Source organism: Centroberyx gerrardi, chromosome 12 (genome assembly GCF_048128805.1).
Source record: "Centroberyx gerrardi isolate f3 chromosome 12, fCenGer3.hap1.cur.20231027, whole genome shotgun sequence".
NCBI lineage: Eukaryota > Metazoa > Chordata > Actinopteri > Beryciformes > Berycidae > Centroberyx > Centroberyx gerrardi.
This window is the reverse complement of record NC_136008.1, coordinates 30071741-30215919: the sequence shown is the minus strand read 5'-3', so window position 1 is coordinate 30215919 and position 144179 is coordinate 30071741. Positions and strand designations below refer to the sequence as shown.

At 43.0% G+C, this 144179-nt stretch overlaps 5 protein-coding genes across 5 annotated transcripts; 3 read left to right on the top strand and 2 right to left on the bottom strand.

Moving 5' to 3' along the window:
* Positions 1–19433: 19433 nt before the first annotated feature.
* LOC139916493 (alpha-N-acetylgalactosaminidase-like) lies at positions 19434–25505 on the bottom strand. Its single transcript, XM_071905400.1, has 9 exons — positions 25432–25505; positions 24899–25055; positions 24059–24199; positions 22799–23010; positions 22561–22655; positions 22174–22335; positions 21356–21553; positions 20768–20908; positions 19434–19819 (listed from the first exon to the last, which is right to left on the bottom strand). The coding sequence occupies exons 2-9, from the start codon at positions 25051–25053 to the stop codon at positions 19592–19594; spliced, it is 1332 nt and encodes a 443-aa protein (XP_071761501.1). The 5' UTR covers positions 25054–25055; positions 25432–25505; the 3' UTR covers positions 19434–19591.
* A 787-nt stretch (positions 25506–26292) lies between these two features.
* LOC139916495 (uncharacterized) lies at positions 26293–30293 on the bottom strand. Its single transcript, XM_071905402.2, has 2 exons — positions 30161–30293; positions 26293–28988 (listed from the first exon to the last, which is right to left on the bottom strand). The coding sequence occupies exons 1-2, from the start codon at positions 30177–30179 to the stop codon at positions 27487–27489; spliced, it is 1521 nt and encodes a 506-aa protein (XP_071761503.1). The 5' UTR covers positions 30180–30293; the 3' UTR covers positions 26293–27486.
* A 2570-nt stretch (positions 30294–32863) lies between these two features.
* On the top strand, positions 32864–38852 carry rrp15 (ribosomal RNA processing 15 homolog). The gene is made up of 5 exons (XM_071905407.2): positions 32864–32925; positions 33834–34168; positions 34703–34800; positions 34894–35083; positions 38013–38852. Exons 1-5 carry the CDS (start codon positions 32874–32876, stop codon positions 38163–38165), a joined length of 828 nt encoding a protein of 275 aa, XP_071761508.1. The 5' UTR covers positions 32864–32873; the 3' UTR covers positions 38166–38852.
* Positions 38853–43176: 4324 nt separating this feature from the next.
* On the top strand, positions 43177–69321 carry tgfb2 (transforming growth factor, beta 2). The gene is made up of 7 exons (XM_071905399.2): positions 43177–43522; positions 65026–65189; positions 67122–67254; positions 67364–67474; positions 68135–68312; positions 68698–68851; positions 69108–69321. Exons 1-7 carry the CDS (start codon positions 43177–43179, stop codon positions 69264–69266), a joined length of 1245 nt encoding a protein of 414 aa, XP_071761500.1. The 3' UTR covers positions 69267–69321.
* A 45052-nt stretch (positions 69322–114373) lies between these two features.
* On the top strand, positions 114374–121513 carry lyplal1 (lysophospholipase like 1). Its single transcript, XM_071905403.2, has 5 exons — positions 114374–114467; positions 115240–115339; positions 115945–116114; positions 120293–120408; positions 121222–121513. The coding sequence occupies exons 1-5, from the start codon at positions 114383–114385 to the stop codon at positions 121459–121461; spliced, it is 711 nt and encodes a 236-aa protein (XP_071761504.1). The 5' UTR covers positions 114374–114382; the 3' UTR covers positions 121462–121513.
* The last annotated feature ends 22666 nt before the right edge of the window (positions 121514–144179 follow it).

The following is a 144179-nucleotide window of genomic DNA, read 5'->3' as shown; positions in this document are numbered from 1 at the left end:
TATTATGTATGTTATAAAATTACTTTTGCTGTTAAAAGGGCTACATGTATCATTTTAACATTCATGTATTAATTTTGAGACAAATACCGCTAACAAATGAGATTGCTGCATTTTACGTTGTGTGTTTACAGTAATTATACCAGGAATCACAATTAATTAAATTGATTAATTGTCATTAATTTTCCTTAATTTTACTATGATATAATGCTGACACATATAGCACCCTTAAAGTAATAATCCGTTACATTTTCAAATAAATAACTGTCCATTTTGCTACGTTCTATCACTGATTGATATAACAAAATAGTAATTCAACCTATATCCAGTTCATGAAAACTTTTCCATTTGCTGTTCTAAACAGCCGGTGTCTGGTAGCTGTTTCCTGGGAAAAATCCTCTGCCGCACAGAAGTGATGAGTCTCACGTTTCCGGTTTGTTTGGAATAAACAGAGGAGGAACTGGGTAGTTAACATGAGCAGCGATAGCCACCATGGCTGAACAGACAAAGAAAAGAGCGCCACCTACAGAAACTCAAACCTCATCAACAGAAAACCCAAGCTCTGCCCACACTGTTTGATTGACAGGTGATCTCTGGGAAGTGCAGTGCAGAAATACCACAGTAATGAGCGCTGAGCACCAAAGATGGAGACTAAAATACAAAAAACCAAGGATCTTGCAGCTTACCACTTGGCTTCACTAGGCCAAAAAGCTAGCATGTGCATATTCAACAAGATATAGACTGACACTCACACTGTGGTTGGACACAAATGGCAACATGCACCCATTTGGTCCCAGTCATTCTTGGACAGGACCGAGTGGAAGGTGTGAGGCAGGCGAATGAGCAGATGACAACACATGAGATGACTGCATGGCCACTAATGTCAGCTGCCTCTCAATGACTTATGTTAGGTGTTGTTTATCAAGGTTGGTTATTCTTGTCTCTCTCTCTCTCTCTCTCTCTCTCTCTCTCTTTTTCTCTCTCTCTCTCTCTCTCTCTCTCTCTCTCTCTCACTCTCTCTCTCTGTCTCTCGCTCTCTCTCTCTCTCTCTGTCTCTCTCTCTCTCTCTCACTCCCTCCCCCCTCTCATCTTCCTGCCAACCTCATTGCCATGTGTCTCCACTTAGGATCTTCCTTCGACTGAGAATGTCAGACCACTGTCCTCTATGGTGACATTGCCACAGCTCCTGCATAATATTCACTTGGACTGGATGTTATTAAAATGGTAGGCAGTGGTACAAGGGAATGTCTGGGTCATGAACGAAATGTTGCTGAAAAATGTTGCTGCATTAACAGCTGCACCTGCAGCTTTTAAAAGCAACAATAACGAGTAACGAAAGTAATGTGGTGTTATTAAGTAGGGTTAGACCAATATATGGAGCCGATATTGGACTTTAGTAAAAATGAGATCTGGCCAAGTCAGTGTGGTCCACCTCTTATACATGCAGTTTGATTGATTATATATTTATTGTAGAATTGATTAATTCTACACTGGTTGTCTATGGGAAGCCCTTAATCTAAATTGATTCTAATGAATTGATCCCAGATCATCCCAGATGTATTGAGTGTGATTGGATTCCACACAAGCATGCATGAATATGTTATTATCCTTACTAGTAGTAGCAGTAGAAGTAGTAGTAGTGCTAGTAGTAGTAGTATTAATCTGAGCTTCACTGGAGAATTTTAGTGTCCCATGATAGGTCAAAATGCTGATTCAGAGGCTTCTCCACCCTGACATAAATACATTTCTAGAATTTCTAGTTCATTACATCTAAAGCTGCAGTGGATATTGCTGCAATCAACAGAGTTAGGAGACTGGATATAATGTCTTGTCTTTTAATTGTCCACAGGACCCTAATGACCGCTTGGCTGCAGTCAAGGTTGGGGAGATTATTTGAAATGTGAGTCGCGCTAGATGGAAGCCAGATGGAGAGAGAAGGGGGAAAGTGCCTCTTGAAAGGACAGAGGGAACACCTTCTCCCACTGAGTTCTAACATGGATTATGTAAGACCTGTGTTTTTCCATAACAGGTCAAGTGTTGATTTATTAGCCATGATTAAACTCTGCCACACCAGAGAGATTTCAGGCTCTATAAGAATCATGTGACACCCCTCTTCAGAAGTGTTTGATCTGTGGTGAAACAAGCCAAGGAATGCCCTCGGTAGGCCTAATTGAAAGAAACTCAACTCTCCCATATTATATGCATATGCACGCTTTAAATGTTCTACCACATGCATTTAATGCTCAATGCTCTTCACATTCCAGCTGAATGCCTTTGAAGTACGTATGTAGAGGAAAAACATAATTTTAGCAATTTGTTACAAAGTTAACATGACACAATTATTACTTGGCAGTTAACCAGGCAATAAATACCTTTCCCACAACCGGTTTGTGATCATGTTAGTCTGACAAACATGACCTTCAAGCACCACAATGGAAAGAGGTGGAAGAGGAACATGTGTAGTACTGTAAAATTACCTGTTTACCTGCAGTCTTTAAAGGACCATACTGGTGTTTTTGCATGTTTTAGCCCATGTACTACAATTCACCTATATACTGGACATTACTACTGACCATTTTCCAGCGTTCCATACTTGTTTAGATGTTTGAATGTGTTTTTCATACCTTCCAGGCAGTCATTTGTTTCCATTCATTTCAGTAATAAGTAATCCATCCTGCCTGAGTTTATTTTTGTTACTTTATCGTTGTATGGTAACTTAGTTTAATGCCTGCATTAATTTGAAAAGTCTACACGTCTTCTGGTGCGTTCACTTGCTGATGGGAAGCTCCAACAGTCCAATCCGACACTTCAAAGTCGGATGCCAGACAGCATTGCATTAACGTGCTATTTGGTTTCAAAATCAAACCAGAAGACAAATGATAAGCAAACATAGGCATCATGAAAAGGATGATGTGGATTTGTCTTCTTCTTGCTCCAAAAAAGTTATGATAGTCTGGCTAACTACTAACTACTATCTAGACTTTCTATGTATTTTGGAGCCCAGATACCATAGTCCTCAGACCTTTTTTTACAGAACTGTAGGGATGGGACAATATATCGAAATGCAATATATCGCAATACAAAAATGTGACAATACGTACCATGAAGCAGAGAAATTAATTGCGATATTAGCTCCATTTTATTCTGCTGTAGTAATCACAAATGAGACGGCTTGCCTATCACAATTTCACAAGCTCTCCCTCCAAATTATATTATTTGCACTTTGTAATGACATTTTTAAATTGTTTACATTCTAGCAAGCCAATGCCATTGCTAGAAAGATCTGTAGCTCAGAAATAAACATAATTCTGCACAGTCAGACTTTGTCGTCAGTGAACTTTTATTCTTACATTGTATCGTGAACCCCATATCGCGTATCAAATTGTATCGTGAGATAAGCTTATTGTCCCATCCCTAAGAGATAAGGCTTTGAACCCTGTTGCATTCCTTCTAAACAGCCGCTGAGTAGGACTGGGACGATGGGACCAGACCGGGGTTGCTGGTCCCATGGTGGTGTGGTGTCCTGATTCTCTGTGGCTCTTAGGTTTCTTGTCATCAAGAGTTAAGAGTTCATGACAACCCTTTAGGTTGGCCAGGAGGACACATCATTCTAATGGCGCTAAAGGTGACGCATATCAGAGGTGTTAATGTGCCTACTCTTCCTCGAGACGCTTCTCTAGGACTTGGCATTCCCAGGCTGTCTGCGGTGGTTGTGGCCGGCAACGTTGCCAGATCAGGGATCTATGGGGGCCAGACGGCGCTCAAGTGTCAGCTATTAAATATATCATTCTACGGTCATGCCAAATCCTTGAACTTTATGAGAGTCAATTGTGTGTGTGTGAGTGTCTGGTGCGCAAAGTGACTTTGGGGTGAAGTGATTGTTGGGTGGAGAGTGTGTGTGGAGCAGAGTTTCCCCTATCATTGAATAGGTCTGGTGGGTCACCCTGCCTTAAGGAGCTGTTAACCCTAAAAGAATTTCACGAGTCTGGGTTCCAATGGAGAGTCCTAGTGTCCTGTGATGGTCTGAATGCTGCTTCAGAGGCTTTTCCACCCTGACAAGAATACAATTCAGGGGGGAAACACTCTTTATCACCACTGAGTGGCTGTAGTTTGGTTGATCCCTACCAGCTCTCATTGCACTCCATATACACAGACGGACAGGTTGTGGAGGACATGGGTGCTTGTTGCCCTCTCCAGTAATATCATTCGTATCAGTCCTCAGTTGATACCCCCTCCATTTAAACATTAACCAAGCAGCAGCTGCCTTTATCTCAAAGCCCTGTGAGGAATGTGTTGAGCGGAGTACAGTTCAATAAAGCTCCGACGTTAGGACAATGTTAGGGCCACCGGCCTCAGCACTATGTGACACTGGAGGGTATCCAAAGAGGCTCACGCCAAGCAAAATGCTACCCTGGCTGCACCGCTTCCCACTGCAGTGAGTGTTGTTTTCTATCTTACATGGTAACACAGACATCCAATCAACACCTCCCCTTTCCAGCTCCTCTGAACCAATCCCTGACTTTTCAAGCTGCCTGTCTGGGAGGGTTGACCAATTAGAAAGAGGTGAGATAGTTTGTTAGCGGATGACCTTTATGCGCCTCGGCTGGAATCAATGGCATTCCCACTCCCCTTTAAGCCACAGAGAACAGATGTGTGGGTGAAATTTCAAGTGACTGACAGTTGGCGCTGTGTTGTGGCCAAGTGTCCAAAACCACGGGTGACTTTTGAAGCCAATAAGGAAGTGGCGGCAATTATTCTAACGTCCGGTAGATGCTGGCTCCAAAAAGACTCCAAATCCAGCCCAACTCTATGCAGGTCAATGGGAAATATAAAATCAATACATTTTTTCGACAAGAGATTATGGTCTCAGTAGCTAATTTCACTTCTTCTAATGTGTGTCCTTATTGCAAATTTCAAAATAATTGTGTCATTAACGGGATATAACGGATGGAAAATGGGGTTGTTTTCCTGGTGATTGACAGGTTGCCTGTCCAGTTATCCATAGTTCGCCAATTATGGGCCAATTGACCTTATTCACATGGTGGCCATCTTGAATACTCAGGGTGGGAAACACTACCGACCAGCTGTTCTCTTGTTGTGTACCAAGATACATCATACAAACATTTATCATTTCACAGATTCCCCACTGAAAAACATATTTGAAACGAATGGAATTCAAGAATCGAGAGGGATATATAATTTTAATATATTTAGTCCATTATCACTAGCTACCAGAGTCTAGCCTAGGTAGCTAGCTAGTAGCTTACTAACTAGTAAGCTAACTAACTTCCCTGTCAAATTCAAAAAGTCATTGTAATTGTTCTCAAGATTGCTAGCTAATTTGGTAACTGTTAGGTTTATCAGTATTTTGTCCTCACTGATGTGTTTAAGTAATGCTACTTTTATAGGCTATAGGCCATATGCCAATCTTCCGGGTCGACTTCCGGTCGAACCACCAAGTGTTAAAAATGGCCGCCGTGTGAATAAGGTCAATAGCAGGCTGCGCTGCGGCTCTGTGAACAACCTTCGGCCTCACTTTGGCTGTGCTGGCTCCAAAAAATATCAACATGGCGGCGATTGTAAACCCAATCTTTAGGCTTCAAAACAGCCCTTCAGAAACCTATGGGTGATGTAACACTCACTACGTTCATCTTTTTTTACAGTCTATGGTTGTGGCTGAGGGGAAAGTTGTTAAAAGCCGGGGCTGTTGCAGTTACATGGGGCCCATACCGTTTAACTGCAACACCCTGGGTTTGAAACTGTCCTGGGACCTTTGTTAGTCTTTCTCTCTTCTCTTTCCTGTCTCCATATTGATGTATGGCTCAGCTTTCACATCACCCACAACTGCCTGACATGATAACTATAGAAATCACATACCTGCATCCACACAATGAACCCAACCACCAAACACTGAAAGGAAAAAGATTTTTTTTCAATGGTAAGCATCAACGGTTTCAATGGTCAGCCTTTCAATCAAAGAGCAGGGGCTTCTTTCCAGACTCACCATTTTGCACCAATGTTCAACAATCATGTAAGGAGAAATCTATTGTAGAAGAGGCAGAGAGACCAATTTCTCCACCAACAGCAGCCTCAATAGACCAGAATGCAAGGCAGCCACAAGACATGTTGGGATTTGAGTGAGGGGAATGTTTTCTCAAATCTTTCTGGAAAAACTCTCGCTCTTTTGCTCTTATTGCGCTATTGCTTTTGCTCTTGCCACCTACACGTATAACCCACAAGTGAATGCAACAAGTTCAGACCTGTTCTTTGCGCGTTGTCAAAAGGCATTCTGGGAAATGTAGGAAATCACTAACTGAGGCAGAAGTAGACGAGGCAGCTTGAGGGAAAGTGGGTTCACCAAAAAACAGTAAATTACAGCACAAAATAACTCCTGGAATGCATTGCACATCACAGACTGATGATATATAACAGTGTCTGAGGGAAGAAATGTTTGCTGCTGTCTAACGTGAAATGACATTTTGTTTTGCTCTGGCTGGTTGGATTCTCCTTGCCCACACACATGCCATGTCAAGTTTGAGGTTCTCGTTTTATGGCTGTCACACTTGTAGATTGTCTCACATTCATTACCGATGACATCACCAGCACCAGCACCATCATCTTGAACCACTTCACAAAATTTCTATCTCCTTCCTATCTCTTGATTTTTATCCCCATTTTGCATTTTTTCCCCAAATCTTTTCCAAGTGTTTTGACTTTTTTTTTCCAGTTTTATCTTTGCCAGCTAATTTCATACTTTGCAATAATTGCTGGAGATTAGCCGAAGGAACACAAGGCAAGGTGCCGTCACACATGCCAAAAGGAAAAATACGGAAAAAAGCTAATATAGCCATGAATATATGGTACTTTTCATTATTATATTCCTTTCTCCTGCCAGCAACCTATCAGCAATTATTTCTAAAGGTTTTTTCTCACCCTAACCGCACGACCCATGCATCACTACTGCCAAAAAATAATCATAAACAAAAAACAATTGGATTTTAGATTTTAGATATGCACAAACTTCGCAGACAAGCTGTTTAGGAGACAGCAAGAATGTATAGCAATGTGTAGATTCTCCTTATAAACAATGCAACCAATGTCAGCATTCAGACAACACCGCCAACACAATCTGGAGCCAAAAAAGCACTTCTGCTCCTCCCATGTTTATACATGTCAACAGTGGGAGTTTTATTTTGGTTGTGTCCGCGGCACGGTGGCCCCCGGAGCCGCCGCCTGTTTATCTGAGTGTGTAAAGTGTCCCCCCCAGTTGGCAGCGGGGCCAGCTTTCCTATACCGACTCTGTCATCGTACAGACTCGTCGGACAACAAAAGTAGACGCAGACACACTGTGGGAAGCTTTGGCCTCGGTCCACGCACTCCTCAGGCAGACATCCCGTCACTCAGAAACCTTCGCTTTCCACTCCGGGTCTCTTACTACATGGAGGAGTCATTTGAGGCTCGCAAAGGCTTACATTGTAGTGAGCTTTCCCAACTGCAGTCTTTTCCCAAAAGAGCTCCGTTTGTCTATGTTTGACTTGGAGAATTTGTGGCTAACCTGAGAAAAAATAAATGTGCTTGGCCTTTTTTTTTTTTTTTTACAGCAGGTGTTTGACAAAAATAAATCCTGTCCTGCTATTTTTAACATTGAATAGATGTTGAAAACCCGAAATGAAAGTTGAGATGTAGTGGTCCATAGCTGCTACCTGCATCGTTTTATGAAAGCAGGACCTAAATATCTTTCTGATATCAGTTCAGAACAGTTTCCATATGTTTTAATATGAGTTTTTACCATTGTATAATATCACACTGTGAAAACTTTCTGCTTCTTTGGGTTGAGGTTGAACACTGCTTCTCCCACATGTCGCCGTCCGTCACATGCTTGCTGAGATTACACCACTCTTTCATTGCAATGGTTCTGTGTCTGTTTGACCCCAAGTGACACTTTTCAATTCGTCTGGAAATAGCGATAGTGTTTCGCTGGTCTGGTCTCTCTTGAGTCACGACTGCGTGACGAGTGGTTGCTTTGTAGACTTGTTCCTGTCTTGTGGTGCCAGTTGCGGTCACCAAGACAGAAGGATGTCAGGCAGACAGACAAACGAAAGATTACAGGTCATCGAACGAATAGAGGAAGTCGTGCATCAGGAGAATGACGGCAAGAGGAAAACATCAGTTAAAAAAAAAAAGTTCTAAATGTCTGCACACACTCGCATCTGCACGTACTCGCATACTATAAGCACATGCACAGGTGGGAAAACTGAGTCTAGGTGGGTTTTGTCTCTCTAACATCCCTGCTTACTGAAGGTGATGCTAGTTAGTCCACTTACTTTGGCCTAGAAATGATGAGGAATGACGGTTCCCATAACAGTGTGTTCCAACCATCCACCTTCACCTACTGGTGATAAGGGCAGTGTGACATAGCAGTTTTCATCAGTGAGATAGGGTAATGCATGCTGGGAGAACACCGCTGCCTGGACCAGACAATAAGCATAGTCTAGTCAGCCTGTAAGAGGTTATGAGGAGATGGACAATGTTTTCATGTCATGGACCCTAAATAGATAAACGTTAATACACAGACCTTCAATTGATTAATTTAGGCCCAGGGATCCATATGGGAAAATTGAATATGAACTGTAGTACTGTGAGGAGATAACAGTGGTGAGAGTAAAACCTATGATTGCAATAATTATTCTTATATATTCTCAATTTATAGTGAATTATATTACAGTGAAATTAAACAATTTTTCATTTTGCTGGGACCCCCTTCTGATGCCCCTCTCTCTCCCCTTGTCTTTCCTGTCTCTCTCTACTGTGACTGTCTAAAAAAACAAAGAAAAAAGGATCTGGTCCAGTCAGTGTCATTCACCTCTGACACGTTGTACATGATGCAGTGTGACTGATTACATATGCACTGTAGAATTGATTAATACTATGCTGGTTGTCTATGGGAAGCCCTTAACTTAAACTGAGTCTGAGACATTTTGGTCAGATTCCACATATGCGCAAATGTTGTTGTTGTTGTTGTCGGTTTTTGTTGTTGTTGTTGGTAGTTGTTGTTGTTGGTAGTTGTTGTTGTTGTCAGTTGTTGTTGTTGGTTGTTGGTGGTGTTGTTTTCAATCTAAAATTTTAGTGTCCCATGGTCACTTGTCATTTTTTGGCATGAAAATGTTCAAATTTAAAGACACTGAATATCGGCACAAAATATAATCTATTGGCACCTTCAGTCCACACATATTGGTATCACTATCGGCCTTCAAAAACCCATATTAGTGGAACCCTGTATTACAGAGCTCACTCCAGTAGAACGGCTACAGGCTAGATCCACTGCTGTAGGCTCTGTGGTTTCTTAATAGGCTCTGTGTGGTTCAGCTAGCATGCTCTATACTTTCCCTGGGGCTGGTTAGAGGCAGGTGGCTCTGACTTTGACCTACTCTCTCCTGCCAGAAGGCAGCTGACGGCTTGGCCCGGCGCCACCCTGGAACTTAAGCTGCTGCAACGTGCAGCCGGCCATGTAGTCGCTTGGCTGCAGTCCAGGCAAAGGGGCTCGGCTGGCGGAGAGAGGAAGGGGCGGTGGAGGTCGAAGGCTACCTAAGGCTGTCGACATTGGTCTGCATCACAGGTGAACCTATTGCCTTTAAGGGTAAATAGCCTGATTTTTTTTTGTGAGCATTTATTTATTCATTTTTAGAGCAAAGACAGTCCAAACAGACAAAAAATTTTTTTTAAAAATTAGGGATCGTTGAATGTGACAGCACGGGACCAGTGGTCAAGTGTTGTGCTATGAGCACCATGTAGCTTAGCTCCAATTATAAAATGTCATTATAGGATATGATCCAAGAATTAAATAGTTCAAGATTGGGTTGGAACCAACTTTTTCAGCATCACTTTTTCAGCATCAGTTGAAGCTGCAAAGAGAATTCTCTTTTCAATATATTTAAGATTAACTGCAGGGTTATAACCAAGGAGGAAAAGAGTTTTGTCAAGCAATGTGCTTACAGTGTCAGAGATAGTAGACCAAAGAGTGGATACAGCATCACAGTCCCAGAACATATGCATGTAGGAACCAGTTACAGAGGAACAATTATTACATATGTCAGTATCTGAAAGATTCTAAAGATCTAAAAGCCTTATGAAAAAGAACAGAAGAATGCCAAGATAGAGAAAAAGATATTATTTCAATGATTAAATGCCATAACAAAAAAGTGCAGGGTGCAGTGAAAATAATATTTACAAAAAGACGTATTAATCTCATGTGATCACCATCAGTGTCAAAACACAAAATCAATCTGGACATTTATATAAACAAGACAGAGGCTGAAGCAATATTGCACGTGTACCAAATGATGCACTACAGCGGGTGTGGACAACGTGAAGGTATTAGTCCAAGAGTCAAACCTAATCATAATTCTATGGATTTGCAGGGCGCCCAGGGCACCCACTGCAAGTTTTGCCTCATATGAGGAGATGGTGGAGATGGTAATGGTGCTACTGGGCATTTCATCTGGGGTGGAGTTATGTCTAGTTAAGCGTGTAACTGTATTGTGCAACCTAATTGCTTATATAATAGGTCAGTTAGATGGTTAATTGGTTTGGTTGTACGTGCCGATAGTGAAGTCCCAAGTGTTAGTTTGTGTCAGTGGGTTCTCCTGTCAGGCGGAGGTGCTGAGAGAGCAACAGAAGGATTATGAAACATCACCACTATCTGTTTCTTGTCCAAGACTACCTAAACCAACCCTGCAGCAACACAAGTTACAAAAAGATATGTACGCATTAGCATTAGACATCTTCTCCATCTCCAGGAGCCATTCCTGTCTCACCTTTCACCTTGTTATGGTGGATAACCAGTCTCCAACAGGGCAACCGATACCTTGACATCTTTAAAGTCTTCTGCGGGACAACGGTCGGGCTTACACAGAACCGTATGTCATGTCCGCAGCAGTGGGTCCCTGGAAAGCCAGCGTGCGAGCCTTTCATCTTTGCGGTACACTCTCTCATGGTGAATTTGACCCTTGACCCCATCCCCAGCCCCCTCCTCCTCCCCTGCACCGTGCCCCCGAGACGGCGGGTCAGCGGGGTCGGAGGGGGTCACAGGGTGGGGGGGAGGCATTTGGGAGTCGCTGAATTAAGGGCAGTAAGTCAAAATAATAGGCTGGATTAGCGCGGACGGCAAGGTCACCCCGGTTAATCTCCTGCGGGAAGTTTTGGATCAGAACTCAATGATCCGGTAATCAACATTCAGCCGAGGGAAGAGCAGACAGAGGTAGAAATGCATTAGAATGTCACACAATGCATGAGCACAAAAACAAACAACCGCCGTGCAGAAAAAGAAATGTCGCTGTCACATAAACACCTGAGACGAGCCTCTCCATCAATCTGGGTCCTGTTCAGAAGTCAACTATCTGTGGCAACACTGCACCCTGTAGGGAGTCGGGGGCATTGCATCCCGAAACTGTATTCGCATTGCATTTAATGGAAGGCACACTCTCGCTGCATTGAAACCCCCTAGTGTCTTGAGAAACACAGTAAACCACATGAGAAGAGGCTATTCCATTTATGATGGAGATTATAGTCTTTGAAGTATATTGAATGTCATATGGAAACTTGAATGCTATGGGATGAGATGAAATGCACTCAACCCCAGAAAGAAGACATGTTTATTTTCTCAAGGGGAGATTCTTTATGGAATTTGCCATCCTTCAAAAACCCCTTAACACTTTAAAGGCCAAGCAGTGGTCACTTGACTGCTGTTTTGAATTTTAGAACTGAAATGGTTCAGCTTTCAAAATATCCCTCCATGACCTTTCCTAAACAAAATTCTGTCCAAACCAGTGTTGGTAGATTTTCAGAATCATGCAAGGAAATAGTAATCATAATTATCTTTACCTATCCACTGGCCTTTCTAGTGTTAAGGCTGTCATTTAGTTTACAAATTCATGCATGCCCATGCACACACACACACACACACACACACACACACACACACGTGCATGCACATGCTCGGAAATACCCATGCATATTCCCACATAGCTATTCCCTGACTCCAGCTAAACAGCAGGTTTACCCAACAGGCTACAGGAATTCCAGTAAAACAGCAGAAGGTCTTAGAAACACCCAAATCCTATTTGCGGAACAGTCTCCTGGTTTATTTGAACAGATGACTTTCCTTTAGGGCTCTAAATAAACGCAGCACAGCATGGAGCGCTGAGGTGCCAGACATCTGCGGGTAGCTAGTAGCAGAGGAGGGTCAGACATGAGATAACTAGGTGGACTCATCACTCCAGCCTGAGTGTCTGTTGACAGCAGCTGGAAGGCCGTCTCGTTTCTATCACGCCACTATCATGCGAGAATGGAAAATGGGCAGATGTTTTTATTTTCACCATCATTGGAGGCCATGATTCACACGAGCTGCTCCATTGGTTTCATGTAGGAGACATCGCAGGTTTGCTTTTATAGTTGTATTTCCTTTTTATCTTTTGTCAAGACCTAGCTTTTATTTCCCATTTCGTACACCTGGCGCAGGATGAAAAAGAGAAAATGAAAAGACCAATGGGAGGGAGAAAGAGAGAGAGGGAGAGAGCGAGAGCGGGAGAGGCAGACAAAGTGAGAGAGAGGCTACGTGATAACAGTCATGGATGTGTCTCTCAATCCCACTCTGTCTGTCTCTCAGTTCTCTCTTTGCTCTCCTCTCTGCAAATGAGACATGAGACAGTACAACAATGACTGGACTATTGGATTCCAGCAGAGGGATTGATTGCCATGTGATCGCTAATCAGATGCTGCATGTGCTGAAATCCGCTGGTGTCAATACGAGTGGAGTGGGAGTGTGCGCAGCCCCCTGTTCCGGCATCAAAGCCTCTTTATGACCTTAACAATAGCAACTGCGGCGCTGAACTAGGATGCAAAGATGACGCCATCGATGGGCAATCCATCTTTGAACACAATGGGAACCTCAAAGTCAAAGAAATGCTCACAGAGTTTGGTTTGCTGAGCAGCTGCATTTTGCCAAGCTCCAGTAGCTTTCTGCAGAATGACAATTGGCCCCTTCATCTGATCAGATGGGGCAGGAGGGACCGTCCTGTTTCGCCAACAACAAAGCATTTCCACACAAGTCCTCCAAGCCAAATTATGTGCCCTCCCTCTCCTGCGACATCAACAAAATAGCTGCTCTATATTCCAGTCATTATCCAAATGCTTCTCAAGACACTACTCTACTGTGCTTGTTCCTGTCATAACTCTTTTGGCCTCTGGTTCGTTTTTCTTGCCGCATGGTTAGTGAACTGGGGCCGATGTGCTTTCCTTTGATCTAGTTTGATCCGTTGATGCATATCAATGCCGTCGTACAGCAATCCGCCGTCTGTCCAATTGAGATTTCTCGATCAATAAAATCATCAATGCCGTTGCAGTTTGGTGCGGTAGAAGCCTAGATGTAAGAGAAACGGGCTTGTGACCGGTTGCTGGTTTAAATCTCCGGATTGCCTGGGAAACTCTGGGGGAAAGTGACTCTCTCCCTTCCCTCAACAACTACTGTCAAGTTGCACTTCAGCAAGGCACTGAACCCCCAACTGCCCCAGTAGAGCTGCTCATTGGACAAGAGTAGAAGACTGTTGTTGTACTGGGCAGCTTCTAGTGTGAATGTGTAGAACCGTTTGAATGTGAAGCAGGGAGTTGCTGGAAATGATCACAAAGCTCAGCTGACTTCCCCTGGATAAACAAAGGTGTAAAGAAAAAATGAATAACCTCGGACCTTACTCTTTCTTACTCCCCTTCACCTTGTCACCTTGTTTCTTCCTCTTGGATTTTCTCCTCTCCTGCAGGGCCCTCGTCATCCCACACAGGAACACCTTCGTGACTTCCTCGCTGCAACATGAGACATGGGAACCGCACGGCTTCGGTTTTATGGTGCAATAAAGAGCGGGCCGAGCACGGCGGGGCTCTGGCCGCATGACGTTTGCTGTCATATGCTACGCAGTGGCCCTGCGGCCCTGTGAGAGTCAGTCCTGCTGGGAGGCATCTGCTGCGTGACCTGCCTTTGTCGCTTCCTGCCAAGTTCAGGAGGATCTTTGCGGTGATGTATGGAGGAGCGTCTGAAGGTCTTCTGTCAGATCCGCGGATCCGCGTACTGCAGACGGCCCGTAAAACTCCACATCTCATTATTGGAACAGACATCGAGGAAGACGGTGAAATATCACGGAAGAGCTGCATATGGTGTACTGGAGAGATATCTGCACATATTCGGACATAGTGGAACTGTGGCCAATTCCGGACAACATTCGGCAATTCTGGCTGCACACTCTTTGACGTGATGTTCGGTCTTTTGGGGAGAATTTTTCAATAACTTTCCGACACGGATTCATACATAATTGAGAAGCTAAATACCAAAAGTCATAAATATCTCCAGATATTTAGACATATAAAGACAATCAGCTATGAACTTGGACAGGAACAAGAAACGTTAGCTATCTGTGAAGAGTATTTAAAAATAGAATGGGTGGTGATATTCGTTGATAAATGGAAAAATAAAAAGATTTTACTATCTAGCCTGCAATTTCTACAGCTATTTGTGACATTGTGAAGGTACAGGAAGGGTAAATATAAGTGGAATGCCATGCTGTGGATTGGTCTTTCAGTATTTGGAATGGTATTTAAAGCAATTTGATGATTCAGCTGTGTCCATTAAACTCTATTAAACTATTTCTTGGCACCCTGGTTGTGCCATTTCCTTTGATGATCCCTTAAAGCATAACTCCTGCCATTCTCAAGCTGGACCCTATTTTCTCATCTTTCTCCATCGTACCGATCGGTTCTGACCAAAATCTCATCAACTGCTTCAATGCTGTCTTACTTGCCTGGGTGTGTCTCTCCAATCCAGTCCTAACAGGCCAATGAACTCTCCAAAAATCTGGCTTCTCCTAAGAGGAAACTGATGCCTTTGTCTGGAAGGTGCAGAGTCGCAAAGACGCGAATGTATGGCACCCCAGATATGCTGCCAAGGGCAGATGGTGTCCCTTTTTAAGCTGAATTCATGTTTCTGGAGATACTGAATGCCCTGCCACCATGTTTTCTGTGCGTAATGATGCACACCAGTTTCATGTTGGAAGACAATTATTCACTCAATAACAACACGTGCAGTTACACCTAACTGTAGTGCAATAAAATGTGTTTCTATTATTTTGACAGTTGCCAGTAGTTTGCTTTACTTAAGTGATTAAAAAGACTGCATTAGTCATATTTGGCTATGTTTACATGCACACATTAATGCTGACAACTCCCCAGAATAATCCTGTTTACATGACTACTGATTTCACTTAACCAGAGAGAATTGGCGAAATCTTGTTTCCTGTACTGCCACTATCACATTCAACCAAAACACTTACACCCATGATTCTGCTCTACCACATCGTGTTGTTCATCGCAGCCATAAGCCTTTCTCTATTGCTGTTAAAAAACGCAACGCTTCAGGCACTACTTTGGGAGACGACACATGCGGTCGTTGCACCCAGACAAGCCAGAGTTGAGCTACTGTGTCCAAAGTGTCTGCAGGATGTCCAAGTGTGTCTCCTGTAACCCTGATGATGAGCATGGCAATCACACTGTACAAACTTGTCAGCTGTGCAGGATACCGAGTTATAGCTAACCATTTTGATGTGCTCAAAAGCACAGAAGCTTGTGTACCTATGTTGCAACAGCCTGGTGTTAGCTGGGCAAGAATTAATCAAGGTGCCCACATTGGATGAGGCGTTCATAATTGCACAGTGCTTTGAACATGCGCACTGCATGAGAGGCTGCAGATGGAACGCACATACCTGCTGCCTTCAGATGGCTATAGGGATTTAATCAACTGAAAGGGAAGGACCTCATACATCCTACTAGCAGTTATGGAAGACAGATATTGGTAAGAATCAGCTCCTACCCCAGTACTCTGCCTTACTCACATTATTGCCTTAAAGGTCCCATATTCTCCACTTTCCAGTGTTTTATTTTGAGGTCCATTCAAAGCTGTGTGTGTGGTGTCATGTACCAAAAACACTCTCAATCCATTTTTACACGTTCATTTTCCAGCATCTCTCTGAGCCTTACCAAGAACAGGCTGTTTCTGTCGCTGTGCCTTTAAGGCTCATTAATATTAACGACCCCTCTGTTCTGATTGGCTAACCGTTTCAAGAGTGAAACATGAGACACCGCGGCCGGCAGCTACAGGTAGGGAAAACCGGTAATAAACAATGACAACCGCTCAACCGCTTTGAAAAAAACACTTTGTTAGTCTATTATTTCTTACAAAAATGATAATGAGCCAACCTCGCTTTTCTAATATGGATTGTGTGGATTTAGTTGGCGACCGTGCGTTTTGATACTTTCACTATGTTTTTTCAGCCAACTCCTTTAGAATCAAAGAGGCAAACACCATGTGGGACCTTTAATCGCATTATAATTGCATATTTGATGTGCATGTATGTCTACTGGTTGAGTTTACATTAAAGTGAAACAGGCAAGCATGACATAGATAAAAGGGGTTCATGTATTCATGTAGCGTCTAACTAAAGCCATTGAAACACACATAACGCCTGCATCTGCGCTAATATGAGGTCTGAACGGGCGGAGGCGCAAGTGTAATTTAATACCAAAACTGCACTGTGCCACCCACTGTGTATCAACACTGCACTCTAGTGCACTCTCCACCCATTTCGGTGCGTGCGATGTCACGGCGAGCCACAAAACCCAACGGTCGCTCTAAAATACGGCCCTTTACCTATTTGTTGTAACATGACCAGTATGTTTGATTATTGCAAATAGTTGTATTATCTTCAGTACTCTGCATTTGTCTTATTCTTATCTAAATCCTGCTGCTACGATGACCCAGTTTCACTGAACTTCCATCTAATCTAATAGCAGTCTGTTTTTCCACTTTGTTCTACTGTTTATTTATAGTTTTTCTGAAAAATAATGGCTATTTCATGACATATAGTGATATTTGGCAAAATGATAAACAGGTGTGGTATACGCTCAGTTTCATCAAAGTTCCGTTTTCTATAGGCTTGTTCTACTGAAATGAAAAATGGGCAATAATTCTGCTCAAAAATCTCTGTGGAGACATGTTGCCCCATTTATTGTTGAACAAAATACATGTATGAAGCTTTGGCTGTTTCTGCATTGGGAAAAGAGAAGTATTAGTTTGTTTTCCTTTCTTTAAAAAAAAAAAAAAAGTCAGAACCACACATCCTCTTGTGTGCCTACCATTTTCGGCCTGGACATCATCCTCTCCCTTTTCAACCTCTTCATCTCCATTTCCCTGTCTGTTCTGTCAGTCATATTCCTCTGTCCATTTTTGTGCTCTAAAACTGCCTCAAAATGCATACGAATATGAAAGTAGTGCAAAAATTCTGCACTCCTGCTCATTCCATATTTTAGACTCAAAATGCTTGCACTTCTGGTTAGTTGATAGTTGAGCAGACTTTTTTTTTTTTTTTTTTTTTGATGAGTGCAGAAAGCCGGAGCAGATCTGGGCCTCAGTGTTGTAAATATTTTTGCGTGTGTGTGCGAGCACATACTACATCTAAAGGACACGTGTACGACTCTCAGCATGTTTGGTGTCTTCCTGGTGGATTCATCCGTGAGTGATGGCAGCTGGCAGAGGGGCGCTGACCCACACCGACCCCTGGCTGACCGAACGGGGGGTGTGTGGGAAAGACGTGGGTGGATATGGGCCGCTTCCCCTCGGGCTCAGCGGAGCTTGGGACCGGAGGAAGCCCCGGGGCCAGCCAGGGCCACAGAGCAAAGCACCCAGCACCCGCAAAAAGGCACTGAGGATAAATGCTAACAGCAAATAAATAGGATACCATATCAGTCTGTCTGTCTGTGACCCTGTGTGTTCAGGCTGCAATCCCCCTGTTTGCCTGAAATTGGCTTTTCAATCATGTTTTGGGGTGTGGACCATTTCCTGTGGGTGTGTCTTATGGGCGGGGGCCAGTGGTGAGCTGATTGTGGCTAAGCAGGAAGGAATACAATTTACTACTTTTACATAACACAACATAAATCTTTATGTCACTAAATTCATAGTATACAGTAGTGATTCCCAACCTTTTTCATATCAAGGACCCCTAATTTAGTCCACATTAGGGCCATGGACCCCCATTTGATAGATATTGATTTAGATATGATTTTGGCCAGAATTCCAAGACTATCTGTATTGTAGGTAGTGAGATAACAGTGAAGCTATGATCAAAATAGTCACTGTTCTACATTCTCTAATTGTGTTAACTTCTTGTAAATGAAATAATGGTGAAGTAAAATTCATCAATTTGCTGGGGACCCCTTGGAACCCCTCAAGGACCCCTGGTGGTCCCCGGACCCCACGTTGAGAACCACTATACAGCATAGAATGTAGCATCAAACTGTTGTAAGTTATATGATGATATGGTCTTTTAATTTAAAAAAAAAAGAAAATGATGAATGCTTTTCTGAAAATATAATTGATTTTTGTTTCTATTGTGGTAGACTGGAAGTTATGGCTTACCCACCTCTTCATTTACCACATCATTGAATCAGGTTAATCTTACACTAATACCAATTTACAATGCAACTAATCTACAATCTCTGTAACACACACACGCACGCAGTATAGATTTAGAAGACTCAGCTCACGCTCCATCTTTAAACAAGCTTATCCCAACACCATACAAACACACTTGACCTAACCCACACCGTGACCTTGCATCGGCCCGCGCTGAAGGTGGAGGCGGCTGATCTGATCCTGTCTGTGCTGGTGCCTCCAGAGGAAAATGAACAGTCAGGTCTGAGGATTACTTTTCAGTCTACACTGCCCCTCGGTGGTGGGCTACAGTAACATTTCACAGTCCCGGTCAGCACTATCATCAGGGTTCAAACAATCATCATCAGGTGAAAGGTGATATGTTGTGTTAAGAATCAAAGTCTCTTAATTTGTCCATTTTCACATTTTCATGTATTGTATTTCCCCAGAATTATATTTTTGTCAATGTGGAAAAGCCTCTGAAACAGCATTTAGACCATAGGACAGTTTCGACTAAAAGTCTAAACTGAAGCCCAGGATAACAATAATCATAATTATATATTAATGAATACAAACTGCATCATATCAGTGGAATAAGATGCCCATTTATGTAAAATTGTCTTTTAAAAAGAGGTTGAAAATTTTGTTTTTTTGTGATAAAAAGGTAAATAATTGTTGATTTCTGTTTGTATGTACAGTATGTGTGTTTGTTGACTGATATTCCTTTTATTATTGTACTTTTGCATTTTACTTTGTTTTCTTCTGGTTAAATGGACCCCAGCTTTTGACTCCCTGCTAATGGATAGTTAATAGCTTCCTACAAAGAAATGTTATCAATCTTAAAAAGGGAAATGTTACCCTCCTCTGAACAATAATAAAAAAAAAACACTGGCAACATTATAAGATAATAGCTTTATGTTTGGCGTCATGATAAAATACATCAGTGCAAAAACAGACAAATATCTTTGGAACGACAAGAACAAATTAAATATCAACATAAATTTTAATTCGACCTGTCGCAGGTTAAAAAATTCAGTAAAATCACAGCATCTTTTATCCAAAACAGTTCATTCAGAGCACAATAGGAGGCACAGCTTTAGCCTCATGCAGATGAAATGCGGATATAGTGTATTTGTATTTCTTGCGTGTGTAGGGGTATCTCCCCGTCTCTTCGGGTTGTTTGTGCTGTTTGGTCGGATAGACATACCACATGACAGCACCAGACGGGTTGATGGAGACTTTAAACTCTGTAGTGTCGGTCAACCCGGTCACCGTCTTCCCAGTAAACACGTCATACGCCTGACAGAAAAAGAAAAATTTTTTTACAAAGGTGATATAAAATGTAAAAGATCTCCATCTGACTGCAATTCAAATTTCATCATTTCATCCATATTTCACCCAACAATGAGCTTGAGGGCCCATCAAACCTACATAAGTGTGTCTAACACTGCTCACAACTCTTACTAGGGTTTGACTGATATAGGTTTTGAAGACTGAAACAAGTATTTTTTGCATTGAAGCTGACAATGTTATTTTGTGCCGATATTGAATATCTTGACCATTTTCATTACTAAAAAATCCCTAAATTTCTATATTCAGCGTTTCCCCTCAAATTCTGTTCTGGAAAAGCCTCTGAAATGGCATACTAAAACAAAAATATTAACATTAAAGGAGAAATGCAGCCTACTGTCAATGGCTCAATTGGATGGAGATACTCAAGCTCTCAGTTTTCTTTCAAATTGCCAGTTTCAGGTCTTAGATCCAAACTCCCATTGACATTGCATTGGACTGAAAATGGGGCATGCCAAATTAGCATCAGAGCTACGTAAGCTGGTCATGTGACCTGACCCACCTGGGTCTGGCAATTCTGATTCTGGAACCGAGTTGATCCCACTACTCCCCGAGGGGTAGAGAAAGACATATTTTACTACTGAAAATGAGCGGCATTCCCCTTTAACTGATACTTGTGTGGAATCTGATCAAAATGTTGCATTAGAGTCAATTCAGGTTGAGGGCTTTCCATAGACAACCAGTGTAGTATTGATCAATTCTACAATAAATATGTAAATCAATCAAACTGCATCATATCCATCATATCAGAGGTGGACGACATTGACTGGCTGATATCGACCCTATGTATCGGGCTAACCCCGACACTTACCATTCATAACTAATATCTATGAGAAATGTTCCTCCATAATAAGCTTTGATAAGATTACACAGGGAAAGACGAGGGGGGGTGCAAACCTCATAGCTGCCAGTATCGTAGTTGAGCGAAGCCAGAGAGGTGTGGTGTGTGTATGGCATGTCCTGGCGACGACTGAGGAACACTAGAGCGCTGGCTGAGTCAGACAGAGGCCTCCAGTACACCTCAATACGACTCTTCTCCTGTCCAACACGAGACACAAACATGAAAATATGATGGAAAAGAGAGAATTGGAAAGAGACTGGGAAGAGAGAGAACAGTAAATTACCGGCTAGTCATTAAAGGTGCTAGGTGTAGCATTTTGAAACATCAGTATATCATGGTCAAATTAATTACACCTGTATATATACACCTGTTGGTATATACTATAAGCAAAATGAGTCCATAGTGGAGACGATTGGTAGCCTCTATATTGTACATTAGCTCCATTTTGCTCTGGAAGAACAGCGCCCTCTTCGTTTTTTGTGCCGTAAAGCAATATAGCAGATTTCCCGCCAAATCTGACAATGTAAAATGCAGTGTAGAGGCTGATAGAGGCTGATAGAGGCTGCCAATCTTCTGGGCAATGGTCTTGTTTGTTTATGGTAATCATACTAATGTCTCAAAATTAATCTAGTAAGGATGGTCACCTGCAGCAGGCGTCTTCCTTGGACACCTCGAGGGTCCTGATTGATGCCAATGGCGACTTTGTTTTGCAGGATGGCCCTTGCGTCGTTGCTCAGGGTGCGAAGGTCATTAGACATGATAAGAGGTGCGGCCATTATAGCCCACAGAGCCATCTGAGAGCGTGCTTGATCGAGGCTGAGGCCAAAGTTTCCAATGATAAGCTGAGGACAGATATCAGAGGAAATGGGTTATACATCTGCCAGGAATATAAGGTGTATAAAGAGTAAAGAATGGTTTGGGGCTTAGTGGGTCCAGTATGTTAATGTGTGTTCATACCAAGCGTGTTCGGACCAGTTCATTTGAACTCTGGAGTGTTTACTTCTTTTGTTCGGTTCATTTGGCCAGGTGAGAACAACGGCATTCAAATAACTGCACCGAGATGCCTGGAAATATGACTCTGTCCTCTTCCAAGAGAACTGCTGTGCAATTTGCTTTTCGTTTTACCGGATTTTGCTTAGCTAAAGTTACAGGGACGGGAATCAGACTTGTTTAGACTCCGCCCACCAACAAACTCTCTATCCTGGCCGGATGACACATTACCAAAACTCCAATAAACAAGCTACTTGTGAGTCCACGTGACTTTTATTTACAAGCGCTGGCTCACTTGTAATCGGGCAGTGAACTTAAACGAATCAAATACAAAAATACAACAAAGTAAACCAGCTGTAGGTTTGATTGCACCCTGAGTGACAACTGCAAAGATGAGGCTTTGATTCCCGCTACAATCACTTATAGTGCTGTAAGGTGGATAGACAATGAAGTATAAGCAAATCCTTCATACCATGTCAGGATCATTCCAGTGTCCAGGTCCTGCTGCCGGCTGCAGATCATCCTGGTTGGTAGAGAACCAGTCAAGAATGCCTAGCATACTGTCCCATGAGTCCTGAATATCATAGTAGTTCCTCCACAAGTGACAAATATCCCCCAGCAGAGAGTAGTTCACCTGTTTGGCACAAGGAAATGGACTATAAAGGTGTAAGCAAAAATAATATCACAAAAATATTTTCTGGAGATGATCCATAGATAGTTCTCTGCCTTCATGTCTCTGTGTAAATTTCCTTGGGAACATAAGACAAGACAGAGCTCATTTAGATTTCAAATTAAACCAAGCTATTACACTCCGATTTGGGTGTCTGGGGTTAGTAAATGATGTAATGATGACACTCACATTCGGTGGAAGTCCTCCCACATAGACAGGCCAACTACAGGAGTAGGCTATAGGTCTACCTGTAGCATTCAAAGCCTTGGACATCAGAGGGTAACCTGTGTAGAAAAAAAAACGGCTACAGCAATGTCTTGATTTCCATAGATAAACTCTTTATGTCCTCGTACAAAGAAAATTTTGCAAATTACTACCCTCCATGCAAACGACAAGGTGTTCAACAGATTAGAAGATGTACTCTTACCTAGCATTTGTTCTATGGCGTTTGAGCTACAGCCATCAAACTTCAAGTAGTCTACACCCCAGCTAGCAAAGGTTTGGGCATCAATCTCAATTTTATCCAGGGTGGTGCCGGGGTAGCCCATACATGTGCGAGTGCCCATGTCTGCATAGATGCCGAGCTTCAGCCCACGGTCATGCACATACCTCGCCAGCTTTGCAATGCCCCCTGGGAACCTGGAGAAAAAGGTGACGCGGTTACAATTATAGCCTACAAGTCACATAAGTGAAACGTTACAGTTTTTATAACAGTAACTTACAGTATTTATAACACAAAGCAGATACAGAGGGCTTTCAGGTGCTCAGCCCATGGATGTATTAAACTAGGCTCAGCCTCTGGCAGCCATATTGGAGGTCCTAAGGTATCGGCAACAATGGTAACAGAATAAATGCAATCTTTGAATGCAGTCATTGAACAGCTGATTGCACATCTAAACATGACTTGGCTGTAATAGACATGGTTCATTTCTGTGCCATTTTTGATTTTCACCACCGATACATTTGATACAGTTGTGTAATGTCCGCTTATTAGTTAGCTAGCTAATAGCATCTGGTCAGTTAGCCATCACTGTCTTTTTGTAAATGCTAATTTACAAAATGGCTAACACTGTATAATGCTAGTAGAAGCTAACATGTTAACATTAACTTTGGTTGCTTTGCTAAATGAGCCTGCTAGCTAGCTAGCCAACAGTTTGTTCAGGTTAACTGAGGTGACTCTTCTCAAGCTACAACTCAGAGTGTTTTGGAGTAGAGACTAGAGCTAAAGACAAGACACTTTACTGTGTCACAGTACCCTACATTTGGAAACATCCACCTCATCAGACTATTTCGTTACTGAACTGACCTACACCGTGGCGCCTCATCACTAGATCTCAAGAACCCAACACCGACACTTTTTAAAAAACGTTTTTTTCTTGTCCATTTGTTATTTAACTATTTGCACACAGCTAATTCTCCTATGGACCTCAATGAAGGAGCCAAACATGGGTCATAGGATATTATATAGCAAATAATATGTCGTAATTAAAATGTATGCACTATATGTATATATATATATATATGTATATATATATATATATATATATACATATATATATATATATATATATGTACTCTCTGTTGTATGTCCCTGCACCATGTGCGTCAGTATGTAATGTGAAACTGTAAGTCTCAGCACCAATGCCTCCAAAGACATTCTGGCTCTGGAAAAGAGAAATAAAACAACCTGAACGGATCAGGCTGCAGCCTCCCATGTTCATCTCTCAGCATGGACATCCAGCAATCGTCTATGATTACATATTCATATCCCAGCTCCCTCCAGCCGTCCTCAGCCAGTCGGTCAGCCATGTCTCTGAACAGATTCTCACTGTTGAAAGGATGGACAGAGAGACAGGCAGATAGAGTTTGTCAGCCATGCACCAAACACATTAATACAGTGCTTGTGAAGAAGTCAGATTTTCTGCATTTTTGTATAGTTTAGCATAGTTTTGACACTTTAAATCTTCAACCAAAGCCTGTTATTGGATACAATGAACCCAAGTTCAACAAACAAATTTTGTTACTTTTTTCTTTGTTTATTAAAGAAAGTTAAGCAAACCCAATACCCCTTTGCGAAAAGACATCATCCCCTTAGACTCAGTAACTTGTAATTGAGTCTTTAGTGGCAATAACTGCAACCAAAAACTTGCTGTAGCAATTCATCAGTCTCTTACAGTACTATGTAGGAATTTTATCTCACTCTTCCATGCAAAACTGCTTCAACACAATGACATTTGTGGGTGTGTATACTGCATGTTGTCTGGTGTAAAATAACCTTGCACACCAAGCAAATGAAAGAGGCACTTTGGTGTCATCTTTTTTTTGCTTAGGCTACCTCTAGCCCCTACAAAAAAAAATCGGACCAAATTCAATAGGAACAATGTGCAAAAATGTGGAAAATCAAATTCGAGAATGTGCCTTTTCACTGGGTACACAATCATATAGTATGCCAAGTCTAAGTCATTCGCAAGGAGATGAATTCCCCAACTTATTCGGAAAAAGACAGCACGTAAGATGTTGTATGTACCTGATGCAGTTCATGGGGTCATCTTTACAGTCAACATCACAGCGAAAGCGTTCCCAAGCCATCCATCCCATGGGTGGAGTCCTCAGCAATCCATTGTCTAAGGCCAAGCTCACTGCAATGAGGGCCAGCAGCTGACTTACTGCTAAGAACTCCATTTCTGAGAGGAAATGACAGATTTAGTAAATTTACACATACACATACACACACTTGTAGGCATGCATGCACAGTACCAGTGTTTCCCGCAGAGTGTTTATGTTTTCAAGCAAAAAGAGAATTTTTCAATGTTACTTTGAAACTGCAAAGACAAAGAAGAGAAGTGAAAGTATTATTCTAGTGATTATGTGTAGACTTAAAAAAATATATGCCTTCAGGTTGAGAAGAAATAAATGAAACTAAGCAGTATGGCTGTGAAAATGTTAGTGAAGCAGCTTAGCAATAGAAAGCACTTTTCTTCTGGGTTACTAAACACACACAACTAACACTGCGATTATTCCTTCTGAGTAACATGTCAAAGTAAAATGACATTTTCTCACCTGTTTACCTGAAGGTCCAGCTTGCAGACGTTGTTGTGTTTCTATTGCAGGCGCATGACTGCTTCTTCTTCTTCCTGCTTTTCCTGTAGGCAGCAGCGTTTATCTCTTCCTGGTAAGGTAAGCTGGTATCATGTGACTGCTTTGCATCACATGATAAGAAAACAAGGAAATGTAGAAGACTCAGAGAAGTGATATCTCTTTCATACTGCATAGATTTCATATTGTTGGTAGTTTTTCTTTGTCTCAGTATGTTCTACTGCTGTTGTTGTTGTACTGTTGTTGTACTGTAGTTTATACTGTACTGTAGTTTGTACTGTAGTTTATTTTTACTTTCTGTTGCTACCGTAACATGTTTATGACCAGTTATCTATCAGAGGTTGTCCCACTGAGATGAAAAGGTCATCTAACAACGTCTGATAGTCATAAACTTGGAAGATGCTTGTACTTATGATTCATTATAACTATTGTGTGCTGATGTAATGCATTTTCTCTGTAAGAAAACCACAACACATAAAAGAACTAATGCTACACATCATGGCCACCGCCACAGCATAACTAGAGTACATTATGTGTTAGATCCCTTTAGTATTGTACAATTTTATGTTGTTTTTTTTTGTTTGTTTTTTTAACCTGTAAGGTTAAAGGTTCAGGCCATAGAGGCCGAGGGTTGTCTGCAGAGCTGTAGCTCTGCATACTATTGGCCCGTAATGTGCGACCTGTCAATCACTGGACAGCTGATCTGTCAATCACTATGAAAACAACCCCATATATCCATTATATTCCGTTAATTCACAATTATTTGGAAAATTGCCATAAGGACACACATTAGAATAAATGAAATTAGCTACTGAGACCATAACCTCTTGTGGAATTTTTTTTATTGACTTTATATTTTGAGTTGAGTTGTGGTCCCATTAACTTGGTTTGGAGTCTTTTTGGAGCCAGCCCCTAGTAGATGTTAGAGGAATTGCCGCCTGCCACCACTTCCTTATTGGCTTTAAAATTCACCCGTGGTTTTGGCCACTTGTATCAGGCATAACTGACAAGAGCTATCATGAAAACAGGCCTTGCTGCATTTGTCTGTCACAAATACCACACATCACGTGCAGGTATAGCCTACGTTCCACAGTTAACTGAAAACACTGGCAGGTAAATGAGAGGACATATTGGTCAAAGATAATTAAAACAAATTAGAAAATGTTTATTTGTTGAAAAATTGTTCAGACATTGTTTTTGTTCTCACAGCATTTTCTCTCTATATTCATGTCTTGACAGTTGATACATAAAAACATTGTTTGCTCAAGATACTGTACAGTAGTTAATACATTTTCTTTGCACTTCTTGTGGGACATACTTAAAGCATAACTCAACTTGGACCCTGTTTTTCCATCTTTTTCCATTAAACTGATCAATTCTGATCAAAACCTCTTCAGTTGCTTCACTATAGAGCTACATCTTTCTTGCCTGGGTGCGGATCTCCAGTATAGTCCTAACAGTCCAATTGGACTCTCCACAAATCAACCTCAAAAGCACCTAAAGCATTTTTTAACACATTGAAGCTCATTAGACATGTATTGTATATAATGTTCAGTTTATCCATGACCTGACAACTTTGACTGTTTATTTTGCACTACTTTACACAGCAGTGCATGTAGACAGGAACTGTAGCTAGATGGCAAAGACGAAACAAGGAAGTACCAAAGCAATGGTCAAGGTAGCATCAAAACTGTACATTAAAGACATGACTTTAGATATTTTTTTTGATTTACATATTTTTAGCCACATGTCTCATTACAGAGTGAATATCAATTTGAAGTGTCCATTGGCACGGTAGGACTGTATGGCACCCAGGCAAGAAAGTAGTAGCAAGTAGGAAGCTCTATAGTGAAGCAACTGACAAGATTTTGGTCAGGACGGCATGATGGCAAAAGATGAGAAATCAGGGTCCAGGTCCAAAATGGCACAAGTACAAACTACCAAGGCAATTCTTCACAGCACCTTGACAACATGCTTTCTCAGGACGCCTAAGGGCCGCTGAAACCGTCGAGTGCTCTGTCAAAATGGATTGGTCATAGCAAAGACATAGGCCACAGGCACCTGCAGTCCGATGTTGACAAAATGCCATTTCCCCATGCTGAGTGCTCCTACAACCAACCCCGCTACAGTTCCCAAGGTGCCCGGCCATGAGGACCACCCTCCCGCCATGGCTGCCGCTGCCCCGACCGACACCCCTGCTGCTCCTACAACCCCTAGCAATGCCCCGGCTTTCCCCCCTTCCCCCAGCACTGGGGCTACGGCCTCCACCCCTGCCAGTAAAACCCCTGCCACTAAAGCTGCCCCCACTATGACTTTCCCCTCTCCGGCTCCTCGCCTCACCAATGGTCCCCCCACCGTAGCTCCTAAACCCAACTGGCACAGCTTTGCCACGAAAAACCCTGCGTTCAAGGCCTCCAGAGATGACCGGTAGTTCATGCGAGCGCTGATGACTTCTCTGGGCCGATTCTGCCCTGCCGCTTGCATTCTCATGGCCGCTGTTACAACCTCCTGTTCAGCGTGTAACGTGAGCATGGCGATGACGAAAGTGGCGAGCATTCCTACGCACCCTGCCATCATCCAAAACTTAAAGTCGGATGATTTCAGCAGTAAATAGGGTATGATCATGACCAAAGCCAAAAGGGCTATTAACACAGATTGGTGGCCCGCGTAACCATAAACCCCGAACCCTGATGTAACAATGGCCAGCATTGTCATAGGTATCCCTGAAAATGCCAGGAAGTCCACATGTTTCAGCACCACATTGTTGATCCAGTCTTGGATGGTTCTTTGCTCCATCTCGGCCTCTTCTCTCTCTCTCCTCTCCCTCTCCATCTCCTCCCTCTGCCTTCGCTCGGCCTCCCAGGCGGTCCTGTGCTCCGTCCTGTTCGCTTTCCCTCCCTTCTCCAACATGAGGATCCTGTGCTCCATCTGCACAGCCGCTCTCTCTCTCTGCTGCGTCTCTTTGGCCTCCGTCTCTTTCTGTTCTCTCTCCCTGGCCAAGGCCGCCGATCCCTGACTGCAACACACCTCTCCTTGCTGCCAGATGAACTTGAGCAAGAAGTGCAGCGGCGGTTTAAGCATGGTGAATATGCTCAACACCCACAGCAGTGCTACCATGCCTAAATTCGTCACAATCCATTCAATAGTGACCCCAAGTGTGGCTCCACTGAGCGTGGTCCCGAACGCGCCTGCCAGTCCAGCTGATGCCCACAAGCCAATGCAGTCTGTGTGGGAAGTACTGCAGCTCCTTGTGGCTACGAATATTGAAGCTACTGCTGCTGCCAGGATCACGCCAGCCACCACCGAGGTCATCGCTGTGGTGATTGCAGTGGCTCCTACCAGGGTGCCCAGTCCTAGAGCACCCACCGCTCTGACTTCATCCATCACCGGCTTCATCAGCCCCTCTGAGGTCATCACTGACAGGGTCTTGTCCACTGGGTCCTCTGTGGCTCCCAGTATACAGCCTCCCACAGCTCCCAGCGCAAATCCCAGAGCCGCCTCCATTGCAGGGGTCCTAGCTCCTGAAACATGTCAAGAACAAAACTGTTAACTACTGAATAAGTCAAAGAAAATGGATTTTGTGCAACTGCTATTTGGTATTGTGCAATATCAGATGGTATGGAGGGAGGTATGGATCAGAGATGCATCAATATTTTGACTTCCATAGGAAAAAAAATGGGTTTTTCCACTTGAGGGATATTATTAAAGTGGTAATCTGTGAGATCTGTGGTTTGCGAAGCCCTCATTGCTGTGGTGTTTCTGCACTGCACTTCCCAGAGATCACCTGTCAATCAAACAGTGTGGGCGGTACTATGATGTCTTTTTCCTTGGATTTCTGTTGATAATGTTTGAGTTTCTGTAGGTGGCGCTCTTTTCTTTGTCTGTTCAGCCATGGTGGCTATCGCTGCCCATGCTAACTAACCAGTTCTTCTTCTATTTATTCCAAACAAACTGAAAATGTAAAACGCCTCACTTCCTGTGCGCCAGGGGATTTTTCCCAGGAAGGTGCTACAAGACACCAAGGGTTTAGAACAGCAAATATAAAAATTTTCATGAACTGGCTATAGGTTGAATCACTATTGTGTTATATCAGTTGGTGATAAAGAGTAGCAAAACGGATATTTATTTATATGAAAATGTTGTGGATTATTACTTTAACAACTCTCTTGTATCCTTTGACAGTGTGTTCTGAGTGAAGCCACCATGTGTCATTTAATGTGTAAAGTGCCTGCAGCCAGAGATTCTCAACAGACTGGCTGATCAGGTTTAACCAGCAGAAACAGCACGCTGCCATGATTCCTACCTGTTCACACTCCTCACATGACTCTAACACTTGTTGGCATTACGCTGTGACTAAGTGATCTTAAGTAGAGAGAGGGAACAGAGTAACAGAGTTTAAAAAAGTGAAAATGTGAATATTTTTCATCCTATTATTCCAATCCCCAGCAAATGTTTTTTTCTTTCTTCTTCTTCATGTCTCGTGGTTTATGAAAATAAATATGTGGAAAAGCATTTAAATGTATGAAAGTAAAGCCTCATACACAAATATTTACACTGCCAATTTTGCATTGTGCAACACATATTGCTCACAAGCAAAGCAATGAAAAACAAACCCACCTCACATCATAACCATCGATCATTCCCATATAGATGAATATAAACGCAAGGTTTTAGAAAGTGGAGATGACTTTACCCAGTTTTGACCGTGCCATGATATTCTGTGGAGAGCAACGGACTGAAGAGTCCTCTTCCTCTGCAGATTTGTTCCCAAGTGACTCCACAGCCCCCTTCGTGTCATGTGTCAGTGAAAGACAGCGGAAAGTCTTTTGCTTTATATTAGGCAGCAGCCCAAACCGGTCACACCCTATCCTCCTTTCAGGTCATCCCGCAGTAATCTCCAAGATCTCTGCACCATGTCAGGTATTCAGTGTCTCTTGAGGAGCAGCGTTCCTCTATTATCTGTCATCTGTCCCGGTTCCTCCCTGTCACTAATGTATGTGAGAACTGGTTTGGGGCAGGTTGATGAACTATTTTCTCAGACAGCATTAGATATTGAGTCATATTCTCGAGGTGTATGGTCACACATGGTGGTTTTTCCATTAAAAAAAACCATAATTTACTGTATAATCATCGCTAATCATGTACTTTTTGTATAGAACTATTTTGAAATACTGAAATATTTGGACATAGTAATGCATGTCTTGATATCCCATTCATATGTATAGAAAGTGTTCACTTTATCAAAATATTTATAATTTACACAGTGAATAACTTTACTATGTCCTCCAAGTATTTCAGTATTTCAAAATGGTGTAATTAGACTTCAGGAGAAAAAAACCTGCCAAATACAGTTCTGAACCAAGAAAACATCTTATACAACACAAAATGCAATATTTGTTCAAAAGATACTTTATTCAGTTTTGGTTTTGCTCACCAAGATAAAATTTAGCTTGTTCATAAACGCTAAGATGGCCCATTTCCTTTATTTTATTTATTCTGAAATATGTATTCTGACAAAATACTTCTCTTGTCACTACTATATAAAGGCATAGGCTACTTATAAAAGGATACATTTTAAAGTTTTTTGCCCCTTCATGTGTTTTGTAAATATGCTAAATAATGCCTACATGCCTACAACTATTAAAAAAGACTAATATGACATATTACAGAAATATCACACATGTTATTGCTGTTATTGCTTTTAACAGTTCTATGTTAGATTAGAACAGCTGTAAAGCGGAGTGATACATACAGTAAAACGCCCCAGTGCTGTTATACTGTATATCAGCACTCATCAAATTGCTCGACTGGAACTAACTTAAATATTATATATATAATATAGATATTACATATATCTACATATATAAATATATATAATTTCCCTTTATTACTGCCATTACGATGGCTAGTATAACTCCATACAATCCTGCAGATCCCAGAGCAGCTGTGAGGAGTCCAGCCGCCCCCAGCATCATCGCTCCCATCATCACCACACCAAGAGCTGCAAACCTCCGCGCCTGTTTGCTTGTAGTCCGTGCAGTGATTGCCAGCACAAGTGCTAGCGTCAAAGCTATAGACACGACAAAATTCTTGACTGCCAATGAATCTTTGTAAAAGGCCCCAGACTCCACTCCAAATACCAGCGCTGCATACTGCCAGAGTGAAGTCGGTTGTCCTGCTGACACGGCCGCAGAAGCTCCGGCGAGGCCCAACAGAAGCCCGACTTCTCCTCCTGCACCGAGACACCGCTCGGTCAGACCGTGAAGGCCTATGTGCAGCACGTCCACATGCAGATTGTATAGGAGCACAGCTGCAGGGATAGATATCCACATAGACAAGCCATCAACTGCGTCATCCTCCATGACACTAACTGATGCTGCCCCTAGACCAGCACCAAGCACTCCTGTTAAAACCTCTACTACATACATCACAGAACCAATTGTAAAAAATGTTTCATAAAAAAAGTGGATCGGCTCTAGAATGATATCCGGTTTCTAGTCCGAGCAGCAATCCTGTCACCACTACCAGCAATCCAAAACTGAGTTCAACCCCTCCGCTGGGTTTCCCACAGGCCAAGGCGAGGCTGAGGATGAACCCCATCACCAAGAGGCCTCTCAGTCCCAAAACCATAAGAGTTACTAAGGTGGATCCAAGGAGCGCTCCTCCAATTCCACATCCCAGTAATATTGCTAGCCCAGTGAAGCCTGTGTGTAGAACAGGTTGAACTTGCCTCTTCATCATCATCATTGCGCCACCACGCCCCATTGCAACCCCACACGCTGTAGATAGGAAGGCCAGGCCGAGCCCAAAACAACCCAAGAGAGGCGCCAGTCCACCGAGTCCTGTAACTTTGACGAGGCTGTGAGCCTTGTGAGTATACCAGGTTCTCGCCCTGCCAGGTGCAGGGAAAAACTAGCAACACTCAGTTTCAGTAGCACTCGCAGAGTTGACACTCCCTCTGTGGGAAACAGAAGAAAAATGTATCAGTACATCCAATCTTAGTAGGCCTAAACCTTTCTGTCTCTCTATCCCCCCCCCCCCCCCCCCCCCCCCCCAATCAAACAATTCCGCATTTTTTAACAATTAAAGACATTTCCGCATCAATTATGAGCATGTACAAGACAGCTGGTGCTGGAAATATTTTTAGCCCTCCAGTTTTTAGAAACAACATAATTACTCCCAGATATTAAGGATTAAAAGCAAACATGCAGCTGCAGCTGTCTGTCTGCCTGTCTCTCCTCAAACTGCTATGTTTAAGCTAAACTATGAGAGCAAAAACATAGATTAATTTGCTATTAAATAAAACGAATAGGCCTACGTTTTGGAATAATTGTTTGTCTGCGGAAGATGCGGAACTTCCACTGCCTGGTTAGTTGTACTCTACGGAACCATTTTCATGTTACTCCATGATGGCAACTGTAGCGAAGACACATGTGGAGAACTCTGCTGAGCTTTTAGGTAAACTATACACATTTTATGTTGATGCTTTTGAATATAAAACGATGAAAATGTTTTGTCGTTGGTCTTTACTATCATAGGTATAAATACCTCCTTTCCTCCACATTTAGTGTATGCTGTATAACCTAGCATGCTAAGCTGAACAGCAGTCTAACGTTAGCTACTGTTTTAGCTGTGTAGCTAGAGTGTTGGCTAATGTCTATTATTATTGCTAAAATAAATGTGACATTGTTAGGCATGGTACTAGTTAACATAAAAAGGAGAAGGGCAAGTACAGCGTAATTTGGCGAAGTTAGCTGGCTGCAATAGGTTCCACTCTCTAGCATGCAGAGAACGGTTCGCCAAACTTCGTTAAAAAATCCGTCTGTTTAAGTTATGCTTGCTTATCCGGAGACGTACACACCTCGCAAAACATGACTTTAAAATTTTTCCTAATTATTAGAATCCATTCTTCAATTCGGCATATATGCGATACATCAAGTAGCGCTTACATCGATATAATTTCAACGTTTACAATTGGTTTGCCTGTTATTGCCACAACCTTCTACCAAAATAATTACACGTGGAGGGCAGTAGCGAGCAATGTGAACCAGTCCTACAAGTTGATATTTTAATGTAATACGTGCTGCTTGGTGTATTGATGTATGCCGAAATTACCAATTACCGTAATGATTCGTAAAAACTCTTAAGTCATGTTAGAGGTGTGTGCAGTGTTAAATTGAATGAAGTTTGGCGTGCCGTTCTCTCCATACAAGAGAGGACAGAACTTATCGGGGCTATGTCAAGCTAATGTGTTATGTATCTAGTTTGTTGGCAAATGCTAACTATTGAGAGGTGAGTGTAGAAAAGTTGTGTGGCAGCAGCCTCCTGAATTACTTTTCAATCATTTGCATGTCTGAATCACTCAGGAGACGATGCAGAGCCTCAGTATGACGACAGCAATGACCAGGGTGATTCTGAAGGAGGGAGCGACGGAGAAGGGTCGGATGATGAAGGGAGCGATGGAGGAGAAGATGACAGAGATGTCGATGGAGGCAGTGACGGGGAGGAGGCGGAGGATGAAGATGGAGGGGAGAATGAGGACGGAGAGGACAGTAACCCCAACGCCGGGTGGGCAGAGGCCATGGCTAAGATTCTGGGGAAGAAAACCCCGGAGAGTAAACCCACCATCCTGCTGAAAAACAAAGAGCTGGACAAGATCAAGGAGAAGGAGAAGCAAGAGCAGCTGGAGAGAAAGCAACAGGTAGAGGTTATCCTTTATTATCATTAGCATTATGATCTACCAACCAGCTCCCATTTGAATAAAAATGTTGTAACCGTTTTGGAAAATATGCTCACTAGCGCACCACACAGTTGCGAGGAAACTCCTTACGTTAAAGCCTTCTAGAAGCTCTGAAGCCACGGTGATAAATCGATCCACAAATGCAGCATTTTTCAGGTGAAATTTTGTCTGTAGTTTTGCCTTTCATACAGGGAATTTCACATTATAACCTTGTTGAATTGGCATTGTTATAAGGAGTTATGGTGACTGTCGGTCGCTAGTGAGCACCTTTTCCTTTAGTGCACTAAAAGATGAAAAAAAGAAAGGAATACAAAGCAAAACAGATACAAAAGTTGAGATTTGGTTTAACTGTGAGCTGCTTGGTGGATTACTTGTATGCCGAATTTACCGGTGGATGCTGATGATTCAGAAAAATTCTTGAGGGATGTTGTACAATTTATATAATCTTTGCCAATAAGGGCTAAATCTTATCCAACATTTGTTTCTGCACAACAGACTGACAAGAAGCGAGCATGGGAGATGATGTGCAGGGACAAACCCGACGTGGTGAAGGACCGTGAAACTGAAAGGAATCTACAGAGAATTGCCACCAGGTACAGTACATACACCTATTTCCCCACCTGTTTCTGTTATACGCTCTCAGAAACGAGTCCTAATTCCCGTGTTTCACGCCCCGCTCTCCTCAGAGGGGTCGTGCAGCTGTTCAACGCCGTAAGGAAACACCAGAAAACGATGAACGAGAAGGTGAAGGAAGTCGGTGGCTCCGAGAGGAAGAAGGCCAAGATCCTCTCCTCGGTGTCCAAGAGAGACTTCATCGACGTCCTGAGGAGGACGGAGGGGGGCAGCGGGGTCGCCGTCAAGAGCGAAAAGGAGACTGTGAGTTGCATGCTGATGTCATTCGTGATTAAATTGTGCTCCGTTTAGTTGCACAAGGTTTTTGTAAGTGCAGGATTTTTTGTAGTTATGCGTATCCTCAGTGGAAAACAAGATTAAGTGCTGAATTTAACCTAAGAATGAAAAATACTTCAACAAAATGTCACATACTCAGCTAGAGGCTTTTAAATTAGGAATTTGACTACCTTAATAGTTGCTTGAGTGTCCGAGGGTAGCCCCAAAATGTGCCTTTCTTTCTGGTATGGAGAGAACATGCATCCATCTCAGACGCTGTTTTATTAATATGGCCTTTTTTTATCGATATATATACCCCATAGAACATCACTCAAGAATTTTCTGAGTTGTTAGGATCCACCGATAAATTCGGCATACACGTGATCCACCAAATGGCTCAAATCTCAACTTTTGGTTCTGTTTTTGCTTGTCGTTCCTTAGTCATCTTTGAATTTTCCCAGCTTCTGGCATACTAAGGTAGTTGATTATTAAAGGATAACTCTGGTGTTTTTTAATGCATTTCTTACTGTCAAAAAATCCTATAAAAATAACAAAATCAGAAATGATTTTGTTTTGCCAACAAGTCTCGTCCATGTAGCCGATGCCCAATAAAGCCATGTCCCAGCAGCCATAGAACTCCATTGTATTAAAAAACTATAAAAAACACGTCAAAGAGCCATGCTGTTGCTCTGGCAGCATATTTCATCATTGCGATGCACCGGGCCAGCCGACTTTTTCCTCAAACAACTGACCCGACTGTAAACATGTTTGCGATCTCAGGAAAGTAGTTCCGTAGCACCGAAAATAGTCCCCGGCGTAATGAAGAATTTGTTCCCATTTGATTTGGTAATAACTACTACAGCCTGACTTTTCGTGGTAACAGTTAGAGATTTTTAAAATAGAAACTATGTCTTTGTGAGCTGTATTTAAAGGTTTTTAGCTGACAATTGGAGCCAATGACTTCCGGGTTGAAGGCTAAAAAGGGAACGTGGGAAGTCGGAAAGTAATGGGAGTAGAGCAAACGCATTGTTGATTTTGTTATTTCCATAGGATTTGTTGACGGTAAGAAATGCATTAAAAAACACCAGCATTATCCTTTAAGATCAACAAGGTTATTGGGTGAAATTGTCTCCCTGTATGAAAGGCAGAAGAACTACAAACAAAATATCATCTTACAAATGCTGTGCTTTTGGAAGCTTCAGAGCTTCTAGCCGGCCTTAATTTAACTTAATTTTTAACATCAAAAACGGTTACAAAAGTTGAGATTTTACTGAAATAGGAGTTGCTCGGTGGATTGTTTTGTGTGCCAAATTTGCTTGTGGCTCATAAGGAAAAGAAAGTGATGCTCAGTGAGGTATGTAACTTTTGCTGATTTTAATAAAAGGCTACATTAGAACAACAGCATCTTAGGCATGTATTGCAGCTATCATACAGGAGAGATAAAGGAGGAGTGCTTATGTACTCTGCCACTGTCTCCATGATAGATCTGTGTTGGATGCTCACATTTTTTTTTTTAAAACTCATCATACGTGCATGTTTGATTACCTTACACATAGGGCTGGGCGATTAATCGAATTTTATTTTCAATTACGATTTTGGCTTCCCACGATCATGAAAACAAGAAAATCGAGATAAAACGATTTTTGTGCGGCATTCCGTTTAGCAATGTTGCTTTCGTTTTGTCTTGTGTTGTAAATCCAGCACACCCCTTTCCCTCGCAGTGGTGCGCTCCGCCCCTCCTCCAAAGCCCAAACACGCCATGGTGCGTGTAGTTTCAGCTCGAGTCGGTAACAGAGAGCCGGTCCGTGGCGTTTCTCCGTTTATTTTTAAACCTTCCTTGGTGGAAGATGACAGAAAGAGAGCTGCTGTTCGACAGGAAAGGTAAAACAAATTCATTGGTGTGGAAACCCTGTACAGACCCACGGTGCGTGTTCAGTTCTGTGCACTGAAGCACTGAGACACGGGTAAATTACCTAATTCCACTAACGTTACTTCAATACCACAAGGTAGCGTTAAAGTCACCTACCGTTAAAGTCTGTAGGGCAGAAGACAAGTTACTGTCTGCAGATCTGTTACTGACTGTGGAATGTTAAGTTTCACTTTTGTTTTCACACCGGGAGATTCTCTCCAAATGCGCACATCAGGCGCATTAGAGATCAATTTAGATCCATTTATATACGTGAGCAACTTTTGATTTTGTGCCTCTGTTACCTGACTGACTGACTGACCTATAGAGATATAGTTTACCAATATGTTGAATATTTTGCAGTAGGTTGTGACAGTGCACTACAACATAGTTTGTGTTATTTATTATTTTTTATATATTATTTTTTAGTTATTTATTTATCTCATTTTTTTTACTTGTATTCATTTATTTTCATTTATTTCTTTGTTTTTCAGTTCAATTATATTTAAAGTTCAAAGAAATCCAGTGTTAAAAAGATTTATTTTTTTTAAAGTTCAATAAATGCATGATGTTCCCAAAGTCAATGAGTAATCATGTCAAATAATCGTGATCTCAATATCAATCAAAATAATCGTGATTATGATTTTTGCAATAATCGAGCAGCCCTACTTACTCACCAAACAAGTGTTTTCTCGTGGACTCCCTCTATAAACTGCTACAACCAGGAAAAAAAACCTACCAAATTCAATGTGAAAAATGTATAAAATTGCATGAAATCAAACAGGGCAAATACTTTTCATGGCACTGCATTTGTAAAAGTGTGCATTCATTGTACGCTCACATGGTGGCACTGTTGCCTTTCTGTGAAATGTAAACAGGAGCTCGGAGCGCTGCTAAAACTGCCAACAGTTGAACCTAAAGCACACTGAAGATGTCAGCCTTTAAAATCTTTATGAACTGTCAACTTTTAGGCTTTGCTCTTCATGTGAATATGATTTTTCACGTGTTCAGGCCGCCGCCGGAGCAGAGGAGAAGCCCGCCTGGAGTGTCCTCAGAGACGACTACATGATGGGAGCCTCCATGAAAGACTGGGACAAAGAGAGCGACGGGGAGGAGGGCGAAGCGGGGACACAAGCGGGCGTCGAGGACAGCGACTCGGACTGATAAGCACCTATACATAACGAAGCGGCTGTGTGCGTGCGTTGCCGAGCCCACCCCGCGTTTTCGCGAGGGTGGGAGCGCCTTGGGGATCAGCCCAGGGAACGGAGCTAGAATCCTGAATCCGTGCGACGGGGAGAACAAGATGAACAGGTTTCCTATCCTCCCCAGGCTTCCCGTACGGGTCTGGAAAGCCTGGAAACATATAAGTTTGGGAATTGCACAAAAAAGTATGGGAAAATATTGTTGTACTGCCCTGATACACATCCGACTACACGCTTTCGGTCACCCTCATCATCTCACATATTCTTATATTTGTTGTTGTGAAGAACAATCTTCATCTATAGAGTGATATGGCCTAGTTAGTAGAGCTGTAAATCATACTCGGCACCATACTGAACTTCAAAAAAACTCCAAATCTCAAATCAAAAGAACTCCCATATAGAAAAAGCTCTCCCAGTGTCTGGAGCTCCAGAGGAACCAAAGGTCTATTTTGACGTCCGACCCTCCCAGCATGGAGTCATCATACTTTTCTACTTACTACATACTTTTCTTCCATCTTGTTCCAATGTACAAACTCTCTGGCTATTCAATGGCCTGTGCTGAATGTGTGTCCGTTGTAACGCTGTAAATAGGAATCTTTTGTAACAAAGCTTATCTGTTTGATTAAATAGCCCGTCTAAGTATTGCCCACATGCTTAGTGGTCATTGTAGGCTATATTCCATGTCAGTACTCGGCATTGTTAATATTTATGCAGTTAGTTGGTTTATTTTGAACAGCCTGGCCAACAATCAGCAAGGCCTTAACCTGAATTGATTCATATGGTGGATTTTTAGTTGTTATTATTAGTCTGGGTTTCAATGGAGAGTTTGTGTAAATGCTGTAAATGTTTGTGTAAATGCTGTTTCAGAGGCTTTTCCACCCTGCAAAGAGTAAATTGCTTGAGGAAACACTCAATATTTGTATTTTTTTGGCATCAAGATAGTCAAATTTATAGATACTGCATAGCAGCTATTGGTATCAATATCAGCTAAAAACAGTCGAACCCTAGAATCCTAAACTCCTGATGGCCTGAGGGAGGAAATGTGTGTGCCAAACAGCAGAGGCTGGCCACTGACAGCGTTGCCCTCTACATAAACCTCCAGTTTGATGACGCCCTCCTGCCCTCCCCTCCCCCAGTCTGACAGTGACCCGGTGAGGTGACGTGGCTGTTGACAGTTGCGCTGACTCCATCTTCCCGTGTGTCTGGTCCCTCGCCGGCCGGCACAGCACGACCGAGTGGAAATATTTGCGAAGAGCGTTATCGGCGGGGCTGGGGGCTGGGGGGGGACGGCGGCACGGCGGGCCTGTCTGCACCGCGCCGGACGCTCGTCTGTCATGGCAACACCGCGGCCTGCCACTCTGGTATGCCGGCCTTTATCCTGGCCCTGTTGACACACACACAGCCTGGAGAATGGGCCGCTCTGTCGCCTCATTTACTGCCCCCTTCCCTCTTTTTCTTTTTCAGAGAAAGCCCAACCAGGTTAGGATTTGACTGATGTGAAGGCCGATACAGTATATCTACTGTATCGGCATATACAGTTATCTTAAAACCATTTCCATACCGAAAACTCCAAATATTCAGTGTTTCCCCCAGAAGAGTGGAAAAGCCTCTGTAACAGCATTTAGACCATCATGGGACAGTAAAACTCTCCACTGAAACCCAGACTAATAACAAAAATATAACTGATCAAAATTAGAATTAATTCAGGTGAAAGCCTTCCCATAGACAACCAGTGTAGTTTATCACATCAGAGATGGACGACACGGACTCAATCAGATCAGATTTTTTTAAATAAAAAGTCAATATCAGCCTCATATATCGGTCAAACCTTATAATGATCTTTATATGTTCCTCATAATTGTAGCTGTTTCCTTCTGGGGAAAGTGAATTGGGTTTCTTAGCAGGTTCACACAATCACAAAGATGCTGTTATAAGCTCAGGACCAGGGATACAGGTGCATAATACAAATATGTTCTACAGATTAGGTGCATAGGTTTGCAAAACAAAAGTACTGGTGCTGTATGGTATTCCGATATGCTGCTATTGCAGTTTTCCTGGTTGGGAACAGGTGTTGGAACGGGGACGTGTAGCCTGAGACACACACTCCCACACGAACGCACACCTCTGCTGGCCTCACATCTGTCCGTGTGGGTACTGATTTAGTGACAACATCTGGTTTACACCAGCCGCCTGGATGCTGAGAGTTTCTGAGAGCCTGTCACCGCTGATGAATGGCCGGCTTGGGGCTGGGTAGGGGCATGGAGGGGCAGGCGAAAGGCCTTGGCAAATAATGAAAAAAAGTGGGATTTTCTTAGGGGCATAAACATAAATCAACCTGGCACACACAAGGCACCGAGACTGTGGGAGCGGAGAGGGAGGAGGGAGGCGGAGGTGGTGAAGACTGGGGATATTTGACATGATCCAATCAGCGACAGACAGGTGGAAGGAGAGGAGGAACACGTTTTCAGTCCCTTGTTCCCTCCTGCTATGTCAAAAACCCAGAAGCGGTTCTGATCTACAGTGGGAGCGGTGTTGTGATGTTGTGGCTCCTATAATGGGCTACATAGTCCAGCAGTAAATAATGTCAGCGCGGCTCATATACTCTCATTTTTCCGACACAAATCAGATGGAAGTCTTGTCTTGTTTGGTTCTGCCTGGTCCAGCATCTTATCAGTCAGCATTCAGCTTGATGTTTCAGTGGAGAATTGTAGCTTTCCCCCACTTGCTGCTGTATAAATGATGAAGCTTTCAAACAGCTTGGCTAAATAACACTCAACATGGGCTCGTATCTGTCATATTTCACATCATAACATTGCATTCACATGTTCTGTTGTACGCTTGTATATGAACCTGGCATTTCTGAGAGAGAGACTTAAATACGTTGTGGTTTTCTCATTGACTTCCATGTGTTTTTGAAGGCATTCATTCCTATGGAGAAGCTTGCAGCGCTGACACCGAGGCTGTGTGTATCACATACATCTGGTCAGAGCTTCGCAACCGCTCAGGAAACTGTTCTTATTTACATTCGACTGATTGGACCATGACTTTTCAGGACTTTATTTATGAAATCTGCTGAATCACTAAACTCTGCACCACAGCAAAACGCAATGTAATCACACACAGTGGCCGATTGCAACTTTTTATTCAATTTGTATAGCTGCACCCAGAAATTCCTATCATGAATTTCCACATACAATATATCTACCATATGCTGCACCTTGTGTCTAGAGTGCAGTAATCCTTAAATGTAGCTTCTTATGAGAGAATACTAATTTTAGATTAAATGAAACTTTAATGATTTCTGTGGGTTGCTGCAGCAGCAGAGATGATATAAGAATAGAGCAAATGCAGAATACTGAGGATAGTACAACAAAGGGACAGATTGAGGATACCACAACCAACCAAAATCATAGAAACAAATTGTCAAAAAATGGATAAATGTATTTACTTTATGGACATTTAGACCAAAATAATTGATGTAAATTCTCAAAGATGTCACAGAATACGAAAACTTTGCTTTAAGTGGTAGTCATAAGGTATTATAAGGCATCATAAGCACATTATGAGTGCGTGATAATTATTATAATCAGAGCGTGATATAATAAACACTGCAAAAAATGGTGGCTGAATTATTTAACTTTTATGATGTTTTTCTGATGATTATACTGTAAGAAAAGTCGATCTCTGCTTCCAATCTGTTGGGAATGAATCACAATGCACTTCAAGGAAAAGTGTTGGCAAAAACAGAGATGTGAGATACCGAGTTTCCCTGGAAGCTGGATAAAAAAAACAAAAAAAAAACGTGTGAAGACATGGTTCCGGCTGGCTTTAGGACCCTGCGTCATGGCGCGCAAGGGGCCAGCGGGCCATTACCCGTTGCAGCGCTGTCCCAATGGGCACACCGAGCACTCATATTTACAATAAATCGTCTCGTAACGTGGAATCGAAGGGGTCCCCTGGTCTGAAAGCGATGACCACAACCTCGGTCTGAAGCGGCGGGGGGAGCACGTGGTAACGTTAGTCCCTTATAAATCCGCTACAAGCGGCCGAAGCTGTCCGCTTGGCACGCGTAAAAGACGAGCCGTTCCCCAACTAGATGGGGTGAGGGAAGACGCGCACAAAACGCTCCGCAGTTGCAGCTGAAGGGAAAGCTCTGTTTGTGTTTTTTACCAGCTGGCCTCTAAGGGAAGACTTTTTCATCGTAAAAAAAATCACAATTTTGGATGGATTTTTTCCTCGACAGAACGCACCGAAGACGCATCAGCCAAGACTGAAAAAAAGTTCGCACCTTGCGCCTTGCGAGCGCCAGGATTTGGGGTTCTTATTTTTAACAAGTTTGTGATCTGTTGGGGGAGAAAAAGAGAAAGCAATGAATCGCTTATCAAGACACTGAAGTTTCCCCAGATAGACATTTCAGAGCGCAGGCTGGTGTCGGGTGAAGTGCGGGTCGTACCGGCCACCAGTTGGAGAGCCGGGAGCGCTCTGATGCGGCGGAGGTGTGCGCAGTCCCCGCAGGCTACACGGCTGTGCGTCCGGCTGGCGATAGCCGCATAGATCGGTTTGTGAACTTTGCTGTTTTCATCAAGACGTCTGAAGATACCTTTAATGGCCGCCCGTCCAGTTTTGGTGACATTCTCCTGCGCCTTTACGCACTCTTGGTGTGTGTTTACTATCAACCGGGAGTAGATCGGTGCGGTCCGCTCTGACCGAATAACGGATTTTTGTTTTTGCATCGAGACAGTTGAATGGATTTTCAGGTACAACTCAGATATACTTTACTGAACCTGGGAACATAAAAAGCAGTTTTCAAACTTTTTTTTTTTGAAGGGGAAACTAGCTCACGCGCGTAAATGCTCTCCGCTTTTGAACCGTTTTCCCACGAAATGCCCCGTGATATTTAAACCTCCCCGGTCAACATTTTCTCAATCTAATTTTTTTTTCTTTACCAAGGCGTCAAGAAGCTGCTGGGGAAGATGAACCTGTATATTCTCAGTCTTCTCCTCACTTTGGATTTAGCCACCGTGGCGCTCAGCTTGTCCACATGCAGCACGCTGGACATGGATCAGTTCATGAAGAAGCGCATCGAGGCCATCCGGGGGCAGATCCTGAGCAAGCTGAAGCTCACCAGCCCCCCGGAGGACTTCCCCGAGCCCGACGAGGTGTCCCGGGACATCATCGCCATCTACAACAGCACCCGCGACCTGCTGCAGGAGAAGGCGAACGAGCGGGCGGCGACGTGTGAGCGGCAGCGCAGCGAGGAGGAGTATTATGCCAAGGAGGTGCATAAGATCGACATGCAGCCGTTGTACCCGTCGGAGAGTAAGTGTGTGTGTGTGTGTGTGTGTGTGTGTGTGTGTGTGTGTGTGAGAGAGAGAGAGAGAGAGAGGAGGTATATAAAATCAACATTCCCTCTATTTATTCCTTCTAGAATAATTTTGTGTGTGTGTGTGTGTATGTAGAGGTAGCTATATAAGATCAACAAACAGTCCTTCAAACAGTCGGAGACTAAGTGTGTGTGTGTGTGAGAGAGAGAGAGAGAAAGAGAGAGAGATTGTTTGTGTGTGTGTGTATGTGTGTGTGAGAGAGAGATTGTTCATTTGTGTGTGTGTGTGTGTGTGTGCGAGGAGGTACATAAAATCAACATACGGCCCTTCTACCCATGGGAGAATAAGTTTGTGTGTGTGTGTGTATGTGTAAGGAGGTCAACATACAGCCCTTCTACACTTCGGGGGCTAAGTGTGTGTGTGTGTGTGTGTGTGTGTGAGACAGAGAGCGAGAGAGAGAGATTGTTCATTTGTGTGTGTGTGTGCGTGTGTGTGTGTGTGTGTGAGCGAGAGATGCATAAAATCAACATGCAGTCCTTCCCCTCAAAGTGTGTGTGTTTGTGTGTCTGTGTATGTGTGTGTGTGTGTGTGTGTGTGTGTGTGTGTGCATGCGTGGGCGCAAAGGAGGTGCATAAAATCATCACCCAGCCCTTCAACTCCTCCGAGTGTGTGTGTGTGTGTGTGTGTGTGCGTGTGTGTGTGTGTGTGCACATGCATAAGTTCCCATAAGTGTCCCATAAACATTACCTGTGTGTAAAGTCTAGAAGTTATGATACATGGAGTCCCGAGCAGCGTTTGTGGTCACGTGTGTTTGTGATTGTTTTGGAAAATCTGTCCCATCATGCTCTGCTGGACGAGTGCAGAGGAAAACAACCATAAAGCAGAGAGCTGGAGCTCAACACAGCAGCCTGACGTGAACTCGGCCTGCACCGCCACATCGCTGCTGCTGTAATCATAACCGACATTTCAGTACTGCTTCCATACTGTTAGGAAACATTACAGTTCATAAACATTAGGTACGTTCACCTAACAAGCTCCACAAGCTGAAATTCCATCTGAACGTCGCCTCTAGAGGGCGTAAACGTGCCGATTGGAGTAGTGATTTTCAACGTTTTGGTCATATTTTTTAGAACAAGTAAAAATCCTAATGCTACAAACTCGTCCAGCTGCATCTGATCTTGGTGATTAGTTTATATTCTGGTTTTCATGGCGGTCAAATGCCAAATAACCCCCATGTTAAAACTAAGTGGAATATTGCTTTAAAGCTGTAGTAGGAGAATGGGGTGATGTTTCAAATGGGCCACGCCTACAAAGTGCGCTACAAGTGCGAAAGCCTATTCAATACCTATGAGCAAAACAATAAATCAACATTTTCTATGGTTGCTTTTTCTGTGTTCTAATAATTGATGTGAAATGTATATGGTGTTGTTAATTGCCCATACCTTTTTCATGTCTGTCAAACAACTGCACAATCATAATAATTGAATTATCTGGAACTTCACAAAATGCTAACAAGCTAGCAAACTTCTATACAAGAGAGGAGTCATGTTTTTCATCATGCTGTTGTTTGACAACCGTGAAAAGGTCACGACAAATGATTTACACCATATACATTTCACATTGATTATTAGAACACAGAAAAAGCAACCACAGAAAATGTTGATTTATTGTTTTGCTCATAGAATTGCATAGTGCCGCATCAGTAGCTAGCTACAGAGAAAACCTAGCTAACTGGCTAGCAGTATACAAGCTAGCACTGCGTCACTTCTCAGCCCTTTTGTCTCCTTTAGAAAACCAATGCTGGTGTTCACCGTGTTTCTGAACGTTTAGCTTTGCTGTTCTTTCTTTTCTCACTGCATTTCTCCATTTTTGTTGTTGCTGTGACTTCCTTGCTCTATGGCTGCTAGCCTCACCTTGATAGCCACAACCAACTCCCTGCTGGCCACACCCGTACAACACGCCTGCAGCAAATGGTACACACCCCAAAATGTCCTACCATCATTGAAAAGCCAATTTCAGGCAAACGGGATTTATGCGTGAACACACTAGTAATGTAGAATATATCCTATTTATTTATTGGTATTTTGATGTGAAGAAGGACTAGACTAGACAGAGCCTCAGTCTGGCAGTTGGAGTCAAACAGCTGAACAAATTCAACAGTCCACCCCTGAACTGGATCCCAGTTCACCTAAATTGACAAACCGGTGCCAGGAGACAAATATCGAGCTACTTCACTTACAGATCCAACAAAGACCGACACCCCACTTTGTTCAAATAAATCCCAGTGGTTGTTCTGGGATGTTTTGTATTGAATTTTCAGATTTTAGACTTGAAGTCAGAATACTGATATCGTGACAACACCAGCCATGACAAGTTGTTATTGTATAGCTATGAGCAATCGGACGCAGACAATGAAACACTGATCCAAGACTTTTCCCTGAACCCCCTTTAAGAATGGCTGCCTTGTGTGTGTGTGAGTAGGAAACGGTCATCACTTTGAGTGAATGTTTCTTTTTTCAGCGAGTATTATACAATCTGCTGTACATACACACACACTCAGGGACGTAGTGGAGGGTAAACCCACTTAAACTCACTTTACCTAGCTTTTTATTTGCAGGAATAAGGTTTACCACTTTTTTAGCCTGACATAAATCAATACACATCATGCTCAGCAGTATAAAAGTGGTGTAAATTATGTATATGGAGACCAGAAAAAAGCAGAACTGAATGCTGCTGATTTTTGTAGTGGTGGTCATTTGCCTAATGATGATCACCGACTGGAGTTTTTTTTAGAGTTTACCATTCTTTTTTTTACCACTCCATCACTGTACACAATATACAATCAGTGATGTAGCGATGAATAAAGTTAGTCAGCGATCATCATAAGCTAAACAACCACAATTATGAAGAAAAATCCATTGTGTATTCATAAAACCAGTAATTTATTGCCTTTTCCCTCTAAAAACCCCCATCTTCATATAACGTAGATCAGTTTCATACTACTTACTATGATGTGTACTGTAAATTTGCCTCATTAAGATTTATGCCAGCCATAAAAAGGTGGGCAAATTGGGTTTAGGTGGGTTTACCCTCCACTACATCTCTGTGTACAGTAATGCCCAACCAAGGACCAAGGAAAAAATCGCATCACAGATAATTTAAGTGTGCAGTAAGTGTGTCACACTGATAAAAAAAACAGCTATTTTCACAACGGTTTTGTGTTCGTCTTTCACCGATTTCAAGTTGTACACAGTATTCCTCAACCACAAACTAAACTAATTTCAAACTAATTTCATGGGTTCAGTCTCTTGCTGAAGTGCCTTTGAGCAAGACACTGAATCCCTAGCAGCTCCATAGCTGCTGTTCTGTAGCTGACCCTGACCTCTGACCCCCCCACCCCCACCCCCGTGGAAATGATAAATTTCTCCTCCGGGAGATCAAAAGAATATCGCAGAAAAAGGCATGGCTGTATAAACACGATAATAATATTAAATGAAACTACAGAGCCATTAACCCCCGATATGGTCCCCCCCTGCCTCGGATCAGAAATGTGAGTACATGATATGAAGCAAAAATAAATTAGCGAGACATTTTGTATGCCCCGAGGTGTATTTTGCATTAAATGTTATCCTTGGCGCTGCCTGCTGTATAAATACCCTAAATATGAATAGATCTGGCCCGACGCCAGGCGCAGTCAGGAAAGCATTTACAGGGTATAAATAATACTGAGTCAACATCCAGAGAGAAAAAAGGCCAGAATTTATTCCTATTCATCTTAACTTCTGACACCGGCCAGTTCCTTAGATGTGGAGACGGATGATGACAGGAGAGAGGGAGAGAGAGAGAGAGAGAGAGAGATAGATAGAGAGATATGAACCAGCAGTTAACCCTTCAGCTGATATGGGCTTATTTATTTATTTTGTGTTTTTTTTTTCCTTCTCCTTCACTCGGACTTGTGGAGACTGTTTGTGTGTGTGTGTATGATTCGGTGTGAAAGTGAATATCTTTCGCCTGCCAGCTCACACACACACACACACACACACACACACAAGGGTATCAACCTTATTTGGTTGGGCGCCAGGAAGTCCTCGGAGGCAGCAATGTGGGGCACAACGGCACTGGAAGCCGTACAAAAATGTTGTTGGGGGGGTGGAGGAGGAGGGGTGTGTGTGTGTGTGTGTGTGTGTGTGTTGGGAGGGGGGGGTGAGGCATTGTGCGTAGCGGCTGCTATATGCCGCCGCCGCCGCTGCTACTCTGTTCTGCTCTGCCACTTGCTCCATGGAAAATTCCAGCAGGAGAGCCACTGTTGCTGGGCTGTGGAAGGGAGAACTCCCCCTCCACACACACACACACACACACACACACACACACACACACGAACACACAACCCCACAACCCCAACCCCATCCCTATCCCTCTCTTTCTCAATGCAATTCAATTCAGTTCCCGTAATTGGCACGACTGATTATCGGAAACAGCGTTTGCCCGCAAAATGTTGTTATACATTCAAGCCATATGGAGATGCTACACATGTAGCATGCAATAGAACATAATCATTAATACACATATCATAACAAAAAACCACAGTTAGTTGTTATAGTAATTATACAAATCATTTCAAAAGCAGGTAAGGGCACATCAGACACCGTAGTAACCATTGTGTGTTAATGTGTGTGTGTGTGTGTGTGTGTGTGTGGGAGTGTGTGCATGTGCAGCTACATATGTGTGTGTGTTCGTGCGCATGTCTGCTTACAAAATGAGGTTTTTGTCCTGGGGTTATGTGTAAAAGTGTATTCTTTGTGTGTGTGTGTGTGTGTGTGTGTGTTTCGGTCACTCATTGTCCCTCAGGTTGTGGCATTTCTCTAGTATTGTTAGTTTGTTTTAGTTAGTTTCTCCATGCTGAAACTGTTTGTGTCGTGATCATCTTTATATGTTCTTTGTATGTACAGTATGTATGTAAACTGAAGAATGACTCACCACGCCCTTTTTGTGCGGTGGGTGCATAGCTAGGCTAGATCCAACAGGCAATTGTCTGGGTGACACCTGCACTCCCAAAGAAAATCTTGATAAGATCGTAATTCTTCGGCTGTGATCACATAGGACGCTTTTTTAAATGGTTTGGTGGTGACAGGTGCATTTCCTCCTCGTTTGGGTGTTTTGGCATTTTGGGGCGCTCCTCTCCTAGTTGAAGAAGTCTCAATTTTCCGTCAACATCTTGAGACGAAATCTAGGCAGAGCTCAAGGACGAGATGATAAACCTGTCCTCTGTTTCAGAATCGGTAACTCATCCTCTCCTTTAAGAGCAAGCGGAGACATCCTGCTAACTTTCTCTGCTCCCTTTTTATTTTCAGCAACATTATCCCCTTTGTTACTGCAGCTTAGTTCACCAACGCTAATTAGATATCTTGCAAGGTTGTTGTCAAACTCTGTGTCGCATAGCAACCAGAATGATGCATCCATTGACCTCTTGCTCTCTGTCTTACGAGTGACGCTCACAGTCGAGCTTTGTGTTTGAGCAGGAGTAGAAAGCTTCCATGTGATCGCAGCCTTAGTTAGGTTATGAAACTTGTGAAGACTTTCACTTTCTTCTGGAGTGCAGATATCACCCAGACTATATAATATATCATCACCCTACAAAGGCTAATAGAAGGTACTACATCTTATGTGCTTTGAAGGTCAAAGGTCATGACTAGAATTTAGATTTCATATCAACAAAAGTAATACACCCATTGATGCTATTAAACAATATACCTTCCACTTCTGTTGCAGCTAAACATTTGTCAGGACAGGAGATGAACTCATTTTTTTTCACTTCTGATGCAGTTATTGCTGCTTATTTGTCTTTGTAGGGTGTACGATACGATATGATATATGTATGATATGTATGATTGCATGGCGTACGTCTCTCCGTCTCAACTATAAAAGACTCAGTCTCATGGTCTGGGCTGGCGGACACAATGTTTCCCTGTTTGCATGCCTAGTAGAAGAGCTGAGTGTACATAAATGTCTCTTTGGCGTGGCCTGTCTGCCCTCCAGGTTATTGTATGTCTCTGGTGTGCTATAGAGTTCCCTGCTTCCCCCAGAGCAGCCTGTGAACACACTGACCCCAGTGTGTGCTGGCTTCTGCTCTCATAGGTCTTCACTCCCCCTAAACAGTATGTTTAAGCTGTGCGATGCTGGCTTTATATTCATATTTCGATCGCAAAAAGATGTAATCGTGATTCAGTTAACAGTATATCATGTTAACCTTTATTTGTCCAGGGAAAGTCGATGGAGCTCCATGCTCCTTTCCAGCAACTCCCTGCTTCACATTCACACAGTTCCACACATTCACACTAGGAGCTGCCCAGTAAAACCACAGTCTTCTACTAGTGGCTACTGAGAAGCTCCACTGGAGCAGTTGGGGGTTCAGTGCCTTGCTCAAGAGAATCCCAACAGTTGAGGGAAGGCTGAATGAGTGTTACTCATTAACTTTCCCCACCCACATTTTCCCAGCTTTCCCTTCTTTCCCTTCCCCCGTCTGGGGATTCACACCGGCAACCTTGCTTTCACAAGCCTGCTTCTCTAACCTCTAGCCTACTACCACTACATTTACAATTCAATACTGTGTTTCATCAACGTGTTGCGCTGCATGTTTTCCTCAGAGCATCATTCATACTCATGTTGACATTATCACACTGTGAGATTTAAGCTGCTCATGACCTTTGCAGAAGGTTGATGCAGACGATGTGGCCCAAAGTAGCAAAGGCTGTGTTCTTCTTCTTGTCTGCAGAGATCAACAGTGTAACACTCTGAATGTTCTTCATAAAGCCTTACAGCGGATCTGGCCTTGAAAACAGACAAGCTTTTCAGCATGGCTGAGCAGACTCCCAACGGTTTCATTTAGTCACTGATAAAACATTGCTCTTTCACAGTGAATGTTAATCTGTAATGATATGTGGCATCTGATGTGCTCGGGTGTTTGGTTTGGAACTGCGCTGGAAACACGCACGCACACACACATGCGCACACAATTTACAGCGCCGATCTACCATCAGTACATCTGACATTGACATGCAGAGCCCACCACTGTAAATCTCCTGTCAAAACCCTAATAGGAGAATGTTTGGCGAGCATTTCAAACAGCATTAGAAGAGAGGTCATTTGTTATAGGGAGTGAACATGGTGAGCTGAAGATTTACTGGTTATTTACAAAGTAAATGCGGACCACATGTTGCATTCTGCTTTTATTTAGTGATCCAAATTCAAAGGCACTAATTAGCTCGCCATCAGGTAACAATTCTCTACATTACACTTTGAACATTTTTTTTTTTTTAAACATCAAGCATTTGTGTTGGCAAAATCACATTACAAACATTATGTGAGTGGTTTCTAACAATTTGGATTCGGAGTGTTTTCAGCGCAATTGGCTCATAAATGCGCACGGATCCGAACACACAACTGTGGAGACAAACAAACGGGAAAGAAAATGCTGGATCCAGTTGCACGTTCACAAGTATGATAGCTGGTGATCTCGTAAGCCGCAGCAGACTAAGTTGTTGTCCATTCAGGCATTTATCTGCTTTCCAAAGGTGAGCTATGGCGCTACGAAGAGACATTCCTGCGGTGAGTAAATGCTGAGGGGGAGTAAGAAAGAAGCTCTTGTTTGGCACGAGTTTCAGAGTTAAAGAATGGCCTCTAATCAGGCCTTTAAAGTGTCTGCAGGAAGGATGTGTCACTTTTTTAATAGGAAGCAGAAAGCGTCAGGCTGCGAGGAGTAGCTCACTTTATATGGAAATTTAATGGCGTGTGTCTGCGAGCATGTGTGTATATTTGTGTAAAACCATTCGGAATGGTATGGGATTCATGTTTTTCATTGAGTGTGTACGTACGGGCACTGCGCTCGGCGTTAGTTTGCATTGTGAGCGGTTGTGTTTGCGTGTTCTGATGTGGGCAGCTCGTTGAAAGGCCTCAATGTGTGTCGTTCAGCCCCTTGTGCCTGCGCGTGTGATGGATAGTGTTTAGTTAGTCTTAGTGAAACCTCTGGCCTATCTCCCCTGCACTTCTGTAAATAAACCGGGTCGTGTGGCGGCTGTTGGTTTGTGAAGGGAGGCTTGTAAAAACAGCCAAACACATGAACACAAACACGCCTCCGGAGATCGGGCACGTTTCCGCGCCGGAGCTCGGTCCAAACCTGGCCGCCACGATCATAAGATGCGGAAAACTTTCTTTAAGCTGGTCACAATACGTTAACAAGCTGCATGCCAGCCTGCTGCCACTGGTAGAAGACAGTTTTCATTCTTGAACTTTAATTTGTCTCCAAAACTGTCATCACATATTATATTACCACTGTCCACATTTAGTGGACATTGATGTGGACTTTGATGCAAAGCACCTTACAGTACTATGAATGTATTTTTTAACATGGGTGGTCCCAGTGGGTATGGAACCCCTAACCCTGCCAGTGTTAGTGCCTTGCTCTAGGGAATGGAACCCCTAACCCTGGCAGTATTAGTGCCTTGCTCTACTCACTGAGCTGCAACTAAAGGAATTGAACCCCTAACCCTGGCAGTGTTAGTTCCATCTTCTAGCCTTTGAGCAACATGGGGAATTGAACCCCTAACCCTTACAGTCTTAGTGCCTTGCTCTAAATAATAGAACTCCTAACCCCAACAGAATTAGTGCCTTGCTCTAGGGAATTGAACTCCAAACCCTGGCTAATCCTGGCCATTTTAGCGCCTTCCTCTAGCCTTTAAGCAACATGGGGAATTGAACCCCTAATCCTTACAGTGTTAGTGCCTTGCTCTAGTGAATGGAACCCCTAACCCTGGTGGTGTTAGCAACTTCCTCTAGACTTTGAGCAACATGGAGAATTGAACCCCTAACCCTGGCAGAGATAGTGCTTTGCTCTAAGGAATTGAACCCCTAACCCTGGCAGTGATGGCACCTTCCTCTATCCTTTGAGCAACACAGGAAATTGAACCCCTAACCCTGGCAGTGTTAGTGCCTCTCTCTCGTGAATAGAACCCCTAACCCTGGCAGTGTTAGTGCCTTCCTCTAGCCTTTTAGCAACATGGGGAATTGAACCCCTAACCCTAGCAGTGTTAGTACCTCTCTCTAGTGAATAGAACCCCTAACCCTGTCAGTGTTAGTGCCTCTCTCTAGTGAATAGAACCCCTAACCCCGTCAGTGTTAGTGCCTCTCTCTAGTGAATAGAACCCCTAACCCTGGCAGTGTTAGTGCCTTGTTCTACCCAATGAGCTACACAGGACCACATAAATACTCGCACAAACAGACCCCCATTTGTGTATTGCATATATTTATACTCATCTACCCATACAAATACTCACCCACACACACCTACAGTGTGTACATCTATACATAGGAGTAGAAAAAGTACCAAAATATCCTACTCAAGCATAAGTGCTGTTACTTTGCTGAAATTTGACTTAAGTAGAGGTAAAAGTACTAGTGTAAAAATCTACTTAAGTAAAAGTGAAAAGTAGCTCTTTTAAAATGTACTCAGAATTCCCATGCAGTTCTAAAAGGCAGAGAGGACAGAGTTCAAACAAAAAAAAGAAAAAACTTGCAATAAAGCAAAGCCAGATTACTCTTCTCTCCTCAGCTGACTAACCGTTGACTGTGAATGGCTCCACAGTTGGCCACTTTACAACAGGCCAGTTTCTGATGCAATGCTTATGGAGAACCCACAAAATACTTTAGTCAAAACATACTTAAGTAAAAGTGAAATTACTGACTTTAACAAAAAGTATAATTACGCGAAAAGTTTCTCAAGTACAGTGACGAGAGTAATTGTAATTAGTTACTTCTACCCTTGTCTATACAGTAACTTCTATTATGGCCAAGAACCTTGTGCTCCCCCATTCTTACCCTTGTGTTTTGATTCAGCTTATGCCGTTGTCACCCTGATCAATGTTGCATTTCTCAGCGTAGTCATGCGGGTGTTACAGTCACGGTGTTGTTACTGCGTTGCTGTAAACAGACTGGATGGCAACTGACCATTAGTTCTTTATTTCTATGAAGTGCAAACCTTCAACTGCGAAGGTAGCAGCCCGGGACTGTTGTTTTTGCTTCAGATTCTTAACCAGGATCTTCCAGATTCCCTTTCTCCTGTGATGGAGTGATCAGAGAGAAAGAAGGCAGCTGGAGGGAGAGCTGCTTGGGCTGGAAACGTAAGACCTTCGGGGTATTTGCCTGATTGACGGACCTCACCGCAGGGTTGTTGTTGAGAGCCCGGTTTCTGTTCACTTACGCAAGACCTGGACGGTGCTGCCATTTGAACTGCACAGCCACCACGGCCAAGCAGCATTGCGTAACAGAGGGAGAGAGAAAGAGAGCGATTGAGTGAGAGAGTAAAAAGAATAACAACTTCTCCTCCAGCACTTTCTGTATTGTTTACAGCAACGGCACAAGTCCTGTGTAAGATGATAGTCTTAACAGGAGTGTAAAACGGAGGGGAGCGAGATGTTTGGTTGAGGTGAACGGCAGGCGCAGGTTCGGCCGCTTCACTCAGATGGTGGATGGGAGGTTGGACGGTGTTTTTGGCGGCGTCGGTTCGAGCCCAATGTTATGCAACAGCATGGTCAAGTAGAGCCTGGTGTAATTGTGGTCACGACGGTGTGTGTCATTCAGCGAGTAATGAGGCACGGTTTGTCTGCGCTGCTGCCACTCTGCATGTGCACACACCGTGCATGTGGTTGAGTCACGGTGTGTGTGTGTGTGTGTGTGTCTCTCTCTCTCTCGCTGCCTTGCTGTCTAATTGCCTTGTTGCCATACAGCAACAGTGGAAATGAGCCATCCCAGCAAGCATTTGACAGGCTTCAATGAGCAGGAGGTGGCCAAGTTCAACGTCAACCCAAACGAGCACACAATTTTCACAGTATGCTACTATGGCACAGTGAATATTCCTATTAAAACAGCTTCGGAAACTATTTTCAACTGATACCAGAAAGATGTTTAGCTCCTGATTCGACAAAACGATGGACCTCATCTCAACTTTCATTTTGGTGCTATATATACATGGGATTTTAACATTGGTGCAGGCTGGATTGACATCTATTCAATGTCAAAATGTTTTCTTTTTTGGGCTACTATTGTTCAGCCAAAGAAGGGGGAATATTCTGTTAACTGGTCCATTCATGACAATAAGGAGACTCAATCACAGGGTAGCAAAGGTTCATAGAAGCAACTTGACCTGAATAAGAACTTAACCAGAGTTTGGACAACAGTCAGTCAGCCATGCTGCCAACTCTCTTCCAAGGAAATTATCTATTGGCTTTTCCAAAAGTCCCTAGAAATCATATTCAAACAGCTTTGGAAACTGGTTTGAACTGATGCCATAAAGATATTTAGGTCCTGATTTTACTAAATGATGTTGGTAGAAGCTATGGACGACTATGGAAGTCTCAACTTTAATGTCAATTTCAACATTGGTGCAGGCCATTGTATCAACATCTATTCAACGTCAAATTCTTTGTTTGTCAAATTGTTTCCTTCACTGCCCACCTCCCATCTGAGCGTGCACGTGTCCATGTCTATTTGCATATCTGTGCTTCTGTTTGCATGTTTTTTTCTTATTTATGATCACGACATTTTCTTATTCATGCTCCTCATGCACAAGCGCATGAGGAGCATGTGTTTGCATGCGTACACGTGCATCTGCGCTCTGTATATGTGTGTTTATCTGTTGCTGGGAATAGGGCCTTCGGAGACTGACAGGCCGCGGTGGATGGGGCTTCAAAGCGCCGGGTATTTTTAGTTCCCAGGGATTATGTGCGGAGTTGTTTTCAATTTGCTATTGGCAGGTGAGCGGCTGGGCGGAGGCGTCTGCAGGGAACCAGACAGGCGGGAGCTCTCTTCCGTCTCACATTCTCCCTCGCTCTAGATCCTTTTCTTTTCTCTCTCCTCTCTCTCTCTCGTCTTATTCTCTGACTTTTCTTTTATTCTCTCGCTCCCATCCCCTCCCTACCCCCGCCACCCCTGTCCTCTCGCCGTTTCCTTCATTTCCTCTTTGGCTGCCGCGCGTCTGCTGCCGTCTACTCCTATCTTTTTTCGCTCTCTATCATTCTTTCATTCCTCTTCCTCTGCTTTGTCGCCGTCGCTCCCTCAACTTGTCCCGGTTTCCCTCTCCATAAATCACCTTGATTGTTTCTCTCGGCCCGGATGGTGATCTGATTTTGTCTTTTTTCCGCCACCGGCACATTTACCTTGTGCTCTATCGTTTCATATGCCACTTTTTCCTTCTCGTCTTCTCCCTGATGCCTCTCTTCCCCGCTTTCTTCACCTCCGCATCTCCTCACCTCTTTTCCTGTCCTTCTCTTCCCCCATGACAGAGAACAGACCGTCCCTCCACGGATGAAGCTCAGGGAGAATCCGAGAGCATGTCTTACAGAAGTGAGAAATACTCAAAAGTAGGTCAAATAGTTTTCCCTCAAGTCAGTCCCAGCATTTCAGCCCTGCAAACCAATATTTGGATCCCCGTTTCCATTCTCAAATGGCAAATGTGATTCCGAGGTAGTAAACAGTTGCATCCGGTAGTTTTGAATCTGACTTTTGGGGAATTTGCACAAACAGAAATAGTCACTGCACCATTCCTGCATTGAGAAAAAGAGAATATCTCCTCGTAAAATATATACCGCTTAATGTTATGTTTTATTGAAGCCACATGTTATGCCATAAAGGTCTCCACGGTAACTGAAATGTTTTAATATTACACAAAACACCCAATAATATCACCTTGTGTGTGTGTGAGAGAGAGAGAGGGAGAGAGAGAGAGATGATTATGATGATGATGATGGTGCCAGGGCCACTACCACTTCTAAGAGACACGTGTGTACATGTGGATTGGCTCGTGCCAGTACATCTGCAAAAACAGTCGCAGTTGAATTCATAACAGCTTGGGATCACGACGTAATTAGTTCGCAGCGAATGTTTTCATTTTACGCCGAACGTATTCCCACGCCCGTTCCATCTATTATCGTTCGACTCACGGTTAGAGCCGAATAATATGGCCGTCACCTGTTCGGGCCTTTGGAAAATAAAATTGGAAATGGCAAAACCCTTTCGTCGCCTACAATTAGCAAAAAAAAAAAGGAGCTGAAGTCAAGTGTTGCGGCGGTGCGCGCTGCCTAAATCCGCACAAACCTCCTCCAAATTAAACAGTTTTAGCTTAAATTGTTTCTTCCTGTCTCGGGGGTCAGATGTTTGCCCGCTGCAGGTGTCTCGCTTGGCCTCGGCCAAGACTATAACGACCCTTTCATGTTGCGGCCTCGGACTCCCCGGCAGTGTGTAAAGTAGCCCTGTAAAGCCGAGGCCGGCCGCAGCTGAATCATTACAGCTTTTCCTCAGAAACCGTGTCAAGCGGCATGGAGTCCGGCTACGCTGCCGTCAGGAGAGGACAGACCGGGGAGTTTGGTCAGCTGCAACCTACAGCTTAAGGCCTCCTGAACTCAGGAAGTGTATTTGTGGTCGGCAGAGGTCACATGGCTGCCGGGAGGGGTTGCATTGGCACATATCCTCTGTTCCACTGTTTAGATAGTAGCAGCTATCATGAGGTCGTGACCCCTGCTCCACAAACCTGTTGGATTAGACGATTAGTTAGTTACACCCTCAAGATGTAAAGAACATGTCCAGAACCAGAGGTGGAAAGTATATTTACTCAAGTACAATTTTGAGATACTGGCACTTTACTTGAGTGTTTCCATTTTGTGAGACTTTCTACTTTTCCTCCACTACATTTCAGAGGGAAATCTTGCACTTTTTCCTCCACTACATTTATCTGACGGCTGGAGTTACTAGTTACTTTGCAGAATAAGGTTTTACACGCAAAACATACGATAAGCTCATAATATATGTTGCATTGTTAGAGTTTAAACTCCCTAAGAATATATGGAGCAGTTAGACCTACAACATTAAAATACTTCTTACAGGTTAATGCATCAATAATTTGACACTCTGAAAGGGACCGTTCTTTGAAATGACTACTTTTACTTTTGATACTTAAGTACTTAAATACTAATATACTTTTACTTGAGTAAACTTTTGAAAGCAGGACTTTCTGTTTTAATGGAGTATTTTTCCATTATGGTATTGCTACTTTTACTTAAGTAAAGGGTTCGAGTACTTTTTCCACCACTGTCCAGAACCAGCTCAATGGGCTAAAGAAAGGGACTCGGCCATTTCGAACCAAGGATGTTGTATTTACATGGCAGAGCCCCACTCTCTGTGAAGAACATGCTGCAGGCACTGCAATACATCTGTTCTTGCAACATGCTACAATCAAAAATCCATGTTCCTTCAGCGCTGGAACTGTTAGGAGTTTCAGTTCAACCTGATCCCTGTCTTTGCCTGTTAAATGACTCATCACTGTCACACTGAAGCAACGAAGTTCGCTCTTCGCTGGATTCACAGCAGTTAAGAAAACCGTTCTTGAGCTTCAGTTTAATCTTCCTTTACATCAGTACTGAAAGAATATGACCCCAATTAGAGAATATATGATAACCCTTACAAAAAAGTCACATGTGAAAACCCACATGTGGTTTCTGGACACGTTGGTTTTCACATGTGAACATTTTTCTCACATTGTATTCTGATGTTACATAACAGTTTTTACTTCAGATGTAAAAAAAAAAAATCAATTTCTAGATGAAGACTATTTTTCCACACATTAACTTTTTTTCACATTTTCACCTCATGTGAAAACTTAATTTCACATGCAAAGAGACAATTCACAGGTGAAAATGTCAAGGGGAAATTTCACATACATGAAAACCAACTTGTGTCCAAAAAGCACATGTGCTTTGAATTCACATGTGGGTTTTCACATGTGACTTTTTGGCAAGGGAATGACTATTCTAATCATGGGGTTCACTCTCCCCACTGTTATCTTCCCATGTACAGTGTAGATAGTTCTCCAATTCAATACTAAATCAACATTAAAAATCTTCCCATATGGGTCCCTGGGACAAAATCTGATCAAATTTGGCTCTGTGGCCTAATGTGTATCTTTTTGGAGGTCTTTAACATTAAAAATGTTGGCAAATCCCTGCTACAAGGGACCATCCTCTAAACTAATACATGTTTTATTGTTGGAGTATATCACAATCTGTCCAAATATGCTTTATGTTCATCGGCACGTTAATGCATTGTAAATATGGGCAAGTTTCTTTGTTCATCGCTATGTTTTCGAATGGAAATGTTAATCTGAGAAAAGAATAATGACAGTTTAGCCAGAGGTCCAGGCACTCGAAGCGGTACTAACTCTGTCATTGGAGAGCGGAAGAGGTTCATGAAGCCAATAGTTTCTGCTGACAAAGCCACTACTCATAGGCTTTGCAGGCCAGGGAGGAGAGAGCAGCCAAGCCCAGCACTCTCAGCCCTCTCCCCTCAGGAAGGAAGCCTGCGTTTGATGGATCCTGAGACAGGTTTCCTCCTCCGCCTGTGAACTTTCGAGGTCCTCCAGTCAGGAAGACGTTCAGGGTTTTTATTATTTGAAATGGAGTGGTCATTGACAGATGTGCCCCGCTTCGCTCCCGGCTCGCTTATTTAAACTGTACTTGGGTTTTTGCAAACATCCTCCTGTGTCAAGGTAAAGTCAAGGACCCCCCAAATACGTAGAGCACATCAGACCTTGAAAGATTTTGTCCCAAGGAATCCCATCTGAGAAAATTGTTGTCATTAGATATGACTTTACACAGAATTGCATAACTGTCTATACTGTAGGTAGGGAGGTAACAGTAGAAAGGGTGAAACCGATAATCAAAACAGTCTTCCTTCCATTCGCTCTCTTTGTGCAATCTTCTAGGGAGGGAAATAATAGTGAAATGAAACCATTCCTCATTTTGCTGGTGGCCCCCGCCTGGCCCCCTGACCCTGGGAACTACTATCTGAGATCGTCACACTTTGCCAGGTAAAGGAATACACCAAATTTTTGGTAGTTTGTCCCTTTGGGCAACTTAGCTGTTAAGTGATGAGAACATAGACACCAAAGTCATCCATACTGTATGTCCCTGGTAGATTGTGCTCCAACGCTTTGTTTTACACTATGTTGAGTGATAGTAGACTCCATGCTAACACGTTGTTTTATACTATGTTGAGTGATTGTAGACTCCATGCTAACACTTTAGCATACACTATGTTGAGTGATAGTAGGCTCCATGCTAACACTTTAGCATACACTATGTTAGACTAGAAGACTGACCTTATTTTTATTAACTTGAATTTTAATAAAAATGTCATTATCTCAATATAGCTGATGTAGTTTTTTTGGAACTATTTCGGATGCCGTGATTTTTAGCTGTACACATTCTCCATTCGCCCAGCACATTTACTACTTCTTATGGAAACAGTGAAAGTGGTCCCTGCTAATTCAAAACAGTAATTTTATTTACAGTTATTTTTGTATCATATTCTGTGTACATTTTACCAATCTACAAAAAACTGCCAGATTTAGATGCATTTAACATTGCTTACTATTTAGCTTTAGAGCTCATTTTCTTACTTTTGAGATAATGCTAGTGGCCTATCACTCAACATAGTGTATGCTAAAGTGTTAGCATGGAGCCTACTATCGCTCAACATAGTGTATGCTAAAGTGTTAGCATGGAGCCTACTATCGCTCAACATAGTGTATGCTAAAGTGTTAGCATGGAGCCTACTATCGCTCAACATACTGTATGCTAAAGTGTTAGCATGAAGCCTACTATCGCTCAACATAGTGTATGCTAAAGTGTTAGCATGGAGCCTACTATCGCTCAACATAGTGTATGCTAAAGTGTTAGCATGAAGCCTACTATCGCTCAACATAGTGTATGCTAAAGTGTTAGCATGAAGCCTACTATCGCTCAACATAGTGTATGCTAAAGTGTTAGCATGAAGCCTACTATCGCTCAACATAGTGTATGCTAAAGTGTTAGCATGGAGCTCTGGAGCCAACGATCTACCGGGGACACATGGATGATTTTGGTGTCTTTGTTCTCATCACTTAACGGCTAAGTTGACCAACGGGACAATGTCCCCAAAACTCACTGTATTCCTTTAACGTACAGCAGTGTTTTGTCCACATAGCACACGCTTTAGTGTTTTGCCATTGCCGTGATGTAATGGGATGGATGAGTAATGAAGTGACTGATTAGAGGGATCAGGGACTGTGTGTCCGCTGTGTGTGACAGGTTTCATGTGACATCAGCTTTCCTCTGGGAGGGAGAAAAGAGGTCTTAGTCTGCTTTATGAAAGTGCAGCACCCACGACTGTGTGTGTATATGTGTGTGTGACATCACTCGCCTCACTCATGTCTTAGTTCCTTGAATGCGACGGGGCGATGCGCGCACACACACACGCACACACACAGACCACAGCGGCGCCAGTTGTGGTGGATCATTTTCACGTCAAGTTCGTATAAATCAGCGGTAATGTGGTCTGACTCTGCTTTATGCCGCCGAAGCTTCAGGCAGTCGAGCAGTGGTTTGCTTAGCCCCCCCCCCCCGCCCCCGCCAGAATTCCCCAGTAGATCTTACATTACTAGAATACCCAAATGTATTTTGATGACAGACGATCTGCGTACTGCGCTGTCTGTGAGGATATGCGTGTGTAATCTGTGCTGAGTGTAATTTGTGAATGTATATCAAGTACAGTAGTTGTGTGCATGCTTGCATGTGCATGTGTGTCCATTAGTGTTAGACTGACATATTGGCCCAGTATTGGTCTTTTATTAAAAATCGGATATCGGCCAGTCAGAGATATGATGGAGGTTCCTCCCTGACCACAGCTACTCAATATGTTGTATTATTATTGTTATTAAATCAGATGTCTGACCAGACAAATCATTCCAGTGTGGTGTGGGAGGATTTTACTCAACAGTAATGGAGAGTTTTAGTGTCCCATGATGGTCTAAATGCTGTTTCAGAGGATTTTCCACCCTGACAAGAATAATAGAGAGAAATACTGACATGGCATAAAACTGGAAAAATATATTGAATATCGGCACAAAATATCAGATATCACAATATCGGTATCGGCCTTCAAGAAATTAATATCAGTCGAACCCAAGTACTGAGCTGTATTTGTGAATGTCCATCAGTTACAGTAGTTTTGTGTGTGTGTGTGTGTGTGTGCTTGTATGTGCATGCGTGTCCACTGTCCGCGGCGTGTATCGGCCCAGCTGTAGCCCGCCCCTGAACCTCTGGTCAATGCGGCCAGTGTTGTGTTAAAGCACAGCGGACTCATTCATGAGGCTCTGCAGCAGTTTGTGTAAACACTCTGCCTTAAGCTGGCCCGCTGGGAGCTGGAAGTGTGACTTTCTCTGTTGACGGATGGGAAGGAAACGAGCAAGAGCATCGTTAGTCTTGGCTCATCTGCCTCTTCTGGTCGCACCGTGCACTGGGTGGTGTTAGTCGACTGGTCGCCCAGCAGAAAGTAAAAACGAGTAGAAGGATAATAATAAAACATTCATTTGTGCTTTAGAATTAGAATCCATTCAGTTTAAGAGCTTCCCACAGACAATCGGTGTAGTGTTGATCAGTTTTTATGCTTGCCAGAAGGTCCGGCATTTCCATGTGCTGGTGTGTCTAAGAGCCTGTAGGATTTTCATTAGGTCCTTGTCTGAAATGCGTGTGTAGTAACCCTTATAGTCCAGCTGATGGCCTGTAAGTTACTGCTCCTGCTGATGCTAGTTTTCGCTGCAGTTGCATTGGAAGATTTTTTCCATTTAACATTTCTCTACAGTTGCCTGTGGAATGGCAAGTTCTGTCATCATCAGCCATTTTTGGATTAGACAAATCGGTATCAGCCGTACCGATTTGGAAGTCAACAAGTTAACATTGTTCCCCATGGTTGGAAAAAATTGCTAGATTTGTGGTTAGTCGCTTTTGACAAATTTGCTAAATGTAGTGATGAAGTCGCCAAGTTGGCAACAGTGTTGCTGTCTGTTAGCAGTAACATTGATTTAACTGCGACCAAATGTAGACCTCCATGGCCAAATATGGACACACACTCTTTAATATGAAATTTCATTTTTAGCTTCTCAAATATGAATGATTTCATTGGACTTTTTGTCTGAAAAATTCATGCTAAAAGACTGGAAACCGCATCACAGTGTGTGTGTCTGGATTTGGCCACTGTGATGTTTAGTTAAGTTGTAGTTGTCAGCTACTAATGGTGATTTTATTTTATTTTTCATTGTTATATTTTCAATTGCCAAGACTCACAGCTGGCAAGCATGTAAGTACCACTAAGCTAGGTTACACTTGTACAATAAAGAAATAATCAAACTGCATCATATCCATCATATCAGAGGTGGACGACACTGACCGATATCTGTTTTTTAATAAAAGTGCAATATCGGCCCCATATATCGGTCTAACCCCAGTGTGTATGTGTGAGTGCAGTCTGTAAAAAATATAAGAAGAAAGGAGGGAGAGACATACACAGAGATAGATAGATAGGCTGCAGATGGCCGTGTTGAAACACAACACCAGCAGAGGTATTTCATAGGTGGATGTGAGAGTCCCGAGTATTGGCTGGACAAACAGGGTCAGAGGTTGAATTAGACACAGTAAACCCGTCCACTGGATTTTTCTGGGCTGCGGTGGATTTCTGCTGTCTAGTCATTCACATGCATGCTCAAAATCCACTCACTTTTTTTTACTTCCATTTGCTTTTTGGTCGAACTGAGGCGAAAACACTGTCTTCTTGATAATAATAAGAATAAAAATGGCTCTCATCTGCTCTTTCAAAACTCTCCAGACTACTGAATGACTACGCTCTCTCTCTCTCCCTCCCTCCCTCTCTCTCTCTCTCTCTCTCTCCCTCCCTCCCTCTCTCTCTCTCTCTCTCTCTCCCTCCCTCCCTCTCTCTCTCTCTCTCTCGCTCTCTCTCACTTTCTCTCTCTGTTAATCAGAAACAGTATTACCAAAGCAGTACACAAAATGTACATTTTCAAAAACACAACAAACACCAGCTTTTACATTCAAACCATATTGAGATCATAAATTATTTGGTTTGAAAACACGCCCTATGCCATAAATCTGTCTCTGTCTCTCTCTTTCTCCCTCTCTCTCTCTCTCTCTCTCTCTCTCTCTCTCTCTCAGCTGGTCCCAGTCCATCTGTCTTGATGGTTGCTGTGGTTGTATACTCTCTCTAAACAAACCACGGTGTCTTACTAATCCCGGGCTTCTGCCTTACGTTACAGCCATCAATTTAAGACCTCCGGGCCTCCTAATGCACCGTGGTGTGGGACGCTGTCAAACACTCCTCCACCGCACACATGGTTTCCAGTATTACGTTGTGTGTGTGTGTGTGTGTGTGTGTGTTCTCCGCAGCGTCTGTCAGACATGGCAACACACATGGCTGTCAGTGCTGAGTGTGTGTCGCCCCGGTCCTACTGTGTAAGCTTCTGTCAAACACTTTAACACACATGGTTCTTAGTAGTGTGTGAGGGTGATTGTGCCGCAGCTACTGTGCACTGAACACTCTGTGGGAGTGTGTGTTAATTTGTCTGTGGGTGTTAGGGTTTCGACTGATATGGCTTTTTGAAGGCTGATGTCAATAGGGGTACTTTGGGTTGACGCTGCCCAATGGTGATATTTTGTGATATTTAAAACCTTAAAATTTGATGATTTTTATGCAGAATTATATTCTTTTCAAGGTGGAAAAGGCTCTGAAACCGGATTTAGACCATCATGGGACACTAACACTCCTCACTGACTTAAGCCTATTTGCAACGATCTGCACTATACTGTACTGCCTTAATGGGGTTTGACCAATGTGGGGTTTTGAAGGCTGATACCGATATTTTTGGATTAAAGCTGCCAGTAGCTGATTTTGCGCCGATATTCAATATCTTTAAATTTGACCATTGCAAAAAATGACAAGTATTCAGTGTTTTCCTCTAGAATTTTATCCTTGGCAGGGTGGAAAAGCCTCTGAAACAGCATTCAGACCATCATGGGACACTAAAACTCTCCACTGAAACCATAGAGACAAACTGCGTCATATCCACTGACTGGCTCATATCTGATATTGAATGAAAGATATATCGGTCTGACCCTAATGCGTATGTGACTATACTGTTTACAAAACATTTCACATGAGGTAATTATTACCACAGCTTTGCTGGCAAACAGAGCGAAATCAGCATCTTTGTGTGTCTCTGAAATTACTGTTTTCGCTTCTTGTGGACAATTACAAAGAATCCCTTCTCTCTCTCTCTCTCTCCTCAGCTCTTATTCTATTACTTTTCCTAGCATTTCTCCCTCACATGATCTGTGGTCACAGGAGTATTGTCAGGACAATAACAGCCAGACCTTTACACTCATTTTTGGCTTGATTGTAATGTCTGCAATCTAGGAATTGAAGCTTATTTCACTGTTGCACTCATTGTCAGTCGCTCTGCATAAGAGTGTCAGCTAATTGGCAACTACTTTCTCTCCCTCTCTCTCTCTCTCTCTCTCCCATACACACATACATACCCGGAGATCAACCAATATCCCTCCTTCGTTTCAGATGTCATCCCTCCCACCCACTACAACCCGTACTTCAGGCGGCTGACGTTCGACGTGTCCTCCATGGAGAAGAACGCCTCCAACCTGGTGAAGGCTGAGCTCAGGATCTTCCGCCTCCAAAACGCCAGGGCCCAAGTGTCTGAGCAGCGCATTGAGCTCTACCAGGTAGATCCCCTCCCCCCCTTCCCTCTGGACGTAGATCACAGAACTAGGTTTCCCAAAAACCATTTAAGAGGTGGGATTCATTCATGCTAGGAAGGACTATGGCTTTCCTTTGAGGTACCTAGTCTTGAATGCATGAAGGTTTTGAGGATTACCACTTTAATACACATTCAAACACAGACATGAACACTTTCTAAAATTCAGGGCATTTGCTGTTCATATGAGCTTTAAAGGTGGGCGTAATGGATCACATTGGTGTTATTTGTGAATGTAAAACACAGTGAAGAATTCAGACTCGTGATTTAGCCCTATGGTCATCATCCGTCGGCCTGTCTGCACCAGCCAGTTCCCATGCTGTGTTTACATCCAGGCTGGGGGGATGACAGCTGGGCTAAACACAGCTCCAAACAGGGGGATTTTCTCACGCAAACACAGCGGCTATAAATGTGTGAGGGAGGATGGACGGGGCCGGTACAAAGAGGAGAGAGTTCGCGCTGGGGAGATGAAGACCCCGATAACGTCCGCCTCACATCCATCCGTCACGCAGACGTCACACTCACTCATTCGCGTGTATACACAGCAAGAATTCACACCTCATCGAAAAATGTCCAAATATTTCAGCTGCTACGGTGGATTTTGTTCTTTGCCGTGATGAATATCCCCCGAGATTCACCTATGGATTTAACACTGAAACGACTCCTTTAAGGGGTAATTTATGACTTTTATCGCCATCTATTCGTGACCAAAGCACTGCCACAACGTCGTCAGACACAAATTCACCCTATTTGCCCAAATTTAATGAGCAGCTATGGTCACTAGTGGGAAATCTTCTCCACAGAGGAAAAGACGAATCCAAAGAGTGAAATCCAAACTGTCTCCTAAACAGCAGCAGCAAGCGCTCCGTCCAGAGAAAGACTCACCAATGTTAGATCGTTTGCCTCTCTCGTTCCGTCGATATCCTTTGGTATAAAGCGTCACAAATCTATCCATAGGTTTTCCTCAACCCATCACCACCATCTTGTAACACTTTTGATCATCTCCAACAACATCTACCTCCATTCCGATCCCTCTTTCTTCCACATTCTCCCTTTGTTGGATTTCCCACACCAAACCCGAGCAGCAGATCTCGGTAAACGCAGCAGGAGCAGTGTTTTACACATTAGGCAGGGGATGAGCCAACATAAACACATGGTTATGAAGGACAGCAGAATAACAGCGATCTGTCCGGCATCTGTTTCCGCTCCCTCTGCTCCTCCCAGACCTGGCCAATCGATCAGGGAGATGAGAGCAGTCTGCTAGACCTGAACGGTTCAACCAGGAGAGTCTCTCCAGGTTGCCATTATTGTGTTACTTTATATATATGTTATTTATATTGCATTTTTATGTTGACGTATCAGGGATATTATGACTAATGCGCATACTTTTGCCAATGTACAGCATGTGATGTCGAAATCCCTTATGCTGTAAGCCCAATGTTAAACTCTAGAAAAAACAGTGGATTTTGGGGGTCTAACAGAAGGCCAACAAACTGGTAAAATAATAATCTGTGACATTTTCATGAATATAAATTTGCTTTTTGCTCCTCTGTTTTATATTTGCTGTTCTAAACACCCGGTGTCTGGTAGGTCTTTCCTGGGAAAAATCCTCTGGCGCACAGGAAGTGATGCGTTTTATGTTTCCAGTTCATTTGGAATGAACGGAAGAAGAACTGGGGAGTTAGCATGAGTTCACACCAAGCATGTCTGTAGCGGTTTATTTGAACTCTGGAGCATTTCCTCCTTTAGTTCGATTTGTTTGTCCAGGTGAGAACAATGCCGCTCAAACTCGGATGGCACCAAATAACGGCACGGAGACGCCTTAAAACGCGAGTCCCCACCCAAGAGACATTTGGCGTGGTTAATCAATTTCATGTCATCCTCTCTTCTGTGTCCACAGATTTTGGGACACAAAGACCTGACGTCCCCAACACAACGCTACATTGACAGCAAGGTGGTGCGAACGCAAACGGAGGGGGAGTGGCTGTCTTTCGATGTGACGGAGGCGGTCAGCGAATGGCTGAACCACAGAGGTAAGTGCCTGTCGCATCCATAATATACTGCAGCACATTCCTGATAACTTATCAAATGAAAAAACGTGTATTCCCATCACTTTGTTATACAACTCTTGTCACCCCACAGACAGAAATAGTGGATTCAAGATCAGCTTGCACTGTCCATGCTGCACGTTTGTACCATCAAACAACTACATTATTCCCAACAAGAGTGAGGAGCTGGAGGCGCGGTTTGCAGGTTATTTGATTTATTAAAGTTTATATGTAAAGTGTTTATGTAAGTGTTGAAAGGTCTGGAATCTGTAAAGTAGTTCTGATACCCATTTAGTTGGTGTTTTCCATGTGAGTTCAGACTTTTCGGACACCTTGTATTAAAGGTCCCATATCGTGGAAAGCGGGATTCCCCTTGCCTCTTTGATTATAAAGGAGTTGGATGTGCTATCTAAACATGGTGAAAGTATCAAAACGCACGGTCGCCAACTAAATCCACACAATCCACATTAGAAAAGCGAGCCTCTAAACGAGCCGTTTGGACTTCCGTAACTTTGTGGCGTCACAAAGGTTCGCTCATTATCATTTTTGTAAGAAATAATAGACTAACAAAGTGTTTTTTTCAAAGCGGTTGAGCGGTTGTCATTGTTTATTACTGGAGAGTTTTCCCTACCTGTAGCTGCCGGGCTGCGGTGTCTCACGTTTCACATACTGAAACGGTTAGCCAATCAGAACGGAGGGGTCGTTAATATTAATGAGCCTTAAAGACACAGCGACAGAAACAGCCTGTTCTTGGTAAGGCTCAGAGAGATGCTGGAAAATGTAAAAATGAACATAAAATAAAACACTAGAATGTGTAGAATTTGGGACCTTTAAGTCATTTGTCATATTTTTGTAATTTCTCCAGGTATTGATGACAGCTTCCACGGCGGGGACCTGAAGGTGTTTAAGAAGCGGCGGCACAGCGCTCAGGCTCCACACCTGCTCCTCATGCTGCTGCCGTCATACCGGCTGGAGTCCCAGTCGCAGTCCCCGCACAAGAGCCACCGATCCAAGAGGGCTTTGGACGCTGCCTACTGCTCCAGGTAATTGGATCAGACTTACAGCAGCTGGATAGTTCTTTGATGAATGCCACAACATAAAGAAGGAAAAAGAGTATGGTTTGACTGATATGGGTTTTTGAAGGCCAGTACAGATACTTTTAGATTGAAGCTGCCAATTGTCAGAATTGTCCAGAATTCTTGTCTGGGTGGAAAAGCCTCATAAGACAATAAAACTCACTGAAAGCCATACTAATGAAATTCTTTTAGGGTTAGCAGCTTCTTCAGGCAGGGTGAGGCAGGTTTAATTACAGGTTTTGAGTGAAATCCTAATCCCAACCCAACCCAAAAAATGAGAAGCAAGTCCAGCCATCATTTCAGCTCTTGTCTTCTGCAAACTCAGTTCACTTCTCTTCTTCACCCCCCGCAGAAACGTCCAGGACAACTGCTGCTTACGGTCGCTGTACATCGATTTCAAGAAGGACCTGGGCTGGCGGTGGATCCACGAACCCAAGGGCTACAACGCTAACTTCTGCGCCGGGGCTTGCCCATATCTGTGGAGCGCCGACACCCAGCATTCCAAGGTACCAGGGAAGGGGGCCAAGGGTTAAACAATCAGCCGGGTCAGAGTAGAGAAAGGTCAGAGCAGCAGTGTAAAGCAGATGTAAAAGTAGCTGTGTCTTCTTCATCTTTAGGTAATAGTGGGATGTTTATCTCATCTTGACACATTTCTGCTTCATAATCCCTAATGCCTGTGTCACTTATGGATGTCGCTGATTTCTTCTGCAGACAAAGAAATGCTAGCTCTTGATCTGACGCTCGTGTTTCCTGTCCTGCCAGGTCTTAGGCCTGTATAACACCATCAATCCGGAAGCATCGGCGTCGCCTTGCTGCGTCTCCCAGGACCTGGAGCCCCTCACCATCCTCTACTACATCGGCAAGACCCCCAAAATAGAGCAGCTCTCCAATATGATCGTCAAGTCCTGCAAGTGCAGCTAGGAATCATTACAAGCCAGCACAAGCACTCTCTTTCCTTCACACAAACACACACACACATACATACAGTCAAACTGCAACCATACTATCTCTTTACATGCACTATTATACAAGCATATTCAATCTTTCCACACAGGCACAGACGTCAGGTGCGGTGTGTTGGAGAATATAGGTACAGAACAAGAGTGTGCTCATGCAACCCACGCAGCAACACACGTACAATACAACACATACACACCACAGGACTAGTGTTGTCACGATACCAGAATTTTGACTTCAATACCAATACTAAGGGCACAGTCACACCTACAGCTGGTTTGCGGAAAAGTTTACTTTGCTGCAGTTTTGTATTTGGTTCGTTTTGGTTCACACTGCCCAGTTACAAACAAACCAGGGCTTGTAAAGTCACATGAACTCACAAGCAGCTTATCATCGCACCAAGTCCCACAAATCTGATTCCAGTCTCTGTAACTTTAGCTAAGCATGATGGACTTGTCTGTGCTCTTTGCTGTAATTGACCTTCTCTGGTGTTCATACCAGTTAAGAACACATGAAGAAATAGCTGAGAATGAGCATCAGTCCAGACTGCGGTTTGCCCTGCCCTCATTTTGTTCTGCTAGGCTTTTCAAGCATGAGGAACTGCTGGCTATCAGATGTCAACATCTATCTCCTTATACCCATAAACCCTTGCGTTTTGGGGTTGTTTCCTGTAGTCTCACTCCTAATGAACTGCACAGCAGTTCTCTTGGAAGAGGATAGACATCCGCATTGTCCACCAGTTTGTCAGTTTAGGTGAACTGGGATCCAGTTCAAGACATGGTGGACTGTTGATTTTTTTCAGCTGTTTGACTCCGACTGCTGCAGTCTGCTGTCAAGATCCAGACTGAGGCTGTTTATCCCAATCCTCCTTCTTCTTTTAACTATTCCAATCCGCACGTTGACGCCCTCTAGAGGCAACGTTGAAATGGAATTTCAGTTTGCAGAACACATTTGGCGAAAGTATGTCTCGCAATGGTATCGAAGCAGAATCGAAATTTTGATTATCGTGAGAACACTACACAGGATACGCATATATGCGACACATCACACACACACACACACACACACACACACAAACATATATACACATACACACCAACACACACACTTTAAGTGACGCAGATATGGCTTTTGTACAGGCATGTCTGTTTTTTTTTTGCGTTTTGAAGGCCCTGTCAACATGCATCACCTCACACACTTGTCACACAAAGACGCGAGAGTACGGCAAACACTGGAAGTATAAGTGATAAGTGTCTATATGTGAAATAAGTCCTGAAAGTAAGATAGCCCTTCCCTCCATGACCCCACCCCCCCACCCCCCCCACTCCCCCACCCCCCCCCCACCCACCCCCCACCCGGTTTCAACATTCAGATCGCGCCACGTCCTCGTTTCCATGTTCGTCTTCGTTTTGTATCCTTTGTAATTTTCTATTTCTAATAATTGTATTGCTATTTAAGGTGTTTTTTTTGTGGTTACGGTTCGGCAACAAAGCAAATTTTTAACCCCGCTAGAGAAGTGGATAGCGTCAGCCTCCCACTGGTGATGTAATGATCATGTCCAATCCCATCTGCAGTTTACAGGTGTTAGAAAAGTTGTGTACATTTTTAGAAATGCCTGAAAAAAAAAAAAAAAGACACCAGACGAGACAAAATGACAATGTCAGGTAGAAGCTCCTTAACATCATCAGTAGATTCTTGCTGACATATTTAGAAACGCCCCATACGGTCATATTTTAGCAGGCAGAATCTTTGAACAGTCATTGAACAGCGCAATTTTATTCGCATTTGGTTCTGCTTAGCTTGCGCACTGACTCTCAAACCCCAGCAGTGATTAATGGTGAACAATTAGACGCTTTCCACACCTACCAAAAAAGTCAAATAAGTGATGAAGGTAAAAAGAAGTGACGAAATGCTACGAACTTGACAATTACAGTAATGTCATCTCATGTACTCATCACATGCCAAGATTTAGTCCATACCAACTATATGAAAGATCTGGGTTCAGTGAGAGGAGATGTTGTCTTTTGTTAAGTGATGATACGGCCATGTTTGGGTAGATACTGTTGGCGATTAGTGCGATGACAGATTTCGATCAAGGTGTGAATGAAGAGTAGATATGACCTTATTAAAAAAAGCTCTTAGAGCCGAGAATATTACCTTAATTATCTAACAAAGCTGGTCGAGTCTGTCCACTCTGTCTCTATTGGCGTTGCTGTCGTAGTTTACTGACATCAGTGTGTCGTTTCACCCACAAAAGTGTAAAAGCTGTCTGTCGGTCATTATCTTTTTTTTTTTTGTTTCCTTAATAAAAACAAATTGCACTGATGCTATTTTAATTTTCCTTTTTTTTTTTTTTTTTTAGTTAGTCATACCCCCTCCCCCTTTCCCTCCACCCCCTTATCAAATGAGGAGTGTTGATGTAGATGAACCTGACCCCGGCCCCTTTGTGGACTTCCTGAATAGCAGGAAAAGAGAGTGAGGCACCAACTTTGTCACGATAGAGCTGTTATTTTTGATGTTCATTTGTTGTTGTTTATGATGATGATGATGATGATGATGTTGTTGTTGTTGACCCACTATGATGTATCGTAACACAGTATTGTTGTGGTGCTCTAGTGGTAAATAAATTATTTAAGTTACAAGGGAACTACGGTGTTGCATGTCTGTTTCTTTCTGATGCTGATTCGTGTTTGCCTGAAGTGACACCTGATCCGCCTGCTGTAGCGCATCGCATTGTAATACATTCCTTGTGTCCTCTCTGGAAAAGAAGCAATGTTGTGCTGTCACTTTGATCTCCCTCTAATTTCTCCTACACTTGTTGTTTCCGCGCTGTGGAAAGCCACACAGACAAATAAGAGGCTCGGGTTTCGATCATTTTTGTAATGCATTCATGTGTCATAACATGATATTCGATCAAAGGGGCAACAGGGAGATACTCTTGTGAGAGAGTAAGGCAAAACAACAGGGAGTCTGCAGCACATGAGACAAAAGGAGGGGCTGTAGATGCCGATGCGGGTGTATACCAAATTGTTATGTAGTGGTACATCATAATGTGGGTAAAATATGGCCTCCGGGGGAAATTAGATTGTTGCAGTGGCAAGAGTAACATGATTCAGCAGGGAAAATGAAATAGAATATAATCACACACAGAATGTAAAAATACACAATAAAAATTGTAGAAAAAGTAAAATAAGCAATAAACTAGACTATGAACAATTGTGGGGTTATGTAGACATATGCTGTCGACAATTTCATATAGACTAGAAGTGAGAAGTATGGAGAAAAATGGTTACTCTCAAGAACAAACTATTATGATGAATAGGCCTAAGTATAACTAATACAAAAATATGTAACAGCGAAAAGTAACAGTGTTGCTGCTGCCAAGGCCAGATGGGATTGGTGGAGGAAAATTACAGATAGTGGGAGTAAATAGGCTTATCACCGCCCTGTCATTAAGGCACAGTGGGCATAATTTTCATTGATGCAATATTGTGTCATCATGTTGAGTCTGTGAGATAAAAGTCTAGAAGATTTCCTCTTCACAAAGTCAGCCTCGTGTTCCCCATGGCTGTGCTGATGGGAATGTGAATGCATTAATCAGTCTCTGATATAATAAATTATCAGGGAAAGAAAAAAGGTTCCTGCGTACTTACTATCTGTGCACCCACGTCCACCAGATCTTCTAGGAATCTTCTAGGACATTTTTCTATTTTTCCACACCTGACTTGCTCCAGAGCAGGTTAGGTGTGGAGCCTAGAGTAGGTCGATTTGACTTGGTCGGTTTGCTAGTTAGCTAACCCTGTTCTCCGAAAAATTGTGGTCTTTGGCTCCACCCACTGAGGTTTAACTCAACCAATGAGATTGTTTCTGCCTCCAGAGCAGCTCTGCCTCTGAGAAATGTTTGAAGAACTAAAACTCATATCTACCTTAAATAACCGACCCTTGTATAACCTGCATCAGTTTGATACTACTTACTATGATATATACTATGAACGTACATTATAAAGACTGATGTCCGCCTAAAAAGGTGGTTTAGGTGGGTTTACCCTCCATGCCAACCCCGACGCTGACAGTATGAAAGAGATGGGATGGGCGGAGGGAAGAGAGAGGGGAGTGAACGCAGCATTAAAAGAGTGTGGGAGGTTTGTGTCAGCTGTGGAATGAGGCTTTCCACCGGGCTCTGTATGAGGGATTAGGCCTACGTGGTGGACCGGTGATAAATAAAGGCCGTGTGGTCTCGGCTCTGTGTGGTTCCTATCCAGGGGAGAAGACCAGTGGAGCGCCTGGCACTGGCTTCCAGTCATAATCTGGACCTCCACGAAATATAACTCAGCATCTCAGCTGGAAACAATTGAAGTGTGTCATCATCTGGGTCACTTGTGATCATGCTGAGCAGGGCTGCACAATCAAAGTCAGAACCTGTGATTTGGGTTAGACCGATATATCAGTTTGGGCCAATATTGGCCTTTAATTAAAAAATGTATATTGGCCAATCAGTTTCATCCACCTCTGATATGATTGATATGATCCAGTTTGATTGATTACATATTTATTGTAGAATTGATCAATACTACACTGGTTGTCTATGGGAAGCCCTTAATAAGACATTTTAATCAGATTCCAAACAAGTATGAATGAATATGTTTACTATGATGATTATTATGCATGGTTTCAGTGGAGAGTTTTAGTGTCCTATGGTCTAAATGCTGTTTCAGAGGCGTTTCCACCCTGACAAGAATACACTTCTGGAGGAAATACTGAATACTTGTAATTTTTTGGGCATGAAAATGGTCAAATTTAAAAGATATTGCATATCGGCACAGAATATCAGCTAGCTCCATCTTCAGTATAAAAATATCAAGAATTGCACTGGCCTTCAAAAACTCCTATCGGCCTTATGTGAGCCTATGTAGACATAATAAGCTTTTGAACAGAAAATACACAGTATCTACTTTTAAGTAAGGTTTAAGCAACCTGATTAAGACACAGTTAAGAGGAAATGAGAGAAATGAGTCATTCCGTAACATTTGTAATGGTATCACTGGTCACCACAGTATGAGAGTCAATGGACTGTAGCAGCAGTTCCTCTCCTCTGGGTCCCTGCTCCAATTATCATCAGGAACCAAGATGGCATCTTAATTGCTTCAAGGAAGTCTTTTCAATCTGAAGACAACAGAGGCACTCATAACTAAGTAAACCAGAGAGTAAGACATCATTCTATTCAATTATGCTCATTGAGTAATCATGGAGATTCATTTGAAATGTTCCGATAGCATTATTTGTTATATTAATAATAGTATAACTCATTTGTAGTTATTACTGTGGTTATTATTGTGTATTTAGTTGTATATTCAGGGATGTAGTGGAGAGTAGGACTTGCTAAACTCAATTTACCCGCCTTTTTATTTGCAGGAATACAGCTTGCTACCTTTTTTAAGTCTTTGTAATGTGAATTCATTGTATACATCATAGTAAGTAGTATCAAATTGATGTTAGTTAAATGAGGATAGGGTCTTTTAGGGGAATAAAAACATAAATTAATGCTTCTCTCAGACGATTTTGCTTCTCTGAAAATATTTTTTTGGTTGTATTGGCGGTTATTTGCCTTGATTACGTTGAGGTCATAGTTTACCCACCTTTTTAGCCACCACTTAGTATATTGTAGTATATTTTGTGATATCTGTTAAAGGCATGAAACCCACTCTGACTCAGACACAGGCAAGCTGCCACAGGAGGAGTGGAACAGAACGGCTCAGTCCAACTGGGTCGTTGCCTCATCTTTGGTTTGAATCTTCACGTGTCTCCTTCCATTCAGATCCCTGAGGTCGGTGGAAAACTTGAAAACATGTTTAATGTCTTGCACACATTACCACCACGAGTGTCAATTGGGTATGGCAACGTGCGGTGCTCACCATAACTTACAGCTTAAGTCCAAATTTGATCTTGTAAATTTTGTCATTATAATGGAGAGAAAAGATCAAGCAAAAGCCATCCAGGAATCTATTTGGAAGCCATAGCTGGAAAACATATCGCATTCAGTGATTCCTCTAAGCTGGTAGTTTGGTGACCTACGTCTAGTAATTTATCACATTGACCAAATAATCATAAATTTAGTGGACATGAACAGTTTGGAAGTTGTGGTGGATCAGATTAGATGCAGGCACTTTGCCATACCTCACAGTTTAGTGAATTGATGCTGCCTGATTCTCTCTCTTACACACACACACACACACACACACACACACACACACACACACAAACACATCCTGTTGAATTTGCACAATGCCTCAGAAGGGCCCTGTCTCCTCAGCATTCATGCATAAGCACACACAGCTACGGCTAAAAAGCCTGGGAGTCTGCAGCAGATGAGTGCAAGGGTTTGGGGGTGAAAGGGCTCGCTGTCTCCGGGGAGAAAAGCGATTTGGGAGATTTCGGTGATTCAGCTGCAGCTGGCGGCGCACAATAATACAAAATCAGAGAGAGGCACTCGAACTGTGACATCAGCACCGAGCAATGCGCTGGCTCCCATCGGCAACAAGAAAAATCTCAGAGGCTATTTGACAGAAAAGAAATGTCTAACCGCGTTGTGTGTGTGTGTGTGTGTGCCTGTGTGAGTGTGTTTGTGTGTTTGGATGCGCGCAGCCAAGGCATTCCTTTGATAGCAATTTGACCAAACTCAATACCATTTCAGTTTCATTCACTCCTGCCTGCCCGCCCCACCTCCGACTCCCCTCGGCCCGCGTCTCGTGTGGCGGCGGTAATAGCCCAGAAGACAGAGTGTTGTATTGCGTCTGTAATTACACAGGAAGGCCAGCTCTCTTTGAGCTGCGGATTAGCGACTCTCTTTGTGTTTCACTCAGAAAGGGGGGCACAAAGGCAGCCAGATTGAAGTATCGCACACAATCCCAGTACAAAGTGGGGGTTTTTTTCTTCTTTCTCCCCCTTCTTTCTTTCCTTCCCTCTGCTGCGTTCCTCTTAAGTTTGACAGGCGTCTTGGAGATATCACGATAGAGAAAGAGGCAGGAAGGCAGGAAGGCAGCCCTGGAGCCCCGGACATTCAATCCCTCCAGCGCCAGTCTGCCTGCCTGCCTGCCTGCCTGCCTGCCTTACTGCCTGTCTGTCTGTCTGACTGTCAAGTCAAGCTGACTTTATTCATATAGCGCCTTAAACACAAAACACTTTCTTATAAAGCACCTCGGCAGGTTTAAAGAAAAAGATATCAGAACAAGAAAAAACAGACCCAAAAACAAGTTGAGGCTAGCTTAGCGCTACGTACATGCTTGCCACCTGTGAGCATCTTGGCAAATGAACATAATGATAAAATGAGACTTACCTTGGTAACCAGGTAACTTGAAATTAATTTTCTACTAGCTAGCCAACACTTCCATAAGCAGTTTGGATTGTAGAGAAATGGGAAAATCAATCTTCCAATGCAAATATAGTGAAAACTAGCAGCAGCAGGAGCATCAGCTGACCTATAGGTTACTACCACAGACATTTCAGACATGGCAGTTCAGCAAGGACCTAATGAAAACACTACAGCCTGCGCATGGAGATGCTAGCTCTTCTGACAAGCATAAGACCAAACACATCACAAAAAAGCAGGTAAAACACATACTGAAAGGCCATAGAGTAAAAGTGGGTGTTTTTAAAAATGTTAATGAATTCTGCTAACCTAAGACATTTTCATTAATGTTGTTCCATAGTCTATTTTTGCTTTGGAGGGTTCCTTGATTATGGGAAAGAAAGTTTATCCTCTTCTGTAAAGACAAAGATGCCAGGGATGGGGAGGGGGGACAGCAACAGGGTTTATGGGAAATGTGGTCTTCATTTTGACAAACACTAGCACTAACAAAACCACTGGTGTGATAGAGGCTACCAGTCGTCTCATGCTCTCATTTGTTCATGATAATTATACCAAGGTATCACAATTCATTTGACAATTATTTACTGATGCTACACATAGCACCTTTAACATATGTTGTCATGTTGTGTTGAAAATGACCCAACCATTTTAAGAGGTTATTCCCTGTCTGTCTGCCTTGCTGCCTATGTGTCTGCCTACCTGTTTGTCTATCTGTCTGTCTGTCTCTATGTCAAACATCTAACAAGGCCAGAGCCAGCCACCCCACCCCCATCCCCCCACTGAGCTACTGCACCCTCCTCTTCCTCCTCCTTCACGCCTTTTCACCCACGTATGTATTACCTCACCCACTCATATGCAACCCATTCACATGCTGCTCACACACACTCGTGCCTACTCCCCCCACCCCCCAAACACACACACACACTTTTCTTTTACCCTTTCAAGTTTTGATGCATATGCCACGATTCACAGTCATCCTCGTTGTCGCGGTCAAATATTCCCCCACCTTGACACACAGATCCACCGAAGCGCTGACGAGGCAGCGGTCGCCCGATAGCTGCCGCTCATTGTTGAAGTGAGTTACGGCTGTGAGAAATTGAAGTATGGTTGTTGAGAGCACAATGGGGCCTGCTATAGAGTTTAGCTTTCTCTTCTCCCATAGTGAGCGAGTGTGTAACGGGGAGACCCATGTGGATGTGGCGTGGGTGGGCCATGGGAGAGAAGCTTAGCCCGAGGCTGACTATATATGTGTGTGGAGAGTGTGTGTATGTGTATGTGTAGTGTGTATGTGTGAGGTCAGGGATGAGAACATGCAGATTGAGTAACGGCTATTCCATGTCGGTTCAGTGACCCCCGTGCAACATTAGAGCTGTGCGTGTAAAATCCCACTTACGATAATAACCAATAATAATTAAAAGGAAATCTCGGGCTGAAACGGAGCTAGATTCTCATTGGCGAGGGTGCGGGGGAAGAGGTGTATGGGGGAAAGAGAAGTGTGTGTGTGTGTGTGTGTGTTGGGGGGGAAGGGGGGAGGAAGGGGTCTACTCTGCATTGGGCACTCATACTATTACCTCTGATAATAGCGATCTGGTATTGTCATTATGGGGAGCCGGCCAAGACATCCACAGCAAACCACTGTATGGTTTTAACTCTTAGTTTGCACCTAAGGCTGCATTTTACTACACCAAAGAACACACTCGGTACTGCTCAAATGAGTAACACATTTCCATTCTTTTGTCAAACCACATCAGTGCGCAGGTTCAGTCGAGCCGTCTAGGTGTCTGCATGTGTAACGCACACACACACACACACATGTAGAAACACACCACAATACCACTTGGTTCCACACCAAGCAGTTCAGCGCTGTGGCAGAAGAAAGACAATAAGGTGCATTTGATCGATGTCCAACGTCAACCCAAATAGCTTTGGACATAAAGATCTTTAGGCCCCGATTTCACAAAACGATGCAGCTATGAACGACTGCAGGGGTCTCGACTTTCATTATGACTTATTTACACAGGTTTTCAATGGCGGTGCGGGCCGCTGTATCAACATCTAGGCAAAGTCAAAATGTCCGCTGGGACGGACTGACGGAGAGATGAAGGGAAAAGGTAGGAAAATCTCTCCTAGCAGAGGAGAGTGACGGCCAGTCTGAGCAAGCGGCAGTGTGAGAAAGAGAGAGGACCTTTGGAAAGAGAGAGTGTGTTGGGGAATATGACATGGCTGAATGGAAACTCTGCAAGGCTGGCGTCTCCCTCTGTTGCTCTGTCTCTTTCTCTCTCTCTCTCTCTCTCTCTCTCACGTGCGTTCGCTTCACCGACACACACTGCAACTGCGACTGCACTGCTACATTCTGCTCTGTCCTGGTCTCGGGTTAGACCGATACACCGGTTTATGAATATCTCCGGCCGATTCCACTGTGACGAAGCCAGATTTCTGGGAGAAATGCAGAATATTTGGAATGTTTTGGAATGACGGTGATCAAATTGAAAGATATGGAATAGCGGCGCAAAACATCAGCTGTCGGCGGCTTGAATCCAAAAGTATCGGCCTTCAAAAACCCATATTTGTCAAACCATAACACCCCCCCCCCTCTCTTTTTTTCCAAGTAAATGACTTTGCCAGTGTTTCTGGATCCTTGGTAAAACATCTGGGGCTGTAGTGGCGCAGGACTCAGGACGCAGTCAAAGTCCTGCAGATAGTATTATGTTTTACACAGTCACATTACAGTGCTGGGAATTTCCCATAGTTTTATGGATTTTTTAATGAAGGGGGTGGGGGGGTCTATGAGACGAAAGGCAAGGGGTGGAGTGGAGAGAGGCGGCGCTCTGCCTTTTTCAACAGCAGCAGAAGACTCTCACACGGTCCAGGCCTTGCCCAGGTGTGGGGCCGCGACCCCATCCAGTCCCCCCCATTAATCCTACGCATAATGCATGGTGCTCCTATTGCACATTTTGCGGTGAGGTCGTTACTCCACCCTGGCATACAATTAGCCTGCGGTGCATGCAAGGTAGCCTCTGAAACTCACTCTGTGCATACATGAAAGAGAATGGGATATTAAGAAAGGAGAAAGAAAGAACATACACGCAGGGGCGTCCTGGTGGCTCAGTGGTCTAAGGCGCGTACCACATAAAAACACAACGTCCTGGGTTGGAATCCGGCCCAGGACCTTTGTCGCATGTCATCCCCTTCTCTCTCCCAATCTTTCCTGTCTATGTCTACTGCAAAAACTATCACAATAAAGGCAAAAAGCCCCAAAAAATAATAAAAAAAATAAATTTGCATCCTCAAAATAATCTGTTTATTTACAAAGAAAGAAAGCAGCCTACCAAAAGTAACCTAACCTGTTGCTTGGTAAAGAACAGAGATCTCGCTTGTTTGAGACCTTATTATCTCCAACCACAAGCGTCCATCGATTCCACAAGGAAGCTGTCAGGCAAAACATCAGTCTACTTATTTACGAAGCGCATTTTACTCACGATAATGTCACTGTGCGATAACACACACCGGGGACAAAACGAGGACGTAGGGGATACAAATTTAGGCACAACACCAGTCTGAGCGTAAAAGGGGGGATGCCATGGTTGTCCAATTAATCCCCTTGACATCTTGACTGTGTAAGGAAACAATTACCCACCAAAGTGCCTTCGCGTCGCTGCCATTGATGATGAATGGCCCGCAGTGACTCGCGCCAGCCTGCAAGATTAATAGCGCTTAATGGTTTGTAATGTTGCCCATAATCGAGCTGTCACTGGCCCCGCTTGAGGAATAGCAGCGCCTTGCATCATTCCTCATGTGTCGTTCGTTCCTTCGTCCCCCCCCCCCCCCATCCCCCACCCCCCAACTCCTCCAAGCTCTCAGTCCCAAGGGACAATTCTCCTTAGGTCCTGATCTGGTCAAAAGCCTGATCATTATCCTTATCCTGGGTTTCAATGAAGAGATGAGAGTTTTGGTGTCCCATGGTCTAAATGCTGTTTCAGAGGCTTTTCCACGCTGATTTCTTAAAATTCTGGGGGAATATTTGCAATTTCTTGGCATGAAAATGGTGAAATTTAAAGATAGTGAATATCGGCACCAACATATCAGTTCCTATCAGTTTCAATCCGAAACCAGTAGTATCTGCCTTCAAATACCCATATTGGTCGAACCCTAATCTGGTCGGCCTTTGGTTGGCTGCAGGGATTAAATGCTGAGGAGGATTTTTCAGTTCTCTAGGATTCTGCAGATTCCCCTCTGGGATCAATAAAATACTATCCTATAATGTGAATTTAACAATCGTAGCCCCTGATCTGCTCGGGCCGATTTTGGCCTTTTACTAAAAAGTCAGTCAATGTCATCCACCTCCAATATGGGAAGCCCTTAACCTGAATTGTAACATTTGGATTGAATTCCACACAAGTAAGCATGAATTTGTTTTTATCATTCCATTTGTATGGGTTCCAATGGAGAGTTTTAGTGTCCCATAAGGGCTAAATGCTGTTTCAGGGGCTTTTCCACCCTGACAGGAATAGAATTCTGGGGGAAACACTGGATACTTGAAGTTTTTTGGCATGAAAACGGTCAAATTTAAAGATAATCAACATCTTGGCACAGCATATTGGCACAACAGATCGGCTACTGGCCAGTTCTCTAGGGGTCAGCAGCAACTGTATACCCGTCGAAGTGAACATCACTACTATAGCCTCAGTATTATGTGAATTTTAACTTGACATCTGAGCAAAGTTTCAATGAGTCACTGAATATTATACAAAAAAACACCATGCTGTTGTTGGCCTTGTCTTGATTATTGCACAGGTCTGGCACTGATAAATCAATAGTAATGCAGAAAATATTTCTGCGTGAAATTTCCCTCAAATGAGATGATTGCATCATTATGCAGATAAATAGCCGCTGCCAAAGCGGATGGAGGATTTCTGGAACGGAGGGAATGTGTGTCTTCCTCAGTGAACCCCGTCACAGAGCTGTAGCTGCTGTTTATTGTTTTAGGATCCTAATACTCACCTAAATGAGATAGATGAAAACTCAGATCATGGTCACATATGATATCTTTGTAGCTCGGCCAATTTCTGTTTTACTTGATCTTGATCTGTGTGTAATGTGCGTGCATCAGTGTTGCTTTATGCCTTTGTATGAAAGTGTATGTGACCCCCCTCCCACACACACACACACACACACCCCTCTCTCTGTCTATATGTGTGTGTTGTTTGGGCAGGGCCATGTGAGAGAGACAGCAGTGTATTGAATAACTCTCAGCTCTCCCCTGTGGAATGGCTCCCCTTATTGAATGGAGCGTTGTCTCCCAGGCCGAGCGCCGGCCTTGATTTGGAGCCAGGAAACCCAACTGTCCCTGTCCATCAGTATGACGGGCCCAGCCAGGGATAAACCCAACGACCTGGCAGAGGGGGGTACAGGGGTACGGGGGCAGAGGGTAGTGGGGTAGGGTGAGGTAAAAGAGGGAGCAGGCGAAGGAGCTGGGTTAGGATACTGGGCAGAGGCCTCTGGAATAGGTAGGAAGGTAAGATAAAGATGAAACTTTATTGATCCCTGTGGTAGAATTGGGTCATTGCAGCAACAAAGAACATTGCGGCAACAAAGAATAAGAACATGGCAAATGGGGAGTATAACATGAAACATTATGCAGCTGATAATTCAAATTTTTTCAGGGACATATTAAGCAGAAATGAATTAAAAGTATTAAAATTAGAATATTACATGTTACAGTATTATGAGGGTGTGAAAAATAACTGAGACAAAGAAAACATGACAACAATGAAAATGTGTATGTGAAAATATACCAAAAAATGAAATTATTTTAAAAAAAATCAAAATATATGGAATAGACAAATGAGACAACATGGGAATATGAAAAAAACTGTTAGTTTACAGCTTAGGCTACATTATGTGCAAATTGGGCATCAAACATTCAGTAATACACCAAGTTTCAGTAGGCTCTATGCTAGGGTGACCACATTTTCAAACCCCCAAACCGGGACCCTTAAGTGTACCGCACGTTCATGCACACGCACATGTATGCGCTTATGCACGCACCATAGGCGTTTTCATCAGGATGGGGGACAATTATTTCAGCGCTTAGCACACCTAGTGACTGCACCTTTCAACACCATGGACAGCGCCTCAGCAAACGAAAAATGATGTTTTGTCTCCAAAAATCCACCAAAACATAGTTTATTTGAAAACTGTATAATAACACTAGTAAACACAAAACACAAGGATTGCACTGGTGTAATATAACATATTTTTTGATTGTCAGATACCTTTCAGCTCTGGTTGTGTTTCACCAGATGGTAACATTAGGCAAAGGTCCCCTCCTGAGCTGCCAGTTTCAGATCACTGTCACCGGCGTTCGCCCCGCTGAAGTAGGTCGCAATGGTGCTACTACTAGCTTGTAGCCACCGCTTATGTTTGGCCATCTTAATATGATCTTTTATGTCGGCATTTCCACCGTGCGCGACCGAAAATGTACTCTTGCAGTGTGTGCAGAACGCAGCATTTTCGTTGCCGGCTACTTCACGAAGAAAAGAGTAAGCCTTCTGGAGGTCTTTAGAAAAGACCGACTTTCTCCTCGGCATGACAGCTAACCGTTAGCGTACTGACAGATTCTGTCAGACAGAGCCACAAGCGTCATAGGCTAGCAACAGCCTTGACAACGACACATTGATTGATTGACACACATACAGACAAATCAGTGTTGAATTCAGACGCGTGGTGCATTGTTTATGTTTTTTGATTGGGTCAGGTAATAATGAGCGGACAGAACATGATAAACGTCTATGTAAGCGCTGAAAACAAGTATAATACTATTATTATTATTTTAATTGTGGTGAAAACCGGGACAATTTGGTAGTGAATGTTGAAAACCGGACATTTTAGTGTTTTACAGATATTTGTCGGGACTCGGGAGACCCATCTTGAAACCGGGACAATCCCGGACAAACCGGGACGTCTGGTCAGCGTACTCTATGCTAACGCTTTACCATACACTATGTTGAGTGATAGTATGCTAACGCTTTAGCATACACTATATTGAGTGATAGTAGGCTCTATGCTAACACATTAGCATACACTATGTTGAGTGATAGTATGCTAACGCTTTAGCATACACTATGCTGAGTGATAGTAGGCTCCATGCTAACGCTTTAGCATACACTATGTTGAGTGATAGTAGGCTCTATGCTAACGCTTTAGCATACACTATGTTGAGTGATATTAGGCTCTATGCTAACACTTTAGCATACACTATGTTGAGTGATAGTATGCTAACGCTTTAGCATACACTATGCTGAGTGATAGTAGGCTCTATGCTAACGCTTTAGCATACACTATGTGGTGGATGAGTTGAGTCCCCCCCCCCCCCGATATGTGAAGTGCTTTGAGTACTTAGAAAAGCGCTATATAAATGTAATCAATTATTATTATTATTATTAATTATTACTATGTTGAGTATACTGCTACTTAATGTGTCAATTAGCAAGCACATTGTTTTTCTACTGTTCAAGAACTACATTGCTAGACGGAAAAGTAACATTTAATAGTAATTGATAGAAGAATAAATGATTTCTTGAACATTTGTGTTCAGTTTTTATTACAATGGTGTGTTACCGCTGTTTTATAAAAGCAATAAGTCACTTCAGGTCGCATAACAACCTCTTAGCGGTTGTAAAATTACTGTAAATGCAGCCTGGAGTGGCTCTTTGTTTAAACATAATGAACTATGACAGAGACTAGGACAGTTTACTAAAAGTGGAGCCGGGAAGGTTTTGCTATGCAGCTTCAACTTGGGTGGGGAGGAGGCATTTAGCTGGAAAAGACTGATTTACTCCCAAATCACTGTTTTATCTCAAAAAAGGGACCCCTTGTATGAAAAAATAAACAAACCCTAAAGCCATTGCAAGTTATTAGGCATTTTGTGTGTGTGTGTGTGTGTGTGTGGTGGGGGGGGGGGGGGGGGGGGAGTATGGGATAGTGTGTGATAAACACCATGTGTGGGTGTGTGTTTGTGCAGAGCTGCTGGTGTATGTCTGCTTCACTGTCAGCAAGCAGGGATACACTCTGTGTGAAGGCTGAGCAGAGCAGCATCATGGGAACCAGCAATCCTCCTCTCACACACACACACACACACACACACACACACACACACACACAGCCACCTTCTGTCCCTCTGGGTGTGTGAAACGTCTGGCTTCATAGGGATAACAGTATATATTTCTTCTTGTTACACTTGTTCCCCCCACACCCACTAGTTGTCCGGATGGCTGAGTGGTCTAACTGTGTGTTCACACTGCCAGCAACGCGATCAACAAGTCACCAGAAGTCCATTCATTTCCTATAGAGCTGTCACCAAGCTTGTCGGCTGAGAAAACTTTGTTGAAATTTGTTAACTCATCAAAATGATATGAAAGGAAATACCAAAGCAGAGAAAAATACCTGATTTGCCTATTTAAAACGTTGCAGCTGCAGACTGCTACATAGAAGCAATATGAGCTTCTGCCCACAATCAGTCAGAATAGTGAAACATCAACCAAGTTACATTCATTAAAGGTTTCTGGTCTTTGAATGGAGGTGTGGGTCCAAATACCAACTTTTAGACAACTTGTATGTCTCCCAGTCGCCACACCCACCCCCCCACCCACCCACCCCCCCCCCACACACACACACACACACACACACACACACCCTACCCCGACCCCAACCCCACTCACTGTCCCGACCAGACCAGACTCAGTGTCAAGATCAACAGCGTCTCTGTGACTCGCCTTTTACCAGGAAGCGAGGGGTCAAAGGTTATCCGTCTGCGCCGCGGGAGACGATGCACAGACCCCCCTAAACACAGACTGAGGCTAAGGGCCGCTTATCATAGCAGCCACACTAATAGGACTCCAGCACACACACACACACACACACACACTCACACACACACACACATACAGTATGTGCATATGCATACAAACACTCACTAAATGCTCTTGGAAACAGATACACATACACAGTAGGCTTGACTGATGTGGGTTTTTAAAGGCCGATACCAATATTTTTTGATTGAAACTGCCAACAAATGATATTTTGCTTTAAATTTGATCACTTTTTTATATGATTATATTTAATGTATTTTTCACATACAATATACCTATAGTGCGCATATACTGTATGTATGCAAACCTACATGAGACCACACCAACTCTCTCACACCCACGCACGATGACACACACACACACACAGAAAAATACCTCACACAGCAATGGTACTACCACAATGGACCACAGCTTTAAGCCTCATGGAGTAAATAACAATATAAATTTGATGATTTTCATGCCAAAAGCAACAATTACTGTATGCTATTACTGTGTGCTACAATAAATGATGTAATCAATCCAACTGCATCATATCCATCATATCAGAGATGGACAACACTGACTAGCCCTATCTGATGTTTAATAAAAGTCCGATATCGGCCCTATATCGGCAAAACGATATATCCGTCTAAGCCCAGTTGCCACACATGCTGACGTCCTGTATAACGCTCCCATCCCTCCATAGTGTAGCGTACGTGTGACCTGAGGATCCCTCCGCTGTGGGTTTGCGGCTCTGCTGTGGCGTTGTGCCGAAGGCCCTGGGACGATGGTGACCCAAGCTACACGATCCCTCTCCATGCCTCACGCTTGTTAGGAGCGCTTCCCTCTCCTTGTTTGTTATTGCTATTGTTTTTGTAATGTCGTAGCTTGATAAGCCGGCCCTCACGGTGCATCTCAGGCCGCAGTTGTAATCATTCCCCCGGCCTGCCAATATATATACCGCGCTCCCTCGAATGCAGCGCACACAAACACATTTGGCTCCTGCCCTCGCCCTCTCTCTCTCTCTCTCTCTCTCTCTCTCTCTCTCTCTCTCTCTCTCTCCTGTTTTCCCCCTCTCTGCCTATTCTATATCGCACATATTTAGAATACGCACACGCATGTGCACGCCACACACAAAGCCGTATACAGGGAGGAAAAAGAGAAGGGGAAAGGAATTGAGAGAGAGACAGAGAGAGAGAGAAATTCCCATATCCAGCGGCCGGTTCCCAGCAGCAGCCCCCATATTCCAGCCATCGCTTCCAGGCTCCTTTTCCGGAGCCTTATGAAAACAGGGGGGGGGGGGGGGGGGAGAATGTGAAAAATCTGCGGCGTTCATACTGAAGACAATAATCTAGCAGGTATGATGAGGAACGTGGGGAGACAGGAGGGGGGGGGGAGGGAAACGATGGAGACCATCCGCGGAAGGAGGAGGAATCCGCAGTATGCGCGCTCTTTAAAGTGGGTGTTGGGTGCCATAACTTCTCCGGCACATTGTCTCCTTGTCTGAGAACAGGAGGAGGAGGTGGGGTGTGGGGTGGGTGGGGGTTGGTGCGTGGGAGGAAATAGGTGGCGGGCTGGCGGGTGGGTGGAGGGGGATATGGGGTGCTTGCGGTGGTAAAGTGTCCATTTCTTTCATGGGGAGCCAGAAAAAGCCCAGTGCAGACGAAGAACAACAAGGAAGTGTGGGAGTCACGGCGCAGACATTCAGTCCCTCTGGATTGACTGGTGTTGTGACTGCGCTTACACTGCACACACACACACACACACACTTTCTAATCGCTCGCTTCTTTCTCCTTCACCTCTCGCTTCACTCTTTCTCTCTCTCCAATCCGGAGAGACAGAAAGGCTCATTAGCTGCGTTTCCGTCCAACTGTCAAGCCAATTTTAAGTGACTTTTTGAAATGTTGCACAACATAAAATGCAAATTAGGTGTGTTTCGGCTGGGTTGAAGCAATAAATAGGCTTCCAGAATGTAGAACAACCAGCAGCAAATAGTGCTCTTTTGGTGTTACCTATTGACCATATTTCATGTTGTCTGACCACGAAAACAAAGAAATGGACTTGGTAATACTCTAATACACCAACTATTGGTCATGTAATGAGACTATTTCTCACGCAATTTCTTTATTGACACAAAACCTTTCTGCCTCAAGTAAGAGTAAAAATGTGAAATATTATTCGCATTCTGCCATTTCTATTTAGCTTTTTTAAATTGCCACATCATAATTATCATTAAAAATGTCTGGATGGAAACCCAGTTGGTGACACCGCACAAAAATAGAAAACTCCTGTCTGATGCTCAGTAGCCCACAGAGACAGATTCCCTGAACACTGGAAGTGTTTTCTATGAATTAGGCAAACTTATGGACGGCTGAACCTTCTTTGACATCTGCCATTTGGTAGATGCTTTTATCCAAAGCGCCTTAAGGTACCATGGGTCCATTAGTATGGGTGGAACTAGGGGGAATCAAAGCCCAAACCTTGACAGTGTTAGTGTCTAGCACAACTGAGCAACAGGACTAACTAATACTAAGATCCATTTGCTCAGAATTGAAATAGCTCAGGTTTCAAAATGTCCATCCATGACTTTTCCTAATCACACAAGGGAATAGTGGTTACAGTTAATTATATGTAACCCTTTCAATTAGATTTATTTTTTAATGAGATTTTTTGTAATGGAGGCTCCACCAGAAAACTATATAATTTAGGGTTCCATACCACCAAATTATTCCATGTCACTGCTGTCTGCACCAGCCTAGTATCTCCAAAATGTCAACTTTTCAGGAACTATGAAAAATAGCCTTGCTTTTAGTTTGATGTCTATGCAGTCTATCCAATGGGATTTGTATTATTTCCTCAACCCATAGACAGCCATGTAATAGTTCAACTGAAATTAAAACATGGAAACCACCAAACTGGAGTTAGGAGTTTTTCCACATGACAATAGCAATATTCTTCAAAAGTACCAACTGTTTGTAGTCTGCCTAAGAAAAGGCTGTCGAGGGTCAAAGGAGCACAACAATATATACTCTCTACACCCTAAAAAAGCTCATAAAGGCAGTTATATTAACAAGAGTTTCCTGTCTCAAGTACAAAAGTTTCCCTCACTGAGCCACAATGGTTTCCTGGCCTGTAGCCTTTCCTCCACTCCAGCTCTGTTTATCAGTGAAAGAGAGAGCAAAGAAAGAGAGGAAGGGAGGAGGAAGACGGGGTTTAGGAGAGATAGAGTGGGAGAGAGCAAAAGAAAATGAGGGGAAAAAAGGAATGAAAATAAGAGCATATGGAAAGTACAGAAAAAGATACATAGTCCAGGTAAAATAGACCAAAACAGGGACTAATCACTCAGATTTGTGCAAAAGCATCAAAATTGGTATACATGTACAGTTTGATGCCCTGAACATTTTCAGAATTGTAGCTGTGGCAAAAATGTTCAGTTGTGGCATCCATTTTTCTTTGGTGTTAACCCTGCATTCAAGTGATGTCGGGTCGTACTTTTCTCCAAGTCGGGAATACGTCACAACTCGGCCGTCCGAGTAGTTCGCGTTCACGTGCTTTATGGTCGGAAAATTGGAGAATGTTTCCTCAACAGTGCCAGCCTAGGCTAATGTTAGTAATCACGCTAGCAATAGCCTATAGCTAGCAAGCAATATTTGGCTATTTCAGGGGATTATGAATGGAAATACCACAGGAAATTTAATGCCGTAGCACAATAGTTATCAAGGAATATCCATGTCTATCAGTGACAATAAATCTGACACCACTTGAATGCAGGGTAAGCGCTCACTGTTGTGGTGTTTCTGCACTGCACTTCCGAGAGGTCACCTGTCAATCAAACAGTGTGTCCAGTACTGTGACGTCTTTTTCCTTGGATTTTCTGTTCATGCAGTTTGAGTTTCTGTAGGTGGCGCTCTTTGTCTGTTCAGCCATGGTGGCTATCGCTGCACATGCTAACTACACAGTTCTTCTATGTATGCCAAACAAACCGTAAACATATAACGCATCACTTCACTTTTCCCGGTATAGACCAACAGGCTGTCTAAAACAGCAAATGTAAAAGCTTTCATGAACTGGTTTATAGGTTGAATCACTGTTGTGTTACATCAATCAGATAGAGAGTTGCAAAACAGACATTTGTGTACATGAAATTACATATTATAACTCTAAAGATATTGTTTATCCAAACAAAATATTGTCTATCTGCAGCTTCAATCAAAAACTATCAGTATTGACCATCAAAAAATCTATATTGGTCGAACCCTATTGGACAGACTGACTGACTGCAGAGTCGAAGAGAAACAGCAAAGACAAGAGGAAGGAACGCAAGAAGAAGGCGTCCCTACAGAAAGAGGATCCAGCAGTGTAGCGTGTGAAGCATATCTCATCCCACATCTGAAATAGCAGCCAGCGTTGGACGTGCAGACACCTGCTTCCATACGAACCCAACACCACCTCCCCTTGTCTCTGGGCCCACGGGTGTCACCTAATCCACCCCTACGCACTGTACTGTACATGGCAGGGGCAAAGTGTTCTGCAGACACGCCGGCTTGTGCTACTTTGAAAAGGAAACCTCCTCTCTATTGTCTGATAATTTGTCCACAAAATACAAATGGGTGTGAGTGTCATTTGGCAATAATACCAAGCGTGGTGGTGTGGTTGGTGTCAGAGAGCTGGCTATTGTCTTAAACTGGCTGCGATTTTTGTATCGATGCAATCTCCCAGCAAGCATTTGACATCTAAGCGCAACGTCAATCCAAGCGAACAAAGAATTTCCACTAAGTGATATTATGGCATGGTTAAAAATTCATATTAAAACAACTTTGGAAACTGTTTTGAACTGATATCTTGATAAGATATTTTGGTCCTGATTTCACAATGCAGGTAGCAGCTATGGACGACTATTGACTCAACTTTCATTTTGGCTCTATATTTACACAGGTTTTCACACGTTGGTGCAGGACATCATATCAATTCAATGTCAAATGTTTGTTGGGATATTGTTATATAAAGATGAAATTTCCTATGTATTGGCTTATATTGCTTTAGATACTCCTTTTTGTAAATATATAGTGCATAGGACATCGATAATATGATTCACAAGCAGTGACCATGGATCATTTTCCTATGGTGTCCTAATCATGTGACTCTCTTTACGTTCATAAAGGGTTCTGGTACGTCATGTAAAAAGTGATGAAAATGTAACATCAAGCCTTTTGTCTGCTGGTATTTGCACTTTTTGGATTAATGAATTCCACAAAAAAGACTTCTCTGCCTCTTTTTAGCCTTTTGGATGCGTAGTAGTACGCAGGTTCCCTCCTCTTTCTCTTCATTCTGTGGGGTCAGCAAGTACATGAATGTCAAAGCGAGTTCGTTGGCAAAGGCGTGTGACTGTTTGTGGGCGTGTAGGTATGGATATGTGTTTGTGCATCAAAAGGGAGGGGGTTAATCTGACAGCTGGGTAACATGAACCACCCATGAAGCAGGAACTAGGTGAGGTAGAGGATCTTCTCTCTCCCCCTTTCCTTTCTCAACAAGATCCTTGCATGTTTTTTAGATTTTGTCCCCATCTTTGGTGCTCAGCGCTCATTGCTGTGGTGTTTCTGCACTGCACTTCCCAGAGATCACCTGTCAATCAAACAGTGTGTCCAGTACTGTAACGTCTTCTTCCTTGGATTTTCTGTTGATGCAGTTTCTGTAGGTGGCGCTCTTTTCTTTGTCTGTTCGGCCATGGTGGCTATCGCTGCTCATGCTAACTACCCAGTTCTTCTTCTACTTATTTCAAACAAACCGGAATCAGCAAATACAAGATCTCTGCTTTAATTAACTAGCTTACTCCTGTCTATTGTGAAAATGTGACTTTATTGTTTGTGTCAATTACAGGCCACCATAGCTCAAGGGGACTGTGGTATTTGTGTAGGAGGGGAGAAGCTCTATCAATGTTGCAATTCCTAGAGGTCAATAGCAGTCATAGGTTACTTAACACCCCTTTAACTGGGCATAAGTTGAATCACTATTGTGTTACATCAATTGGCGATAAAGAGTGGCAAAACAGGCATTTATTTATATGGAAATATTGCTGATAACCTACATTGTCTCTTATATTATCTGCCTCAACACTCTCCTCTCGCCCTCATATCTCCTCGCTCCCTCACTTCCTCTTCTACAATCTATCTCTCTCAACCATTGACTCTTAAAATACCTTCCCACTCACATGTGGTCTCCCCAGTCGAGGTAAACAAAGACTTACACCGCCTGGACTGTCGCTTTTGACCGCATACCACTAATCTCACTTGGTGGAAAGTATGACAGTGCCATTCTGGGAACGGCGCAAGCTCCAAGAATTACCATCTAACATTACAGATGTATGGCTTTTTATTAGTGCGCTCAGTGGAAGCAGCCCCCTTTGGCTGCTGCAGAGAGAGAGGATTCCCAGGCCACTGCAGCAGCATTAGGACCCAGATCTAGCATTAGGAGATGAATCACAGAGCGGGGACACACTTGTGAGATATAAATTCTAATAAGGCCGTATAAACCACATGGAGCAGGCATTAGAGGCATGCGGAGTGGAATGTAATCCAGAAAGAGAGGGACATGAGGAGGAGAGGAGAAACCGAGGTCAGACGGAGGAAGACGATGAGGAAGGAATGATACAGTTCCTGCAGGATTTCACTTTGAATTCAAATGACAAACAGTGGCATCCTTCAATCCCCCCATTAAACCCCAGCAGACATCTTTACTGTAAGTCCCAACAACTCTAGCTCTACATTACAGTATGGGCTCCTAGTTCACCGAGGCTGAGGTCAATGTAATGAGGGAATGGAAAAACTGACTTGTCTCTTTCTCTCTCTCTCGCTCTCTCTCTCTCTCTCTCTCTCTCTCTCTCATTCTTTCTTTCATTTCAACTATGATGAATTTAACATGCCGAAGATCATGAAATCCAACCGAACATGAAAAGCCTGCCCACAATGGCCATACTTTCCAGGTTTGTTAACTCAGTTGAGTAACTTTCCCAAAGCGTTTGAACTGCGTCCATCTGCGATAAGTGTAGCTGCACTTCCTTCTGCAATCTGATGACCGTGGCCGCTCCGCCACGCTTCTGCAGTTTCCATTTCCTGTCAGAGTCGGCCTACATTCCCACCAATAATGAAAAGAAAACTTCCAGCCTGGATTGCTGAGGCAATTTCCCACACTGGAATGATTGTATCCATTCACTCTCTGTTACAGGGGAATCAAGACACCACTTTCACGCAACACGTGAGTTTGTCAAGTGTGTATGGTGCGCTGGATGTTGGCTCGGTTTGTCATCACTAATATGTTCCATCTCAATGCTCTGTCCTTTTCTATCTGAGGCAGAGTTCGACCGATATGGGTTTTTGAAGGCCGATACCGACGCCGGTATTTCCGGATTGAAGGTGATATGTTTTGCAGATATTCTACATCTTTAAATTTGACCATTTTCCTGCCTGAAAAATTCCAAAAATGTAAGGAGTCAGTGTTTCCCCCCGTGATTTTTTTTCTTGTCCTCTGAAACAGCATTTAGACCATCATGGGACACTAAAACTCTCCACTGAAAGCCAGACTAATAAAATTGTTTTAGGTTGGTTAACAGCTCCTTAAGGCAGGGTGAGGCAGGTTTCACTGCAGCTTTTACAGACCGATATTGTGATATCTGGTATTTTGTGCTGATATTCAATATATTTTTCCAGTTTCATGCCAAAAAACTACAAGTATTCAGTGTTTCTCTCTGAGTATTATTCTTGTCAGGGTGGAAAAGCTTCTGAAACAGCATTTAGACCATCATGGGAAAACTCTCCATTACTGTTGAGTAAAATCCTCCCACACCAGAAATCATTTCTCTGGTCAGATTAGCTGTGGTCAAGGAGGAACCGCCATCATATCAGAGGTGGACGACACTGACTGGCCCACATCCGATTATTAATAAAAGACCAATATCAGCAAACCGATATATCGGTCTAACCCTAGAGCCTGCACATCTATATCCCGGCTTCTTAGTACGTCTCAATGACTGCCTCTGTTAGGGTGGCCATGTTAATTTGCCTCTTTAAGCAGGGGATTACCAATGTCTCTGTGCTTTTCAGACTGAGGCTAATTCTTTTCCAATCATCCACTAGTGCATGCTGTGTTGTGTGGTGTGGCGCGTCCGTGCACGACTCCCTTATTTCCATTCAGCTGCTGCCTCGGCTTCCCTGAGCTCAGGTGTGTCCCCGCTCGCATGCCAATCCGACCGCCTGAGGGTGTTCCGCTTGATACCCCCCAGCAGTCACCCATGGGTGTCCTTGTCTCTCCTCATATAGCCTCTCTTGGCGTCTTCGCACCCTGTTTGAACGCAAACTCTGAGCTGACTGGACAGATAGGAGCCGCGGGGCCTGTTGTCTGTGTGATTGTCTGCTCAGCCCCTTTCATAGACGATTAGTGTAAAACCTGTCATTACACAGAAAAGGATTAGGTTGCCCTCAGGGGGAAGGTGTGAGTGTGTGTGTGTGTGTGTGTGTGCGTGTGTTGGGAGGAAAGCTGTGGTTTTTATTTGTGACCAGAGGCATGATGGGATGAGACACATGAGAGGGTGCCAAGAGGTGCTGAAGTGAGGGTGCAGAGGAGGAGGTGGAGAAGGAGGAAGAGGAGGTAGAGGAGGACAAAGAGGGGAGCATGGAGGATGAAGAGGAGGAGGTGGGGAGAAGGAGGAAGAGGGGGAGGAGGAGAAGGAATAGGAGGAGGTGGTGGTGGAGGAAGAGGAGGTGTAAGAGAAGGTGGAGAAGGAAGAGGAGGTGGAGGAGGAACAGAAGGAGGAGGAGGTGGAGGAAGAAGAGGAGGAGGAGAAGGACAAAGAGAGGGAGGTGGAGGATGAAGAGGTGGAGAAGGAGGTGGGGAGAAGGAGGAAAAGAAGGGGAGGAGGAGAAGGAATAGAAGGAGGTGGTGGTGGTGGAGGAAGAGGAGGAGGTGGAAGAGAAGGTGGAGGAGGAGGAAGAGGAGGTGGAAGAAGAGGAGGAGGTAGAGGACAAAGAGGGGGAGGTGTAGGATGAAGAGGAGGAAGAGGGGGAGGAGAAGGAATAGGAGGAGGTGGTGGTGGAGAAAGAGGAGGAGGTGGAAGAGAAGGTGGAGGGGGAACAGGAGGAGGAGGAGGTGGAGGAGAAGGAAGAGGGGGAGAAAGATGAGGAGGAGGACATTTGCATAGACCACCATAGGAATCTTGTGGTTGGTGGTGGAAAAAAAATTGTTTTGATCACCATGATGAGATGTGTGATGATTAGTGGGTTTTGCAACAGGACACGCATGTTTAAAAAAGATGGTGGTTTGATTTGGGAGGGCGGGGTACTGAAGTGAAAAGAGATATGTAGACCTCATGCCGGGACTTGATCCTGGTCTTATCTGATGCTGGAGTGAAATCACATGAGCTGTTCTACATCTGTTTGACATCCAGCTAAGCCCTCTTAAAGCAGCGGTGTACTAACAACAAAATCGAACTTGCCCGAAGTAGAAACACAGTGGAATACAGCGAGTGACGCATACCAATTTGCGTCTACTCGCTGCAGCTTTGTGCTGTTCATTTATTTACACTCCACACCAGCGGGAGCGCAAGAAGATTAAAGGATTAGTTCACCCCGAAATGAAAATTCAGTCATTATCTACTCACCCCCATGTCAGTCGGAACTCCGTCAAAGTTGGACCACCAAACACACTTAGCTGCTCTACTTCCATCTCAGCCTTGAAATTAATGGGTCCATCTTTTTACAGCTTCCAAAAAAAGCATGAAGTTTCCATCAAATTTCTCCAAACAGCTTGTGCAGCATAATCCATGTGTTTTATAACCAAACGATTGTACTGTGGGTCCAAAAGTCCTCAGTTCTGTTGGAAGACTCACCTTGCGACTGTAAGGTTGGTACGTTCTACAGCCAAGCAAAGCATTGTTAATGAGGAAAATATAGGAGATAATGAGGTAAATATTGGACATTTGGACCCACAGTGAAATTGTTTGGCTACAAAACACTTGGATCATGCAGCACAAGCTGTTTGGAGACATTTGGTGGACATTATATGCTTTTTTTGGAGCTGTGTATAAAGATGGCCCTGTTAACTTCAATAGTTTGAAAGAAGGCCAAGATGAAACTGTGCTAACTTGCTGTGTATTATGTGGTCCAACCAACTTAAATGGAGTTTCGATTGACATGGGGGTGAGTAGATAATGACTACATTTTCATTTTGGGGTGAACTATTACTACTAAAGAGGTAAACTAAGGAAACCAGAAATAGCAGTGACAAAAACTCAACAACAACAACAACGGCTGTGGTGAAAGAGCAACAAAGTCGTCTGAGGGAATCTGAGGAGTTAGAAGCTGTTTGATTGATCATAATGGTGCAGAAATCTTCTAAAAGCTCAACAAGTTGAGCTTCCAAACTATTCATTTTGAAGAGTTGACCACCAGATGTTCGCATGGAGATGGAAACAATGGCAATGGATGGAAAAGGAAATGGAGATGCTTTTCCACAAGGTATCATGATATTTTAGACCAATCACAGACGACCACACAGTGGGAGCTGGTGTGGGAAGAATTCAACTAGTTCAGCGATCAAGCCTGTCCACACTATGGACGCGTCGCTACATTTTCTATGCGAGGGTGTCAGAATGTGCCGAAATTTGTTTCCACGGGAAGTATCCCATGGCCTTCACTCTGTGATGGAGGCCATGGGAACCCTAACCCTCACATGTCACCCTACACCCACCTTCACCACTCATTAGGTCTTTAACACCTTCTCTTATCTTCTAAATACAGCTAATGGAGAGGGACAGATAGAAAAAAACCTGATGACAGACATGTTTCCTTCAGCTGACAGCCACATTCACTCTCAAACTTTGACATCAGGGTTTATTTGAACTGACAAAATAATGACAGACCCTAATCACTTGCAACTGGAGTTAATGCGCCCTGCTTTGAAAATTTCACACATAGCATTTGTGCTAACTCCAGTATGAAACAAAACTTGGCTCGCATGCACCAATGTTGAAAACTTGCCCATCCATCCAAAACTTGTCGTCCATCGCTACCTGTATCGTTTTGTGAAATCAGGATCTAAATATCTTTCTGGCATCAGTTCAAAACCAGTTTTCAAAGCAATTTTAATATGAGTTTTACAGTGCCACAGTATCATAATGTGAAATGTCACCGTCCATCAAATGCTTGCTTGTATGCTGGACTGTTATCAAAATTTTCACAACAGCCAATCGGATTTCCACACTTCCTTGTTTCCCTACCTATGTGACTTCGTTTCATGAACAATTATAGTTCTGCCTGGCAAGTGAAAAATGGATGAGAAGTTGATTTCAGCCAATCAAAGTTTTATTTGAAAGAAAAACACAATGTTCCTGTTCTTTGTAGCTGCAGACCGCTAGATAGATCCAATCAGAACCTCTTTCACAATTGGTCAGAATAGAGATTTTAGACATTAGATGCAGCATTTTGCTGAAAGGGAGTGGTCAGCACTCAGTTTGTTCTCATGTTTAGCCTCTATTCATTTCATACACAATGTGCCCCCTGTGCACAGAATCAAGCCCTTATATCTCCCAAACATATACAGAGATTACATCACCGCAGGCCGTGACACAGAACCACTCTGTTTTTCTGCCGACCATAAACACACACTCTTTCAGTCATCAAATGTGTACAGGGCCTTTCGGTGGGGTGGGGGGTGGGGGGGGGCAAATGGGCTTGGGGGTTGGGACTCTAAGGGGGTCTCCACTCAGTAAAATGGGCAGTAGAGTTAAGGGTCGCCGACCCCCCCAGCCCCCCTCACCCTCACCCTCACCCTCACCCTCACCCCACCGCCCTTCCCTGCGCTGAATGTGGCAGTATCCTAGGAGTCCACACACAGTGGCGGTCTGTTCATTCAAGTTATATCAACAGAGAGAGGGCTACTGTGTCGCCAATGTATACACATGCACACACACACACATACACACAAATATGCCCACACACACAAAAGTTCCCAAAAGCGCAAATAAGTTTGGGCCAAAGCACAGTGAAGCACAGTGATAGCTGTAAGCAAGCACATTCCCTCTCATGCAAACTGCAATTGCATTACATACTATACGCACATTCATATGCACAAATGTGTTTTTACTGTGCCTGACAATACACACACACACACACACACGCACACACACACGTTGCATCACAGATTGTCTAGTCCTACAAATTCTGACCAGTGAAGACATGAAGACATCACTCCGACTCCTGGATGGACACACACACACACACACATATGCACACACATATGCACAAATGTGTTTTTACTGTGCCTGACAATACACTCGCTCACACACACACACACACACACACACACACACACACACACACACACTCATCCCACGCTCATGTTGTCTCTGGACGTAAATCAGACCTGCAGAGTCTGAGGCAATCGCTGAAGGAAAAAAAAAAAAAACAGAAAAGGAGAAGAAAAAAAAAACGGAGAAATCATTAGATCCTCTCAGCAGCCCGCTTTGGCAGCACTCGTTCCGGTTAGCCATAAATCATTAAACCGATCATTAGTGTGAAAGGAACTTTTTAATAACCGCTAATTAAGTTGATTCGAAAATAACATGTTTGTTATTATTGGTCGAGGCTCGTGATTTAAGGCTTCGCTCTTGTTTTTCGGGGGGGGGGGGGGGGCTGGGGGGGGGGTCTCCTCGCCTCGAGACGGTGACGTCGGTGTTCCCACACGCCCCGAGATTACCGAGCCGCAGCGTCACTTTACATCCATTTTCCAAGTTGTTAACAAGACTTTGATTATGCTGCTGTCATTTACCGTACATAAGTCATTACGCCCGCTCCAACATATGCATTCATGACATAAACAGATGTGGAGGAAAAAAGGTGATTTATTGGGGGAAGGTGGGAAAAAAGAACATATTTTTCTACATACAGAGGTTTGGTTACATTTTCCCTGTGGTTGAATTGGAGTAGACTGTAAATATATTCACAGCAAAACCCCATCAGTCACTGTCATTGTGTTAGTAAAGTAACTGCAAAGCAATATCTCAGTAATATGTCCGCTCATAACACACCGCACTCAATTATGAAATGAGTTAACGTGTCAATATGTAATGAGAAAATATTTAACACGCTGGAGATGAAGCTGTGTTGATGCTGTGCTGATAGCCTGAGGTAGTCCTCGTGCTTGGCATGAGCTGAAGGCCTGTTTGTTATTCTTGAACCTCGGCCCTGATCGCTTTCCTCTGTTATCTTCTCCTTCGAGGGCGTTTGTGTTGCAATTATCTGTTTGTCCCCCGCAGTGTGTGGTGGAGGAGGGGGGGAGATGTAGTGGAGGGCAAACCTAAAAGTTTACCACCTTTTTAGATGAATCTTTATGATATGAAATTCATAGTAGATGTTAGTAGTAGGGAGTAGCGGCAAACTGAGGTAGTTACGTGAGGATAGGGTCTTTTAAAACTGCACCAGGCGTGATTTTTAGGTAAAAAATGCACCTCTCTTATCAGTTGTGTACAGAAGAGGATTAGGGCCACGTGAAAAATGGATTTGAGTTCTGAGTGTAAAGTCAGAATTCTCAGTTTAAAGTCAGAATTCTGAAATTAAAGTCAGAATTCCGAGATTAAAGTCAGAATTCTGAGGAAAAAAATCTGACTTTTTTTCTCAGAATTCTGACTTTAAACTCAGAACTCAAATACTTTTTTCACATGTGGCCCTAAATCCTCTTTCGTAGTTGTGGGGCTGCAACAGAGAAGAGCATTTTTTAGGACATTTCAAATTTATTGGATGGTTTCACACTGAAGAGAAACAAGAAAGAGGGATGCTATAGGACAAAGGTCCTAGGTTGGATTTATACCCAGGATGTCGCAGTTACATGGTAAGCACCTTAGCCCACTGAGCCACCATGATAAACATAAATGTGGTGTGTGCAGTTTATGTCACTGCAGATGATTTCAGGGTATTGAAGTCCTCAAAAATTCAAAGATTTACCTCGCTGCCATTTGGGGCTGCCAGCGTGTGAGATTGCCAAGGAAATCAAAATGATTTTTTGTTTGTTTATAGGTGACTGTCTGATGATGATCATCAACTGGAGGTTATAGTTTCCCCGACTCTTCGTTTTACCACTACATCACTGCTCACAACGAATGGCCTGACTGCAAATTCTCTGCATACTGCAGAGGTGAAAGTGAGGGCCAAGCCATGCTGCTGTGTTTGTGATCGGTCTGCGCACGTCTTCCTTTCAGCCGAGAGCGTCTTCTGTTTCCTTTGTGCCAGAGAATAATGGCGTGTTGTTCCCTGTGCAGCGGGGAGGGAGGTAAACAAGATGAAGCAATAAGGACGCTCCCGCTTACCTGCGCACGCCGGCGCGGAGCATCCGTCACTGGTTAACTGCTGGGAAAATAAACACGCGCTGCGGATGGTTGACGTGATACATTTCAGAGATCAGGGTTAGCCCAGTTCTTCTATGATTTCCACATACCCAACGGTTATGTTTCCCTTTAAGCAGCATTGGAAGTGTAATGTTGTGAGTTTCCCCCAATATACTTCAGGGAGTCTTTGCACAACCTCACAACAAACAATCCAGCATTCCTGGACTTGCTGGCAGGAGCCGGGCCTCAGTGGAGCAACGCTGGAGCCGGGGTTAAGGGATGACATAATGAATATGGGGAAACATTTGGTGTCCTCACAGCCAGAAGGTCCTTTCTGTGTGGAGTTTACATGTTGTTCTCCTGGTTTTGTCCCACAGTCAGCTGGATCGGAGACTCTAAATTGCCCATAGGTATGAAGGTGAGTGTCTGTCTATGTATGTTAGCCCCTGTGATGGACTGGAGACCTGTCCAGGATGTCTCCCCGTCTTTCAGCCAATGCATGCTGGGATAGTCTCCCGCAACCCCATGACCCTGAAGAAAAATTAGAGATGAGAGATTACTTCCAGGGATACTTTTAAAGTGAAAGTGAGAAACTCAGAAGGCCATTTAAATAGTGTCAGGTGTTCTGCATCTGTAGAAAATGTGACACAGTAGAACATTTCCTGAAGTCTTTTGCCTCAAATATGGCAAAGTAATCTCAAAGTAACTGTGAAAAGTTACTGTAAACTCTAAAAAATAATAATAATAATAATAATAATTAATAATTAAAATTACAATTTTGATGAGGTAACTAGCAACTGTAATGGAACATATTTTTAGAATAATCTACCCAACCCAGCTCTTTGGTGATACTTGTTGTCTTTGATTCATTAGACCACCGTGGAGAAGAGCAGGGAGACACAGAGGAATGCGTTGCCAGGTACTCCATGCTCAAAATCATCCTTTGATGGCAAAACCCAAGGAACAGACTGACAGCAGAAAGAAGGGCTGAAAGAAAGGTAGAGGGACGTATGGAAGAACCAGGGGCGGACTTGGCGATTTGGGGGCCCTAGACAACGGCAAAAATGGGGCCTCCTGAGTTCCACCATTCACCAATTTCAATCCATCCTTTCAATACATTACCTTCAAGTTGGGGCTGACTGAGTAGGGGGGGTGGCCATGACTCAGGATTTTTGGATAAACAGAAAAAAATAAAGATGCTGGGTTAGGGTTAGGGAATCAAAGTATTGTCATCTAGAAAAAATGGGAAAATAATTCTGCACACTGCAAATGAAAGGCGAGGACGAAAAAGTTTCTTTAGTTCTGAAAAACAAATTTATTGCATCACCTATAGAACTATATGTACAAAGGAACTCAGGATTGAAATAATTAACAAAATAATAAAAAAATAATAATAACAAACAGAAAACAGAGGTATTTTTCAGTATGTCAATTTCTTTTAAATTGATGAAAAATACGTATTCTTGTCTTTTGCTGGGCCCTCTAATAGTAAGACCGCCCCTGGGAAGAACAAGCAGTTAAAGAAAATGATGGAAGGAAGGAGGATAGAAGGCGAATGGTCAGTGCATGGTAGACCAGAGAGCAGAGGAGGGTGGATGGAGGGTGGATGGAGTGATGTCACGGCTTTGGAGGGGTGCATGAGGTCATTCAGCCTGAAATGAGATGTAGAAATAGCTGTCACATCATAACACTCTCCGAGGGAGTGTTGGCCAACGAAGCCTGACATTATTCCAGAGCAAAAGCTAGAGAGCAGGAGTTGGAGCTTTGAAGTGAGAACTCAGTGAACTGAGAAACTGTGAAGGGAACTCTGGTATCGCCTCAGGATTAAATAGGACACTGGAATGGAGTGCAGCAGTGAGAAGCTGGCAGTCTTTCCTCAGACCTGACAGTGGATTCTGCTCCGTACATCCCATAGTGGATTTCTGCTATCCATGGCTTTTGGCTGCCATGCCAGTATGGATAATAGCATTATAGAAACATTATATAACATTAGATTAGGGATGGGACAATATGTTTATCTCACAATACGATATGATACGCGATAGGGGGTTCACGATGCAATACAACCACGATACGATGCAATAAATAAAAGTTCAATGACAACAAAGTCCGACTGTGCAGAATTCTGTTTATTCTGTTCATTTCTGAGACACAAATCTTTCTAGCGACGGCATTGGCTGCTAGAATTTAAACAACAATTTTAAAATGTCACTACAAAGTGACAATAATATGATTTGGATGGAGAGCTTGTGAAACTGTGATGGTCAAACCGACTCATTTGTGATTACTACAGCACAATAAAATGGAGCTAATATCACAATTCATTTTTCTGCCACGCGATACGTATCGTCACATTTTGTATCGCGATATATAGAACTTCGATATATTGTCCCATCCCGACATTATAGCATGGCATAACTGTGTAAATGCTATCTTCTGCAGTGGATTCCTCCTTCTCAAATCCATGTTGTAGTGGTCCACATGCAGTATGTTGTGCACACACACACACACACACACCTGCATAGATAAAGAGCAGGAGTAAGAGAGCCAGTGGCACTGACTCCCAATTGCTGTGCTTCCATCCAAATACTTTTATGTGAATTAAAATGTATTATTGTTGTTTGTTGTTGTTTATGATTTATTTAAGTGTCATGAACCATTGAAGTGCCCAGCCAACATGGACTTACAAGACACTACAGGACATCACATTAAAGTCCAACATGGCGACCCATACAATCAACAAACCATGATTTGTATCCATATGGTTACAATATTTACACATAAGTAAGGAAGTAAGGAGACTTTTGTCTTCTTTCAAAATTGATGATGATATAATGATGCGTGATGATGATATATGGCTCTGTATAGAATTCAGACTAAATTAGTTCTAAGCTTTTGTATCGTAAAGGTCCCATATCGTGTAAAACAGGATTTCCCTTGCCTCTGTGATTATAAATGAGTTGGATGTGCTATCTAAACATGGTGAAAGTATCAAAACGCACGGTCGCCAACTAAATCCACACAATCCATATTAGAAAAGCGAGCCTCTAAATGAGCCGTTTGGACTTCCGTAACTTTGTGGTGTCACAAAGGTTCGCTCATTATCATTTTTGTAATAACAGACTAACAAAGTGTTTTTTTCAAAGCGGATGAGCGGTTGTCATTGTTTATTACCGGAGAGTTTTCCCTACCTGTAGCTGCCGGGTTGCGGTGTCTCGTTTAGCCAATCAGAACAGAGGGTTCGTTAATATTAATGAGCCTTAAAGACACAGCGACAGAAACAGCCTGTTCTTGGTAAGGCTCAGAGAGATGCTGGAACGTGTAAAAATGGATTGAGATTGTTTTTGGTACATAACACCACACACACAGCTTTGAATGGACCTCAAGACATAAAATAAAACACTGGACAGTGGAGAATATGGGACCTTTAAATATATCCTGCTCCCATTGGTCCACCTGATGCAGGATTAGTGTTTCCCTGAAAGAGCTTATACACTGCAAGTTATTTCTAGCAATGGGTTGTAGTTCTAAATTTGTAAAAAAAAAAATAAAAAATAAAAAATTGCTCTACAATTGAATTAGAAAAGCTGAACGGAAACAGCAAAATTTGTTTACATTTCCTCAGTATCACAAAATAAATGATACCATACATAGCAATGGAAAGTGGACAGTTGATTATAATGCCCATCAAAAGTTTGGACACACCACTTTTTTCTTTACTTTTACTATTTTCCACATTTTAGAATAATAGCAAAGACATCAAAACTACAAAATAACACAAATGGAATTATGCAGTGACCAAAAAAGTGTTAAACAAATCAAAACTATCTTATATTTTAGATTCTTTAAAGTAGCCACCCTTTGCCTCGATGGAAAGGAAAAGGCTTTGGAAAGAAATTCATACGTAGGATCAACTTCACTATTTATATTTGTCTAAGAAACATATTTTAAGCGTTTAAGCATAAGCCTTTAGATCAAAATGGCAAAATGGATCATCATGTCAGCCTCATACAGGTGTAAGAGAAGATTAAAGAGAGAGAGGTCTGCCGTTGTCGTTCTCATGTATCAGAGGTCACTGGTGTCCCACCTGGGGCTCACAAGACACTTTTATCTCCTTCCTCCTTACCTAGTGAGTCTTAGGAATCAAACATTTTAGCCTCTGTCCTACCGTAATGAAGGCTTAGACCAGAACACCTGGCTACAGCAGGTGAGAGACAGCCAGATCATTTATCCTGCAAGGTCACCAGGTTCCCACACACATACAGTACAGACTGCAAGCACTGAAATACCCAAACACCCCACGCACACTCAATGGATATAATCACTTCTTCAGAAAAAAAGTGAAAGTCTGAATTTCTCCATTAGGAGTTAAAGGAAAACGTCACCCTTGGATTCTTTTACACTCTTATATATCATCAATCTGTGATGTTCAATGCATTCCAGTCAAATGACAGGAAATTGCTGAAAGACAGTCATACATACAGTATATACTAGTGTTCCACTGATATGGGTTTTTGAAGGTTGGTATCCTTGGAGTGAAAATCTCTATAGCTGATATTCTGACAAGTATTCAGTGTTTCCCCCAGAATTGTATTCTTGTCAGGGTGGAAAAGCCTCTGAGACAGCATTTAGATCATCATGGGACACTAAAACTCTCCATTGGAACCTGGTATATAACATATTGATCCATTCATGTGTGGAATCTGATGAAAATGTCTCATTGGAATCAATTCCCAAGGTCTTCCCATAGACATCCCGTGTAGTTTTGATCAATTCTACAATAAATAATCAAACTGCATCATATCAGAGGTGGACGACACTGACTGGACCATATCTGATTTTTAATGAAAGGCCAATATCGGGCCCATATATAACCCAAACCCTAACATATACATTGAGCGTGTTGACAAAAGCTGCTTAGGGACCCACTTCTACCCTTCCCTCAACCCCCCCCCCCCCGCTTAGGGACCCACTTCTACCCTTCCCTCAACCCCCCCCCGGCCCCTCGTAGGATCATGTTCTAGGGCTATATGACTCTGGAATTGAACCAGTGTCTGTTCATTCACTTAGCGCACACATTTTCCACAACGGCAGAATGTCTTCAGCACGTTTTCGGATCGGAAAAATAGCGAAGGCGGAGTAGAAATTCAACTCGGCTGCCTTGTTCACACACCAGATTATTCATTACCGCCCCAGTGTTTTTCTTTCGGTGCCAAAGCGCGTCGTTCTCTCTTATGAGAAGCGTGAGCGTGGGCCGTTTGTCTTTGCCGGAGCAGCGTCCATTAATCACCGGTTCCACCTACGGTACTGCTCTCTCGCTCCCGTTTCCTTTCCCCCCCTCGATAAGATGGTGAACTCCCAGACATTCCCGGCAGTTACAACCTGTCCTCCACAGTTATCGCCTCGACCTGGGACGTTCACAGCAGCAATATTCATCCAGTCTGGAAGTGTAACACACTGCTTCTACACAGTGGGCTGGTTCCCCTGTTCAGAGGGTCCTCACCGCTTCAGACACCCTGTTGCATCAAACCGCTTTCAGTTCAATTACTTTATTAGGTGCAGTATTGCTGAAACAGTGTGTAAAATGTAAATGTTCAATAAGCAGTTTATATGTTCAAGCCATATTGTATGGGAGCCCATTCCCGCCACTCAATAAAATAAAAAGCGACTCAATTGTGAGTTATTTTCTCGCAATTGTGACTTTATTTCTCAGAATTCTGACTTTATTTCTCACAATTGTGACTTTTTTCCTCACAATTCTGACTTTATATCTCACAATTCTGACTTTTTATCTCACAATTCTGACTTTATTTCTTCCACTTCTGACTTTATTTCTCAGAATTCTGACTTTTTTTTTTCATGATTCTGACTTTATATCTCAGAATTCTGACTTTTTTTTTGTTTTTTTTCGCGCAAAAAAGAAAAGAAAAAAATAATTCCGAGATATAAAGTCAGAATTGTGAGATATAAAGTCAGAAGTGGAAGAAATAAAGTCAGAATTGTGAGAAAAAAAGTCAGAATTCTTAGATATAAAGTCAGAATTGAGTCGTTGTCTATTTTATTGAGTGGCGGGAATGGGCTTCCATAATATTGAGATGATTGTCATTTTATACAATCGTACATAATCACCAATATCGATAATAACAGAAAACAGTTCCTGAATTGAGAGCATGCAGTTGTACAAATCATTCAAAAGCCAGTACAGGCATGTCAGACATTGTAGTACCTATTGTACGTGTGTTGTGTGTGTGTGTGTGTGTGTGTGTGTGTGTGTGAGTATGCATGTGAGTGTGTGTTTGTGTGTGTCTGCTCACAAAAACACGCAAAAACGTTTTACCATCCACGGGTGCTTTAATCACCCTCTTTCTGAAGCCACTACTGGCTCATGTTCAGACCTTGAATTGATCTTGAACTCACTGAAATAATCTTAAAATTACCGTAGAATTACTGAGACTTTGAAACCCCCGCGCCCCCTCCTCCACATTTTGAGAACAGAACCTTATTTGTATCGGGGAATATTTGGCCGTCCCGTTACTCGCATTTGTTGCACATCATTACTTATACCACAACACATAAATCATGACATCACCCTCTGAGCACTGTCTCAAGGTATTTCTTTTGCTTTGAAAACATCATAAAAATGGATCAATGAATCTCCAAAGAGCAATTCACTTTGCACTACATGAGGTTCGTGCTGTGATTAAGTCCAGATCAGTAATGGGCTGGTAAGTAAAATGGAAGGTGAACTATGACGTCCAGTCAGTGATCATCATAAGGCAAACAACCACCAATATTAACAAAAATCAGTTATATTTCACATAAGGCATTTATCTATGTTTTTGTCCCCTATACCCTAGTATCTGATACTACTTGCTGTGATGAGTCGGATACTATTAATTTACCTCATAAAGTCTAAAAACGGAAACTATATTCTGCAAATTAAAAGGTGTGTAAAGTGAGTCCAGGTAGGTTTAACCTCCACTACATCCTTACATATTACTCCCTTACTATTTCAATTTCAGTGATAATGTTACAGTCACCAATCACAAAAAGTTGTTACCCCCTTAAAAATATTAGATGGAAGCTGACGTATCCAAAACTATATCCCACCACCTTCCTGATTCATTTTCATCATAATTATCATCTTTTCACAGTGAGCTAGTTTTGAAGAAACGTGGTCAGAAAAGTGGTCAAAAAGTGCCTGATGCATGGTTGTGCTTTGTGAATATCACGCATTATACAATGATATATAGATTTTTGAAAATGTTAGCACCTTTAACACTAGGAACTGGCAGCTGCTGAATTTTAGAACTGAAACATCTCATCTCAAAATGTCTCCATGGGTTTTCCCAGACCAACTTTCCATACAAACCAATGCTGTTACATGTAAGGAAATAGGAGTTATCATTAGATTTAGCATCTTCAACTGACGGCTTGTTGGCCTTTTCTTAAACCCCCCTAAATCCACTGGCCCTTCTAGTGTTAAAGTGGGTGGGTGGGGGGGGGGGTGGGGGGGGGTGGGGGGGTGGAGGGGTAAGGGGAGGGAGGGGGTGTTGGGGGCGGGGGCTCGGTCGGTGTCTCTGGGGAAACCTTGTCACCTGTCAGCAAGAGCCATTCAACATCGCATATAATCCTGTAACCCGAGACTCGGAGTCCTCGATCATGATCTCTCTTTTCCTTTTCACTCTCTCTCTCTGACTCTCTCTCTCTCTCTCTCTCTCTCTCCGTCTGCACCCGCCCATCACTCTTTCTGTCTTTGAAATCAAGCCAGTCCTGTTGCAGTGGGGGCTCCGTCAGGGTCCGGGGGCCCGGGCCACTTTTATATCCTGGCAGGAAGATTACCCCCAACCCCACCCCCCGCCCCCCAAGCTTCACTTAGCGTCAGCCGCTAGCCTGGCGGCGACAGGAATAGAAATCCCGCGGCGGATGCTAGGGGATCCTGCGGAGCCACAGCGGGTCCGCCGTGTCATTCTGGAAATCTCCACCGGCTGCTGCGCTGACAGGGATGAAAGTGATAGTCAGCCAGCTGCTGCCGGTGTACCTGAGCGGGTTGCACTCGATACGGCTCGAACAAAAAGAACGGGACTCAAAATGGGCATGGCAAGGCGTGGCGCTCTTCATACCTGAGTCCACGTTTGATCTTGTAGTTTTTATCATGATTGCGGAGAGCAAAGGTCAAGCGAAACTTGACAGAAATGCATTTATTCATTCATTCATTCATTCATTCATTTATTATCTAAGAATCACATCAGGGAAGCATTCAGGACTAATGTTCCCTCTCAGCTGATAGTTTGGTGACCTATGTCTAATAATTTATCACACTGACCAAATAATATCTGCTCAGTCATCAGCTATTGCTCCATTTTGCCCATAGAAGTTTAAGGCATATATGCAAGTTTGGAAGTTTTGGTGGTAAATGATGTTAGATGCAGGGACTTTGCTATAGCTTAGGGTTCAGACGTTAAGACTGTGAAAATGTGTATGATTGTTTTGATCAGAGGTTTCACTGCCCCCTCCTCACCTACAGTATAGATCATTTTTTCCTGTACCAAGTCATATCTAACAACAGATCTACTTGGGGGTTACTTGACATAAAAAAGATTGGGAAACCATTGATCCAGTGCACCGATGCCCTGACAAAAGGTTAAAATATATTCAATATATCGCAATACAAAACTGTGACAATAGGTATCGTGGGGCAGAAAAATGAATCGCGATATTAGCTCCATTTTATTCTGCTGTAGTAATCACAAATGAGACGGCTTAAACATCACAATTTCACAAGCTCTCCATCCAAATTATATTATTTGCAGTTTGTAATGACATTTTTAAATTGTTGGTTACATTCTAGCGAGCCAATGCCATTGCTGGAAAGATTTGTGTCGCAGAAATGAATGTAATTCTGTATTCATTACATTGTACAGCCCATATCAAGTATCAAATCGTATCGTAAGAGAAGCATATCATCCCATCCCTACATTACAGTGTACTATTCAATATATAGTGCAAATGGAAGTTATAAGGGGTTTGGCTTGCGGACGATGAATGTAAAGCACTCAGGCTTCTTTGTTAACCAGTGAGACACAAGGCCCCAGAATGACTCCTTCCTGATTCTCAACTCTTCTGTGTTGAGAAATGAAAAAGAGCACGAGGGAAGAATAATAAATAATTTCATCTTTTTCACCCGCGTATCTGATTTCAAAGGGTGAGGTGAGAGGAAGGATATGGCACTGCGGCCCCCCGGGAAGGACCATCCCGCTCTGATGATGTGGGAACACAACATTTCGGGACCGAGGGGTGGGAAGGACAGCTAATTAGATCAGAAGCCACCCAACCTCTCCTCTACTGGAGAATACTGGATTTCACATGATATCACAAATCCTTCTGAATATGGAGCCGCTGTTCAGCCACATCAACTAGTGACTCCAGCATCATAAATCCTCTTCAGACTCTTCCAACTGTGCTTCCAACAATTCACGATCCCATCACTGAAACGTTCACTTCAGAATTAGTTTTGCTTCAATTTGCAACAATTTGTTTCAATTGATTTTCTACACTAGATGTTGTATCAGTTTCACTTGCTTTTCGTCTTAACGTCTCTCTTTCATACCGCTCTAAATTCCTGCTCTCCAGTCATTCTCCATGACAGATCCGTCCAAACAAAAAGCGGAGATCCGTTCCAGAGGGCGTCCCCCGTCCAAAATCAACCCGAGTGGAGCCTGTGCCGTGCAAAAACGACGTGACGACCGGCTCCCTTCGCCCCCTTTTTTATTTTCCAAAAATACCGTTGGAAGTTGGCAGGAGTGCGCGTGTGACCGCTCACAGCTCAGAAAACACCGCTTCCCCCTCTTTTTTTCCTGTGTAATGGAAACCTGTCTGAAGTTGGGCCCGGCTACAGAAGCGCTGTGTTATGGTTAAATCAGAGGCCCGGGGAGAGCAGGTGCTTCCCCAACGCCCTGGGGAGACACGTTTGCCCCCGAGCGCTGGTCCAGGATCAGCTTTCCCTACCCCGCAGCTGACCTCAACCGCTATGAGCTAATGAGCAAAACTTTCCCTGGACCGGCGCTTCGAGGCAAAAATCGACCCCCGAGCTTTCCTGCGCCGCCGGCAGGTCGGTTTACACAGAGGCAGCAGAGTTGCGGGGAGGGAGATATCGGTAGGGAACGGGGGGGGCGCTGGGGTTACTGAGAACGCAACGTTTTCAAAGCAGGAGAGGGACTATTCACGGCTCACTAAAACAAGGCCATAAACACAATAATTTATTCCTCAACCATGCTTTCGGGACAGATACGGCAATTTCATAGGACCAATTTGGTAAAGTGAAACTGCACTGTATCATTGCGCTGTCCCCGTTGACCTTTGTGCTGACATGTATGCTTCTAATTTTCTCAGTAAGAGAGAGAGAATGGAGAATACATCCATCCACATCAAAGTCAAGCCTGAAAATAAAACAGTATTGCCAGAAAATTCCTTGGCCTCCTGTGAGCATTCCTGTAAATCCAAAACTTCTGCTTCGCCGCTGTAGGTAGAAGGAATTACAGATTATATGCGGAATGAAGCCACAGTGAGGGATATTAAAAAAGTAAAGCAATGAACAGCTGACTGCATAGTTCCATATGAGCATGTGCTGAAGGCGGTGGTATTGTTCCCCCATTATCTAGCGTGTTAGAGGTTCAGCGTGTTTACTTAGGTTTTCTCTCCATAAAAAAATTTACAGTCGGCCGCACTTTCATGTTGCTTGAGTTATGTGGCGCTCTCTGGCAAGGCTGCAGGAGGGGGGCTTTGATGTGAAGCCATAAAAGCTGGAAGAGAGCGGCCAAGGCTGCATACTGTATTGTGGATTGAGGCGGGATACGAGGGTCAACGGAGTCAGCGGCGATACACTGTACCGCGGGGTGAAGACAGGTATCGGTGATCCCACATAAACTAAAGGGGGGGGGGGGGACAAGACGGCGAAAAAGTTGTTGCGGTCAGAAATGCTCTAATTCCCCGGTCGAGGTTTTCCGACATGATAAAACCAGAAGCGGGAATTTAACAGAAGCGAGGATTGTCCACCATGCCTCTCCACATCTCCCATTTTTCTTTCGGCTTGAAAAGATGTTGAGGGAGAAGTCTGTGTCTGGCGAAAAGCTCTAAGGGGGTTTTGGTCCCACAGTGAAGACAAATCAGCATTTTCTTGCCCTGAGAAATCTGTGTGTACATGTGTAAATACAGTATGTGTGTGCAGTATTTATGTGCAGCGGTATGTTTGGTTCAGACTTGGTGTAAGGTGTTGAAAGAATCATTGGTTGATTTATGTTTTCAACAGCTACTGTCTGTGGGTCTGCTGTTTACTGCTTACAACAACTGGCCCTTGAGATCCTTAGCGCTTGCCAGACCAACTGCAGCACTAACTTCCCCAGACCCCTCCCCAACTCTAAATCAGAACTCTCCAAAAACCGCATACACTCCCACTCTCTCGCTCTCTCTGTGATATTTCGTTTTCTTTGGACTTTTAAGCAGCATAACTGTGATTTGTAATCACAAAATCTTCCATTTAGCCCAGTGTATGAGCTCATTTCAGTTTGTATTGGGATGGAGCTGAGTTGTGGATTAACATAGGGTCTTTTTCCATTCCACTGTTTACAGCAAGTGAACCAGCCTTACTTGATCTGATAATTTCATGATGAAGCCGGCAGGAACATGCAAATATGCTATCTCACCTATAGTTTATCTTATGGAAGCAGGACAGTGCCATTACAGCATCAAGATTTCAAGAGAGGATAGAGCTCAGCACAGATAGCTCAAGTATATCTGGGTTGGTTGATGAGATAAACATGCCTGTGCACACAGGATAAAGTGTATGAGATGTGTGAGATACTTGCAACCTTGACAATACAAGCAGCATGATTCAATATCGCAACAAAACCAGGCGCATCAATAAATGATGCAAGTGGTGTGTAATATAGACTCAAGCAGTAGGTTTCCAATTAAGCTGCTGTACCAGCGGAACGTAACAAAGCGTAACTTAATGTAACAAACCATAACAAACCGTAACAAAGTCTGATGATGTACAGTAACATAACACAACGTAATGCAACGCAACATGATGCAACGCAACATAATGCAATGTAACACAACATAATGCAATGCAACATAACACAACGTGACGCAGTGTAACACAACGTAATGTTACAGAATACAGAGCAACATAACATTACGCAATGTATCGTAACGCAACATAATGACAATGTAACGTAATGACAATGTAGCGTATCGTGTAGCGTATCATTCTGTTGCAATACGTATCGCAACGGAACGTATCGCAACGGAACGTATTCCAACATAACGTTTCGCAACATAACGCATCGCAATATAACCTAGCACAATGTAACCTGGCACAGTGTAACCTGGCACAGTGTAACCTAGCGCATAACATATCGCAAAGTAGCGTATTGCAACGTAACTTAACGCAACGTATCGCAACGTAACTTAACGCAACGTATCGCAATGTAACTTAACGCAACGTATCGCAATGTAACTTAACGCAACATATCGTAATGTAATGCAACATAACAACATCACTCTTAAAAAGGATGTGTCATTTTTAACACATCTGCGTGTCTTCTTTGGGACAACACAAACTTGTGTTACTTTTCAACACAAGATATGTTAATAACAACACGTTGTGTTAAAATACATTGTTGTTAACATATGTCCTGTGTGTGTGTGTTGTCCCAAAGAAGACACACAGATGTGTTAAAAATGACTCTCTTTTGTAAGAGTGTATATATGATGACATGCCATAAAGTAACATGACATAACATGACATAACATGACCAAACATAACTTATACATAACATAACATAAGACAACATAACATGACCAAACATAACATAACATGACTAAACATAACATAACATAACATAACTTATACATAACACAACATAACATAACATGACCAAACATAACATAACGTATACATAACCAAACATAACAGCACATAACTTATACACAACATAACATAACATAACATAACATGACATAATAAAACATCATAATATCAGCAAGTTCATATTCAAACAACTCTACATGACTGTAAATGGTACCTAAATTTGCAGGAGTTGGTGAAAGCCTTATGAAGCAACAGTCCTCCCTCCCTTCACTGCATCATCACTGGGGGTTCAGGGCAGGGACACTGTTTGTGTGGTCCTCTGAGTGCAAGGCTAGAGAAAATGACCAGAATCCAAGTTAAAGAGGGTTAGGTTTATACAAGATAAGACCTTAAAATGTGTTTAAACTGATATGCAGATCTAGACATTCCATTAGATCACCGCACATGACACAGTGCTGGAACACAGCTCCACACCAGGCTTCATCGGTCCTAAAATAACACCACCAGTGAGGTACATTGTGCCTAACTAAATGCACAATGGCACAAAAACAATGTTATGTTCCATTTTTGCCAATCCAGTCATTCATTTTAGTTCTTTGTTGCCAAATTATGTCAGTTTTATCTGTGTAATATGAACAGCTAATGACAGACACCTGTAAATCTGCCAACAAAGACACTATCTTCATTTATCTGTCCTATTGTTCTCAATATATTCTTGTGTGGCAGTTACACTAGAGTTGGACTGATATATTAGTTTGCAAATATATCCTAGCCTCATATTAAAAATCAGATCTGGTCTAGTCAGTGTCGTCCACCTCTAATATGATGGATGTGATGCAGTTTGATTGATTACATATTTATTATAATTATAATTATAATTATAATTATTATTATTATTATTATTATTATTTATATAGTAGAATTGATCAATACTACACTGGTTGTCTATGGGAAGACCTTAACCTAAGATGATACTAATGAGATGTTTTGATCAGATTCTATTAATATGTTTTATGATGAATAGCCAATGTTTTATGATGACAATGAAGATGATGATGAAGATTATTATTATTATTAATAATTTTTTATTTATTTATTTTATTTAGGTTTATTTATTTATTTTTCACCATGAAACATGTAAAGATATTGAACAGCAGCACAAAATATTGGCTATCGGCATCATAAATATAACAACAGTGGTATCAGCCTTCAAAAACCCATAATGTTTTAATGTTTTTCTTAATGTTCCCTAATCTTCACTAACTGTATTTATTTTATCCTTATCTATATCCTTCTCTCTGTTGCTGCTACGACCCAGTTTTCTGATCATTAAAGTTTCATCTCCTCTAAAAGTTTTACTTATCTGATCTAAATTAACAAATAAACCCAAAAAATAGAGATGACCGTAATCACATTTTTAAAAAATAGGTTATGCTCATTGGAAACCACTTGCTGCGCTCGCGACCTCAATTCACTGATCTTTACAGCATAGAGAAGACATTACCCTCCATAAACCCTTAGAAATGCAACCTATCCTAGCTGTAGTGAGCTATGCTGTGCCTTTAGCCAATCACATTGATCCCGGTGCAATCCCAAACTCTCACGTGATTTTCTCCGACTGTCATGGCTGCCGTGCGGAAGCTTCAGAGATGCGCTGTTTCTCCAACGGGGCAACATTCCGCATCGGTTATCTTCCTGCACGGCTCAGGTGCTAAATATTCTACTGTTTTATTGATTATGGTCATATTTCAAAAGGCAGAGATCCTGCAGTTGGTCTGTTGTGGGTTTTCTCCTGCGTTGTTAGTGTGGGCAAACCACAACTGGCAGTGGAAACACACGGACCAACACACACGAAGAGCAGCTGTTTTGAAGCACTTTGCTTATTGCTGTCATAAAACGGTGGTAACACGCCGTTGTATCAAATCATAAATTACAAAAATATTCAATAACTTTTGTTTTTGAACAATAATAGATGAATAATAATAGCAGTTGTTTGTTGTACTTACACCAAAAAACACCTTACACCTTGAAAAATACCTAAACAAATATTTGGTTAGTGCTAATAGTTATCGTACATGGTCACAGATGTGAATTGATATATTAGATTGCATCGTTGATATTTAAATTAGCTGTGATGTGTTCAAAGGTGGGTGTTGATTGGCTGTTTTGCAATGGCTTTGAATGAGACTCAGCCAATCAGAGCTGGTGACCGGGATTATCTGTGGTATAATGATTTTTAATACTTTAGATATCTAATATAGATCTATAGGTTTTAGCTGCTGAGGCATACTACATATTACAGAACATATTACAGAAGCTAGTAAACATTTTATTATGGACACAAACAGCTCAATGGGCTAAATAAAACACAAATCATCATGCCTTCTTAATTAACTCTGTTACATGTAATGAATGTAGTAATAACTGAATAGCAGTAGGTAGTAGTCTAATTCTGATTTTGTTTCATTTCAAACATGTAGGTGACACTGGACAGGGACTGAGAGCCTGGGTTCGAGATGTTATGGTACCAGATCTGGCATTCAGCCACATCAGAGTTATTTACCCCACAGCTCCAGCCAGGTAGGTCACATCCTGTCACCTGTTTCATCTCATATCCTAAGTGCTTTCAGAAATAAGCAAAGAAGCACAATTCTAAACAGTGTTGGGTTCGTTACTCAAAAAGTAATAAATAACTGTTTTGTTACACACATCAAAATGATGATTACATCCTCGCTTGCTTTCTAAAATCAGGATAAGTCAGTTTCCTCTCCTGTGAATGTTCAGGAAACCAAACTGTTGATGTCCAGTGTTCTTGTCAGATTTTTACTGGATAAAATCAAAATAGTGGAAATACTTAAATTTTTCTACCATTTCTCATCTAACCTGAGAGGATGATGACTCATTATGAGGAAAAGAAATTGGGGGAAACATAGTTTTTGGATAATAAATTCAACTTCAATCTGGTATTTAGAGGGGCTGATAACAACTGTTTTGTTTTGTTTTTTGTTGCGAATATCAATAATGAAACTGAAATACACATTTGTTACATTCCTTGTTATTGGGAAACGTACTAATATTAATGTATCACCCAACAGTGATTCTTTATCAATTAACTCAAAAGGTTTGCCTGTAATAATGTCATATTACAACTCGCTGACCTTTGACCCCTGCCTTCATGCTCTCAGGCCGTACACACCCATGCGAGGGGCACTGTCCACCGTCTGGTTTGACCGTCACAAGATCTCACGGGACTGTCCAGAGCACCTGGAGTCCATAGACGCCATGTGCAGCATCTTAGGGTCCGTCATTCAGGATGAGCTGAACGTCGGAGTGCCCAAACACAGGATGATCATTGGTACCGTTCTGGTTTTGTTTCTGCATGTGCTACTGTCTAGAGTTGGACTGATCTGGGTTTTTGAAGGCTGATACTTTGATTTAAGTTGTAGATAGCTGATATTTTATACGATATTCAGTATCTAAATTGGACCATTTTCACAAAGAAAAAAAAATCCCCAAAATAACAAGGATCCAGGCCCAGATTAACTAAAGGATTGTGCAGGGGAGAGCGTGTTATATCACCAAAATGACCAAATCAGAAAGCCATGCTATACACTAGCCGTGCACAATGAGTAGAAAGCTGCCTAATAGTGCTGGTCAAAAAATAAAGCCTCTTTGCACCTGTCATGGTCATGCATATGTAAATTGTATGCAAATCACCAACTCCCCAAAATGATTGAAATGCCTGTCCTTTTGAGTTGTAAAGACTTTGTGTTTAAAGAGTTTGGCCATTCAGAATGGCTGCTATCATTATTGCAAGACACTGCATAGTCACCAGCAAGTCAAGACAAGCAATCCTACCATCTCAAATCAGAGACTGCTCCAATTATAAAGGGGCTTTAGGGTGCAAGGGTGCCAGCCTTGGATTAGTCTTACAGCTGAAGCTGTTTGTGCTTGCAGTTAATGATGAAGAGACTATTTGCTTGTGCAGTGCTCTTATTCGGGGCTTGTTTGCACCACAACTTGATTTGCATAAATGTCTTAGTGAAGACGAAAACTTTGTGCTGCTATTTCATGCACCTGAGGTGCAAAAAAATGTGTAGATTGCCTGTGCAAAGCAGTCTGGATTTTCCTACAGAATTTTGTTTTTGCTGGAAAAACTTTCGAAACAGCATTTTAGAGCATGGGTCACGAAAACTCTCCATTGAAATCCAGGATGATGATGATAATAGTAAAATTGGACCAACTGAAACATTTTCACCCTTTTTCGCCCGGCATATTTGCTAGTTGGCATTCAGGTTCAACAAGAGTGAGTTAAATGGTAAATACCCCAGAATAGGAGGTGCAGCCCGAAAAAGTTGCATCTTTTCCAAGTGGAATCTGCAGGCACTTCATCTTAGCCAATACAATTTTAGCATGAGCTGACTACTAAACTAAAACATTCAACATGGCAACTAGGTCAACTAGGGATGGTAGGAAGTTAGCTAGCTAGCTAAAAACTAGCATGCAAACAAACAGCAATAACGTTAGCAATGTAAACAAATGTCTTTGTATGTTACCTGTGGTCATGCAGTAACAGCAATATCTATGACTATGTATCTTTGTGTCCATAATTTTTTTTTTTATCATTGTAAAGAAATAGATTTAGCATGTAGCATACGCTGCTATGGTGACTATAGCCTACCACCCGGTTGGACCACTTTGCGAATATCTGCAGCTCCATGAGATCACCTTCGGAATCATTTCAGGTTAAAGGAAAAATCCACTTTAACATTGTTAAAAAAGCGACTATTGGCAATGTACCTTGCATTTCTGGATCCATTTTGTTGTTTGGTGGTTTATTTTTCTTATTCCTGTGGATAACTGGCCAAACATAGACAACGTGATGTTATGTTGAGATATTTCCACTGCAGCTACAATGGAGTTTGATAGAGGAAAACTTCTCAGCGATCTATAACATCAATGGTAAACATCAGGTTTTGGTGTCAGTCCCTAAGAAACGTTCAACAGTCATAAAGGGAGAAATCCATCGTAGAAAAGGAGGAGATGCCAATTTCTCCACCTACAGCAGCCTCAATAGACCAGAATGCAATGCAGCCACAAGACATGTTGTGTTTTGAGTAAGGGACAACATAACATAACATAACATAACATAACATAACACCTTGAATGTGTTGGTCAACAGGGATTGATGATATCTGTAATACTATCCAAGGGTGGATTTTTCCTTTAAAGCTTCCCATAGACAACCAGTGTAGTATTTATCAATTCTGCAATATATGTGTAATTCAACAAACTGCATCATATCCATTATATCAGAGGTGGGAGACACCAGCTGGCCCATATCCCATTTTTAATAAAAGGCCAATATCGGCCTCATATATCGGTGTAACCCTAGCACTGTCTGCATCTAATAGTCTGGCTTATTGTGTAGGCCAGCTAGTAAGCCATATGTCAGCTTTTTCTCTGCCTTCCACTCCCTCAGTGTCTCTATTTTCTTACTCCCTTTCTCTCTCACTTGATCCATTTTTTCTTCTCTACTTAAGCTTTTTTCGTCCTTATTCTCATCCTCCCTTTCACACACACACACACACACACACAGTCACACACACCTCAGTCCATCTTAGCCTCGGTGTTCTTAACTCCCTCTGTCACGATATAAAATGAAGAATGCAACTCATCAGGTTACCGTGTCCTTTCATATGCTGCCAGTTGAGAACAAAAAAGGTATTGGGGGGGGGGGGGGGGGGGGATTCTCAGGTCCCGAAAAAGCTTTTTGCCTCAAATATTGCGCTTATCAAATTCTCATATAAATAACAATGAAATGAAACCACTCGGATCAAGTACTATAAACATTATGGCTCGAACCAAGGTAAGAGTTCCCACAGGAAACGTGGGAGGCCATCATGCGTTTTAACGTCGATGTAAGAGAGCGAGCGATGGCCGCACATGAAAGGGGAAACCGCCCGAGAGCAGTGGGAAAAGGGTTAACCTACGAGCCCCGAAATGTAGAACTATACAGAAATAGTTGAGGAGGGGGGTATGCGGGGTGGGGGTGGTGGTGGGGGGGGGGCGAGAGGCTTGTGTGAAAGGCTCAGTGTCGAGGGCCAGAAAAGCCCCTAAACTCGGCTCCAGAGAAAGTGATTCAAAAAACACATGCTCCTGGGAGACTGCTGAAATATTATCTTACTAAATCATAACATTTTGTCATTAACTATAAATACTCATTGGAGTCACTCGGCGCGCTGGAGAAACGCAGCGCTCGTCTGTACCCAGAGTCCACTTCCCCGGGCTGACGGACTGACAAGCGCCAGAACTTTCCATGGAAAAGGTTTTTTTTTTTCAAGAGGCCGGCCGCGGGCTCGCGTGTTGATGTTTTTCACTCCGCAGAGGCACCGGTCCACGGGAAACTCTCTCTCTCTCTCTCTCAAGAGGAGGAGGAATCTCATGCGTACGTCGTCGAGCCGCAGACCCGCTAATGTGAACGCGTAACACTGTAAATTCACATCGCGTCCCATCTGTTTTCTTCATAGGTGCATATACCTCAGTCTTGTTTACAATTTCTCACTTAGTTCATATCACAAATATTTCATTTTTGTGGGTATATTTTCACATTGTACGTATTTCCATTCATGTTTTGTTTGTCCCGTTATGCTCTGCTCCTATTTTGCACGCCCTCACAATGCAGCAGCTGATATTTTTTTAATTCATACTATTCATTTCCACTTAATACGTTCCTAACACCTTGGAATTGTCAGTTGCATTGTGTTTAATCCTGCTCATTTGCTTTATTCCTATTTATATTCTATTTTTCTTCACTGTTTCCTTTTACTGCTTGCCTCTGCAACAACCCAGTTTCATCATTTAAGTTTCAACCTCTTTTCTCTTTTGCATGAATAGGTTCAAACATAAGTGTGCACACAAAGACACACACACACTGGCAACTTTACTAAACAGCACAGCTTAAGTTCAAATATATGAAAGCGTGCGTTCAATACAAAATTGCAGGGAAAGAGGGAAAACGGAGGAGAATCCCATGGATGTCAGATTCATTTTTGATTCGTCGGGCAAGGCATGTGAATTCCACCTTTCCTCCATCCCTTCATCCCCCTCTTTTTTCATTCCCTCCCTCCCTCCTTCAACCCTCCTGACAGGATGATGGGTACTTGCACACTTTCCCAGATGTACACAGTGTGCCCAGATGTACCCAGATGTGTGAGATTAAGGACAGACTCATGAACGGGTGCATATTCCAAGGCAGCCAAAAAAAAAAAGCTGATGATGTGGAACTAAGGAGTCCTATTCATCTTAATGTTTTTTTCAAGTCAAGGCAAGAGAGTATTTTCCACCTCTGAGAGCCTGAACTGCCATGAGTAAGCTTCTGTTACTCATATTGAGATGAATGTGTTTATGATGTTACTTTTTTTTATTTCTGCTTGGTGTAACATAGAAGCTAATGACTTTCCCCATCATTTCCATGAAACAAAAGTTGACGCTACCAATAATCTTTTCTTTTTTTTTTGTCTATAATCGAAGGGGGTTTCTCAATGGGTGGAGCCATGGCCCTCCACCTTGCATGTCGATACCATCCCGACATAGCCGGAGTTTTTGCTCTGTCCAGCTTCCTCAACAAGGACTCTGTCGCTTTTCAGGTATACATACTCTATGGGCAATATATCATGTCATTTTGTGAAATCCATGCAAATTGATTGTAATTTGTGAATCCGTTGAAAGACGGAATTTAAAGGTGCTACGTGTAGCATTTTGTGTTTCTCAAAATTCACAAAATCACGTTCCCCATAAGCCCCATTGCATCCTGTTGCAGAGAGGATGATGTTACTTGTCCACCCTCACTACAGTTTGTTTTGAAGAGTAAGAAGAAAGATAAGAGCTGATAATAGCCCTTGATAACAGCCAATATGCATTCAGAAGAAGTAAGCTAACTTGAAGGTGAAACTGAAATGATGCTGTGGATTTACTTACTAAAGTAAAAACAGTTCCTGTTTCGTGCCGTAAAGCAATCTCCCTTTTTTAAGACCACAGTCAAGGCTTTACTCTTTGGCTTTACTGGAGAGGATAAACATGCTGGAAGTGATTTTTTCCATCAGCCTTTCACCCCTTCCATCACTTACCATGGCCAGAAACTCTGAAAGCTTTAGCCCTGTGTGCTGGAAGAACAGCGCCCTCTTCCTGTTTTGTGCCATAAAGCAATCCAGCAGATTTCCTGCCAAATCTCACTTGGTGGCTCACAGTGTAAAATGCAGTGTAGAGGCTGCCAATCTTCTTGTTGATGATTGTTTGTTTACACTAATATCTCAAAGTTAATGTGGTAATGATTTATTGATGTTAAAATTGACGTTACACACAGCACCTTTAATGCTAGGAGCATGGATGGAAACTCTCAGATTAAACAGTGACGTGGAGGCTTTTTGGTAATACCGCTCTCACTATTGTGTCTGTCCAAGGCGGTGGAGGAGAGGGTAAGAGCAGGAAATTCCCTTCCCGACTTGTTCCAGTGCCACGGGACCAGCGATGACCTGGTGCTCCACCAATGGGGAGAAGACACGGCAACGCTGCTGAGGAAGGCTGGCATGGGCACCACCTTCCACTCCTTCCCTGGGCTTTACCACCAGCTTTCTCAGCCCGAGATGGAGCTGCTGCGAACCTGGATCCTGACCAAGCTTCCCCTCGCCACCACCTCCTGACAGACTCTACCTCCTTTGACTCTGATTTTGACAATAAATGTCTTTTTTTTCGTGCAAATCACTCTACATGTACATTTCTTAATTAGCGATGACATGACCGGAGTTTGTGTTAAAGCGTTTAATACTTTTAGTTTCATACTTGATCCCACACAGACAGTCTCTCGCCTGTAAATACTCTGTGCACTGACCTCCATTCCTGCCCACAGTCTGTTGACCTTTCTACTCTGTTCGTCATCGTGAAGAAAAGCCGATAGATGTATGTATGTCTGGGTCACATTCTTCTGTCACATCGCCTTCTCGGAGGTTGTGGTTTTGTCCGCGCAGAAGCATTGAAAATGTCAAGCAGGATGGAAGCAAACTTGTAGAAAAGTTCAAGAGTTCACGCATGATATAATTCTAATTGTACTCATTCGGAACTCTTTATCAGTTTGTCCCTCGAAGACACGGCACATGGCAAGAGTGTATCCCAAACTGCTGCTGTTCTCCAGCAGTAGAGTCAGTTCCCTCTGGCATGCAGCTGTAGGAGGACCATATGATCTCATCCAACCTCATCCTCCTATAGGTTCACAGCAAACAAGCCACATAGAGTCAGCGCAGCAGCGAGAGGAGGAATCATCCGGATCAAAATTGGTCCAGCTTGGCACCCTCTTTTTGGCTGGATTGGGGAAATAGTACTTTCTCTCCCTCGCTCTTTATGGGTTTTTTTTTCAGAATCCATTATCGTTTTCGCTGGAAATGTGTTGAACATGTGTCTGGACTGAGGTCTGCTCTGTTTGCTCAGTAGCTCTGCTCCGTAACACACATCGCTTCATTAATGGTTATTGGAAGGAAGCGGTTAGTGATTCTTCCTCCTCTTACCCCCCTTGTGCCTTTCTGTCTTGTTGTGCTTGCGGTGGCCGGAATGTTTCCCTAGAGCTGCGGTCCGAAGGTCACGGCACTGGGAGATTACGAGCAAGCGGTAGCACTGGGGTGCCAAAAATAATGAGAATCGTGACAATGATAGAGGCGTCTTTAAGGGCTCCGAAAGCAAGTTAAACATCATCTGTCAATGTTACTGCCCGCCTCTTGAGCTTTTGAGAAAAGGTTATTGATGAAGCACTGGCTGAGAGAGCGGCTTCGATGCGAGGCAGTTCCTCACCCGGGCTGGAAAGTGCACTCGTACTCGCATTCCTTGACACACACCACACCCCTCCCCTTTAATTAACTTTACTGTATGCCCTAAGAGGCCACTTGAGATAGGAGGCAGGGGAGGGAGAGGAAGTGAGATAGGTGAATGAGGTCAGGGAGTCTCCCGCTGCAGCACTGATAGTGAAGAAACCTTTCCGATTTAGTGCCTGTATTTGCACGTGTGTCGTACTTGCATGGTGTGTGTGCATTAGCCCAATATGTTGTATGTTAAAGGGTAATATATGACACTAAGCATCAATAGAAAGTAACACTGCCGAGGCAATACATCAGAACACAAACAGAATGTATCTCGCTGCAAAGAAACAGTTATTACTACATCCATGGCTGTCCTCATTCCAACATATAAACCGAAGGTCCAAAAAGCTCTGGCAGTGTTGCAGCTGCTTTTATAGTGCCAATGAGGCCATTTGAATTCACTTGGGATTTGGAACTTATGCAACATCCTGTTCTCGACATCAGCAAGGAAGTATTAACCTACAGCATCTGTTTTATCCCTGCAGTTGGTGCCTAACCCAGTGCCGATGAGACTGTCTGTACTCGCAGGTTCTGAGAAATATGGTGCGTTCTCTCAGTGTGTGTGTGTGTGGGGGGGGGGATGTCTTTCTTCCACCAAAAGGGTTAGACGCAGTCATCCGAGCAAGATAATCGGCTGACAAATCATCTGCGAAGTCTTTTTCGTCTGCTCTCTCCCTCGACCCCGCAAACTCAACGATACGTTCTCCTCTTTCTTCTCACCTTCTCCTTTTCTTCTCTCTTTCCCGCCCCGGCCTCTTCGGCAGGGAGGACGGAAACGCAAGGATCGGTTGCACTCTGATTAGGCAACAATGTTGAGATCATTTGGAGTGGATTGGTGTGGACGGATGGGTGGATGGATTTTTGAGGGGGGGGGGGGTTACAGATACAGAATGAGATGGTGGACTCCTCCTGGATAGGGGTGCAAACGGGGCCTTCGCATGAGGAGGCGGAGGGAACGAGGGAAAGAGATGCGGAGGGGCGCAGCCAAAGCAAACAGAAGGAGCTCAAAGTTTCGTTCTGGCCCCGATCGCTGATTACTTCCAGCTATGTATGAAAGAATGCTACTGTTGAGCGGCCAGCAGCAGCCCTCCTACCCGACACCCCCACTGGCGGACTGGCAAACTCCTCTTCATCCCTCAGCCCTCACTTCACTCCTTTCCCCTTCCCTCTCTCCCTCTCCCTCCCCCCTCGCTTGGCCGAGCAGACCGCGGGCCGCATTGCCGTCCAGGCATTTTATGATTTAATGATGGGAATAGATGTAGCTAATGAAGAAGGGCTCCTCGTCGTCTACTCCTCTCTAGGTGAAATCAGGTGAGGGAAATTCGAGCGTTCGTCCGCAGCTCTGAAAACGTCCTTCCTCGTTTTTTCGGTGAGAATATCGGCCAAAGTTCCTCCTCCTTTCGCTTACCTTGCGTCGCCTCAGCACTTCTTCCCCGTTTATTACTTTTCACTAGTTATTGCTTATTGCTGCTCGCTGTTATGTGATTACAGTTGGACTGAGTGCCTTACTCTTCTGGCATCTAAAGCACTTACTGTAGTACTGGCTTAGCTGCACCAGGCTGATTAGCTCCTCATCCTCCCTGAATCATTGTCTTTTTTTGCATCGCAGTTCACCCCTTCTTACCACCCCCATCCCACCTCCCCACCCCCCTCCATCCTGAAGTGCGTCCCCTGTCGGTCAGATGACGATGTGCTCCACGGCCTATGTGTCAGGGGGAAGGAATGCTAATCTGGAAGAGTTGCGGACTGCAAAGTTTTTTTGGCTGCCAGTTTCCACTGCGCAGTACTTTCCATGTGGAGCCGCTCCAGAGTGGCCAGGCTACAGAAGGAATTCCCGGCCTAGGGAGCCGAAGTGTTGACAGATTCCAGATCGCTCATCTGACCACACCTCCTCATTAAAGATCACAACTCGATTTGATGATCGCAATAGCAGGGCTGTAGTCATCTATCTACATCATCGTTTCTGCTAGGTAAGGATGGTACAGATTTTGAATTCATTGATGGGAGTTGATTATAGATCTCATGTCTTAATGTGACACCTCTCATTGGTGCCACTTGGGTGTGGCAAGGAGTGGTGCTCGCCATATCTTTGTACATCCAAATTTGATCTTTAATCTAGTTTTTATCATTACAATGGAGAGCAAAGATCAAGCAAAAAATGCCAGCACTTTATTTGGAAGCCAAAGAGTAATTAGGACCAATATTCCCTCAAAATTAATAGTTTGGTGACCTATGTTTAATAATTTATCACTCTGACCAAATAATATCTTGTTAGTCATCAGTGATTGGTTCACTTTGTTCCCAGAAATTTAGTCCATATAAGCTGGTTTGGAAGTTTTGGTGGCAAATTATATTAGATGCAGGGACTTTGCCATATCTTCGGGTTTAGTGAGTTGACGCTTCTGCATTGGTGTCCTTTCAACTGCAGATTATCTTCATAATCCATATCCAAGAATAAAGTTGGCGTTAGTCTGTCAGATATGGTCCCGTAGAGTTTCTGTTTTTCTAACCAATGGCAGCATTTCACCAGCGTTTATGATCTCTTTAACAAGCTGCTCTCCAGCTACCTGACATCCTGTCCTCGGCCTTCCCTTTAACCTTTGCCTTGTATCCTCTCCGCTCCATTCACCCACGCTCTGGATACATCTTCAGAGCTGTGAGAACATGTTCGGGGGGGCGGGGGGGCGGTTTCATGTAAAAACGTTTGACAGGTTCAGCTTCTTCTTTGTGGGCTGAGGACCCATCTGAAGTTTCCAGGAGTACTGGATGACTATTTTACAAGAGGCTGAACCTGAGCCTGGATGGGCTCGGATCTTGGTCTGGAGTTAGAGCTCTGGACATGGATGTCATTGCTGTAGCCAGAGTTGATCTCCATCTAGAGACCAATATACCATCCACATAGGGTCTGAAATTAACACCCGCCAAGCAGCAAATGGCAGTAAAATCAATCACTCAATCAACACACATAATATTTGAGACGATAGCCTTTGAATGTCTCGGTTACAAACAGTCTCCCTGCTGACCACTGTAGACTATCTCTGACCGGGAGCTAATCAAATCAAAGCAGAACAATGGCTCTGTTTCAAACAGGCCGCTGATTGGCTGCTTGTTATGCTGCTCTACACAAAATGGTAGCATCTAAACCTTTGCACACTTTTTCTGTTTTTCCACCAAATAGTTTTTTTTCATTTTTCCTATGTGGTGACACATGGCAGGTGTGAGGCCACCAAAAATATACATAAACTATATAAAAAGTATAAGTGAGTAAGCAGATTTTACATTAAAACTGTGAATCTGCTCTTGTCTCTTTACTGCATGTTTCACACAGCACCTGATTCTACAGATAGGATGACATATTTCAATGAAAAATGTAAATTAATGGTTATGGCCAGTTTAAATTATTCTTGGCAGGTACATTTTTCTTTTTAGCTTACCAGCGTTGGCAGGTGAGACAAAAACGTATTTTCGGACACTGTGGGCCTGCTCTATCTGAATGTGTTTTTACCTGTTTTAAACTCCCCCTCTGGCTTCCCCCCAGCTTTTCCTCTCACCTTCTCCCTCTCATATCCTGTTTGAAAAAAAAGCGAAGCAGCGGGGCACCTAAGGAATCATTCATAATCAGATGGCAGCTGAACGCGGAGTGCTCGGCAGTAATAACTAAGAGCGGCAGACCACCCCGACGTTCAAAGAGGGCCCTTCTTATTTTTCAGTTTTGCTCTATAATGCTTTCCAAAAAGCATCAATGGCAGGGCTTTAGCAGGAAGACATGAAAACATTTTAGCTCCTTAACCCCGGGGGCAGTACACAAACACCGTCAGGAGCCTACGACCTGGCTCTGCTCCAGCACTACGCCCCTTTCCTAAAATTACACCCTCTCCATCCCCTCACTTCGCCATCTCCGGGGCACTTTTCCAACCAGAGATCATTAAAGCCTTGTTTTAGCTTAGCTCATCAGAATTGTTGTAATTCAATTTGCCTCTCCCCGCTGCCAAAGGACAAGGGTTTATGGACATTAACACAACGTTAACAAGGCCTTAAAATCCTTCTCAGTACATTATGCTAAAGCTACACCAAATAAACATGCTAATGTTACGGTTTGGCAACAATAACGTGCATAACAGCGAAAAACAAAATACTCCCGAAGGTTTCTGTGGTGTTGCTGCAGTGTTTTCTATTTTAGTCAGCTCCATAAAGGTATCATCGCACCTGGGTGTGTAATTCTGGAGAGTGTATTGAGGCCAATCACATAATGTAGGTTCTGGTTTAGGGTGAAATAAGTGTAGGATTATTGTACCATGTGGAATATACAGTATGAAAACCATCCATCACTAAGATGAATATTTGCACATATAATTCCTATCTGGTGAGAGCATACAGTTTTTTATACATATGTATGTAGTCACAATGAAATGAAAATTTACGTTTTCACCTTATTAGCTAATTCTATCATACAGTATCTATCATATCATAACGTACACCTATTTAACAATAAATACCAACAAAACTTACAAAATGTTTTTGTATTTTCCTATCAGAATCCCATTACTGTTACTTCCTTGAGAACGTTTTAGTGGTTACCTCATGGTGCACTAGTAGAGGCACCATCACAGATTTTTGAACAGGAGGATATTGTATAGCAACACTGCTCAGCCTTCTCTTAATCATCTTGTATTCTGACTCACTCTCCTGAGGTGCGTCGACCTGGCAGGGATCGGCCGTCATTTCCTGGACAGACACAATGATGCTGCGAAAGAAAAATTAATATGTGAATTCCTCGCAGAAGGTCAGGCTCTGGCGATGGCGATGATGCCAGCGTGCCAGCGTTAGTCATCCAGGTTTTCTCGACACGGTGATATCATCATCGCTGCCCCGTGAATCACTCTGACTGTATGAGAGAGAAAGGCTGTGGTGTGTCTGTGGATGGGCTAATGACGGTACTTATTCTGATTGTGTGTGTGTGTGTGTGTGTGTGTGTGTGCGCGCATGTGTGCGAACACGCGCGTGCGTTAAGGCTGGACTGATATGGGGTTTTGAAGGCCGATACTGATATTGACAGCCACCATATTGTGCCGATAATTTATTTAAATTTGATCATTGTCATGACAAAAAAAATCATAAGTATTCAGTGTTTTCCGCCAGAAAAAATTGGATGGAAAAAGTTTATGTAAGTGTAAAAGCCTCTGAAACAACATTTAGACCATGGGACACTAAAACTCTCCATTGAAACACAGGATGATGACAATAATAATAAATATATTTTATGCATACTTGTGTGGAATCTGATCAAAATGCTGCATCAGAATCAATTCAGGTTAAGGGCTTCCCATAGACAACCAGTGTAGCATTGATCAATTCTACAATAAATATGTAATCAATCAAACTGCATCATATCCATCATATCAGAAGTGGATGATACTGACTTGCTATTTGATTTTTAATAAAAGGCCAATATTGGTAGTATATATTGGTTTGCTGATATATTGCTACCGTGTGTATATGTGTGTGTGTGTGAAGTGTAGAGATAGAGTGAAGTGTGTAGTCTACTGCTCTGTGTCCACACCAGGCTGCTGATAGGTTTTCCTGTGATTGGAAAAGCAGCTGCTGGCGTCCACCGGAGGAAGGAGGCCTGTTGACTCAGGGCCCTGCGGGGGCTGCCATGTTTTCTTTCGCTGTTTTGGGGGCTTGGCAGCCGCAGCACTCAGGGTGACAGAAACTCACTCCATTTCTTGAACCGTCCGGCCCTTTATTTGAGCTGGTTTGGATCATCCCTGCCAGAGAAAACCTTACTGAAGCGGAGAGTGGAGCCCAAATGCAGGATAAACACTAACCACTCCAATCACAATATGCCCCTCCCTACCTCTGCTTATTTTGAAGAGGGATCACATTCAAATTTTGTCCTATTAATATTTCAAAGCGTGATCAAATCACGAAGTACCGCAAGGACTTTTTTCCCCCTCCTCCTCCTCCTTTTCCAAGGCAAAAATGGCTGCACCTTATTTGAAAGTGAAAGCGTGGAACCCGATCGCTGGAGGAAATCTAATTTCGTGTAGCTTTTTGTTCCCAATCTCCCCTCTCGTCTATTACAGTGATTCAATTTAGGCTTTTCAGAGGGCCTTTGACATCACAGAGAGACACTGCGAGTCCTCTGAAGTTTATACAACTGCCCTGAGTAGGCTCCATCTTAAATAGTGGGCCCTCGTCCAACATATATATTATTCTAACTTTCTTACTGCCATGAGACAGTGCCTCCTCTGTGCTTTGAGAGTCCATAGATGGCCCTCCCCATTTACACTCAGCATTGCTTTACTGCTAGGCCTGGCTATCTGCAATACAACCTAAGGAGCCTATGCTTATTGACGAACTGAAACCCTGCCCTATGGCGTCCACTGTAACAGATATTGTGGGTTGAAGGCTTTCCTTTGGCTTTCTCCAAATGTGAGGAAAAAGCCTGAAACTCACAAGATGACACTTTATTGATCCCGATGGGGAAATTAGGTTGTCATTGCAGCAGCAAAAGTAATATGAGTCAGTAGGGAAAAGACAAATAGAGTATAAGCAATATAAAAAATAACAGTAGGGGAGTAACGAAAAAATAAAGTCATAAAATAGAATCATACTGTAAAGCAAGGAATCTCTGTCTGTATGTGTGTCCTTCGCATATCTCGAGAACTGTATGTCCGATCTACTTCACACTTGGCGGGTGTATTGCTGGGGACCCAAGGACGTGCAGTGTCGGATTGGACACGCAACACGTTCAATATTAATAAACTTTGAATAACAAGCGAACAGCACTCTGTGCAGCAGCGGGGCTCAAAGCAAGTGACTGATAGCCTACGCCTATTTTGAACGGGCACTGCAGTAGTTTAAACAATGTGCAAATGTGCACTGAATTCACATTAACAGTCTGCAGAAGGCCAAACATATGTACATATAGTGTCGTGGCTTGCAGACTAGCGCTATAAAAAACTTTTTTCCATTGCTCACGGCTCCAGGTTTTGTTCTCTTTACACCAGGTTATGCATCTTTGTGTGTTGGCCTTTGATGCAAGTGGTTTCTGAATGGAAGCCCTGCTATAAATACCAGCTTTATGAAGCTCAGTACAGTATGTGTTGCGGTCATGTTTGAGTCTGTAGTTTTGTGGTGTTTCGCGACTATCCTGTTAAGTGCCCGTCTGTCGCTGTCTCTTTTCCACACTGTCTCTCTTCACACATTCAATAATTTTACAGTTTTTGTGAGGTTTATGCTCCTGCAATTCAGTTCCGGACTGTTTGGCCTCTTTGTAATTGTGTTAGTTGCCTCGTGTTGCTTTGAAAACTCATAAAAGTGGTGATTTTATAGCCGACACATACTGCTAATTGGCATCCAACTTCATATGACTGGCCTGTGTAGCTGCCTTTGTTATTGTGATTCAGTTACTTCAGTGTTCCGTATCGTTCCGTTATGTTGCACACCCCATGTAATATAAAGTACAGTCCTTGGACCATCACTGTAATGGCAGGAGATGCCAGTAATCGACATTTTAGAGAGCGCTCCAGTAGTGTTTGACTGTCCAGCCGCTGACACGCAACGCTGTGTTTCAGACAGACTCTTGTTGTGTTTGTCATGGATGCAGTTTGCCAGATCCTGTCCGCTGTGTGACAATCGGAACCAGCTTCAGAGAGGCGTTCACGGGCGCGTTGTTTACGAGCGCAGTAATTGTTTTACCAGAGGAATCTTTGTTTTTTAGTAAAATATTTTTCATTTTATTTATAGCCTCATAGTAAAAACCTGACCACTTATGTAATGCATTCTTCGCAGGGCGCAGTCGCCTCACCCGTTTTACTTTCAAGAGCTGAAAAGCCACTGTAATGTATTTCATATGTTAAAAGATGATTACCAAAATTGCTTTTAATGTGGTGTAGGATGGGTGTGAGTTTCCGTTTCTACACTCAACTTGCAAATGTTGCCGAGTGAAAACCTTGTATCTCCAAAAGGTCAACTTTTCAGGAAAGAAAAACAGCCTTGTATAATTTCTTCAATGCACAAAGGAACACGTAATCCTTCAAATGAAGTTAAAACATGAAAATCACCACAGCTGGAGTTAAAAGGCTTTCACCCGACAATGACAAAATTTAACTGCCGTGTCTCTGAGTGTGAGTGTGTTATGCTAGTGACATTCATAACAATGTTTTTCAAAGGAATTTGTCCAATTGTACATTCAGCTCCTTTTTTTCTCACACAATACAGAGTACAATAGCCTTTTCAAAGAAAAATAGACTCTACGCACAAATGCCACATCAGGCACCCCAAAGCTCCAAAAAGACTCCAAACCCAGCCCATCTCCATGCAAGTCAAGGGGACCACAACCCAACTTCTCGCAAAAAAATTGTAAAAACATTTTTTTGACCAGAGGTTTTGGTCTCAGTAGCTAATTTCACTTCTTCTAATGTGTGTCCTTATGGTGATTTTCAAAATAATTGTGTTATTAACAGGATATAATGGTTATAAAACAGGGTCTGTCCAGTGATTGACAGGTCGCGCTGTCAATAGTGGCTTCCACCCTCCAAAAAATGTCAACATGGTTCCACCGTAAACCCAATGTCCAGCCTTCAAAGCTGCCCTTCAGAAGCATGTTCAGAAGCCTACGGGTGACGTCACACTCACTACGTCCATCTTTTTTTTACAGTCTGCTTTACAGCACAAAACAGGAAGAGGGCGCTGTTCTTCCAGTACAAACAGAGCTAAGGCTTTCAGAGTTTCTGACAATGGCAGATGGTGGAAGGAGTGAAAGGCCGATGGAAAAATCACTTCCAACATGTGTATCGGGGGGGGGGGGGGGGGGGGGGATTTAACTAGGAGAAACACTAGCACTAACAATACCATTGGTGTGGGATAGAGGTGACCAATCGTCTCCACCATGGACTCATTTGTTGACAGTAACTATACCAATGAACCAATGATATACTGATGTAATATCAGTTAAAGTCACCTCTGCTCATTAGTTGCCCCTGATTCATTATTCTTAGAGTTGTATGTGGGAGTTCCCCATCACACAAACCCACAAACCCTTAATCTGTAATCTGTAGCGCATCAGTCCTGCCAAGCCTACATATATTCTGCCTCCCTCGTAGAACCACCACAAACAAACCGTCTCCTACTGACGGATTCAAACTCCACCGCGCTGAATCACACAGTATTTGCCCTGAGGGCTAGACATATAATTTCATTGCGCCGCTTGAGTCTTAAAGAGTGTGTGGTGGAGAGAGTGATGCCGTCAGCGAGCAGGGAGCCCCCCCACCACAAACCCCACAGTGTGTGTGTGTGTGAGAGAGTACTTTTTTGGTATCCTTGTGAGAACCAGTTTGAGTTTTAGACCTTCAGAGTGAGGACATTTTTGTGAGGTGAGTTCATTTTGGCTGGTCTTCACTTCTTCAAGGGGCTAGTTTAGGGTTAGGACTTGGGTTTAGGGTTAAGATTAGAGGTAGGATTAGGTTTAGGTAAGGGTTAAAGTAAAATTAATAATTCTTGACATTTTCATATATAAATAAATGTCCATTTTGCTACTCTTTAACAGTGATTGATATCACACTGGGTAGTTATCATGAGCAGTGATAGCCACCATGGCTGAACAATGAAAAGAGCGCCACCTACAGAAACTGATTAATGGCTCAGAGGAAGGAAATCTGCTAAAAAGGAAAGCGACCCTCTCCGAGCCAAAACTAGAGTGAACATCAGTATCACCTTCCAAAGATGAAAAGCACTCCAAGATGAGAAAGGACAATGAGACAGTTTCAAGTTGTCAACAATAGCTATAACACAGATATAACCTCCATGTTGTTAGAATAGCTTCATTCAGTGATGATGTTTCGGCATGTTTTGTACTACCATTAATGATGTAGTATAGTGTTATGGTAGTTGTGCTGCAGTTGCTAAGTTGGTTGGTAGCATAGCTAGCTAACTACAGAATTAATATTTAGGCATCCTTGTGCTGTGAACCTCACTGTAAATCCTGTGTTTAATGTCTGGTTTTGTAACTTTACCTGTGATAAAGTTAGTGCTGTAAATGTGAGGGTTTCTGATCTCCCATCTCTCTCCTCAGTGCATTGATCCATGCTTGGCACCTTTCCTTGTCCTTAGGGAATGTAAACCTTACTATTTTTGTGGAAGTGTTTGTCCCAGTCCTTAGAGAACGCCCGACCACACAGCATGAGCCACAGGACTTTTCATTCATGATCTCCAGCAATCTGAAGTTGTTTTCAACTTGAAAAGAGTGTGCCACTTCCTAGTGTAAACAGCTGACCGGATGAGTACAAGGGTTTTCCCTCGTCGTACAATGTACAATTATGTACTATAATTTTGAAGCAATCGAATACATACTAATTGTGCTGCTGACAACACACAGGTAGCTGACCACTTATCACCAAAGGTGTCGCCAAAATCAAGGAAAAAAGAATCCTGCAGATTATCACTTTAAAGAGTAATTGAACCCCAAACCCAAACCTGTGGTGAAGCCTGACACCTAATGGTGAAAAGTAGGGTACCGAAATGGCCATCTGCTATTTGCTGGTCTTTGAGCCAGGAGATGTCACCTTCTATAGAGTACAATGACATCATCTGGCACAAAGACCAGCCAATAGCAGATGGCCAGTTCAGTGCCCTACTTTTCATCATTAGGTGTCAGGCTTCACCACAGATTTGCGTGAGGTTTAGATACTCCTTAAAGTTAGTTTAGGATTTGGTTTTATTATTAAGATTAGAATTAGGATTATGTCTGGGTAAGGGTTAGGGTTAGTTTAGGATTAGGACTTTGGTTTAGGGTTAAAATTAAAATTAGATTTACGTTAGGGTTAATTTGGGCATGTAGTGCTAAGAGTTAAGGCTAGGTTAGAGGATAGGGAATGAATGTAGTCAATGAAGGTCCTCACAAGTACAAACACTGTGTGTGTGTGAGAGAGAGAGAGAGAGATATGCCACACGTCTTTGGCTCCATGGCCTGACATAGTTAAGCCACATCTCCGTCATCACTGTGAGTTATCAGGGCAGACAGTGTGTCTTTCAGGGTCTGTGGGAGATACCAGAAATAACCACCAACGCAGTCATACATCCCTCTCCCGATGTTGACAAATGAAGATACAAGGCCTTTTAAAAGGCCTCAGACATGTTTGCCAGTGGCACATGTGGTGCACGATGATCCCGTTACTCTGTCAAAGCATCACTTTTCCCACTGTCTGGCCTCAGTGGGCTAACTCACCGCTCTGTGAGCCGAGGGAGAGTTCAAGTCACCCACAGAGAAAGGGAGTCAGACCCAGACAGACAGACAGAGGAACATGGTTGTTCCACTCACCCTGTCATTTTCTTTGTCTCATTACCCCTTTTGTCAGAAACCAAAAGCCTCCCCTTAATAGGAGCGTGTTTGCTTTTCCATGTTTGCCTTCGGAATTGCTTATATTACCCCAAAATGGTAGCTGGGTGTGTGCACAGTAAGATTCCCATCATCTGTGTAATTTAGTCCCATGGCGCTTGACACACCGAGCCTGCCACAGTGACACGTAGAGAAGAGGGGTGGGGGGTGGGGGGGGGGGGGGGCAGTGGGAGTCAGCTGCTTTATTCTGTCTGGTTTGCCGAAATAGAGGTCAAATTGAAGGGTTTTGGTTCAAACGAACGCCCCCAATCTCAACCACGGACAGACACAAGAGGGTTAGAAAGAGGGAGTTCAGACAAACCAACCCAGGAGCCAGGCTTTCTTGTGGGTCAAAACAAATGCGGACTTTGAATCACGCAGGTCAGTCACTATGACGTCGGCTACACGCAAACAAACATCCTGCAGCTTTACATAATCAATATCCAATGTTTATGGGACAGTTTAGGCTCGCCATCAAGCATGACCCAGGTGACTTAGAGGAGAAATCCCCCTTCAGATACTCTGAGACTGTCAGATATCATCCGTTTGTGATGTCCAATGCGTTCCAGGCGTTATTTTGTGATGAAGTGCTGTAATTTACTTTTTTAATGTCCCCACTTTCCCTCAACCTGCCTCGTCTACGTCTACTTCAGTTTTGTGATTTCCCAGAATGCCTTTGGACATCCCCCAGAGAATGTCTCAGAACTTGTTGCGTTCGGCTGTGGGTTGTACCTGTCGGCGGAGAGAGCAATAGAGATAGCAGAGCGAGTTTTTCCAGTGTAACTGTTTTAGGGTGGAGTTGTCCTTTAACCTCACCTATATCCATATTACAAAAATCTAAAATTAGCTCTCCATCTTTTTAGGAAACACTTAAGCATTTATTTGTTTGCAATTTATCTAGTGAAAAAAAGTAAGCACTTAAGAGCTGTGATACAATACATGCAGATTAGAGGCACAGATAAAAAGATATATATAGAATCAGAATTAGAATTAGAATTATCAGACAATCAGAAAATGACATTCAATTTAATATCATGTCATTCACTATAAAGTTGCCCCATAAAGTTATTATATCATGCTCTGATTATAATAATTATCACACACTCCCAATGAGCTTATAATGCTTATGAAGCCCTTTGAGCACCACCACACAAGTAAAATGTCATCAAGTGTTTTTTTTTCCCCCTCTTGTTTGTGTGGTCTCCCATTTGGAATCGGGCGTGTTTACATGTGTAGTCGTGGTTCATTTTTAGCAGTGCGACAGCTTTCCCACTCGCTCAAACCATGAGCCAACGGGCTCCATGACTGACGTCAGTGTAGAGGGGCCCCATAGACGTTTGTGGTGTCTGTGTGTGTGTGTGTGTGTGTGTGTGTGCGCGTGGGATGGGAGACTGTAGGGTTTTCTCTGGAACTCCCGTCTTACTCACCGCCTGGCTCACTGCGGCTCGGTCACCGCTGAGTTCGTACAGAGGATAAGAGCTGGAATAGAAAGAGCAGCGCGGCCCGCAAACCACCCAGACATCAATGCAAATCACACAGAGAGCTCTAGAGCAGCGCTTCCCGGACTTTTCCCCCATCAAAGTCCCTCAAACAGGGAGCCGCTAGACCACGGATCCTCGTTTGTGCCAAGGTTTTGTCTCAGGAACCCCCCCCATCAGGGACAGGGTTTAGTTCTTAGATCTGATTTAGTTTCCGACCGTTTGTCATCGAGAGCCATGTGCAGGTTTTCATTCCAGCCAAACGCTACAGCAGCTGATGTCATTGATTTACACCTTCAACCAGAGGAGGAACTAATCAGTGGAATCGGCCGCTTTAGTGTTTGGTTGGAATGGAAACATGGCTCTCGATGGCACACTGTTGAGAACCACTGGTCTATACAGTAGACTAGATATTAGTGGAGAGTGAAATGTGATCAGATTCTATAAATTCTATAAAGAAATTTCTAGCGAAACTAAAACCATATTTTGCTGGTATTCCTTATTTTCCTTATTTCCAACAGTGGATGATTCTCATACATTTCCTACATAGCGAATAATACATTTGAGTCTCTTTCTGGTGAGATGCTGAGTTTGGTGAGTTGGGTCTGCAGTGTTTAAACTCTGACCTCTGACCTCCCTGTGCAAGCAAAAAGAGAAATTCCCTACAGGGAGTAATAAAGTATCACAATGTTTTCACTAGGGTTTGACTGATACGGGTTTCTGAAGGCAAACATTGTTACCAATACCAATAATAGTTGATATTTTGTGCCGATATTCAATAGCTTTAAATTTGACCATTTTCATGACAAATGCTCTACTGCATGACAAGTGTTTCCCCCACAGTTGTATTCTTGTCAGGGTGGCAAAGCCTCTGAAACAGCATTTAGACCATGATGGGACACTCAAAGTCTTAATAATTAATAATAGATATTGATGCATACTTGTGTGGAATCTGATCAAAATATCTCATTAGAATCTATTTAGGTTAAGGTCTTCCTATAGACAACTCTACAATAAATATGTAATCAATCAAACGTAATCATATCCATCATATCAGAGGTGGACAATACTGACTGATCAATGTTTGATTTTCCATCAGTCTAACCCTAATTTTCACCACATGCATTTTCAGATACCCTTTACTGATATGGCTGTAGCACAGAGGCCATGGTTAGCCAAGGTAACAGAGCTGCAGCCACGATCGCAGCACTGAAAAGTCAACAGATGGACCACCCTCCGCGTGCTGCCGGCTATATCTGTATATGTGTATATTTGTGTGTGTGCAGTCTCTATGTGCGCCAAGCGGGCTAGCGGGCGGGCGCGCCGCCCCGAGTTTGGCGAGATGGGTCAGCAGTGTTTAAACAATGGCCGGATGAGAAGAAACAGAGCATGGCAGCGGGACGGCAGCGTGAGAGGGGAGGCGGAGACGAGGCCCGAGTCCACGTTTGAAAACTGACTCACTCTCTGCCTTCCAGACATCGGGGCTGAATCACTCCAGATTAGGGGGCCCGGCAATTACAGTCCCTGACACACATTTGGGTCTTTGTGTTTTTTTTTGCAGTACATCCCGCCAGGCGTTTGGTCAAAAACAACCTTTTTTGTCATCATGCCCACCGCAACATTAAACGCTGTGTGGATCATGTTTTTTACGATACATTTACTTGACCTCCAACAATCTCGTTAGCGTTGTTTTCCTGTTTACCTCATGTTGCCATGTGTATGGCACAGCCACACATACACACATATACATTCATACATTCAGGGATAGTGGAGGGCAAACCCACCTAAACTCAGGTTACCCATCTTTTTATTTGCAGAGAGTTTACCCAAATCTTCAAGCTCCTTAACACTTAAATTCATAGTATACATCATAGAAAGTAGTGCCAAACTGATGTAATTTAAAGATGGGATCTTTCAAGGAAAAACAAACATAATCCTGTTGTCAGGTAGACCTTGTATCTCTAAAATGTCAACTTTTACATATCTACTGAGCAATCCTGTTAGAGGTTATGTGGGCGTAAGAATGCAAATCATTCACATATATTCTGGTATTGTCAAAAGATTGTCAGGTTCTGGGAAAATGTACACATCATTTTGAACAACATACTTGGTTATGAGATACCTCTGACGTGGTACATTATACCTAGGAAACATAACAAAGGAGATAGTATCAGGTGAGGATAGTTACTTGCTTAAAGTCTGTACAAGGAGATGGTATAAAATAGACCCTCCAAATCAGGAACAACACACAGAGTTCAAGGGTCAGATTTCAGGAAAAATGTATATTGTTTACTCAACAAAATGACACTAACAATGTAGGATTGATTACATAATGCCCTATATACTTACATATAAGAGTATCGGTATGCATAACTGTAACCCACAACATATATATAGTTTTGTTATTTTGTATGTGTGTGTGTGTGTGCTTGGCTTGTGACTATACTTTTTTGTACTGTAAAATGAAAAAAAAAATCAATAAAAAAACACAATTTACTTTTGTTTGGTGGTTGTTTACCTTATAATCACCGACTGGAGATCACATTTTACCCACCTTTTTATTCACCACATCACTGCATACATACATAGATTCATACATACTACATACTTACATACAGAGAGTCAGGGTTGAGCACAGATGAAAATAAATGTTCCTTTTATCTGTGGAATTTAAAGCTAGGCCCTAAGCCTCCCAGAGCAAACTGATTGTGATAGGAGTCAGTGGGAGGAGAATCAAGTGTGGGCTGAAACATGCTGAAGCAATAATAATCTCTAATGTGTTCCATCTCCCATAAAGAATTGTACCTGGTGCCACTCTGGCTGCCCCTCCACCTCCTACCATCCCACCGCCATATACAGAAGAACTCTCCCACACACTCACACACTCCCTGAAAACACCCTGACAGCGTTAGTGATCGCAGTCAACGCAACACACACCCACACATGGCCCTGAAAACCCTCTTAGCGAATACACTAAGTTTTTGGTAGATTGTCCCATTGCTGAACTTAGCTGTTAAGTGATGAATCATAAACACCAAAATCATCCACGTGTCCCCAGTAGATCACTGGGTTCAGTGCTCCATGCTAACACTTTAGCATACACTATGTTGAGTGATTATAGGCTCCATGCTAACACTTTAACATACACTATGTTGAGTGATAGTAGGCTCCATGCTAACACTTTAGCATACGCTATGTTGAGTGATAACAGGCTCTATGCTAACACTTTGTTGTACTATGTTGAGTGATAGTAGGCTCCATGCTAACACTTTAGCATACGCTATGTTGAGTGATAGTAGGCTCCATGCTAACACTTTAGCATACGCTATGTTGAATGATAGTAGGCTCCATGCTAACACTTAAGCATACATTATGTTGAGTGATACTAGGCCACTAGCATTATCCAAAGTAAGAAGACTGATCTTTTAAAGTTGTTCATGGTTTTTATTATATGACCCGTAGATTCCTAAATTTAAAAAAAAAAAATCAATAGCCAGGTTTATTTTTGGAACTATTTCAGGTGAGTAACCACATATTCATCCGCTAGCTGTGCAGTGATTTTTAGCTGTACACAGTCTCCAATCACCCACCACCTTCACTATCATCAACTTAGTTGGTGTTTTAGGATATTGCCAAGTGCATTTCTTGTTTTTGTCTTCAGATGAAAGCATGAAGTATGACCAATATTAATGACACTAAAGGAAGGTGCAGGATTTTGTAGGTTTTTTTTTTTCTTTGATGTTCAGGAAGCCAATTTATTCACTTCAACCCAGCTGATCAAAACGCCTTTTATTTGTTGCGATATTTCAAAACGTTGTGTAAAATTCACTTGACAGTTCAACAGAAACACAGCTACCGTCACATTGCTCAAGTTCCCGTTCAGCGCAACACACACATTCTCACATGGCTGCAGTTGCAGTAAAACACCGGGCAAGAAATCCACATTTAAATCGCCTGTATGTTGGAGCACTTAAGGGACGGCACGAGGCACGGTATACATTTTTCTCCAATGTGGTTCCTCGCTCTTTGTCAGTTCTTGAAAAGACTTAAAGTATGGTCATATATCATTCTTATAAAACTTTAATATCCAGGAGGGAGCCGTGCTGTAATGAGCTGGGTTTCCTCCTACAGCTCTTCTCTCCAGGGATGGACCACAGCATGGAGATGGTTAACACCAGGATGAAGGCAAAGGCAGCTGCTCGGACTCTGCTGCGGTGGAAGGAGCAATATAGTGCTCTAGTGCTGTTATGGGATACACTGTGCAGTGATATACAGTATATTGTATGTATGCTGCTTTACAATATCTACAGATCGAGTTTGTGTTCTGATCTTGGCTCGGATTTCTTTACCCACAAATTGTCCTGTTTTTGTACCCCACTTTAAACTTGTTCTGTCATTTACAAATTTATCTTCATTTTCAGTTATCACAACAATAATCCTATCATGACCTGAGAATTTTATCGGTTGTCGCCTTGTGTTAGGAACTGATAGTTCTGTGGTATCTCAGCTGTTTGCCTCGCTGACAGAGGCACATGCAGGCAGGTAATGTTTGCCCTGCCTGTCTGTTTCATATTACCCTTGATGCTCGGTTAACCGTACTGCATTTAATAGGCATTTGGCATTTTATGTGCTTTTGACCCCGGGACATGTTTTTCATCTGAGAGAAAGCATTTTTGCACTCTAATTTGAAATGCTTGATCTTCAGCGCAAGTGAAGCGGCAATGGGAGAAGCCTGCATTTATAGTGGAAACATGCATGTTTTATGATTCCTATCTCACACCTTTGAAAACCATTCAAAGCTCGGCTCTCTGATAGCATAACTGTATCCAACTGGACAGCTGCGTTTTTAACATCTGAGGTGAGAGAGGGCAGAGAAGACAGATGGGTTTTTTTCAATTGAGTAAGACAGTGACTGGAGCAGTGCTGCCATGACAGTCAGTGGGTTGTCTTGTAATCACACGCACCGCCATTCACTGCTGTATTCTTCACTGTCATACCGCTAATAATTTGAAAAAAGTCATTAATCCCCATCACACACCTCAAAAGTTAGCGTTTTTAGTGGCTAGTTGCATATTACCATTAACATTAGATGCTTTGCTAAATTAGCCTGCTGGCTAGTTAGCTAGCTAACAGTTTGTTCAGGTTAACTGAGCTGACTCTTCTCAAGCTACAACTCGGAGTGTTTTGGAGTAGAGACTAGAGCTAAAGACAAGACAGTTTACTGTGTCACAGTAACCAACATTTGGAAACAAATTGACCTTACCAGACTTCACTTTTACTTAGAGGGCCCACACCACAACAATCTTTTTCAGCTAGCTCTCTTTTTCTAGCCTGGTTGTTACATGTCTAGCTGTTATTTGTGCACAGCCAGTTCTCCAGTGAACCACCATGATGGCACCAGACGTGGTTGCTAGGAGATTTGTGATGCAACTGCAAAGCCTCTACAGTCGCCACGATGGAAAAGGACAGCTCCCCTCCCTGTCTAGCTATGTTTTCGCCGCATGCCACCAGTCAAGTCCTGAGACAAATTGAAACGTTTGACTGGTGTGGCCAGTTCGAACCAGCGGGCCCTCGGGGCTGTGTTCAGCGTTCGAGGAGAAAGAGAGACGCTGTTTGTTCCTCTTTCGTGGAGTCTGAGACACCGGCCCGTCTGGGGACTTCATTTCCTGCTGGACTGCAATGTAGGTGAGAGGTGGGCGTTGGGTTTCCTGCCCCTCCGCTGATGGAGGGGTGGGTCGGAGGCTGGACGGGTGGGGGGTGTATTTGGAAACCGTCTGAATTCTGGTTCACAATTTGGTGAAAAGAATGACGTTGGAGGGGGAGGGAGGGGTGGGTGTCTGCGTAAACATGGCTGCTGACCTTTTACGACGTCATTTTGTCTCAATGATGGTTCTCACTATTTACAGCGTGATGATGAATGATCTCGCTCTCTCACACACACACACACATACAGATAAACCGAGGTTAGACCAAGTCAGCGTTTTGAAAGGCAGCCATTGTGGTTTGGCCCTTGACACCTACATAGTCTGTATACCTCCCCCCCCCCCCCCCCCCAACGTCTTGGATGTGTGCTGCAACTGCACAGAATGTAGGTTAAATCAACAATATTGGGAACTTCCATCACAACTCTACCACTCATGACATTTACCAGACTCATGGTGCCATCTATTGGATAAAAGAAGAAAGTAAAACAGTGAAGTGTAAGTGTGCATTGTGATGACTATAAGTGTGCATATTGATGACTTGTTTGACCACAGACTACAATGTTTCAGTTTTCTTTTTTTAACAATCCAGTGCAATAATTTCAACTCAGTCAGGAAAAATGTTTTGTTGATTTCCAACAGTGAGCATAATTACTTTCAGTTTTTGATGGTTAGATGGTACAAAACTTGTTGGACTGAGTGAGAGCCAAACCTTCCACTGCAGACAATATTTCTATTTCTATTACTATCTATTTGGGGAACAACTTCGACACCCAGCAACAATGGAGGCACGGAGATTTTGGCTAGTTTGGCAAGTAGCTGCCTGGCTATTGTCTGAAAGACTATGGGACACCTGATTAACTATGCAAACTGTTGACCAATCAGAGCATTCATTAAAACCTGGATGTAGGTGACATCATTTACACCAGGAAGTAGACTGGAATTCTAAATCTGTTTAATTCTGTTGACGACCTGAGGGAGTTTTTCAAATTTCCATAATGCTGACAGTTATAATAATTTGGGTAACTTAACACGAACAGGTCCTTTGTTAAATTATACCATGAAATTGAGAAATGCAATTCTCATTGCACTGAACCTTTAAAGAGAATTATTGCCAAGTAGATTCTGATCAACAAAGCTATTATGCAATGTGTGCAGAGCCAAAGCACCATCTAAGTGAGTGGTTTGCAATCCCTGTCCATGGGGAGCCACGCTGGTTTTCATGGGACTATTTTACACCTGGGATGCCAGGTGAATTCAAATAACTGCAATTAACTACCTCGTAGGATAGAAGACCAGTAGTACTCTGCAAGGACCTGGATTGAAAATCATTGATCTAAGTTAATATTGAAGGTTCGATATAGGTCTGATATATTGGTCAATTAAATGGAGGGTAACCTATGACCCCCAGTTGGTGATCATCATAAGGAAAACTACCAACAACATAATCAAAGTTGCATTTTCAGAAAATCATTAATTGATGCATTTTCCACCTTAAAAGTCCCTATCCTGATATAACGTACATCCGTTTTATACTACTTACTATGATGGATGCCATAAATTTATGTCCTAAAGATTTATGTAAGCCTAAAAAGATAAACCCAATTCTGTGAATAAAAAGTTGGGTAAACTGAGTTTAGGTGGGTTTTCCCTCTGCATCCCTGATTGTAGCCAACATGCTTAAAATTGAGGCCACACACTGCCTTTCATTGTTTCCTCTTGGATAAAGTGTCTTAAGTCCAGTTTGTAGCCTCTTCTTTCCATCTCTCAGATTCATCTTTGTGCATCATGATGCTGTGAGGAAATGGGAGGACTGTACCTACTTACTACACTAAGATATATTAGGAGCTCTCAGAGAATTGTCCCTTGGAAAGAGCAGTTGGTTCCTGTATGCCTGGTATTTCTGTTGATTGTACTTATGTATTTTTTGCATCCGAAATTGCATCCATTGCAGACTGCAGTGAAAGATAAATCTCTGGTTTTGCTATTACAATTGAGTGTGTGCCTTTGTTAAAAAAAAAAAAACAATCACCCTAAAACACTTTAACACTGTTTAAAACTGCTATTGGTGATGTACCTTGCATTTCTGGGTCCATTTGTTGTTGTTTTTTTCTTCATGTGGGTAACTGGCCAAACAACAACATGACATCACATTGAAATATTTCCAGCGCAGCTACAATGGAGTTTGATAGAGGATACAATTTTCAACTAAATCTATCTAAAACATATCTAAAACATACAATGACGAAAAATCCACACACTGCAATGCTCCCTTTTGCAAAATTCTTTCTAGGGACGCCATTTTACACCGACGTTCAACAATCATACAGGGAGAAATCCATTGAGGAAGAGGAAGAGAGACCGATTTCACCACAGACAGTAGCCTCAATAGACCAGAATGCAACACAGTCAAAATACATGTGTTTTGAGCAAGGTGCGTGACCACCATCATGCTCCAATTGTTCACAAACTAGATGGCTAGCTAGCTAGCTAACAGGTGACAAAAAGCAAAATCTAACCTCTTTGAGCAAAATTGCATCACCCACATTTGACTGAAATCAAACTCACGCTCCTTCTCTGGGGGTTGTCGAAAGGCATTCTGGGAAATGTACGAAATTACTAAATGAACAAGGAGTAGACAAGGCAGGTTGAGGGAAAGTGGGTATGCCAAACAAGTAAATTACAACACTTCATCACAAAATAACTCCTGGAATGCACCGAACAACCTAGATTGATGATATCGAACAGTTTATTCGACGGTGGATTTTTCCTTTAATATTTTGACCTAAATACTTAAGGGTCCTGACAATGCCTTGAGTGTAACTCTTCACTGGACATGGAGCTTTGTGTACCGTGGCAACCTCAGCGACTCTGCAGTAACGCCATGCGGGACTGAATGATGGAGCTGAGAGCAGTGGAGTGGAGCTGGTATTCAGATGCCCGGAGGACCAGACG

Excerpts from the sequence above, each read along its gene's own strand:
- LOC139916493 (XM_071905400.1), bottom strand. The coding sequence starts at position 25,053 with ATGGAGTTCTTAGCAGTAAGTCAGCTGCTGGCCCTCATTGCAGTGAGC. Across the intron at positions 21,554-22,173 it reads ACTGGAATGATCCTGACATG|CTTATCATTGGAAACTTTGG; the intron begins GTATGAAGGATT and ends ATCTGTCCTCAG. Across the intron at positions 20,909-21,355 it reads AAGGAAGACGCCTGCTGCAG|GAGAAGAGTCGTATTGAGGT; the intron begins GTGACCATCCTT and ends CGTGTTGGACAG.
- rrp15 (XM_071905407.2), top strand. The coding sequence starts at position 32,874 with ATGATGGCAACTGTAGCGAAGACACATGTGGAGAACTCTGCTGAGCTT. Across the intron at positions 34,169-34,702 it reads AGCTGGAGAGAAAGCAACAG|ACTGACAAGAAGCGAGCATG; the intron begins GTAGAGGTTATC and ends TCTGCACAACAG. Across the intron at positions 35,084-38,012 it reads TCAAGAGCGAAAAGGAGACT|GCCGCCGCCGGAGCAGAGGA; the intron begins GTGAGTTGCATG and ends TCACGTGTTCAG.
- tgfb2 (XM_071905399.2), top strand. The coding sequence starts at position 43,177 with ATGAACCTGTATATTCTCAGTCTTCTCCTCACTTTGGATTTAGCCACC. Across the intron at positions 43,523-65,025 it reads GCCGTTGTACCCGTCGGAGA|ATGTCATCCCTCCCACCCAC; the intron begins GTAAGTGTGTGT and ends CCTTCGTTTCAG. Across the intron at positions 68,313-68,697 it reads GACGCTGCCTACTGCTCCAG|AAACGTCCAGGACAACTGCT; the intron begins GTAATTGGATCA and ends CACCCCCCGCAG.
- lyplal1 (XM_071905403.2), top strand. The coding sequence starts at position 114,383 with ATGGCTGCCGTGCGGAAGCTTCAGAGATGCGCTGTTTCTCCAACGGGG. Across the intron at positions 115,340-115,944 it reads TACCCCACAGCTCCAGCCAG|GCCGTACACACCCATGCGAG; the intron begins GTAGGTCACATC and ends TCATGCTCTCAG. Across the intron at positions 120,409-121,221 it reads AGGACTCTGTCGCTTTTCAG|GCGGTGGAGGAGAGGGTAAG; the intron begins GTATACATACTC and ends TGTCTGTCCAAG.